A 142,554-nucleotide genomic window follows, 5' to 3' on the forward strand; every position below is an offset into this window, starting at 1 on the left:
AAATTAAGCTAATGATGGTGATCATGTCTGTCAGGATAATTATTTACTAATTACAATTTCCATTAATCAAAAGGAAAAAAACAAACATCCTCCATTATTGTGTTTCTCTGTTGCAGGGTATCTATCTAAGATTTCTTATATGAAGTATTCTCGGAGAAGAATAAAAGCTAGCTCCTATCTGTTGAAAAAAAAAAAGAATCAACTTGGGCATATATGCATAATTGCATATTATTATATATGGCCACTAGTAAATAACTAAAGAAAAAATTTTAAAAACAGTGCATGAAATATTAGCTAGCCATTTCGAAATTGGGTACATCAGGTTTCAAAGAATTAAGATCGGTACATGAAATTGCAATTTCGACCCAAAATCGGTGTATGTCGTCATTCTTTCCGTTATTTAGGGTGCTTTTCATCAAACTTTGAGGGGCAAATCCGTCTCTTCAAGCCTTATTGATGACACACACACACACACACACACATATATCAAAAATAGATAAAACCCAAAGCCCATTACCCAGTTCAAAGTACTAAATCGATAGACACCAGAAAAAAAAAATTATTACTACAAATTGACATAAAGTCCTGCAGTTGAGGCTTCGATTATTGATTATGTATGCCCTGTATGTGAAATCCATTCTGTGAGGACAGACCAGAGCAGTATGCCTTGCCTCATTGCAAAAACACAATCCCAGAAGCACCAAAAGCTTCAATCTTTCACTTTTAGCAACAAAATCATAACAAACTCAACAAAACGCATCATCCAAATTAGTGTAAACTAGTCTCAAATAGCTCTATGAGTGAATAAAACAAATAGAAATCTCCACACAAAAAAGAGGGGTAAAAGATGAAGAAACTATACCGGTCAAAGCAAATAGTGAGATTGAGAAGAGCTAGAAGAGAAGCTGCTTGGTGAGCATCTGGGTTAGGAGACACCAGCATAGTCACCAAAGGTGGAATCACACCTGAAGCTCCCAACTTTAATCGAGTCTTGGCCGCAGAAGAAGAAGATGAGGAAGAAAACGACTTTCTGACCAAGTTTCTGACGTCTCAAGCGGCTTAAATTTGGCCTCGTGCGCCATCCAGGTCTCGTAGCTCAGGCTTATCGCCGTTGTCGGTTCTCCGACGTCGTTCGGGAGGAACTTCTCTTGCGGCGTGATGGAGCAATCGACGTAGCTGAGGAGATTCTGAGCTTTGAATATGGGCATTAGACTGGAGATGGAGGCGTAGAGATCGTACGTCATCTTAGGATAGCTAGAGCTCTGTGACAGAGCGGCAGCCATTGTAGAAGCGGTGGAGGTTCTCTCTGGCTTTCTGATTTCTTCAATCTGTTAAAAACCCAGAGAGAGAGAGAGAGAGATATATATATATATATATGAAAAACCCAAAATTAACTTTCAAAAATTGTATAATTGCATAGGCTTAACGGTGTTATTGACGTCATGTACTAAAAATGTGTCGAAATTGTAAATTCATGTACCGATCTTAATTCTTTGAAACCTGATGTACCGAACTTTGGAATGGCCAATATTTCATGTACTGTTCTTAAAATTTTCCCATAACTAAATGCTTTATGTTTCTTCCACAAATTTTGATTAGCGAGGATGAAGCCAACAGATCAACTAATATGATATGACATGGTTAGGCATTAAACATAGAACACGTAGTGTGAAATATTTCATTAGGGTCCTTGACCCAAAGCACTAAAATGAGCTAAAATTATCCACTTATCCCATCAATAAATTTTTATTCCCACTAATCCAATTTAAAGAGAAATGACTATTTTGTCCACTCTCTAATTAAATAACTATAGCTACTGCCACTCTGTATCTCTCTCTCTCTCTAGAAACCAAAATGTCTCTCTCTCTCTATCTCTCTCTGCAAACACAGTGAAGTAATTGATCCATTGGAAACCGGTGACCTCGATTCCATTATGCTTCCCTGGAGACTTCGATTCATAACCTGAAGGAGAAGACCAGACACTTCTTCAGCGACCCCAACGGCGACGGCTTCCTGCTCCAGAAGCTTCCACCTCTCCGGTACCGCTACAACGACGCCGTCGGCTTCGTCACCATCATTCGCTCAAATTCGAATGAGTAAGACCGCTTGAGGACGAGATCTCCACAATTGATTTTGTCCTCCCGATATGTGATTTTTTGGTGGTGTTGTTTGTGACATTTCAGGAGAAATCGATTTGGTGAATATGAGGTTGTACAGTCTGTAGGTGAGCAGCTTGAGTTTGGCACAGTCTCCAGTAGTGTGCTGGATCTGTTGGACGCTTGGGTGTCCAGAGCAGTTTATGGGTGCCCAAATCAATTTTTTAGGGAAGGAAGGAAAGAAAAAAAAATTGAATGTCTATTGGAGGGCAATGAATGTTTTGAATTGATCTAATTTCTTCATTTTTTTTATTTAATCAAAGTTTTATTTGTCTAATTTTAAGAAAATTAGTTCTCATTCAGACGACCGAAAGTTCTATTGAGGGGCAATAGACGTCTGTTAGGAGGCAATAGAGCTTTTTATTGCCCCTCAATAGATGTCTATTAGGGGGCAATAGATGTCTATTGTCCCTCTATTGGGGTGTATTGGGCACAATAGACCTTTCCAGTGAGGTTTTCAAAAAAGTCTGGTGGGCAGCGTCTGGTGACAGTATTCCGGTGAAAGTTGGCCGAAGTCCCGTGACCAGTGACTGGATTCCGGTGAAAGTTGGCCAGAGTCCAGCAACCGCTGGCCTGATTCCGGCAACCTGTGACCTGAATTAGGCTGTCGGTGACCGGCTCCCGCGAAGTCTCCTGTGGTTTCTCTCTCTTCCATTTTTTCTCTCTCTCTAAGTAACAAAGTGGTGAGGGTAAAATGGTGTTAAAAAAAAAAAAAAAAAAAAAACCCTTAATGGGGTATTAGAGAAGACCTTTTAAGAGTGTTTTGAGTAAGAGAGAATTAAAAAAACTTAATGGGGTAAGCGGGAAAAAAAAATCCCTAGAAATGGGGTAAATGGACAAAAACTCATTTCATTAATCTGTCACGCTCGGCTTATAAACTCCTATGCTAATCCCTAACTCTAAACTGATAAGGGAACTAATAATTGCTGAGGAGGAAAACCCTCATGCGTTATGAACCAAGTAAATGTTGAACTCTACACAACTAATGAAAATTCACCAAATAACTTTCTTTTAATTTGATTTTTTTTTTTGGGATAAAACTTGTTTAGTCCTTGTACTTTGCCTCTCTCATCGAGTCCCTGACATTCTAATTTAACCTAAAAACTCCCTGACCTCCCAATTTCTCTCCAATAGGTCCCTTCCGTTAAAATTTTGTCAAATTGGGCTGTTAACTTGCTGACGTGGCAATCCATTCCAAGCCAACTTAGCTCGGTAATAATGAAATGTCTAATATACCCCTGTATTCTTTCTCCCTTCCTTTTTCTCCCTTTTAATTTCTTTTATTCCATTTTTTTTCTTTTTCTACCTACCTCCTCCTTCTTCACACCCAAACCCCCATAACCACCACCTTGCTCTCTGTTCGAGCCCAACCACCAATCCGTTTGCTGCTCCAGCCTAAGCACAAACATAAACAATCGAACCTATAGTTGAAAATGTATATAGTTAGAAGATCAATAAAGATTTTGATTATGAGAATAACTAGTTTTCTATCTCAATAATCGGGTCAAGACTCCGATGCCATCATTCTGTTGACCCACCCCGCCCGTCTTGGCCATATTCACGGCTCTCTCTGCTTCACAACCCTCACATCCACACTCACATTTGCCTCCTCAGTCTCCTCCTGCCACAACTCAATGACCATCATATCTGCTGCATCGGTAGCGCAATGCCGGCAGGCCAATCCAGATAGATTCGAAACCCCAATTCTTGATCTCCACACCGGAGGCGAGGGCGGATTCACTAAGAGACAGCGGAGGGAGGTGGCCTCATAGAAGGAGAAGAAGTAATCGATAAGCTCCTCTTGCTTTTGCTCGATGTCCATCTCTGCACCACTAAGCTAGGTTTTTGCTGGATTTGGTTTCAATTTGGGGAGAGAAATAGATGAGTTGTGGAGTTTGATCGAAATGGGATTAGTGGGTAGAGGAAGGAGAAGGTAGGTAGAACGAAAAGAAAAAAATAGAATAAAAGAAATTAAAAAGGAAAAAAATGGAAGGGAGAAAGAATACATAGGTATATTAGATATTTCACCATTACTGAGCTGAGTTGGAGTGGAATGGATTGTTATGTCAGCAAGTTAACGGCTCAATTTGATGGAATCTTAACGGAATGGACCTATTAGAGGGAAATTGGGAGGTCAGAAAATTTTAAGATTAAACTAGAACGTCAGGGACAAAAACGATGAGAAAGACAAATTATAAGGACTAAACAGATTTTCCCCCTTTTTTTTCTTTCAGTCAAATCAAATCGATTCATCATTCAACTAAAGTCAGAATGATCATTATATATCCTCCTACTTTTATTAATAGACAATCAAGAAGATTTGGTTCGCAGAACTAGGTCTACTCATTGAAACATTCGACGCTTAATTATTTCAAACAAGCCTATTAAACTATGAAATATAAACATGGTACATAGACCCACCATAAACATAAAGAACATAATTGTGATTAGTTAATCCTCCTGGATTCCAAATGTGATACCCTAGATAACCAGAGTCCCTCAGTTTGGTCCATAAAATGGGCCCAAATCAAAGAAAGCATCCAAATTGTTTTGGACACCCAGCTTATTTTGGGCCCTTAACACTTAGGCATCAATGTGATTTAGGCTCTCTACCAGAAGAGGGCACCCTCCCTCTTGCATCACTGGAGTTCACCATCGTAACCCGCTCCTCGACTGCACGATCTACAAGGAGCATGGAGTCTCCCTATAGTGGGCAGCGAAGTGTCTGAGCACTCCACCGAAAGTGGGCACCCTCCCTCTTGCATCACCGAAGTTAACCGTCCTAACCCGCTTCTCGGCTGCACGATCTACAGGGAGCATGTAGTGTCTCGAAGTGTCACGCCCCTGATTTTTACAACAATAAAAATCGATATATATAATCCCATAATTATACATGCGTGAATATTCAGTCATCAATACAAATACCTGGAACATCTTTCCCTTAAAACAAGTACTTACTGATACACTGAATCATCCAAGATAACATACACTCGCTCCACAGAGTTATATATTATACAAATTTACGAATTTAATTGTCATCACAATAAAACGTAAATGCTCCTCAGAGCTTACTGCATAGCGGAAGTCATATATTGGCAAAGCCAACAAAAATTGCTTCCTACCCGTTCTGCTGCCAACAAGCTCCTTCAGCTTCAGCCACGATTTTTCTGACCTGCAGGATTAGCCCCTACACCATTTACAATGGTGCACCGGGGTTGCCAAACAACAAACCCGGTAAGCTTCTTCAAGCTCGTATGAGTAACTCATGAACATCAATCAACAACTCACATCAATCTACTTAAGGAAACATGCAGCCATGAATCCTTCTAACGTTTCATATCCTTTCCATAGAAAGGACAACATGAGTCACCACTATGACCCTGCTTTATTTGCTAACTTAACCATCAAGTAGCAATTCAAGTCTCATCTAGACAATTAAAGAAGAATGCCATCTGAACTCTCCTTTAAGCCGCGAACCTATGAGTCTCAAGCAACCTCTACTGTTACTCCCATAAGCTATCATGGCAGATAAACTAGAACTCTATTGAAATTGTAATCACTCGTCCTAACCAGAACGTGATTACCTACTTCCTGCCTTGATCACCATCTGCGATCTATCACCATCTGTGATCTGTCACCATCTGAGACATATGATTTCAGACTCCGTCTAGTCAGGAAATCAACATCAAGGTCGCCATCTGCAACCTGCCACCATCTGTGACCTATAATCATTAGACCCTATCTGGTCTCAGCTCAACCATTGATCACCATCTGTGATTCATGATCTTCAGACCCCATCTGGTCATGAAGTCAAACATCAAGGTTACCATCTGCAACCTGTTACTATCTATGATCTATCACCATCTGTGACGTAAGATCTTCTTAGACCCTATCTGGTCTTAAGGTCAACGTTAAGTAAGTCGCATCTGACCTAAAAACGTTACAAGCACCTAGCTTCGGCTTTCCTAATCCTTGCTCACCATCTGTGACCCTTGGTACAAAGACCAATACATCTAAAATGAGTCACGCTTGACTCAAAATATAACATTAATGCTTAATACTTTTCAAACAATAGAAACATCTTTTCTATAATATCGTTTCCTGAAAAGTCACATTTAACAATAATATGAACACCATCATGCATATTATTATTCATCACAATCATTCACAAGGATATATATATATTTCATCTAAATATATATATGTAGTCATTCGCTCAGGAATGCCTACTAATACCAACTATAGTTTGCAGTTAAATGATTAACGCCAAAACAATAATGGTACTTCTGTTCATAAAGGTCCTTGTGAGATTTACTCACCTTGAACTCCTGCTGCGTCTTCAATATAGAACCGAACCAAAACTATCACCAACCACACGTCTGAATACTTCGTCAAGTACCTAATCACATATGGTTCCAACTTAGTAATGATTCACATTTGTTTTAAGTTCGAAACCCCTGTTTTTGAACTAAAAACCCCAAAGTGGTGCCAATCGAGGCAAAACCACATCCGAGACCTCCCAAAGTCTTCGGAATACGTCCACGATCGATGTGACCAAACCACAAGTCGATCGGACGCTCATATCTTCACGGATCGAATAAATTCACCGATATGAAACGGCAAAAATCATAACAAATCCATTCGAACTCCAAAATTTGCATATTATATATCGAAACGCTCGTATCGACGAGTAGAACATATATAATACCAAAAACAGTTCCTTAAGTGGCCGGAACGCCGCCGGAACGCCACCACAGACGGTGGTGCACCGCCACCGGCCAAAAACTCATTATTTCACAAAACTCCCAACATCAAAAAGCTTCATCTAAGCATGCTTGTGAACTTTCATAACTGGATCGAAGTCAGAAAACAAGCTTAAGGGATCGAAAACTACCTCACAAGGCGTGAATAGTAATCCAATCGGTGTTGATCGAATTTTCACGTAAACCGGTCGAAACAAACACCAAGGATCGACCAGGGAGCTTGTTCTGAACTCAACCCAAGAAGCCTGAAGCCACGAGGTCGCCGGAGTTGTGTTTTCCGGCCGGGTCCGAAAACACAAGGCTGCACCACCTTGCAGCGCCGCCGTGGAGAAGAATCGTCGATAGAGAGCACCAGAGGGACGACCAGACGGCGGAGGCGATCCTGTCTGGCCAAGTTTCACGGCCGGAGACCGCCGCAGTCGGCCGGAAAAGTCGGGTCGGATCGGCCGGGTTCGGGTCGGGTCAGGCGGAAAACTTCGATACTGAGGGAGAGGACGAGAGAGAAGAGAGAGAGGGTATTATTTCCGAAAACGGAAATGAGGAAAAATGAAAGTATTTTTCTGATTTTTCCTATATATACCAAAATGGAAACTTCTTTCCATAGCCATAACTTCCTCATACGAACTCCGATTTACACGTTCCGCATGTCCACGAACTCGTATCGACGCGCTCTACAACTTTCGTGAAGGAAATTTTCCGAAAATCCCAATATATAAAAAGTCAAACTTCACACGACCCCCTAAACTGTGAAATTCAAATATTTATACGTACGAAAAACATTCCACTCTACATACAACCTACGAATAAAGCATAATAACAATTATTCGTACAACTGGTCCATTATTAATTACCAAAATTACATAACGAAAATCCAGGTCATCACACGAAGCCACCTCCACAGAACTGAACTCCGAGCCATATGTCTCCACCGTCATTGCTAATCCGAAACTCACTCCTAAAACAGGGCACCAAACCATCGCTAAAAGCGTAGCTCCGTTGCTTTAAGTGTCTATCCAAAGTCGAACCAAAGTCGCTCTCTCCGCCACCCTTAGATCTATCAAGCCTCTTCGTTCTTCACATGTCTCAGAGGTCGTGGTTCCAACTGCCGCATCACCTGTCAGAGATCGGCCAAAACATACGTTACCGATAATTTGAGGACTTTAGTTTGCCTTTACTTGACTAAAGCCTCCACCCTAACTTAGCGAAGCCCTCATGCATGAGAAACTCGCCCCCAACACGAGTGTCTTCAGAGCAACGAGATATGACAACCACAAGGCCAGATGCCAAAGCAGGTTAGATATTGGCCTAGCCAAACCAATCTTAGATGGCTGCAACGAAGCAGTGAGAGACAAAGAGAGCAATTTCGTCAGGGATTGGCGTTGCTCTCTGTTGATAGAGCCCGAAGTCAAGGAGCCTAGGGTTTAGGAGGAGTTGAGACCCCATAAGATTTTGAGAAATTGAGGAATATTAGTTGGAGGATAATTGCCTTTTGCTTTGAAATATGAACTTCATTAACTCAAAAATAACACAATGATTGGGGACATTTTCATAATCAAAGAGCAAATTTCATTTTAACTCTCTAACCTTTACGCTGTAAATTATATGTGCGCTCCTTGCACTTTTGATTTCATCACAGGTGCCTCTATAGTTATCAATTTTAATCAATCTTGTTCAAACCGTAGTTTTTTTGCAGTGTATTTTGAAATTATAGTCACTTATGATATAACTTCTCATGCCACACAGTACAAGAGAGCCTAATAGAGATACATTTTCAGTTTACAAAATATTCAGACGAAAAAACTAATGATTGTATATGATTGATTAAATTGGAGAGTACAAGGATACATATGATAAAATTAAAAGTGCAAGTCCAAAATTAATTTAAGGTGTAAAAAGTATGAAGGTGAAATGAAATTGAAAAAAAAAAAAACCCTCTTTTTTATTTCATTATTGATGAATTTTTAATTAGAAACAAGTCAATATCAAAAGAATAGAACAATAATACTCCAAAAATAGTTCGTGGAGTTGGTAATTCAGGTCAAGAACATACATTCGTTAAGTAATTGATCTCATCACATAACATGGTTAAACTTACCGACAAAGATACAAAAAGAAATAATGTTAATTCTTACATCATTCATAAAGCATCACTCGCATAGAAAATTTTCACTGACATTAGCACACAAATACAAAACGTTACGGTCTCATCCATGACCAAAGCACCCCCGCGCAACAGAAATGGTCACATACTCACAACGACTCTTCTTTTAACGCGTTAGTTTTTTTGCCTGGAATTAGAAAGTCAAGACATTGCTACATGTAATCGTCTTCTTCTTCTTTTTTAACCGTAGCTCTGTGCTGAATTAAAAGTTTTTAAGCGTTAAAACCAAAACAAACTACAGATCAACGTGGAGTCCTGTGAACCCCACCGTACGTTATCCAAACCAGGCGACAGCAGCAGCAGTTTGAAAAGAACAAACAATGACCAAATCTCAACTGCCACGTGGTTGGCCGCAATTCCTTTTGCGCAGGTCCCAATTTTTTTCAGGAAGGAACAGTAAACTAACTTTAAGGCGTGTACTTTACCGAGTTTAGCGTGTCCGCCCACTCCCTTTATATATAAGCCTCCCTCTGCCAGACCAACTCCTATTTATAATCACAATTTCCAGTCTCTCCTCCAAAAAAAAAAAAAGAAAAAAAAAAAATTCGTACTCGTATTCGTATAAACAACCTAATCCCATTCTAAAACACCATCCTCTTGTTTCAACAACTTTTCTGTTCGCCAACAGATTGTTTGGTTGGGTTCGGCCTCAAAAGTCGGAGAAACCGAGGCTCGCATTTGCCAGTCTCAGTAGGGATATGGGGGATTCGTTATTCTGAATCGAATCCATGCCTGAGATCGAGGTCGTCTCCGACGCCGCCTCAGAAGCCAACTCGGAGGAGGGCGGCGGCGCCTTGTTCGGGAAATATGAGCTGGGGAAGCTCCTCGGCCGCGGCGCATTCGCCAAGGTCTACCACGGGCGTGACGTCGGCAACGGGCGGAGCGTGGCGATCAAGGCGGTGAGCAAGCAGAAGGTGCTCAAGGGAGGCTTCACGGCGAACGTGAAGCGCGAGATCTCGATCATGCGGCGGCTGCAGCACCCGCACATCGTGAAGCTCTATGAGGTGTTGGCGACGAAAACCAAGATCTATTTCATCATGGAGTTCGCGAAAGGCGGCGAGTTGTTCGGGAAGATATCCAAGGGGAGGTTCAGCGAGGATCTCAGCCGTCGGTACTTCCAGCAGCTGATCTCCGCCGTCGGATACTGCCACTCCCGCGGCGTGTTCCACCGCGATTTGAAGCCGGAGAATTTGCTGTTGGATGAGAATTGGAATTTGAAGGTCTCGGATTTCGGACTCTCCGCCGTGACGGAGCAGATCCGACCCGACGGGCTTCTCCACACTCTCTGCGGCACCCCCGCCTACGTGGCGCCGGAGATTCTCGCAAAGAAAGGCTACGACGGCGCCAAGGTGGACATATGGTCGTGCGGCATCATACTCTTTGTTCTCAACGCCGGTTACTTGCCGTTCAACGACCCCAATCTGATGGTAATGTACCGGAAAATTTACAAAGGAGAGTTTCGCTTTCCGAGGTGGACGTCGCCTGACCTGAAACGCTTGATTACGCGCCTGCTGGACACGAACGTCGAGACGAGGATCACCGTCGACGAGATTATCAAGGACCCTTGGTTCAGTGTGGGTTACAGGGACGTGAAGTTTCACCTGGAGGACTTCAACATGAAAGAGTGGAGAGACGAGGACAGCGACACGCCGTTGAACGCCTTCGACCTGATATCATTCTCCTCCGGCTTCGACATCTCGGGGCTGTTCCGGAAGCCGGAAATCTCCGACTGCGGGGAGCGGTTCGTGTCGGCGGAGACGCCGGAGAGGATCATCCAGAAGGTGGAGGAGGTGGCATTGGCGGAGGGCATGACGGTGATGGAGAAGAAGAGCTGGGGGGCAAAGCTGGCGGGGCAGAATGGTAATTTGATCGTCGCCATTGGGATTTACCGGTTAACGGAGAAGCTGGTGGTGGTGGAGTTGAACAAGCGGGAAAGAATAGCGGAGAATTGCCAGCAGCAAATATGGAAAGACAAGCTGAGGCCGCAGCTGTCGTGTCTGATATACAAACCGGAAGAAAAAGTCTCCGGTGAATAACAGAAAAGCTCAATCATGGAGTTTTGGGTAATAATAATATTACAATATGGGGCATTGTCCGGAGAAACTGAACGGAAGAAGAACATTCATTATCATTGACCGGGTTCTTTGTACTAGTTTTTGTCCCGGATTTTGACAAAATGAGTGAAAAGGGAAAGTTTCTCAAAATCTGTACATACATTTTTATTGTCACCATCGTTATTCTCTCATCGGATCCATCAATACATATGGGGATATCTATCTCTAAGAACTTGCTCAGCAGATTTGGCTTTCGTTAGATTTTTTCCGAAAACAACACATGCTCCGGCATATGGTATGTTTTTCTGGTATTGGTAATCAAAGTAGGCAATTAGCAAATCGGAGTATCAGACGAATAACACACAGAAGGTAAAGACAGTAATGCAGTAACCTATGGTAATTGAAGAAGACAAATCAGACGTCCCATGAAAGGACAAAAAAAAACAGTTATAGGGGGGGGGGGGGGACCTTTAATTTTTAATGTGAAAGCTTAGCCGTGCAACATAGTGATTTTGACATATTTATTGACAGCATTATTATTAGATTAAAATGCAGATAGACTAGAATAATACAAATATTTGACATTTTGTTTTGGTAAATTAGAAATTCACACGTTTTGATCTCATTGAATTGAGACGTGTTTGGTTCTACCGACAAAACTTAAACCAAAAACATATTGTGCTTTGAGCTAAGTCTAAAAAAGAAACATATTGCTTAGGGGTCATCATGGGCTGGGCTAGAACTGGCCCTACCCTAAATTTTAGGGCTTAGGGTCGGGTCTAGTCAAAGTTAATAAAATTTAGGGCTGGGTAGGGTCTGGCCGGAGCTTAAATATGTTAACCCTTACAGGCCCCAAAAACCCCATCCGTTAGGGCAGAAAGGGTCGGGTTGGGGCGGTTGGGCAGACCTTCCGAATAGGGCCGAAATGGACCAAAAATGGCCTTATTTTGTTTAATATATATATATATATATATCTATTATTATTTTTTCCTCAAAATGTGGACATATTGTTTTTTGTTAATCATATTTAATACAAGACTCACACACACACACACACATATATATATATATATATACACATAAATTAACTTATAACATTTATTAATTTAGTTAAGGTAATTATATTCAATTAATTATTTCTCTAAATCTCCCAATATTAATTGTTGTGAAACAAAGAAAATAAAAATTAAAGAAAACAAAGCCTATGTAATAGAAAATAATAAAAATAATATATAAATTTTAGGGTTGGGCCGGGTAGGGCTTGGTCCTTACTGGCTCAATCGGGCCTGGCCGTAGGGTAGGGCCGGGCTTCATTTGCATGACCCTTACCCTACCCTATTTGAGAAAGGGTAGGGCCGACCCGTCCTAATGCAATGGCCGGGTCGGCCTTCTGCCCTACGGGTCGGGCGAGTTTAGGACCGAACGGCTAAATGATGAGGCCTAATATTATTGCTATTTGTACCTTGTTTTTGTCCAGGAATTTGACAAAATAAGAGGAAAGGGAAAGTTTTTATTGCTACAATCGTTATTCTCTCGTTCACCCATTCATACATATGGGGATATCTATCTATCCAAGAACTTGCTTAGTAGATTTTTCTTTCATTAGATTCTTTTTGAAAATAACACATGCTCCGGAATATGATATGGTTATTTGATAATGGTAATTGAAATACTATATCCGACTGATAACACAAAGAAGGAAAAGACAGTAATGTAGTAACCTATTGCAACCAAAAAACGCACATGAGACGTCTCATGAACTAACTTTCATTTTTAAGTTAATGTTGCTTAGATGCTTTTGACATGATTATTGACGGCATTATTACTAGTTTAAAATGCAGATAGACTAGAATAATGCAAATTTGACATTTTGTTTTGGTAAATTTATAATTCACAAGTCTTGATCTCAATGACTTAGACGTGTTTGGTTAAGAACTAGAACCAAAACAAACTGTATACTTGAGCTTAGTTTGCAAAAGAAACCAGATTGCTATTTGGGGTAGCGGTCATGAAGGCAACCAGACAAAATCGTATTTTTATTCCAGCTGTAAAGTGCAAAATCTAATTGCCAAATTGCAAAAGGAACAAGCAATTTTCCGAAGATCCTCACGGACTGCTACCTTTACCCGCCATCTACTTCTTCATGAGAGTCCTATGCACAGTTCGAAAAGGAGTGGATTGGAAGTCACGTTATTCATATGACATTATGGAGATTATGTGAATGGTAGGTATAGTTTGAACATGATTTTATCACAATCATCTATGTTTCTGGGGAATAAATGGATATGGTCAAATCCAGCAGAATCAATAAGGGATGTTGTGTTACTATTGCCTTCGAGCTCTCGTCTATCTCTAAAACGAACAAATGTTAGAGGGAAGACTGGGTGTGTCGGTCTTCAACGCTCTGATGCCTAAATCAGTATAATTATAACCATGCGTTTTTTTCCACTATTCGAATTAAATAGGTTGGAACTAATTTAACCTTCCCATAATATATACCATGTAGATATATACTGTAATCTATAGAGGGTAAAGATTCTGCCATACTGAAGAAAGTATGTGACAGAAAGTTGTGAGGACCTTTTTGTTGTCACTTGCAAACACAAAGGAAGTTGTCGCAATATGGTATGGTAGTGATCCAAGGAGTCTGGCATCGTGAAAACATAAACAAGAGAGGGTCCCTAACTACCTAATCATGCAACTTTTTCTTGGCCAATATTAATATACCAAGTAGGTCCATCCACTATGCAATTATGCATTTGCATGATTGCAGAATGCGGATTATTATTGTAAAATGTTGCATCATATAATTAAAAAGAAATTCATGTATGTATTGACTTGTAGCTTCCGTCGATATAGCAAACCGACCGTATAAAAGAAAGATTCATAGTGCATCTTTGTTTCTAATTTAATTTGATCCCATCACCTGTCGTGACCTTCCAAATTTGATAATATGAATATCTAAAATACTATATAAACAGTGAAACATAGAAGAGAACAAATATTATCTGGGGTTTTGACTTTTGAGTGTCTATTAGTAGTAATTTACTTGTTTTTGGGTTTTACTGGACTTCTTTTGAGTTTTGATGATGTTACTTGATTTTTAAGTTTTTAATAACCACTTATTAATTGAAAACTTAAGAGTCATTATTCCAATCGTGTATTAGTATATTATATCTTCTTTGCTTTCTTCATCATTCTTCTTCGCATCTAGAACTTTAAATTGTAAAGAATTGTAGTTTTAGATGGGATGAAATATGTAATGAAGTTCGTGTGGCTCACTACTAGTGGTATCACGTGGCACCAATATTGTTCTTACTCAATCACTTAAAACAGTAACATATGTATAGTTTTTTCATAAAATGACTGATAACAACTACTAGAAACATAGGACCAACTTATATACATTAATATTTCTTATCTGTTTTGCAACGAGAGATTCTCTGTTCCACATCCATAGTTGTCGAAACAACAACCCCAATAAGGTCAACATAAACGCAAGGCCCTTCATATATTTGACCTTCATAATCCCCTAAAAGCAGGGTTCTGAACCAGATCAGTATCTGTAAAATGGTTTCAAAGTCATCCACATGATATATATGATGCATATTGATGCTCATTGCTTCTCTCCCTGTCTTTGTCTCTCCTTTCTTTACTCTTTACTCTTTTTAGAGTCACAATCGTTCGATCTCCTACGCATAATCTTCCGGAGTGTACTTCTACGATAAACAAGATAAAGTGGGAGAAAAGTAAAGCCATAATCTTGGTAGTTACTAGTAGCACGCAACTTGGGAATATGATCAAGCTTTAGTTTATTCAGTCATTTGATTATAATCCAATAATTGAGAATAGTAATTGACACTACAATCAAATCCAGACTGGCTACTAGTACATGGACAGCTTTATACAGTTTCTATCTACATAATGTATATGCATGATATGACATCAAAAGGAGGCTAATTTTTTTTTTTTTCTTAAGTTTATAACTCAATCAAGGTGGGACTTTGGGAGGCTTATCTTCACGACTAATTTATTATATTAAAATTTGAATTATAGATGGAGGGAGCCATACATCTGACATAATTAGCCTACACTTGTTTTATATTCACATAATTAAGTTGTATATATAGTCACGAATGGGCATTGGATGTTTCATTACCTTATTGGTCAGTATGAACTTAGATAATTTCTGGCTCCAATTTTTATTATATTTTGAGAGCGCTAGCTAATTCTTTTCTATTAATCTAGGACCTTCTGTTAGCTATTTGTCTTTTGTATCGATCGTTTGGTGACGGGATGCATATTTGGGATGAGAAATGACATTGACTTCATTCAATCAAAGAAAACTAGAACTAGTGGCCGGTTTCACAAAGCAACCTTATTTCAACATGTGTTAATCGTTTTTAATTTCCACTTTTTTGAGTATGGTTGTCTTCAGGTTGAACAATTCTTAGGTTCACACAGGGGTCAATGAGCATATTCACTCTTTCTTGCGATTAACGCATAATAACTTTAAATTTTTTAATTTAACCATTCATGTTGTATAATGTAATACAAAAATTAGATCTGTAAAAAATCAATCAAAAGTTATTCATTTCTATGAAATACATGGACAGTTCATCATAATAGTAGTAAGTGTTGTTAGAACCATCAATTTGTTTGATTCAATTAGATAATTAAATGATTTTTGATTCGATTGATTTTTTACAGAAATAATCTTTAAAGGCCAATTTAAGATATGGACCGTTGGATTATAAATTTATTATATAAAAATATGTTAATCGACAATTGGGGTGAATATACTCGTTCACCCTAAAGAGTGAACCTAAGAATTGTCCACCAAATTGCCAACACATGAACATAATAAGAATCAGCGTCATATATCTTGACCACAACTAATCATATATGTATGTATAGCATTTGGTGTCTACGTAATATGTCCAAATCATATATATTATGGATATTCCAACCATCTATGCAAGTAAATTAGAGACTGAAAACAGCGATCACAAAACTACGTACGTTATGAATGTGAATTCAATGTCATTGAAAAAAAATGATCGGAAGTTGATTATTCAAAAGTTAAACAAAAAGCTAGAATGACTACTTTTCAATCAGTTGTAAGATGATGAAGATGATACAAATTAACTATCATTCTGCGAAAACGACATAATCAGCAGCACTCTGCCAATGAACACATCAATCAGCCGGTGCTGGACGCAGGATTGAAATAGGTGCACTTGTCACAAGACCAGTAACCGGCGCCCTCTGGAATGTGTGCAGTACACATCCCACATTTAACGGAAGACATTGCATTGATATAAGTACAGCGCTCACAAGACCAACTAGCTCCTTCGCAGCATGTCTCTGGAAGCCCATGCTCTAATGCCCTAACCAGGTTCTTAAAATAGGTCGCTGTCATATTTGTAAGGTCTTGGAGTCTTACACGAAAGTCTGCAAAGCCCTTCTTTTCCACTACTGATGAGGATGAGGAGGGATCACTATTAGCCAAGATGAGAAACTGTTGCACTTGGTTCTCAAGCTTCTTTACGCTGAACTCCGCATGGCCTTGCAAGCACTCGAATAGCTTCCGTTTAGGATGCTGCGCCTCATGATCACTCATGTTGTAGTAATCGTACACAACAATCCATCGCAATACCTGCCTGCATTCAATCATCTGTTTGCATGCCTCTAACAAAAAATCCAACTCGTGCCCTTCTAATAATTCTTGATGCACGGTCGTCTTCACCTCGTCAAATACTTCAAGAGCTTTTTCCTTTGATTTTCCGTGGTTTTGCCAGCGCTGGTAATGCACGGATTCTAATATATTCGAAATCCACTTCCCTGCAGTTTGGCAGTCCACGGGACGATGATTCTCCTCCTCCTCACAGTTCCAGCAATAACTACGAGAGCAAACACACGAGACATGATAGCAACTAGTACTAGAACCACCAGCATCCAACCTAATAGCGGAGTTACAATCCGGAGCAGGACACCACTTGATCAACTTGCGATCTTCTAAATAAGATCTCAATAGGTAATGCTTGTACCTCTTATAACATTCATCTTCTTGGTTTGTGGCCAACATTACGTTTTGGACTAAATCAGGTCCAACCACTGCACTACAATCGGGTTCAGGACATCTCAAAACCAAACATGCAGGACCCTCCTCATTGATTAATTTTGTTATGTAACCTGTCCAGCAATCTCCACAAAAAGGATGACCGCAAGAAGCTGAGATATTACTACTATTACTATATGAACATAGTCGGCAACTACTGCTTATTAGATCTTCACCGGCATTATCCAGTAGGGGTTTCTTCAACAAGCCAGCTTTTTCGCGGATTTTATTTTCATCAGCAAACCATGCATCGGTGAGATTATCGGTCCTCCAATTCGAGTGAAGGAGCAGTAAGCATGCATCAGATTTTGATACCGAAAGAAAAGTGGACGCTTTTGCAATATCATCCTCCTGAAGTTTGGCAACTTCTTCTTGCTTCAGAATAGTATAATTCTTTTTCTGTGGGAACCAAATCTCACCCAACTTATCGGATTTGTCATCGACTTCAAGGCAATCATAATATGCTTCTTCATCTATACGCTCTCCGGCTCTGAAACTGTCATCGTTCTGATGGTCCATATCGTCCATAGCACTCGCTGCTTAGCATAGCTCGCTCAACCTATATGGGTAGTGTCGACCGATCCTAGCTTATAGACCATAGACCACAAAACCTAAAATCCACAAATGCTTCTCTATCTATTACGTATTTATAGACAAAACATTAAACAGGTGAAGTATACATAACTCAATTGGACTAGGAAACATATAATAACTAGACAACAAATTTCAGATGATCGAGATGGTTGGATTGGGAGTATCCTACATCCTATAATTTAGGGAGTATCCTAAACTCCTATACTTTAGGATCTCCAGTGGTATGGGATAAAGACTCTCCGACGATCAAGTTAATAAGGAGCAGTGGGGAATTCGTTACTAGAGTTGATGAATGGTTTTTTTGTAACCTATTTTGATTTTGATGTAGGGGCGGAGCCATGTGGGGACTCAGTGGGTTCCGTGCCCCACTCAATTTTATATTTTTTTAAATATTTATGTATATGAAAACAATGATAAATAGCTTGGAGTTCATAATAAATCATTGCCAGTCGACTTGGTGTAGTCGCAAAGTATGTATGGTTTTTGCAGATGGTCCCAGGTTTGAAATATGCATGCTGGGAAGTTATTTTTTCAATTGTTTTTTTTTTCCTTTTGAGAAAATTAACATAGGTTTTCACAATCAGAACTTCTTCGATAGTTAATTGTTTTTGGATCGATTGATTTGAATGGTTTCTGGATTTAATTGATTGGATATGTTTTTGGACTAAATACATTTTAGTTTTCTCAGGCAGCTTGGTGCCGGTTCAAACTCCATAGTCTGTACCATCTAACTCTATCCAAAGAGTAACCCTACTTCGGATCCACTACTTTCACTCGCCATTACTTTATCACACTATCTTTCCCAGCTCTGTTTTTCTACTGGAAAAAGAAAAGAAAAAGGAGGCAAATCATTTCTGGCACTACTAGAAATCTGTTCATTTACATCACGTCATTTAAATCGGTTAGACTTGCACATGATGTAAAAAAGTAAGTTAACATCGTTTTAGAAAAATACCGATTTAAATGTATAATATTAACATCGGTTCTTAAAATGACTGATGTTAAAAGTTTTGTTTGAAAATTTGCGGGAACCTCATTTTCGTGGACGCGCTAAGTGTTTTAATGAAATCAAGGACGCGGGGAGGAAAACTTAAAATTTTCACACTTAGAAAAAAAAAAAGCACCCGGCCCGATCGACCCCAAAACCAAAACTCAAACCCTAAGAGGCTAAGCTCAGTCTCGGCCTCCATTTTGAACCCATACTCGAGCTCCTCCCAAAACTCAACTCAGTCGAACTCGCGGCCATTGTTAACCTTCATCCAGTCCTTCATCTTACGCGCCTCCCACCACGACAACGTCCGCTGCTACCCTTCATCGACGCCGACCAAGCATTGTTCTTCGAGGAGGAGGAGGACATCATCCAGGCTTCTCTAAACGGCGATGTTCCGTCTTAGTCTCTCGAATTAAAGGTCTGCAACTGCAAGAAATCGGGAGCGATTCGGCACTAGTGGCTTCAAAGAACGACCGGGAGGCCACTGGGTAATATAGGGCGACTGTCGAAGGTACAGATCTGGACTGTTTAAGGAGACGAAGTAATCTTGTAAGTATGATTGTTTTCGTATCAAGTTGTCCAACTTTTATCAAGTTCTTCAGATACAAAGCAGCCAACTTTTATGAATTTGGTACCAAATTGACCGACTGGTAATACAGGGCCGCAACTGGAGTTTGAAGAAAAGCCCAACAGATTCCTGTATCGAAACATCGTTGCTCCCTGGAGGATTTCTCTCTCAACTCAACCACTTCAGGTACTGCTCAGATTAAATTTAAATGGTACTGAGTCGATGTGGGTTTTTGTATTGGAATTTTGAGCAAGTAGTTGATGTTAGATGGTTTAGAGTTTAGATAGATTTCTGGGTTTTTGTTGTGATATTTCGGTAAACCCGATGTTAGCTTCGGGTAAATGAGGTGTCGTTTCTCTTTGTTTGCAGATTCTTTGGTGTGTTTTCTGAATTGTGTTATGTTTGCCTCTGCATTTTATTGCAGCAAAACTTTCAGCTTTTGTGTTATAGGTTGCTTAGCAATTCAAAATGGCAGAGAACTTGTTGACTTGCAAGCTTATTTGTTTGTTGAATATCTGAATATCGATATGTTTTTGCTTTGCCTGAATTAACTTTAGTAATTAATGAATTCCTAGCTAGTATTGGCTATGTTAAAAGGTTTTGAGCTAGTGGTGACTTGTAGAAACTCTAGAACTATTAGCCCATACGGAATGGTTTCGATTGTGAGGAATTTTCCTGAGCTCTACATTTACTCCAATCTGAATATATGCTCCTTCTCTGTTGGTAGTCCGAATGCTATATTTTTTGGTAAAAGTTGGTAGAGTTTATTATTGCCCTAGTGAACGGGAGATGCAATGTAAAAGAAATAGTTGCCTCTCCTTTTTCTCCATTTATTTACTTTCATATATGTGGGATCTTTAGGAAGACATAATGTGTGTCTGGTCCTATTGAGTGACTATCCACCTAAACAGTACAAGAGTTAACTACTCTTTCCTCTGATTCATTTGTATATGACCATTATTAGAGACTAGGAATGTTACTTTCGATATTGGATTAAGCTTCTTTCTCTTATCAAATCAAACGATGTTTAATTGTTGTTGATGTAGAATCCAAATATGTGTTGTATATAAGGACAGAAGTTAGGAGATTAAGAAGTTGAATGGATTTTCAGTTAAAAGTTATTAGTTTTCAATCTCAAAGTAAGGAACTAAAGCTGTTTAGTACCTGCATTGTTTCCATAACATCTTCTGTGTCTAAGTGTGAAGAAGGTTTTGGGGAATAATTTTAAAGTGAGGGACTTAAAGATGAGTTATGGAGTTATAGTTTAAATGTTGTTATTGCTCTTAACAGCTCAACCCTACCTTTGCAGCTTTTGATTTCTTCATCTGTTGTTGTTGTTGTGGAGTTAATTTTTTTCTTTTTCTCTTTCCTTCTTAGTACTTTGCATTTCTTTTAGGTTCGTCACTCACATGGTTTCCATTCCTCTTATCCTATTGCTGTGTTCTGTGGATATTTTTATCTAACTCACCCATTTCAAATTACGCAGTTGCAAGAATTTAAACAGCGTGCATTAGGCAACTTGGATGAACCTTTGTCAAGCCTGCATAAATGAGAAGCAACCATTGCATATGTTGATGGTAAGTGTTCATTCAATGTTGATTGTTAATGGTAAGTGTTCATTCAATGTTGAGTAGTATATAGAGGTGCACTATGACTTAAAAGAATGAACTGAACTATCATTGGACTGTTTTTTTTTTTTTTCATAATCTTATGTCGTTGTAGTAAAGTCCTATTCAATTTTAATATTGCAATAATCTGATCTTGGTTATCTTAATAAATTGTAAGATACCAAGTTGGTTGGAAGGAGCAGCAGGTTAAGAGCGGATCTTTAAGGCGAAACTAGTGTTGAGTAGTGAAATCCAACTGTTCAGGTTAGTAACCCAACTTTTCTGCTTTGGTTTGTTTATCAACTGTGTGAAGTGTTTAGCTAATTTTCAGTTGATGATTGGTGTATGAAGTTTTTGAAGTGATGATTATGAGTCTTTTATTTGTGCATGAACTGTATGGCAAGTTGAAAATCTGTCTTGAATATGTGTATGAAGTGTTGGACGATTGTAATTCATCTTTGGTTTGCTGTCCAGTTTTGATTGGTTAAATTAATTTACTTTTTCATGATGTTTCAGCAATGGATAAATCTTGGATTAATGAAGATAGGGATACTTTGAAGTACCAATTAGGTGTGGAGAATTTTTTGATTTTTGCTGAAGAAAATGCTAGTAACCATAAAAGAATTCCTTGCCCTTGTTCAAGATGTGTAAATTTCAAAAAAAGTCTAGTAAAGTGATTAGGGGCCATTTGTATGATTACGGCTTTTGTTTGAGCTACACAAGCTGGATATGGCATGGAGAACCCTCTTTGTCCTCATGTGGTAGTGCGCCTGGTGGTTTTGGGGCAGACCAAAACCATCAAGTTGTGTCTGAAACTGTTGATATGTGTCAAGCAGCCTTTAATGAGGGTGATTATGATGAGGAGTCATTTGAGTTTAATAAGTTTGTTGAGGATGCAGAGAGACCTTTATTTGAAAATAGTGAACGCACTAAGTTAGATTCATTGGTGCAACTTCATAACTTGAAAGCTAGGTTCGGTATGAGTGATACTTGCTTTTCTGAGTTACTTTCCACTATTGGGTCATTGCTTCCTAAAGATAATGTACTCCCTCAAAGTCTATATGAGGCAAAGAAGACTCTCAGTAATTTAGGGCTGCAATATGAGAAAATTCATGCATGTCCTAATGACTGCATATTGTATAGGAAAGAGTTTTCCGTTGAGATCACTTGTCCTAAGTGTGGTTTGTCTCGTTGGAAGCTAAAGAAGGATAAAACTGTTAAAGTGGGGCAACCAGCGAAGGTGTTGTGGTATTTTCCCATAATTCCTAGATTCAAACGCTTGTTCAAATCTGCCGACACTGCTGAAATGCTTAATTGGCATGAGGACAAGCGAATTAAGGATGGACACATGCGCCATCCAGCTGATTCTCCCGCATGGAAGTTGGTAGATTATAAATGGCCTGACTTTGCTGCAGAGTCAAGAAATCTTCGGTTGGCTTTGTCAGCTGATGGTATTAATCCACATAGTTCTCTAAGTAGTAGGTATAGTTGTTGGCCCGTAATATTGGTGACCTACAATCTTCCTCCGTGGTTATGTATGAAGAGGAAGTTTATGATGTTATCTCTATTAATATCTGGTCCGAAACAACCGGGAAATGACATTGATATCTACTTGGAGCCTTTGATTGATGATTTGCAAAGTTTGTGGGAAGGAGTTCATGATGTCTATGATGCACACAGAAGAGAATATTTCTCACTAAGAGCTGTTTTATTGTGGACCATCAATGACTTCCCCGCATATGGAAACTTATCGGGATGCACCACTAAAGGATACAAAGCATGTCCAATTTGTGGTGACAAAACTTCAGCCACACATTTGCCCCACAGTAGGAAAATGTCTTATAGCTGCCATCGCAAGTACTTGCCACGTCATCATCCTTACCGGAGGCAGAAAAAAGCTTTTAATAATGAGCAAGAATTTGAAGTTGCACCTGCACCGTTATCCGGAGAGGATGTGTTAAAGAGGGTAGAAGATATTAACTATGAGTACGGAAAGGGAAAAAAGAAGAGGAACTCAGATTCTACCTGTACTCCTTGGAAGAAAAAATCCATTTTTTTTAACTTGGAGTATTGGAAATCTCTTCATGTTCGCCATGCTCTCGATGTAATGCATATTGAGAAGAATGTTTGTGAGAGTGTGATAGATACACTACTAAATATGCCTTCTAAAACAAAAGATAGTGTGGCTGCCCGCTTAGATATGGTTGACATAGGTGTTAGACTTGATTTGGGTCCAGATATTGGGGAGAAAAAAACATATTTACCTGCTGCCCCTTACACTTTGTCAAGGGTAGAAAAGATAAAGATGTGTACTTCTTTCTTGTTTATGAAAGTTCCTTATGGTCATTCATCAAACATAAAAAATTTGGTATCCATGGATGATTTGAAGTTGTATGGATTGAAATCCCATGATTGTCATACTTTAATGCAGCAATTGCTTCCAGTGGCTATTCGTTCGGTGCTTCCCAAGCATGTTCGAATATCTATAATGAGGTTGTGCTTCTTCTTTAATGCTTTGTGCACGAAAGTGGTTGATGTGTCGAAGTTGGATAAGTTGCAATCTGATTTGGTTTTGACCATGTGTGAGCTAGAGAAGATATTTCCTCCCTCCTTTTTCGACATAATGGTTCATCTCACTGTGCATCTAGTTAGAGAAGTGCGATTATGTGGGCCTGTTTTCTATAGATAGATGTACCCTTTTGAACGGTTCATGAAAGTTTTGAAGGGGTATGTTCGCAACCGTTTTCATCCGGAAGGTTGTATAGCCGTTTGTGAGAGTGTGATAGGTACACTACTAAATATGCCTTCTAAAACAAAAGATAGTGTGGCTGCCCGCTTAGATATGGTTGACATAGGTGTTAGACTTGATTTGGGTCCAGATATTGGGGAGAAAAAAACATATTTACCTGCTGCCCCTTACACTTTGTCAAGGGCAGAAAAGATAAAGATGTGTACTTCTTTCTTGTTTATGAAAGTTCCTTATGGTCATTCATCAAACATAAAAAATTTGGTATCCATGGATGATTTGAAGTTGTATGGATTGAAATCCCATGATTGTCATACTTTAATGCAGCAATTGCTTCCAGTGGCTATTCGTTCGGTGCTTCCCAAGCATGTTCGAATATCTATAATGAGGTTGTGCTTCTTCTTTAATGCTTTGTGCACGAAAGTGGTTGATGTGTCGAAGTTGGATAAGTTGCAATCTGATTTGGTTTTGACCATGTGTGAGCTAGAGAAGATATTTCCTCCCTCCTTTTTCGACATAATGGTTCATCTCACTGTGCATCTAGTTAGAGAAGTGCGATTATGTGGGCCTGTTTTCTATAGATGGATGTACCCTTTTGAACGGTTCATGAAAGTTTTGAAGGGGTATGTTCGCAACCGTTTTCATCCGGAAGGTTGTATAGCCGAGAGTTATGTTGGAGAAGAATGTGTGGAGTTTTGCTCTGAGTTTGTTCACCATTGTGATCCAATTGGAGTTCCTAAGGATTCAAGTCAGTTGTGTGGACCACTTTCTATTGCAAAACTAAAGTGCATAGATGAGAAAGAGAGAGACCAGGCACATCTTCATGTCCTATCCAATAATGCTGAAGTGGATCCGTATAAGAAGTAAGTACTATCAACTTTTATTTTTATCATAAATATAAATTAAGCTAGTCTCAAACATTTTCACATCCGTTTTTATTATTTTTTATGTGGATAGGGCACATAGAAAGATTGTGGAGCAGTTGTACGGGGGAAAAAATAAGAGTAAACAATGGCTATTAAGTGAGCACAATCGTACTTTTGCAGATTGGTTTCAATCCAAGGTCAGTACATATTGTGTTCAATGCTAAGTTATATAAGAATCAAATATGAATAATACTCAAGTAACTTCATATGGCTGTTTTATAATCAGGTTTTAGCTGAAATGAAGGAAAATCGTAATAAGGTTTCAGAAACAATTAGGTGGCTAGCTGGAAAACCGAGTTTCAGAGTGTTTACTTATGAAGGTTATATTTATAATGGAGATAAGCACTTCACAAAGCTGCGAGATGAGGCAAGAGTCGTCCAAAATAGTGGGGTTTCCTTATTGGCAAAGACGATGCAGGTGTCTGGCGCTAAGGATAAAAATCCGGTGGAGAGTGATATGACTTTTTATGGGGTTATCGAAGAGATATGGGAGCTTGACTATCATGCTTTCAAAGCCCCATTGTTTCTGTGTAAATGGGCAGCGAATGAAAAAGGAATCAAACAAGATGAGTTTGGTTTTACACTTGTTGATCTTAATCATGAAGGCCATAAAAAAGACAAGTTTGCTTTTGCTGGTCAAGTGAAGCAAGTATTTTTTGTGGAAGATCCACTTGATTCCCGCTGGTCGGTTGTACTAACCACCCCAAATAGAGACTATCGGGATTGTCTCTATGATGATGATCTAGGGGACACCACCTTGGAACATCAACCATTTTGTGCTGAAATACCCCCTTGTGATGAAGACGAGAATGAGGCTGATGCCACTTATCTAAGAGAGAATGTTGAGGGGTTTTGGGTCAACCAGTTCACTACTCCAAGAGAGCATTATTAGATTTTGTTTGTGTTGTAATATAAGTGGCTTATATTATTGTGTGATGTATTTTAGTTGAACACTATGCTATTGCTTATATGCATCAATTCTGTTATGTATCTGGTTCCTTATTTTAATTATCTTTTAATTCGACTCTATTGAATCTATTTTCTTTTAATTGCCTCCATGTTTTGTTTAGAACTATAATCTGATTGCTTCTCTGCTGTTTGCATTATGTAACACTTGGTTGGTGCATTGTGATCAGATAGCTTGAAGAAATGGGTTCAAAGAAGACAGGAAAATCAAAAGAACGCAAAGATTCAACAAAAAAAGTGGAGAAGGTTGCTAGTCCAAATGAGACTGATGACGTGGTTGATGATAAAGATGACCAAGTATCAGCTGAAACTATGACGACCACTGAATCAGCGAAAGGAAAAACCAGAGGGAAGCGAACTGTGGCTGCAATGTACAAGGTAGTGGTGAAGAAAGCAATTGGGAAGAAATTTAAAGTTACATACAGCGACACGGGCAATCCAAACGGCAGAACACGGCACACTCTACAGTCATATATAGGCATGTTGGTGAGGACAATGGTTCCCATCAACGTGGACAGCTGGCCTGAGGTGGATCCTGATTTGAAAGCAAATATTTGGACAGATATTCAGGTACTCCTCTACTTTTCTTGCCTTGCTGCAGTTTGAGGTGGATTAAATGGATTAAACTTTCAGCTACTCTTGTTAGTTCAATGCTTCTTAAATTCTAATAAATGGATTAAACTTTCAGCTGCTCTTGTTTACTCAATGCTTCTTAAATTCTAAGTGTTTTCTGTTTTTTTTTATTTATTACAATATAAGTTTTTACTGATCATTATTTACTTGGGAAGCTGAAACATATGTTCACTGATCCTTATTTGCACTTTAGTACTCCTATTTACACATTTGTTGTTTATGTGCAAGCTTCATATGAAAAAGTAATATTTTTGAGTAAGGCTATCTAATCCTGATATTACATTTGTTGCATAGGATACATTCAAAGTAGCCCCTGAAAGCAGAAAACTAGTGTTGTCATCAGCTGGTGTGAAATGGAGATACTTCAAGACCACATTAACAAGGAAGTATGTTCTGCCATTCTTGGGAAAGAAGAAAAAATTGAGAAAGCCACCAAAGCAGTACTCCTATGTTGGCCTACAACCGTGGAAGGAATTTGTAAAACAACGGACTAGTGAGGCATGGCTGGTATGCTCCTATTGTGTATAAGGCTGTGTTGTATTCTATGTATACATTTTCTGTGTAAGTTGAAACATATTTTATGCAATCATTGTGCTTAACATGTATATGCAGAAACTTCTTCAAAAACAAAGTGAACGAGTGAGGAAGAGAAAGTACCATCACAGATTATCAAGAAAGGGATACCTTGGACTAGAGGAGGAATTGGTTAGGATCTGCTAGTCTTCATTTTTTCACATCAATTTTTTTTTCTGTAATGTGTTCCCTCATGGTTTTATTTGCTGCACAGAAACGAAAGTTGCCTGAAGGAGAGGTAATTGATCGGGCAGTTATGTGGAAGAAAGCCCGTATACCAAAAAATGGAAAGATAGATGAAGAACTCTCATTGGTGGCAGCAAAAATAGTAAGTCCAGATTTTTAAGTTGAGCAATTTAAGGTGTATCATCACCTCATCTAACTTGTGTTTACATATTTGATTAGGATGAACTGTTGGAGAAGAAGAGTAAAGGTGAGTTGGAAATCTCAGGGAGTAGTGATGTCTTGTCTCAAGCTCTAGACACTCCTGAACACTCGGGTAGGGTGAGGGGTGTTGGAGGCTTCGTTAACCCATCCTCCTACTTTAATCTGCCAAAGAAGAAAAGGATTCGAATTACAAAGGCAGATATGTTGGCCCATGATAAGGAGCGTGATAAAGAGATGGAGGACACAAAGAAAATGCTTCTTGCGCAGCAAGCAAAGACGGAAGCCATGTTATATCAAAGGATTGCACAACTAGAAGCACTAGTAACAGGGAAGACAGCCATGCATCCGCCTGCCACTGGGGATAATGTCATTTCCCCTATATCCGACAAAGGCAGCTTCCATGATAAATCAAGAATTGACAAATCTGATCATAATGATGCCAAGGTCATAGAAAATATGGAGGAATGTGATATTATACCTACTCCTGGAAAGGTAGCAATATATGTAGTTTTATGTGAATTCTAATAGTTGCATATAAATTATGCTTTAAACCTTTGGTAGATTTGATCACTTTCTTTTTCCCCTCTTAGGGTGCCGGGGTATGTGAGCTAGCAGTGGATAATATAAATAATATAGTTGCTTTCGGTTCCGTGTTCGAAGAGGGGGAACTAAGCAAGACACTGCATGGAGTTCCACTTAAGGAGGGAACTGTTCGTGTATCGGTGGATGGTATACTAAAACCAGATGCTGTGCTTCCTTTCCCCATCGAGGGTGAGATGGAATTCGTTAGGGAAGCTCTTGGGAGTCACGTAGCTTGGCCTGACGATCTTGTTGTGCGGACAATGGTTAAGGTACGTTTGGTTGATGAGTTTTCTGTTTCGGAAGGTTTTGGCTTAGGTACATTTTATGATTAGTTTATTGGCTTAGGTGTTGTTTAATTGCTACATGTTATATATATGTTATCAGCAAGTTGAATCTGCAACACCAAATAAATGCCAAAGTTTCTCATCTTTATCATAACATTTCATTGATTATTCATTAATTTATTTTATCTTTTTATAGAAAACAAGGTGTAGTTCTAATTACATCAATATGTTGTTGCCTCTTTTATGACAGTTCAATTGTTATGGAAGAATAGTGGCAGAAGTTTGTTACCAATAGATAATGGCAGTTGGGTTGTGGTATTAATGATGTAAAATTTATGGGGTTTTGCAGAAAAAGAAGAAGAATCCTCCATTCTTCAAGTCATTGTTTGATCAAGTTGAGATTAATCCGTGGGTGCCGAAGCGCTGCAAGTTGTTGTATAAACATGCAACAACTATCATGAAAGAAACGGGGAGCTCAATAAGGATGGTGTTTTCTGAAGAAGTGTTTGGCGAACCCACACAACTCTTTGTCTTGTCTGAGAATGTGATTAATCTGTTGGAGATGCAGTGGATTGGCCAAGGAGTTATAGCAGCATATGAAGGGTAAGCTTCACTTTCTCTAGTGCAATAATTCTTATTTTGTTTATGCAACAATTCAAATTAAGTGATATCAACCAAGTTTCAACTATATATGATCCTAGATATTTGTGGAAAAATTCGAACATATTTATTCTAGTCTAGCAAATGGTTATGTTTGGAAATGTGATATGGATTATAGGGTTTTGCTGCATTTCATGTCTTAGCTTTTGACACAGGTACTTGCATGAACTTATTACTGAAAGGGACCTTTTGGACACCTTTGCTTTTGTTGATCCGGCAGCTACATACAATTGTGGAAGACCGGACTTTGTGCGGTACTTAGTTGATCGGTTAAAAGAGGGAAAGTCTGATCGTATTTTCTTTATGCCTTACAATCCGGGGTAATGCTGCAATATTTTTAGTATACTTTATGAAACTGCTTTTATATTTTGCATAATGTTGACTTCATTTTTATTGCAGGCAGCATTGGATATTAACTATCCTATGGGAAGGTGAAATCTACATGTTGGATCCGTTGCCAAAACCAGTCCATTACAAAGAATGGGAGACCTCGGTGATGAAGTAAGTATTACATTATATACATTGAGCTGTTTTTTTACATATCCGACCAAGTAGCGCTAAAATTGGGTAATGATAATATGGTTGTGTAGTGCGGTGAAAACCTTCAATGCTGAAACTGGAAGGGTCAACAAACTGCCTAAAGTAAAACCGCTTCCGGTAAGGCTTATACATGTGTTTAATTGGCTGAGATAATACATTACATCTAGTATGTCGATATATGCCTTAATTCAATACTTTGAATAAATAGGGCGTACCTAAACAACCGGGTGGAGTTGAATGTGGCTATTATGTTATGCGATACATGAAGGAAATTATAGAGGATGAGACACTTTCATTTCCAACCAAGGTATGTATATGAATTATTATGAAGAACATTTTGGTTTAATTAAGTATTAGCTTGTTAAGCCTAATTATGACTTATATGTTCTTTAATACATTTCTAGTGGGCGGTAAAGTCGCGCAAATCATATACCCAAGCTCAAATTGACGAGGTGCGCAGTGAAGTGGCTGATTATATACAGAGTTGGGTGTAGGACTTGTGGCTATGAAGAAATTTTTGAGTAAGGCTAGCTGTTTTTGCTATGAAGGAAATTTTGGTGTATATATGTAGAACTAATATAGTTGGTTTCTATTATGTTTATGGCTAGCCTTTGTAGGTTTTGGGGTTTTGGTTTGTGAATTATGTAGAATCATGAATGAAGATGAGAAAATGAATGGAAAGCCCCAATTTTTGGATGATATATATGAGAAATGTATTTCTAGATCTTTTCCAACCACCACCAGCTAGATGGTTACTTGCACATCATTCTTATATATATGAACTGATGTATATAAATGGGAAACAAAACACCAATGTCAAAGAAAACGATGTCAATTCAGAGATTACAAATCAGTACCTAAAACTGGACTGATGTCTCATGATTATGAACATATCGATATGTCACTAAAAAATCGATGTACACAAAACCAAGGCACATCGATATCTAAACACCAAACCATTATCTATTGTCAACATACAAATCAGCTGTTATAAAGTAAACCGATTTACCGTGAAATACAGAACATCAGGTTTGTAAAATAGAAATGATGTCTACAAAACTACTAGACATCGTTTCAACTAAATAAAAGCGATGTTCCTAGTAACATAAAACATCATTCTTAATAGATTAACTGATGTTACCTAAAGGTACATACATCGTTCTGAGGAGAATAATGTGGCAAGATGCACGTAAAAATGGACACGATCATGTAGCATTTTTTGGAGACTGATGTCTACGAGTGTATTAGACATCATTTCCGAAATTGTAATCGATTTAAATGTTCACTTAGGTATTGTTTGAGATATATTTTATTAAGCATAAAATGTGAAAATATGAAGAATTAAATATAGTTAACATATAAAATTATGTTGATTATAATGATTATACATCGATTTATTTTTTAGAATCGATGTTGTTTGTTGTCTGGGACATCGGGTAAAAACGTGCTTATACTGATGTCTATATCTTTTACATCAGCCACAAAGACATCGGTCAGAATTTAGTTTTACATCGGTTCTGGACTGATGTAAATGAACAGAATTCTAGTAGTGTGGCCCCAATTTTGTTAAATTTTGATATAGAACCTATTAGCATGAGTCATAGTTCCCTATTAGGAATAGATTACAAGGGAATATATTGTTGTAACTACTTACCTTGTATATGTAGTGTAGTACAGTAGTACACAATTGTTGTAGTACGATGTAATCTGTTTATATACACCACAGAATGGGTTTAATGATATATCAAACAATTCATTCTCTCAATCTTGTTATTTAACTTGGTATCAGAGCAAAGATCCAAGAGGACTTTGTCTCTTTCTATTTTTTGTTTGAGGAATTAATTCAAAAAACCCCATTGTTAGGGTTATTCCGTCCAAGAACGATTAGAGCATCTTCTTCTTGGACATCATTCAGACTGCATGCGTTTTCCTCTAGCACTGAAGGTCAGCTTGTCCAGTTCGTCCTTCTACACGCCACCTGCTGACAACCTAGACCGCCATCTCTCCTCGTTATGACCAGAGTTTTCAGTTTGCAGCCTAGATCGCCATCGCTTCTCTTCGACCGGATTCTGCAGTTCGACTGGACTCTTCAGTTCGCAGCCTAAGTCCGACTAAATCCTGCACTTAATCGCAGCCCACATATTGACCGGTTTCGACTCAGTCCGGCGTCACGATCTCCCAGTCAACTCGCCTCAACTCGGTCAACTCCCCTAAACTCGGTCAACAACTCGGTCAACTCGCCTCAGTCAACCCTAAGCTAACAGATTCAAATATATATATATATATATATATTATTCTTATTTCCGCTGCGTACTTCGGAATTTGTGTTGTTTCCTTTTTGTATTATTGTAATGTGTGGTGATGACAGTGAAGGTCAAAGTTTCAAGATCAATGAGGTCCAGAAAGTTGAGGTTTCTATCCGCAGTTCAGATGGAGGTTCTTTTGGAGGTACGAAACTCTGTGGTACCAACGTTCGAACGTGGAAGAAGATTATGTCTGTCCATCTTCGTGGCATACACAAGATGAGGCATGTGACTGGAACAACCAAAGCTCCTAGTGAGGAGGATGTGGATGCCTATACTAGGTGGGAGGATGATGATAGATCTGTGATGGCAATATTATTCAAAGCTATGACTGAAGATGTGCTACAGTTGGTAGAAGAGTGTGAGACTGCTGAAGCAATATGGAAAACATTGGGGGATCTGTATACAAATGAATATGCTTTTATACAGGTTCATGAATTGATGTGCAAAACTAGCAGTATGCAATAGAATGGGCAATCAGTAGCTATATATTTCACCAAGCTGAAGAATGTATGGGCTGAAATTGATTAGAAGCGTCCCTGCAAGATCAAGAATCAGGAAGATCTTGTGTGGTACCAGAAGGAGAAGGAACTTGAAAAGGTTCATGTATTCTTAATGGGGCTTCATGAGAAGCATAGCAGTGCCAAGGGAGAATTACTCCGAATGGCAGACCCTCCTAGCCTCAACACAACTTTCACATACATCCGTAAGGATAGTCTCAGCAGGAAAGTGTCAAACATGCACAGGTTGAAGTGTTTAGCCTAGCCATCTAGGCCAAGTCACCTGCACCCTTCCTTCAGCAGCAGAGTTTCATTCCCCTGCATCAGTAAGATCCTTCACCAGGCTTCACTAACCGCCCCCGTCCTCAATGTCCTTATTGTAATGACCTTAGACATGTTTGAGAGACTTATTGGAAGCTGAATGGGTACCCTAAAAAGAAAGGTTATCGTCCTAAGGCAAAGGCAGCTGCGGTTCAGTTGATCCAAAAACCAGACTTCTATGGCATGGTCGGACAGGATCATCATACCACAGGTGGGGCTGCTCCTACGGTCTCTATAGCTGGTCGTGGTAAGATTGGTATGGCTTTAAAGGTTTCTAACTTTGTTGGTTCTGATACATGGATTATTGATTCTGGTGCCTCCGATCATATGACTTATGATAAATCGTATTTTACTGACTTATCTTCCCCACCAGTGTCCTATATAACCAATGCCAATGGTGAGGCCTTTCCTGTGTTAAGGTCAGGGTCAGTTTGTATTACTCCTACCTTAGAACTTCATAATGTGTTATATGTGCCTGACTTGTCTCATCATTTGATATCTGTTCCACAGTTGAATATTGAGTCTAAATGTTATGTAACCTTTTATCCTATGTATGTAATTTTTCAGGATCTTCTCACCAGAGAGATAATCAGTCGGGGGTATCTGAGGGGTAGGTTGTTCCATCTGGATCAGACATGCGCATGGGAGAAACCAGGAGCACAGTCTCGCGCCACTTTGACTTCGAATTCTGATAAGCTAAGTGAAATTTGGTTGTGGCATCGCCGTTTAGGGCATCCATCTTTTAGTCTTATGAGAAAAACCATGCCTACTCTATTTATTGTGGATGAGTCTGTTTTCCATTGTGAAACATGTTTTTTTGGCCAAGAGTCATCATGCTTCTTATTCTCCTAGTGTTTCTAATAAAAGTATTATTCATTTTGAGTTGATTCATTCTGATGTTTGGGGACCTTCTAGAGAGCCTACTGTATCGGGTATGAGATACTTTGTGTTGTTTATTGATGATTGTACGAGACTGTCATGGGTTGCTCTTCTTAAAACCAAAGATGAAGTCTTTCCAGCCTTTCAAACCTTTCGAACTCTTATTCAAACACAATACCATCACACCATTAAAGTCCTTCATTCTGACAATGGAGGAGAATATGTTAATCATGTTTTCCAAGAGTTTTTTCAAACTCATGGGATTGTTCACCAAACCACGTGTCCACAAACACTAGAAAAAAATGGAGTGTCCGAAAGGAAAAACCGTCATTTACTTGATATGACTCGTGCCCTTCTTTTTAGTGCTCATATGCCTAAGTATATTTGGGGCGATGCTATACATGCTTCCTCTCATCTTATCAATCGTCTTCCATCTAGTGTCCTTCAGGGCAAAATTCCATTTGAGGTTCTTGCATCTCATGTCTCATTACATTCATTTCATAATCTTTCAGCTCGTGTCTTTGGTTGTGTTGTTTTTGTTCATATTCCTAAACACCAGAGGTCTAAGTTGGATGCCCGAGCTCTTAAGTGTGTGTTTGTTGGCTACGGAGGCTCTCAAAAATACAAGTGTTATCATCCACCTACCAGAAAGTACTACGTCACTACGGATGTTACTTTCTTCGAGGACATGAGCTATTTTTCCTCTTCCGAGACAGCTATCCAGGGGGAAAATTCATATTTTGAAGAGCTGTATCATGGAGAGGGGGATGAATCAGAAGGAGGAGCAGAAATCACACAGTCAGGATGTATTTTGACGGATCCATTTTAGACTATTAGCTCGTCGCCGTCTCCCGCAACATAAGCTCCAGATATCCAGGCGCTAGTTTCAATCACTTAGAATGAGGTTAAAGACACAACTGCCCCTCCTGCCATCACTTTTACCCCTGACCCACTGCTTCTTGGTACTGAAGATCATTCGTTCGAGGTATGTCCATCCATTGGTAATAGTAGTAGTGAGTCTAGTGTTGAGCAATATGTGTTACCAAATAGGACCACTCGCGGTCAATCAGCAAAAAAATATGAACCTACTCTCACTGCCAAATCAAAATACCCAGTCGCCGACTATATGTCTACTAGGAGGTTGTCTAAGTCATATGAATAATTTGTGAATTAAATATCTGCTGTATCAGTACCTAAGAAAGTGCAGGATGCGTTGGGGGATCCAAAGTGGAGGAAGGCAATGAAGGAAGAGATGGAGGCGTTGCAGAAGAACAATACTTGGCAACTTGTGCCTCCACCACAAGGCAAGAAGGCTGTAGATTGTCGTTAGGTGTTTACCGTGAAGCATAATGTACATGGATCAGTGAATAGGTACAAAGCACGCCTTGTAGCAAAGGGGTTTACTCAGACGTATGGTATAGACTACGATGAGACATTTGCTCCTGTTGCCAAGATGAACACTATTCGGGTTTTGCTCTCATTTGCTGCTAGTTTAAACTGGCCACTTCGATAGTTTGATGTCAAGAATACATTTCTTCACGGAGAGTTAGCTGAGGAAGTGTACATGAGCTTTCCACCTGGGTATGTAGTTGCTTCTCTTGGTGATTTTGTATGCAGATTGAGAAAATCTCTATATGGTCTCAAACAGTCACCTCGAGCTTGATTTGGGAGATTTTCACAGTTCATGCTGAAGGTTGGTTACAGACAGAGCAACTCAGACCATACCTTATTCCTTAAGCATCAACAAGGGAAGGTAACAGCTCTAATTATTTATGTGGATGATATGGTAATTACTGGCAATGATACTGTTGAGATTGATAGACTGCAGAGACAGCTGGCCTCTGAGTTTGAGATGAAGGACTTGGGTGAACTTAAGTACTTCTTAGGAATTGAGGTAGCCAGGGGGAGAAAATGAATCTATCTGTGCCAGAGGAAGTACGTTCTTGACTTGTTGACAGAGACAGACTTGTTGGATTGCAGACATGTTGATACCCCTATTGAGCAGAACCATTGTTTAGCTGAGTATCTAGATCAGGTACCTACTGATCGAGCTCTCTATCAGAGGTTGGTTGGACGCTTGATTTATTTGGCTCATACTAGACTCGATGTTGCATATGCAGTAAGTGTGGTGAGTCAGTTCATGCATAACCTGAGTGAGAGTCACATGGATGCTGTTATGCGAATTTTGAAGTACTTAAAGTCAGCTCCAGGAAGGGGAGTGCTGTTTTCTAAACACAACAACATTCTTGAGGTTTGTGGCTTCATTGGGCTGGAAATATTATAGACAAGAGGTCGACATCAGGTTACTTTACCTTTGTGGGAGGTAATATGGTTACATGGAAGAGTAAGAAACAGAAAGTTGTGGCACGTTCTAGTGCTGAGGCTGAGTATAGAGGTACGACTCAAGGAATGTGTGAATTGCTGTGGCTGAGAAATCTGTTACATGATCTGGGTTCAAACTCAAAAGTACCATGCAGTTGTATTGTGACAACAAGACAGCTATTGACATATCACATAATCCAGTACAGCATGATCATACTAAGCATGTGGAGGTTGATCGTCACTTTATAAAGGAGAAGCTAGATGCCAAAATTATTAGCTTTCCTTAAATGAAGAGCAACTTGCAGATATACTTACCAAAAGAGTTTACAGGAATGCGTTTTATGGCTCACTAAGCAAGTTGGGCATGGTTGATGTATATGCGCCAACTTGAGAGGGAGTGTCAGCGTGAGTCATAGTTCCCTATTAAGAATAGATTACAAGGGAATATATTGTTGTAACTACTTACCTTGTATATGTAGTGTAGTACAATAGTACATAATTGTTACAGTACGATATAATCTATTTATATACACCACAGAATGAGTTTAATGATATATCAAACAATTTATTCTCTCAATCTTGTTGTTTAACTTTAGCAATGAACTTGGCTTTTCTATGAATCAGTCAATTGATCGTATGCATGTTTAGAATGAGATTTGGACCTCTGACACCATATTTCAACCAGAACAATATAACATTTTGGTGTCTATACATTCTTCTTAGTATTGTAGTTCTGTGCACACTTAGCTAAAACCGTTTTCTGGTTTGAACCGAGTACAAGCATAATCTACAACATTACAGCTGTGAGGAACGTAAACATAAGAAAACTAAGTGATCAAGTAGGTGCTCAGTGGTTAGAGCACCCACTACCTATGTACAAAGTCATGGGTTCGAGTTACTATAGGGGCAGGAGTAAAACCCTTTGATTCTCTTTTTTTTTTTTAAAAAGAAAAAAAAAGTAGGTGCTCGATCCTAAGAAAGGAATCATCGATCGTATAACATCACAATGCGAAATTGCGAATAGATCAACGAGCATCCAATTCCAACATATAAAAGCATAGCTTGGATTCAGTGCTAGATCGAGCTCGTGTTGCCGATAGTTTAACTTAATGAGGAGATGCTGCCAGTGTGCCAGTGATGATCGACATATTTGTTTCATTGCTCACAAACTATGTTCAGAGATGGTGAACAAGTTCATCCAAAGTGGTTATGGACTTGCAGGCTCTAATCCATTGCTATTCCCATTGATCAATTGATCAGGGCATTACTTGGGCTTTCATTTTGCTTACTATTGGGCTTTTCACTCAGGGAATACTTGAACAGATTGACTGAGTTCAGCATGAGATTGAGGAATGCTAGATCAGCAATCTTTCAAAATTTTCTTTCTTATTCTTCTATCTTATAATCTTAGTCAATGAATGGATAATGAAGTTTATGCATAGTGACATCAGATTAGTCAAGACAAACTTGGACCAATTCGTTCTTCCATCATGGTTAATTAACCCTTCAAGACGTTTGCCGGCTTAGGCAGGTTCCAAATAATTTTTTTTAAGACAAATAAAAAGAAAAAAAAATGCTTATGCACATGTTTGATTCTCACTTCATGATATGTTTTGATGAAACCCACAACCCAAAATAAGTCACAATACTCATCGATCGTTGTTAATTTGTTTTAACTAATTGGAGATGGAATGTTGAAATTTAAGATCTCTACTAACATTTTGTTGGAGAAATGCGTTATTCACTCTACCAAATGTTAATTGACTCGCGTTATCTAATATAAAAAATATTAATTGGCTCTTAATTACTAGAAGTGACTTAACCTAAAGATGGATATTGCAAGATATACCTTCCAATCTCAATTTTTGACTAATTTAAGAGATAAATGGGCAATGAAAAAACCGAGACATTAAGCAAGGAAATAGTTTTGCTAGTGATATTTAGCAACTGAACATTCAAATTAGATAAGCCTCACAATTACTCTCATGGAAAGGAAAAGCAAATAACAAAACCCAAAATAAGGAAATAATAAGGCATCCATGAAATCCAAGAATTTCTCATGAATTTTCATAACATCTTTTTTTGTTGTGCTCAAACTCTTATATAGTTCACATTCTAGTCAAGTCCATCCAGTTCTAAGTAGCCTCTACACCCTTCTCTGTCAAAATCTTTGCGCCAAACTTTGACTAAAAAAAAAAAAACGTAAATAAGGTAATTAATTTAGGATGTAGAACAATTCACACACCAATCACACTTCCCCTAAATGCACCCATCAATCATTTAAAATCCAATTAATATAACCCCCAAAACCCTTTTGATAGTTTTAATTTCCTCTAATTACTTATCCCCCACTCTAATTAAACCCCTCTTAATTACTTTGGTCTTTATCCTTTTTCCCCCTAAAGATAAGTACTAGAAATTCCTCTCAAGTATTAACACATTACAACCCTCCATTAGTCTATTCACCTAACCGACCATTACGAACCCGGTTCAATCAACCCTGCTAGCCGAACCGCCCGGTCCAGTCATTGCCTATATAATTTGTTTTCCTTACTTTCTCTCTTTTTCTTCTCCCATCTCTCTTATCTTTTTCCCTCATCAGAATCTCTTCTTCGCTGTTAACGCATAACAAACGAGCTTTCACGGCCGTCGTGGACCGACCCGAAAATCCGAATCCGAAGTGGCGGCTCCGGTTAACGCCTTGGACTTTGTGCCTCTCATTCTCTGATTATCGTCGCGGCATGGACTTCGAATCTGTAAGTCTCGCTCAACCCATTTTTGATTTTGCCGCAGCAGCAGCTCGGATTTTTTTATTTTTTATTTTTTGAAAACCCTAAAAAAAATTGATTTGGTTTAGAAATCTTTCTCGGTGCATCCGCCGGTTATTGATGGATGATTGTCTTTTTCTTCGGTGCTGTTAAGGGATACGGGATTTTAGTGGTGCTAGTGTTGTTGGAGCATTGAGGGAACTAACTGCTTTGGATTTGTGCGGCGAATTAGGGTTAGGGTTTCTGGTTGGGAGCATTGCTTGGGAGGATTGAAGAGTTGATCTCTAGGGTTTTGGTTGGTGAATTGGGGAGGGGAGGGGGGGGGGAAGATTGGCGACGGGTAGAGGATAATGTGTATACTTTGTGTGATTCAGAAGTGGTCTCGCCGGGTAGCTACGATGCTTCCTTGGTTAGTTATTCCATTAATAGGACTATGGGCTCTCTCTCAGCTTCTACCGCCGGCTTTTCGATTCGAGATTACTTCGCCCAGGCTCGCCTGTGTTTTTGTGCTCTTGGTTACTCTCTTTTGGTACGAGATTTTGATGCCCCAGCTCTCGGCGTGGAGGGTGCGGCGCAATGCCAGGCTTAGGGAGAGGAAGAGGTTTGAGGCGATAGAGTTGCAGAAGCTGAGGAAAACAGCAACGAGGCGGTGCAGGAATTGCTTGACTCCGTATAGGGATCAGAATCCTGGCGGTGGTCGGTTTATGTGTTCGTATTGTGGACATATTTCTAAGAGACCGGTTTTGGACTTACCTGTGCTCCCTGGGATCGGAATTTCGAATTCGGGGATTATCAGGGATTTGGTTGGAAAGGGCGGAAAGATATTGAATGGGAAGGTGTGGTCTGAGAATGGATGGATGTGTGGTCAAGATTGGTTGGAGAATGGCAATTGGGTCAGTGGTTCTATAGGTGGGAAATCTAGTTACTGGAAGAAGGATGGGAGTAGTGTTTTTGGAGGGGATGAGAATTGTTTGGCAGAGAAGTCTTATTCAGGTGTCGTTATTTTTGCCTGCAAGCTACTGACCTCATTTTTCTTGAGTGTTAGATGGCTTGGGAGAAAGATTTTTAGGATTAGTACATCAGGAGATGATGCTGCATCTGATGCGGAGCATAAAGCAATGTTGGCCAAGAGGGGTGAGAATGGGGTCAACTTTCAAGAGAGTAGAGGAGAAAAGGCACGCAGAAAAGCTGAAGAAAAGAGACAAGCTAGGATAGAGAAGGAGCTCTTAGAGGAGGAAGAGAGAAAGCAAAGGGAGGAAGTTGCAAGGTTGGTGGAGGAACGCAGGAGACTTAGGGATGAGAAAAAGGAAGCTGAAAGAGGAGATCGTGGGAAAACATCGCCACCTTTGAGGGAGAAAGATAGTAAGAAGGAAGCAGAAAAGAAACGTCAGGATAGAAGGAAAGATAAAGACAAGGGTTCTAGCAAGAGCAATTCTGATGCAGAAGAGTTGGAAAAGAGAGCAGGTAAGGAGAGTGACCGGAAACGGGACTTTGACAAGAAGAATGACAATGAACGTCGGGAACTTCAGAAATCTGGGACAGATTTTCTCAAGGGTCAAAGCATGGAGGTGGGGTATGGTGCAAAGAATCTATCTGCAAACAATTCAGTGAGGGGAAATGCTGGATCTAGGTACCTGGACCGCATGAGGGGTACAATTTTTTCTTCTTCAAAAGCATTCAGCGGAGGTAGTTTCTTTGGAAAGGGTGCTAATACTACAGTGACAAAAGAAACCAAATCTAGCATTTCCGTGGATCACGTCCATAGTCCTGCCCACAAGAGAGACTTATTTCCACCTGAACGCGTAGCTGCTAGACCTTTTATGAATGGAGATGATAAGAGTATCAGCCGCCCTGTAAGTTTTCTTGCTGCATACCTCATTTTAATTTCAGTTTTTAGTACCTCTTTATTCAGTTGCCTGCCTAGTTCTAAGTTCTCAAATAATTTTTTTATATTATAGATAGTACGATCTGCTCGAATATGTCTATTATGCCATGCGTCTATGAGGCTAGCCTTGACTTTGTGAGCATTCACTAATGTGATCAATACTTACCCAAACCTATGCTGTCGGTATTTTTAAGTGAAGAAGATAAAAAGTAAACTTGTTGCCTTATCATTTGTAATAACTTTAGGCATATTATAAGAAATTGTAAGTGGATAAAATAAGTTTTACAATGTTGAGCCAATTTATGCAGATTCAGTCTGAATCACAGCCAGGGACAGCACCAAAAAAATCATGGCAGCAATTATTTACTCGTTCATCATCCGTTCCCGCATCCTCGAGTGTAAATGTAATTAGTAGACCAAATGCAAAGTCCCAAACAGAAGTACAAACTCCTGTGATATCTGGTCAACCATCATCAATACAATCTTTTGACAATCCAATTAATTTTGGTCTGCCATCACCATTCACTATATCTCCCTTTCCTAATGGAGTCACTAGCAGCAGTTTAGGCTTTTCTCCTGCAGTTGAACCCATGTTCCATCGCATTGGAGAAGGGCATCATGAACCGATACATGAAGAGCCAGAGCTTTTTGAAGACCCATGTTATGTTCCCGATCCAGTATCTTTGCTTGGGCCTGTCTCCGAGTCGCTTGATAATTTTCAGTTAGACATGGGGGCTGGCTTTGTGACGGATGTGGGATTGGAGAGGCCTCGCACATTAAAGAATGTATCTGCTTCTTCTGATCTCAACAAGCCATCTCCAATTGAGTCACCTTTGTCACGAGAAAAATATAATTGTAATCGTGTTCCAAGTACACCAAAGGCCCAGGATATGCATTCTCCACCCCTAGATGATGCAAATGCAAATGATAAGGGTACGTGGCAAATGTGGAATAGTTGTCCTCTTGGTCAGGAAGGTCTAGGTTTATCAGGTGGCCCAGCCAGCTGGCTTTTACCTTCTGAACTGAACAGATCCAACAAGGATGATCTTGTGCACCCTTCATCTCATATGTCACTGTTTTCAACAGAAGAGCAGGTTGTTTCTGGCCCCCATTCTCCTCGGCATCAGAGCATATTCCTTGGTAATGGGCATAATGGTGGGACATTTAGCCCTGTGACTGGTTCAAGTGATCATGATCCTTGGTTACAGAAAGCATTTTTTCCACCATTGTCAACCGCTGAAACCCATTATCCTGTCAAACCTTCAGAGGAAGCTACTAAAAATGAAAGATTTTTTGCGAGTCCCAGCAGATCTACAACCAATCATGCGTTTGAGCTGTCTCCAGGAAATGGCTGGTCCAAGTAAGTGCATTTCACTTCATCCATCTTACATTTTACTGCTGGTTTGAAAAGTTGCTCTATGTTATTCTTTAAATTTTTATGATTGATTATCTGTTGCCTTGTAAAATGGTGAGGTGTAGTACTAGGAACGCTTGCTCTTGCTTAAAACAAAGAATTTCAACTAGAAACAAATGATGATAGAGAAAAGGGCAAGTGAATATGGCTATAACACTTGTTTGGACCTTGGAGCACAAAGATGCTCAAGAAATTTATGAAAATGCTACACTTCATAAACCTGTAATGAAACAGGAGATTCTACTATATAAGTGACACTGATTTAGCCAGCTTTTATTGGAGCTATCAACTATTCCAAAGCATTTGGTTGGTTCTGAAGTCCTTTCCTGATTTGGTCCTCGTAATGATGTCTGCCAATGTGTCTTCTGCATACTGCTTTCGCCAAGTACTGGCTGATTGCTTTAGCCATCATGCAACTGGCTTTCCGTTGTTATTGTGGTTTAAAACAAAAAGTTGAAAGTGATATGAGCAGTATAGCTACATGATCTAGTTGATTCTCCAACTTGGTTCTAAGCTGTCTCACTTCATCATATCTTGCTATTGGTATAGCTGCATGTTCTACTTGATGCTCCAAATTGGTTCTAAGCTGGCTGGCTTCATCGTGTCTTGCTATTGTGTTGTCGGTATACTGGTTTCTGATAAGAAAGTAGTGACTTTTTGCTTTAGCCATCATTCAACTGGCTTTGCTTTATGTTGTAGTTTAAAACTGATATGAATAGTATAGCTAGATGTTCTAGTTGATAATGGTGTTTGGGCATGCAATTTCTACTTTAGCTGACGTGTATTTATTCTGTTATAAGCATGCCCCATTAGGGTTTGCTCTTCTTTGCTTCTTTTGCTTATGTAAAAGATAACTTTGATTTCTTACTAAGTCACGAGATAGAAGGGCTATTACCGTATTAGCAAGGTGTTCATCTAGGTGCCATAGGCCCAAACACACACTATTATCAGCCTGTATAAATTTTTTGGATGGTTTCATTTGTGCATATTTTAATCAAATAATAGGATGGGAGATGCTGTAATTGGTTTTGATTTATCTGGGGAGTAAGAATTTTTTGTTTTTGAAATGTTTCTAGTTCAGCTTGGATAGAGTTGACTTAATTGTTGTTTGCTGTGGTTTGTTGTTAGCAGGAAGGAATCGATTGAATGCGGTGTGCAGGGTACAGCAGGGGAAGGTGTTGGAAAGCAATCAGTTCTGAGGCCTCATGTCAGGGGTCCTTATCCGCCAACCCCAGATGTACAGTCACTTTGGTCTTATGTTTGAAAACAGAATGAGAAAGAGGATGAGGGACTTAAAAAAACACACCTCCTGTACTCTAATGGAGGCAAATAGCCTCTTTTGGAGGAGAGTTTAGAATACTGAATGCATTGTATCTTCCTGCTCTTCTTTATAAGGGAGATTGATGTTTACTTACATTAGCTTGGATAGGAATACACGTGACATGCATGCTTTTATGCTCTTAGATAACTGCTAGGTGTGTCACTGCCCTGATTCATTAGTTTCTTTTTCTTTAGAGGTGGGGGTTGTTATTACATCTATGGGGAAATTCTACATTTGCAGAATGGTGCTTGGTCCTCTTTTGTTTAACCGTGAACGGGTGTGTTGTATCATACTAACAAGTGCTGAAGGAGTGCCTTCACTCCTTCCTATATATAGTTCTAATCCTCGACCTTTCCACAATCTGTTCACAGGTAAAGGGATTTGACATTGAGTTCTTGGAAAGCCCTTGGCTCCTCCCTCTTTGTTAGCACCTGGCAGTTTAGCAAAAGGTAAAACTTTTTAGTCCCTTCGGGAGCATCACTTCTCCTCTTTCCTTTTGGTTATGGTCTTCGTCCATTTTGAGCCGTTCTGCTGTCTGCCCTTAGAGCAAGGAAATATCATATTGCAGGCCCTCTGGTTCCTCGGATTTCTTGTGGGAGATACAGTTTGGTTCAATCAATCGTTAGGTAGTTGTCAGGAGCCTTCACTGATCATTGGAATCAAATTTGCTCACCATCTAAACTATGCAGCCGCCACGTGTAACTCTCACTAACTCTGGTTAAAATATTTTCAGTTTTATAACTCTTTTAGAGAGATACTTCATCTCTTAGAACGGCGTTTCATCCCTTCCCAATTGATTTCACTTTTTTTCTCTGTTCTGCCGTCTTCTTTCTTAATCAATCCTCTGTCAAGCAATTAATTCCTGCCAAACAAATCTTCTTCTCTCTTGCGAGCCGCATCTTCTTTCAACCACTCTCTCCTTCTGCTACTACTTTCCAAAATCCATCTCGATTATCATCAATTCATCACACTTTTTTTGTGTGTTGGTTTCTGGGCATACTCCAAGGGCACTTCAGTTCATCAATTATCATCAATTCATGGGAAATATGATCATCTGTGACTCTGTGTTTATGTAATTTCTGGGTATTTCGATCATCATCAATTCATCAAATTTTTTCAAAGCTCCGAAAAAAAAAAAAAAATACAAACCGGAAGGACGTAAAAAGATCGGAATATCTAGAAATCCATAAAACAAAAGAAAAACATATTAGTAATGATAGTTTCTTGAAATTCATATTACCAGAGACTCAAAGAGGTAGTGGAAGAGTAGAACTCAGAAAATTTTCTCATCAATAACAAAGATGAAGAAAAAGAATACAGTAGAGAGAGAAAGGAAAAGATATGGATGAACCGTGGTGAGAGAAAAACATATTAAAAGAAAAAAGAAGATAATTATTAATAACAGTTAACCAGAGTTAGTGAGAGTTATACGTAGTGGCTGCATATATAGTGGTGGTATCACCAATTGAGTTTATGTGGTGAGCAAATTTGATTCCCTGAATATTGTATTGTCGCCTTCCTATTTGCGCATTCAGTCATGATTGTATTTTCTAGCTGATACTAATAGTGTTGCCAATAAAATTACAGAGAGCCGGTAGAGAATTATCTCGATTGTCATTTGAGCATCTGAACCGTTTCCCACTCATACTCTTCTAGTCTAATACCATACGCCCTTATTTTGACTAGTCTATTTGAGTGCGAACAAACTTGCCAATTGTTTCTGGCAAATAAACAATAATTTTTCAATGAAAACTTCTACAAGTCAGCCAAAATAAGGGAAATTGATTGTTGAAATAATAGGTACGCCGTACGCGTACAATAGCAAGAACGTACCGTGCAAACAAGAAACATTCCCTGATTCCCACATATTGAGAAAATTCAGATGACCTTGTTAAAGAAAATGATTCAATTATCAAACGAAAAGATCAGGAAATTCTTCTACCAAAGAAAAGAAAAGATCAGGAAATTCAGTCCAGAAAGAAAAACCAAAATAGAGTAGTAGATCACCATACGAAATGGTACATTAAATTCTTTTCCAAAAAAAGAAAAAGAATGGGTAGTCTTTAATTTTGATTTGCTTTCTTCTCTGTCAAGTTTGATTGGTAATAGCTCACTTTTCTGATGATCGTGAAGTCCGCAGTTTCTCAGAAACTAGGAGTCTAATTGACGAGGCAAGAGCTCGATCAACTACAAATAAATTCAACATGAACCCTCTATATAATCTCCCAGCTACTTCAGAAGAACTCATGCGAACCTCGATCAGATCGTTAATTTCCAGTGATTTCATTCAAAACCTTAAACAGTAGTACAGTGATACATTCCAAACCCGCGGCCTAATACAGTCTACCATGTATAGAGTAGCAAGCGCTAATGAGTATCTAGTGATCACCGGTCTCGGAATAAACGATATCAAGATCAGAAAAAAGTCATGGGTGCTCCCCGGGCAGTCCTCCACCTTCATCGACCTCTCCCCTGTCAACTACACCTTCGAAGTCCAAGCCATGAGCGCCGAAAAACTCCCCTTCATCCTCCCCGCCGTCTTCACCATCGGCCCTTTCGACGCCAAGGACTCCCTTAAGAAGTACGCGAAGCTCATCTCCTCCCACGACAAGAACTCCAGCCACGTCAAGGAGCTCGTCCAGGGGGTCATTGAGGGCGAGACTCGTGTCCTCGCAGCCTCGATGACCATGGAGCAGATCTTCAAAGGTACAAAAGAGTTCAAAAAGGAGGTGTTCCAGAAGGTTCAGCTGGAGTTGGATCAGTTCGGTCTTTATATTTATAATGCCAATGTGAAGCAATTGGTGGACGTAGAAGGGCATGAGTATTTCAGTTACTTGGGGCAGAAGACACAGATGGAGGCGGCCAACCAGGCCAAGGTCGACGTGGCCGAGGCTAAAATGAAGGGGGAGGTGGGCTCTAAGCTCAGACAAGGGAAGACATTGCAGAATGCTGCGCAGATCGACGCGGAGACTAAGATCATATCTACCCAAAGGCAAGGGGAGGGGAAGAAGGAGGAGGCTAGGGTTAACACTGAGGTTAAAATTTATGAGAACCAAAGAGAAGCTGATGTGGCAAAGGCGAATGCTGAGCTGGCGATGAAGAAGGCCGAGTGGGCCAGGGAGGCGCAGGTGGCGGAGGTGGAGGCGGAGAAGGCAGTGGCGTTGAAAGAAGCCGAGCTGCAAAAGGATGTGGAGATGATGAATGCTATGACTACGACTGAGAAGCTCAAGGCTGAATTCTTGAGCAAGGCAAGTGTTGAGGCCGAGACCAAGGCGCAAGAGGCGAATTGGAATCTCTACCAAAAGCAGAAGGCCGCGGATGCAATTCTCTACGAAAAGGAGAAAGAGGCTGAGGCGCAGAGAGCAATGGCCGAGGCCAAGTTTTATGGTCGGGCAAAAATAGCTGATGGAGAGCTTTATGCAAAGAAGAAACAGGCCGAGGGACTTGTGGTGCTTGGACAAGCGGAAGGTGTGTACCTGCGCACTCTTATGGACTCATTGGGAGGCAACTATGAAGCGGTGAGAGACTACTTGATGATTAATCGTGGGATATATCAAGAGATTGCTAGTATTAATGGCGAGGCGGTGCGGGGACTTGAGCCGAAAATTAGCATCTGGACCAACGGCGGAGAGGGTGGTGCTGACGGCGGCAATGCGGCTATGAAGGAGGTTGCGGGAGTTTACAAGATGTTGCCACCATTGTTCAAGACTGTTCATGAACAAACAGGAATGCTGCCTCCTACTTGGATGGGCAATCTACCAGTTGCTGATAGTTCTAAACCTAATTGAACTTATTTGAATTTTCTCGGCTTTCTTGTCAACACAGGTGTTTTTCTTATATTGTCTGCGTTAACTAATTAAGAAAAACGAGAGATTATTCAGAGCACCGCCGTGCACTTGCACCAACATAAATAAATGGTTAGATTGCATTAAATACACTTTTTGTTTATTAAAAATATCAAGGGTTGAGATTATTTTATAAGGGTTGAGACACTTACACCGTCGGTGCATAGAATAATTTCCAAACTAATTAAATTCATTATTGTATTTGTTCAGTGAACTTAGTCAACTAGTCAAGTAATTTCGTGGAACTTAGTACCCGGTTTTATTTGACACCATTGTTATTATAATTTAGTCGGGAGATTTAAATAATGGTGCATTAGTTTCTATTTCAAGACTGGTCGTTCATTCTGAGCATTCCGATTTCCGAGACTCGGTGTGTGAGTTTTTTTTTCTTTTTTTTCTCCATTCTGAGACTTGGTTTAAAATTTTAAATGTGGCTTTTTACTAATCATAGCATCAAATGAATATAAATATAAAAGAAATTTAACGTGTCCATCAACAAGCTATAAGTTCAAGTGATGTCAAGTTAATAAAATAAATAATATAACTGAGAGAAGTTCCACAATAAAATTAAAAAAAGAAGAAGATGCAAATCAAATGTAACAGCGGAGACATAAGAGATAGACAGATAGTTGATAAGTTTTGAGTTGAAAAAGAGACTGGCTTCCACTTGATTAAATTTGCCGAGGTCTCTAATGGGAAATTCTTGGTTGTTCACACTGAATGTGAGTGGTTTCTCTTATTTGACAATTAAGAAACATAACAATTTGAATAAAAGTGGAACTTCATTCCAAAAAATAAAATAAAAAAATAAAAAATAAAAAGTGGGACTTTGCAATTTGCATGGTTAATTTGACATGTTAACATAAGAGCACATGTGAAATGTCATGACATGTAAAACTAAGGGGTGGAGTTAGAATTTTAGAATGAGGTGGGCTAATTAAAATATTTTATAACATATGGGCTACATTTAAAAATTTAGGAATATTTAAATTATTAAACTAAAATTAAGCTATAAATTAAGGGGAGTGTGATCCATTTTACAATCCATACTTTTTTTTTTTAAAGTTCTTATAAGAGTTTATAAGACAAAGTTTAAGTTATTAAAGACCAAATTTACTTTACTAGAAAAAGAAAGGAGGATTGTGGATTTCATTTTCAGATATTAATGTTTTTCTAACATTTGAGATGGGCTAGTCCATCGCAGGTCCGCAGCCCATTTATAGCTACATTGTTGGCCGAAACTTGTTAAATTTTGTTAACACTTTTTATTTTCTTAAAATTATCCGGTATCACATAGAGTATGATTTTTAGAACGTCTTCTATGTTCTAATTGATGGATTACCGAAACGTCAAATAAAAAATTTTTTTTGAGGAATTATGCTGTCTAATTTCTACAAAAAAAAAAAAATTATTTAAATTTTTGCCAAACTCCGATTGTGATGCATTCATAGCAAAGCAGGGCGAAAAAAAGAAAAAGGTTAGAAAAATAATCCGACCTACCGGATTCGAACCAGTGACCTAAGGATACCTGACAGGCTTTAACCCACTACAGTCCTCCGCTCTACCAACTGAGCTAAGGTCGGTTTGTTAACAAAGCGGCTAATTATCTTATATATATATATATTAAAGGAAGCAGAGTCAACAAAGGAGGCGTGGAAATACATTCTCTGTACGCGTGAAACATTCAAACAAACCGACCACAACCGCACAATAATGCAAAACGACTTCAACTTGACAAGCAACATCGTAAGCAAAGGAAACATAATTTTTTTTTTAAAGATAGTTTTCCTGCAGTTTTTCGGTTTATTAGAATTATTTTCCTCATAATCATAGGAGTAGAATAAGTTTCTTGTTTCAATATCAAATTCTAGTTTAGTGTCTATCGGTTTATTTTATTATTCCTGGTTCTACACTAAAAATAGGATTTCTAGTCATGGGTTAGAGCCTATATAAGGCACCCATTAGATTTATATTGTACATTCATTGCATTACAACCACATCTGTCTCTCTCACTCAGACTCACTTCCTGTGTGCAAAGCAAAGAAAATGTGTCCCCTACGGTTCATATTGATACTCTTGTCTACCACGCTTGCCGGTTTCTTCTTGTTGAGAAACATCGCCTCGGAAAATGACTCGGAGATATGCGCACCTTCTAATAATGGTCTTCAAGAACCAGATGCATCATCATCCCCCTCCTTCTCATGCAAGGTTGCATCTGCTATGAGATCTGCGTTTTGGACAAGCGTTGACATGGCAAGTGGACGCTACCTATGGAGAACTTTGGTGTCTTCTTCGTCTTCTGTCCATTCTCACTAGCTAATTTTTCGGATTGGTTTTTCTTCGTAGCTCTAAATCTCTGATGGGTTGTACTGATTTGCTTGTGTAAGCTTTGTATTCAGGTTAACATCTCAATTATAGTTATGAAAATACAGGACACTGAAAATTTGATCAGTCTTTACCCTGTTCGATGCTGTCTAAAGATAAATGCTTACTAGAATCTGATATTTCAAGGTAACATGAAAAATTATTTCACATACATTCATCTGCAACCATCCCACACAAAGTTGAAAACAAATTCAAATTCTTGCATTAATGGAATTTGTAATTGTCACAATGATTAAAGCTTCTCAAGAATAGAATAAGAAATACTACAATCAAATCCCCTACAATCAAAGTCCCTTGCTAGGATTATGCCTCCAGGGGAGAGACGACTTCAACTGGGAGCACCAAAGGTGGTTGTTCTTGCTGCCCTTGCTGCTCTGGTTGTGGTGGCTCTTGTTGCTGCGGCTGTTGCTCCCCTTGCCAAGTCCAAACAATGTCCTTGAGACCTGGTCTCACCTCCTTTTTCATGACCTTCTGATACTCTAATGTATCTCCACTAGACTTCTTCACCTCCACCAAGTGAAAAGACGGGGTGATCTCAAAGATCTCAGTTTCAATACCTAAAACCCCCTTCCTGCCTTCCGTGGACCCTTCCATTCTCAACAACCCTCCATCCTTCTTCTTGATTTTAAGTCTCAGACGCTTGGCTATGTCTTCCAGCTTGCTGATGATGGTTGAAGCAGTTTTGTTGGATGTAAACCGCACTTCTTTTTTCTGTTCAGCCTCCTCAAACAGTCCAGACAAGTCAAAGCCAGCCGAGTAGGAGATGATATCAAAAGCGTTCAAGTTAGACGGCTTCTGCGCTAATTCTTGCTTTGCCTCTGTCACAGAATTGTTATCTCCACCAGGTCCAAAAATGGCATCAGCATCCAGAGGGGATAGCTCTTTCACTGGTACTTCAGCAATCGCAGGCTTTTGGACCAGCCCCTTACGGAACCAAGAAGATTGCATTATTTTAGACAAAGATATCCGAGTATTTGGATTTGGGTCGAATATCTTTGACAGCAACCTGCGTACTTCAGGAGTAAACCAGTTAGGGAATTTGAATTCCCCCTTACCAATCTTCCTATACAACTCCATCAGATTTGCATCATGAAATGGAAGATAGCCAGCCAATAGAACATATAATATCACCCCACACGACCAAATGTCAGCTTTGGCACCATCATAGCCTTTCCTGTTTATTACTTCTGGGGCAACATATGCAGGAGTCCCACAGGTTGTATGAAGCAATCCATCTTGGCGCTTGGATTCACCAAGGGCACTCAGTCCGAAATCTGAAACCTTTAGATTTCCATTCTCATCCAAAAGTAGGTTTTCCGGTTTCAGATCACGATGGTATACACCTCTACTGTGGCAGTAGTCAACAGCACTGATGAGCTGTTGAAAATACTTTCTAGCATCATCCTCCTTTAGCTTGCCTTTGGAAACCTTGTTGAAGAGCTCACCACCTTTGACATACTCCATGACAAAGTAAATCTTGGTTTTGCTGGCCATTACCTCGTAAAGCTCCACCACATTTGGATGTCTAATCAATCGCATCACAGAAATTTCACGCTTGATCTGATCAATCATCCCGACCTTCAAGACCCTCTCTTTATCAATCATCTTTATGGCCACACTCATGCCAGTTTTGAGGTTCCTAGCATGGTATACCTTGGCAAAGGTTCCTTGGCCTAACAATCTACCCAATTCATATCGCTGCATCAGCACACTCCCTTTGTTTTCCATTCCCGACTTCTATTCTTGTACACAGTAGAAGTTACTTCTATATGATAGCTTAGAATATGATATAGGAACTATTCTCAAGAATCTAAAAGGCTATGAGATCAACCGTCCTCATCGACATAATGTTTTGACAAGAGGTACCCCCTCAAATTGACTACTGCCGCCGGCATTTGAGCACACAAGCGAGATGGGCTGTGAGTTTGTCCAATCTCATCCTTGGTAAACAAGGGCAGCTCAAACAGAGCTACACTCTCACCAATCACTGAAGAAGAGTTTTCAACTTTGAAGCACATCTTTCAGCATTCCCTAGGTTTTCTTCTTTGATAACCCCGAGAAAACTGAAGAAGATGAGTAGCTGAAACTTATGCAGACAAGAAACTGAATAGCAATCAGCTAAGTTTCCAACTCCCTAACAAATATATCAGATTTCCACCTGAAAAAGAACCAAAAGGAAACAGATGAGCCTTTGCGTGCTTAAAATTGCTACATATTGCAGAATAAATAATCATGGTACTGAAAAATGTGATAATTAGCCATAATTTGACAGGTCTTATATATATATATATCACTCTCACTGCAAGCTATCAACTTTAGCAAGTTGTCCACATCTTAGAAATAAATTGAGAATTTTGTTACTTCACATAGATTTGAATGCATATTTTGACAATTTTACTATAACTTTCTCATTGCAAGCTATGAACTTTAACATGTACTTCAACATCTTAAAAGATAAAATGAGAATTTTGTTACTTCAACTGTTAAGGAATCCATCTTTTGGCATATGCAAGCCAGGAATTAGCACCTATACATCTTAAAGGAAAATTTGGAAGTCTATATATTTTCACATGGTATTGAATTTATATACATAACCTCCTATGTCCTATGTCATAAACATATGCACACCTTCAAAACCTACATGGTGAACCATGAATGAACAGAACAGAGCACAACTGATCTGTTTCTTGTGAGAATCAAGATTGTACAAAACTCAATCCTCAAAAGAAACAGGGAAAACCCAATTCTCAATTTTCAAGGAAACCAAACAGGAAAATACGGAAAATTACAAACAAAATCTCTACCAATTTGCCAAACTCAACAAAAATTCCATATTTTGCAGCAAACAACAAGAACAAACTAGAATTGAATTGAATTAAAGATTTGAACTTTACCTTAGATTTGAGGAAGAAATCTCAATCCTCAGAGTTGAAAGTAGATAAGAAAGGAAGAAGAAACTGAAAATTGCGAGAGGTTGAAGTGTTTCTGGCGAAGTTGGCTTCTAGCTTAGAAGGAAAAACCAAATGTGTGTTGGCCCAAGAGCGCCACGCACCTCTTCTTTATACCCTCATTCACTTTCTAGACTCCTACGCCAACCATTATTATTTCAATATCTTTCTCACTACTTTTTTGTCTCTTTCAATAATGAGATTAATACTGCTCATTCTCTTTTTTATTGTCATTATTACAATCGTAATTATGGAAAAAGAAATGTAATGTCCTACCATCAATATCATCTGTGAGACATAATATTTAATCAAAACATAAAATAAATAAAGAAGATCATAAAACTAGAATATCACATTACAAAGCAAAGAAATAAAGTTAAAGATCTGACGGGTTACATATCAGATTTCCACGATAATGAAATTATTTTTAAATATTCGACTCAGTGTTAAATCCATTAAAACGATAAGATCCCATTAATATAAAGATTTTTTTTTTATGGTAGAGTTTCTCTATCTAATATATATTAAAAATCCTGGTACATTTCTCTAATTTATCATATTTTCTTGCTCAATTTTCACAATAGCAACCCCAAATCTCAATTCTCAAGAAAAAATATCCTGACTTTATAAGATTTAGATAGGTGTCTTGATTTGTCAATTTGGTTGTCATTTACAATATATATGTTATTTGAGAAAATATAATTAGGTACCATAATTAATTATTTTCTTAATGGATCTTAATAGATTTTAAGCTTTTAACGGTCAACACAAACTTTAATGGTTCAGTTTTAGTTTTAGTATCATTCACATGATAACTTACCGTTTGTTATCCGCTACAAGCTAGTTGCTTTAGCAATGCTAACTAGTTTTTAGTCAAATTTTAGCCAAAATAACTAAAATGTTATTGGCGCCACTTTTGAAATGAGTCTACAGCAGAAAACCGAACTATTTAAAATTTTTGTTGATCGTTAAATATATAAAACAACTTAATAAGACACGAACGAAATATGGCATAGCATTTTGCGAAATTTATGAAATCCTTTGTACGAACATATTTTATATTACAAATATACGCGTGAAATTGAAAAGAAAAGAAATCTTCTCAACTTGATCGGGTTCCTTATTTAATCAAAATGTGGCATAAACCCCTAAGAGCATCTCCAACAGCTTCCCTATAATTTCTCTATTATAGGGAAGCAACAATTAAAAGCTCCAAAAAGATTTATGCTTTAACTCCAACAGATTCTCTATTTTAGAGATTCCATAATTATTCCCTAAATCATTCCCTAAAATTTTACAGATTGTAAATATAGGGAATTTTGTTTTCTCTCTCATCACTATCTCTATTTTAGGGATAATTATAGGGAATCTGTTGGAGTAAAACAACCAAATTTTTCTCTAAAATGGAGAAAAATTAAGATATAGGGAAGCTATTGGAGTTGCTCTAATTAAGCTGAGGTTTCCAGATGTTCTGTGTGCCACATGTAAACTTATATATATGCTAATCATTGGTTTGCAAGGTGCCCCCTTTAATATTCACCGGACGCGTTTGATTACCATTATTTGCTTACCTAAAAAGGTTTTAAACAAAAATTCAGTTCATCTACGTAATCAGTTCATCTAGTTTGTTCTTAATTCAGTTCATCTACGTAATCACAATTTGCTTTTTTTTTTTTTTTTTAAAACCCTTAGCCCACCCCACCCTTACATATGTCAATGAGAATCGAACCCATGACCTTTACAATGTTAGAATTATAATCACAATTTGCTTACCTAAAAAGGTTTTAAAGAAAAATTCAGGTTGACATCCACCATTAGTCATTAATTACATATAAAAGCTCTATGTATGATTTCTACTTTTTCAGGTGAAAGGTAACCATTCATATCATACCAAGTTATATTAGGTTGGCATGGATGGGTCATCAAATCACACATCTATAAACAATAACAATTCACAAGTCTTAATCGATTTCAACTACAATTTGTTTCCTGCCGTTTATATTCAAAATCTAATTTTCTCCAAAACGTTTAAGAAACCAAATTGATTTTAATTTTGAAATGAGCTTTTACTCCACAAGATATATAGAAGATCATGAAGGTTTTTCTCCTATTCTATTAAGAGAGTCTAAAGCATGTTTTAAATATGTGGTAGACGAAAATCAAAGCTCAAATTAGTGGAATTGACTCAAATTTGGGGGCATGTGCGGATAATTTAGGGTTTGGTATTAGGCAGGCCTTGTGAAGCTTCATGCATCAACATCTTTCGACGTGTGCTTCACTGCTTTGTCGAAAAAAAAAAAAACACATCTTTCGACGTGTCACACCCCAGCCAATGAGGAGACGACAGCACGACGGGGAATCATTTGGAATTTAGTAAGGTCTCACCTTCCTGGGTCGTTGTACTAAGTACTAACGCGCAGCCATTCAATTCTGAGGTCTCAACTGGTGATGCATACCTACCATACACGTTTGAGGTCTCGTTGTTAGTCTTTGGCCTCTTGTTAACTCACTTGGTTAAGCTCGTGGATATCCATCGTCTCCCACAAGATTCTGGAAACCTCTAATAATTCTCTTGTGATCGAGGTTTTAGTTAATTATATAATATATGATATTCCTGAAATGAATGATGAGCTATATGAACTTTGGCAAAGCTCAAGCCAAAGTGCCAAACTTGTCTGTTCATTTTTAATGAATCCCTAAGAAATCTTCTGGGGTAGGATGTCGCATCTGGAATGATGATAATTGAGTTTAGTAATCGTGTAAGGCAGAGACCAACTTTTTGTAATCTACAATTTTCTTATGAGTATGAGATCTGAGCCTCTGAGGTGGTGGAACAAGGTGTCTGGCATATTCCGAGTCTTTGGTTCCAGACCTAAATTAATTAATTCTCCCATTGAATAAAATTCAATTAATTAGTTACTTGATGTTGATGCCTTCAAAGTTCAAAATGCGTATGCGTCCGTCCAACTTGGTTAGATATGAAGTTGACCAAAAATGTAAGTCCTTCGATCAAGTTGTGCTTCCATTCCTTTACATGGCCCTTCATCGCTTAAAATTATGTTTCGCGTGGGAGGTGGGTTAGTTTGATGGTTGGTTGGATGAACACTTGGCTATATTTCTGCAGAGGTTGACTTGACAGAGTCATCGAGACTTATTTTTCACATCTAAAAAACTATTGCATCCTACATGTAAGATAGTTCAAAAAATTTCACCACCACTATATGATTCGAATTTGGAGATCATAATAGAAAGCAATAGAGCATAATGTTAAATGCATAAACGAACTCCTAATTAAAATACTATTTTTCTCATGCATGTTTCAAGTTAGAACATACTATAAGGTTTAATGTAAACAACAGGTCTATTTCGGTTTTGTTTTTCTCGAATATGTGCGATATAAGCAGTATATATGACAATATATGCGACGTTATTTAAATCCATATAGTAAATAGTTTCGCATAGATATAGTGGGTAAAAATGTTTATAATAAAGACATCATAGTGTATCTGTTGCACAATTAGTGTCGCAGATGCACTTTTTGTTTTTGTACTAGGGTAACAATTTCACAAGTACATTATCCACAGACCTGTTCACCTGGTCAGTTGCTGACCAAAAAATTTATACTCAATAACCCTTAGATTTACATCCAAGGGTTCAAAACAAAACACCTCAACTTAATAATAATTCTCTCTGCCATTGGATTTACATCCAGGGGTGGTTGAGCATTATTTTCTTGGTCAAAAACTGATCAGGTGAACATTTTCGACATTATCTAAGCTACACACACACACACACACACACAATATTATTAAGAAAAGATGCTTTGTTAGCCAAAATCAAGAATTTTGACAAAAATGACCCTAAAAGAATAAAATTCTATAAAAATTAATTAAATCACAAGAGTAATTATGACAATTACAAATTATATTTTTACTAATAAGAATAAACAAAATAAATCTCACAACCCACTTTTCCCTCTCACTAATTTCTCTCTGCAATAATCATTTTCTTCCATTATCTCTTCATTTTTATTTTCTAAAGAAAAAAAATTACTTACACATACAGAGCATGTGTGGAGGAAAATTAGTATATATATATTGAAGCACGTACTCCGAATATTTGGAAGATATATAATTGAGAAAAAAAGGTCATCAAATCAAGTAAGCGTTGTTGGTACACAAAAATTTCGAATAGAGAGACTAGCTAACATAAGCTTCTATCCTTCCATGTTTGAGAAGGAGGAACGCGAAGCTTTGAGTTGTTGAAGAGGCCAGGAAATGGGTGCACCTGCAAAAGAAGACATTTCAATGCCAAGTAAGAGGTTGCTAGTATAAGTCTTTTTTCTTGGTCTTGTTGCTAGTATAAGTCAATGAGTTTTTTGGTTTGGTTTAGTATATTAAGTAACTTCAGCTTGCATGTGGGATCAATAGATAGTCTTCTTCTAGAGACATCCTCCATAATTCTTGAGGGTTTAGCTTTTAGTATATGTATTTAAAATAAGTAAGAAATCAATTTTGAAGTGATGGGTATTGAACTTAGTCAAAATAGCTTTTGTTTTTCAATGAATCCTTGGAGAACTCTGGCCGGGGTAGGATGTCGCATCGATCCGTAATGATATTTCTAATGGAGTAAATCACTAGATCATGTAGAGCAGAGAACAATTTTTGTAATGAATTTGCCTTGTGGTGGAAAAGATGAACAAAAAATAATAATATCAAGTTGGCTGGCACCTTCCTTGGCCTAAAAACCCCAATTAATATAAGATTCAACAAATTGCTGAGTACTGATGATATGAGCTTAGAGATCAAGTATTAACAGTGGCGGAGCTACGTTGGGGCTCAGTGGGTCTTGTGATCCACTGAGTTTTTATTTTTTTATAATTCGGAAGTATGTAGTCAAGGTACATATATATGCTGGTTTGTTTAATTACCATGTGGTATGCCTAGCCCAGTGGTTCGAAACTCACTGGTTGGTTTTTATTGTTTGGGTTTGAATATTTTATATTTAATACATATTATTCTTTTGGATATTAAGTTATTAACACTTAGTTCTACTTTTGAATAAATTTTCAAAAAAATTAATGTAGTTATAAAAATTTAATATAGTTATTAGCTTATTGCTTTAGACAATTTACAACAAATCACTTTAATTTTAAAAAAAAATTATGAAGTATTAATATTTTGTAAGTGTCCCACTTAAAGTTAAATTCTGGCTCCGTCACTGAATATTAACATCCCAAACGGTTCACTCAAGTAGAGTTTGTGCGTGTTTCATAGGGAGAGTTCAGAGAGAGGCTCATTTCTATTGTATAGTAGTAGTATAGGACGACTTTTTTAATTTTATACAGTGGAGGCTCTTTCATCGGCAATGGAACCTACAAGTAAAAGTCTCTTGTTTGAGAAAGAGGGTTGAAACTCAGTCTTCATGAGAGCTTGATCTCTCACTGTTAATTGGTAAAGAGCACAGCCGGGGGAGGGTGTTGATGTTCTGAAGTCCGGCGGTAGCCGAACCTTGGTGCGACGCAGGTTTGGTGGGCGGAACGCTACTTGGCCGACTTGATGATCTTTTCTAGCTGTCAGACGGAAGGCAGGGCGTCAGAGGGAGACCGCGCGGGGCGGTCTTCACTTCTCCGATGCCTAAGTCAGTCAAAAACTGAGAACTGAAGCACTTCAGTCCCACATCGAAAACAAAGAGAAGATCAGACCTCTCCTCACCTATAAAAAGGTCCTCTCCTCTCTCCTCCTTGATTTACGCATTCAATACCTATTCGACTATGCTTTCTATATGTTTTGACTGACTTAGGCATCGGAGAAGTGAAGACCGCCCCGCGCGGTCTCCCTCTGACGCCCTGCCTTCCGTCTGACAGCTAGAAAAGATCATCAAGTCGGCCAAGTAGCGTTCCGCCCACCAAACCTGTGTCGCACCAAGGTTCGGCTACCGCCGGACTTCAGAACATCAACAGAGGGGAAGCCTGAACGTGGTCGAGAAATACTGCAGTCTGCGACTTGCACATCCTAGATAATTCTAGGTGTCTCGCGAAAGTGAAACCAAAGACACTCCTTACCCGAACGGGACAAACGAAGAGCTTTCATTGTGAGCTTCTTGTATGGCAACCACTAATCAGATACATATTATCTCTAAACCCTAAACTTATAAGCCCAATAATTGAAGTATCATCTAACTCCTATGCTCTGGACCAGAGTCCAGAGACAAGCAATCACAATCATTGTCGACCATCTCCCTCTAATGTTGAAGCAGGAAAGATGCACCAGCTCATCCGAGGGCAAACACATAAACAATAGTTCGAACACATGAATTTTCAAATCTGTTATGCAATAATATTTTTTGCCTAGGGAGAAAGTTAAGCGGCTCTCTCTCTCTCTCTCTCTCTCTCTCTCTCTCTCTCTCTCTCTCTCTCTCTCTCTCTCTCTCTCTCTCTCTCTCTCTCTCTCTCTCTCTCTCTCTCGGGGAAACCCTAGAAAGGTCGGCGACGGCTTCAACTGAGTAAGTACTCTCGTCCTGCGGCAAGCCGACAGCTATGGCATTTGGGCGGGCACGTTGGCCTCACCAATGAGGCGTGATCTGCTGCCGGATGGGACTCGATGCTAGCGTTCTAGAGGCTCTGGTGTAGGTGTTTGCTCGAATGTTTTGCAGGTGGTTGTCGGCTCCGGATAGATGGAAATCTCTGGGGGTGCATGCGGTGCTGCATGGTGGTCTCATTTGCATATCGACGGCGTTGCAGATTGAGGGCGCTGGGTCGGGGCAGGTTTGATTTCGGGGCGGCGTTGGGTCTTGGTGTCGTGGCGGTTTCGACTTCGGCGGCGGAATCATGGAATGCTGGTGGGGTATGTGTCGGTTTCAAGTCGGTGGAATCTTGCCAGAGCAGGCGTGGGTTCGGTGGCGGCTAAGGGCTGCTGTGCTTGCTGCACGCGTTTGGCGATGAAAGTTGGTTTGGGCCACTCTCGCCCTGTTGGGCATTGGGTGGCCCTGTTTTTGGAGCCTCTTGGGACAGTAATTTGACGGGCTAGGGTTTTGCTCTCAGCCCATCCCTATGTTTTTAGTTTGTCTATTTACAATAAGGTTCCGTTTTTCAGGGACAGTCTAGGCACTGTTGTGCATCTAGTTGTTGCATTTGGTCTGGTCTTGTCGACTTAATTCTCAGTGGATCTAGTTGTACACCAATTGAGGTCTCTAAGCAACTTGGTTTATTGGTTATGAGTTAGGTTAGGTGGGCCGGATTCTTCTAGCGCCTCCGGCGTAGTACCAAAGGGGGATTCCCGCTATGTCTACGTATTGATTGTACAATGAGTGGGTCTATGTTTCTATGTACCGTTGTGGGTACTACCACTACCTTCTTGTCTGATTTATGGTAGCGGAAGAGTATATAATGGCCTATTCTGACTTTCGATGAATATCTTTTCGCCTACTGGCTCCATTCTCCAAAAAAAAAAAAAAATCTGTTATGCAATAACATAATCAAAGAAACAAAGAGGTGACCATTTCAAGCCATACGCAAAGAGGAGCATATACAATGATGGTTGCGTTTAGTAAACGTACAACTATGATGAGGACCAGCTCTTATGAAATTGCGCTTTGAGATGGATCATTATATTCCTTTTGTTTCAAACCTAAATTACCCCATTAATATAAGATTTAATTAAATTCTTGGTTGATATTGATGCCTTCAAAATCAGTAGGCGTCAAACTTAGTTAGACATAAAGTTCACTAAAAATGTAGACAATTCCCTCAAGTCGTGCTTCATTTACAGAATATGTGTGGCGTTTCACCAAACTCTTCGTCGTTGAAAGTCTTTTAGGTATCCCCTTGGGGAGTGGTACCTTTCATGGTAGGAAGAACCTCACGTTACATTTCTGATTTCTGTACGTAGAGGTTGACTCTACATTGAAAGTCAATAAGAATCCTTACTCATCTCAATAACACACCGTCTGCTATATTACTTCACCGTCAAATCTAATCAAATCCTCACTGGTAAAAAGACTTTGAATATGCCATACTTCTGAAATTAGAATTTTTCAAATAGAACTGTTACAATGGAGACCTCTCATAATTCTTGAGTTTTGGGTATGAATTTTGCCAAAGTGGCCTCTTCTTTCTCAGTGAAGTGGCCTTTTCTTTCTCAGTGAATCCGCGGAGAACTTCTGGGGTAGGATGTCTCATCTGCAGTGATTATCTAATTTATACTAGAGACGAATTTTTCTAATCTACAATTCTCTTTTAAATTTAGCTTGATGGGGAAAAGATGAACAAGAATCATATGATCACGTTAGTTAGCGTATTCCTTGGTTTCGATCCTAGAATTCCCCATTAGTATAAGATTTGTTACTTAGAGATCAAGTACATATTAGTTCCATCACATTTCACCTGTTCATCCAACTCGAACTTCTGTGTTGTTTCACTGATCATCCAACCCGCCTCCACAAGCCTCACCTCAACTATCAATTAATCTTCATTTAAACCCACCCAAAAACCCATCATTCTTCCCAAATCTCCAAAATACCACAATTTATTAAGGAGAGTACACTCCCTATTTTACAATTTACACTCCTCATTTACTTTTTTAGTAACTTAAATTTTGTCTTTTATAAGAAATTTAACCAAAAAAAAATGAAATAATGAGTGTGAATTGTAAAATGGAGAGTGGATTTTGAGGAGATAAAGTTGTTTCTTGCCAAAAATAAAAAGAAGAAAGAAGAGTCATGGGACTCGACTTAACTCCTACTTTTACCCACAAATTATTCACCCACAAAGATGGTATATACATTTTTATTTTATTTTCCCGCAAAAACTTTTGCCAACTCACAAATCAACGGCAAAGGTGGGATATAAATTATCGGTGGGGCTCTAATGAGGACTTCATAAGGGCTTTCTAATTAGTTGTTGTGAGACCCACTTTTCAATCACATTTTGGCAAATCTACCGTTAGATAATTAAATATTTATGAGTAGATCATTTATACAAATTTTCAACCAAAATAATAATTGTTAAGGCATTCATATTCGTAATTTATCATATATGAATATGAAATGTGCATATTTGATAGATTTGATTCTTCCATTAAGTTGATATAGTTTGGTACCTTAAAGATTAGCAATTTGGAAGAAAATTTTCAGAAGTGATCTATTCATGCATACTTGAACATGTAATGGTTGATTTGCCGAAATGTAATCGACAAACAGGTCTCACAACCGTTTATTAGAAAGTTTTTATGAAGTTCTCATTTTAAAAGTTTTCGTTAGAGTCTCTCCTATATTATCTTTATTTAGCACCTGTGGCAACAAACTGTCATTGGCATCTCAGTTTTGACGACGAATGCGTCATCAGGATGGGTACCGGATACGTTTTTTCTCATACCATTTTAGCGAGCACTTTTGCCAATGAACTAGGCACAAAGCCATAAACAGATGTTTTATCAAAAATTTGTCCATGCAATATTCAACACTTTAGGACCCTAAGGAGCAACAATCACACGCATAGTGAAGCACTTCAAATATCTAGATGATAAGTTGACAGTGAACCAGAAACATGCGCAACATACATGGGACACGATTTCTGCCAGCATCTTGCATGGAATACCACAACTCTGAAGCCTCGGCCGGAACCAAAGAAACGATTTTAGATTTACAGTAACACGTAGGGGCCGTACCCTGTGGGCATAGACACGTAGATATTCATGCAATCCAGCGGCAAGTTTTGTTTTCAATTTCTAGGTAAAAAAGGGTAATTTTCGAGCGCTTTTACAACCACAACTGCAGACACTGATGAAGAACACTGCAGACACTGAGATCATAGATAAAAGAGACGGCACTAGAGGATCAAACATTTTCATGCAAGCATTCGAATTTATCTTACATATTTTACAACGATGGATTCAACAATTTGTAGGCGAATTTTTACAGCCAATGTTCAACCATGTCTTCAGTCACAAGCATATGATCGCACATGCACAGCTAGGAAAGTAACAATACACTAGCGTGTGGTACTAGCACCATTCCAATTCCAGTATATCTTTTGTTGCCAAGACTAAGAGTCGGCCCGCATGGATCCAATATCCAACGATGATGCTTCCATCGTACTAACTGTGCTTGGATTACAGGCGTGAAGTTCGGTGCATATGTCTGTTTTCTCAAGGTACTCCTCTACATTCACAAGGAATAGTGGTCCATACTGGAAAACGATCCTCTTGCACTGCCAAATAGTATAGCATGTTAGAGTCTAAATGAAACTAATGGAACACCGAAATCATAGAAAAGAGACGTGCTTGCATTGCCCATCCCCACCCGTCCTACCTTTACAATGTCCAACAAATAAGAATTCTTATGGAACTCTTTATGGCTATTTCAACAATGTGTTACCACTAACCATGTAACTGTATTTCAACAACGTTTGTATCCCTCCCACCGCAACTATGTAAACCTTACACAACCAATATGTATAAACCCCTATTGCTGTTATAAAAAAAATGTCCAACAAATAAGAAAACTAGAGAAAGTCTCCTTAACGAGTTCCGAAGGGCCATGACAAAGAAACTTGGTGATCTTAATGCTACAACAATAAAATTCTCACATGGATATTGATTTTTAGATTCATTGACCAATTAAACAACATGTCCATGAATACAGTCGATAGATTTCGACTTTCAAAACTGTCCTTACCTTCTTGACATAGTTCTCCACAGAATTGCATGCCTTCAAAAGAATCTCAATGATCTCCAGCTGACAAAAAAGAAAGAAAGAAGAATCTCAGTTGTCTACTACCCTTGTAAGATATTTCTGAATGCTACTGCAATGAAGATGTCCAATAAATAATGTCGTACTAAAACATTAGAGTATTCCAATCTGGCAACGAGATCAAAAGAAAGCAAAAGGCAATTGTTTGATCAGAGGGTGGATAGTGGAAATCGGGCAAATGGTAATTAAAATCTGATTATTTAAGGATATTTCTTTTATAATTAATAATTATGGGTGAAAGTAGAGACCTGTGTATCAGGATCTTTTAACTTGGCTAATACTTCTGAAACAGCCCGGTGGCATAATCCACAGCTGTCCTCACGGAGTTGCGAAGAAAATGTTGCAACTTGCTGACATAGGTTGACCTTCCGACAGAAATCAACTGGTTCTACAGAGGTAACCTCTAGGAAGAAGAGAGGAGCATAGTAGTCCACCAAAGTGACACACTGTCCCATAAGAGAAAAAGAAAAAGAAAATACATTCAGAACTGTCTCAGAAAGCTTCTTATAGTAATTAATTCCATACAAATGCTACACAGTGCCAAATGCTACATATAATCCCTCATAGTTTATCTACAGTTCTATAACATATGCTGATCAATGCAAAATGCAAAAAGTAATCATGCGATTCATGCCAATGTTTTAGATGGTGCTAAATCCTGCGTACAAACGCTTACAGCTATCTAGTCAGTGCAGTTATACTTGACAAATGACAGCTCTAAAAACTCATAGCTCAGTTACAAAACCATACACTTTGTTTATGCTGAAGGCATCCAAGATTGTTCAACCTAACATATCAATATCATTCATAATGTATTTACCAAAATACCATTTGAGACCACTCACCCAGCCAAACAACTAATAGAAACAATTTTTTGATGGCAGGAATCATTGACATTCTTTTAATTTACCATGATTCTACAAACCTATCAATGAAACTAGAAAAAGAGTACCTGCTGGCTGAAAGATTTCAATTGAGAGCAGGTGTTATGTAGAATTGCAATGATCTCAGTCTGAGTCTTGTTTTCACTGATGTAATCAAGTGCCTGAGATGCAAACTCCTCACATAATGTGCAAACATTTTCATTCCCAGAAAATTCTTTCAAAGTTTGAGGTTCCCCCTCTTGCACTGATCCAGAAGGAAAAGGTATCAATTAAGTTATTCATTGCAAGAACCAGGACGTAGCAGTATTAATCAAGCAATCAACTCATTGTATAAGGAAGAGATTTGTCCACTAGAAAGACTGAAATGTGCATAACACACTAGATTTTAAACTCTTATTTAGTTTGAATGTAAGTACTGATTTCATTCTCATAGGAGGAAATGTTAGCGTGTCACTTTTGAAGTTTGGACGACAAAATGGGCAATGACTGGATTTTACCTGACAAACTAAGCTCCACCACATGTCTAGCATCACAAGCCCAACTAGCTCCCAGCACAAAAAGAATTATGAACCCAACTCTCATATCCATGGTGCCTGAAGTTCCACTCAATAACATTAGAGACCAGTATAAAAACATTCATAGTATGTCCAACAATAGCAAACCGTAAATGATTAGAATCTAGCATCTCAATATAAAGAAAACAAAAAAAGTGTTGGTCAGATAATCTTGAACTAGTAACAGACTAACAGGAGAGCTTAAGGTGCAAACAAGATTCAACAACAAGAGGGTCAAACATAGTTTACTGGCTTCATTCGAATGCAGAAACTGGTGAAGTTGAAAGTTATAGCATCCTGTTGTGTTGCAAGATCTCATCTACTTCTACATAAGCAAAAGTTAGACACTATGGTGAAAGATTACAGCCCGGCCGGCTTATTGAACCCAATAAGGGCTCGGTATTAGGGTCAGGGCCGGAACCCCTTATTCAGTACTCACTAGCAATTGTAAAACATTTGCCTAAGCTCAATGTTCACTTCTTTCCCAAATACTCTTTGAATTCATGATTTTGATGAATTATGCAGTTATAAGCAATAGCAGCTATAACATCAAGTGCAAGAGAGCCCACCTATTTCAAAGTAAGCTTGTTAAAATCTACCGCAACTTCAACTTCTGCTTCTTTCCCCAACACTATTTGAATCAGCTATTCATGATTTTGATAACTTATGAACTAGTAAAAGCAATAGCAGCTATGAACATCAATCACCAATCAATCAAAGCATGAGTCTTTATCAATCACATAAGCAACTGATCATCTCGCAATTCAATGAATCAAAAACTGATTAGAATATAGGGAATACTAACAAAGTCTTAAAGATTTCAGCTTTGGTGTTTGGCGGCTGAGAAAACGTGGGGAAGCAAAACCATGAAACAAAAGTATCGAACTTTTGACAAGATTTGAAGTTCCTACGATGATATTTGGCAAAGCAAACGAAGAAGCGCGTAACTGAAATACTGAGGAATCGGAGAGACAGATATTTACCTGAAATTGGTGTTCCTGGGATTTGGGGTTGGGTTGAACAAACGAAGGCGTTGAATTGTTGAAGCGTTGTTGCTTTGATTGTTGGCTCCTTATATACAACAGCTACCCTTCTGGGTCAAGCTTCTATGTGATAAGCAACACGTAGATTCGAGTGCGGTTTCCAGCCTACAAAACTACCTCTCATACATCTCCACGTGTCTACTGTGGCCTCGTGTGATTGGGTTGGATTTTTGTTTTTTGAAAATCCTTCAATTATTTTTTTCGTTTTTAGATGAATAATTAGAATGCTTGTGGTAGTAGGATTCTCAGTATGCGGATTCCACAAGAAATACAACGTGTACTCCTAAGGAAACATCACTCTTCAGTCTTTTTTGAGTTTTTTGTCAATCCAAAATAAGTGTACTATGTCTGTATAGAACAAGTATTTGGATTTTCTGTTATAAAATGAGTCACTTTCTTTTTCTTTTTCTTTTAGTAAAAGTTTGCAGTTTGCTAAGCTACCTTCTTGGCTTTTGAGGCATAATGCCATTTAGTTTGACATGAAATATGTTGCTAGGTTTTGTTTTGGTCAAATTTGTAGTGCTTGGGCTTGGATGGATCCCAATTGATTTAGTCACACAATTCCCTTGCTCTTGTTTTTTAATTTCAAAATTGGGATAGCTTTTTACCAACTTGCAAAATGATGCCAAACAATGTTTGTTATGGTCATGAATCATCAATATATCATATAGCAAAACAGATTTCATCTCTTTCAGTAACCATAAGAAGTAAAGAACTTTGACCAAAAAAAAAAAAAGTTATGCACAAAGTAGTGAACCCTATTCATATACCCAACTCAGCACTAACATCACATACCCCTTTACCCGCTTTTCTGATATCATGAGTTCCGATAGCTCAAAAACTTTGAAAATGAAGTCAAGGCAAGGTTTGGTGTATGGCCCCAAATTTTGGTCATTGGCCATCATAAAGCACATTGATCACCATATGAAGTTGAACATTAGTACAACTTTTAGGAAGACTTACTCGTATTATAACAATAAGTTAAACATTAGCATCAACGAAAGTGAAACAAATGGAACGAACAAGGATAGAAACATTTTCACAAACAACACAAATTCTTGACAGATGCATCAGTTTGAGAAACAATTTCAACCTAAGTAAAAACAGTTTCTAAAGAAAGGAGAATCGGAGACAGAGGAGAGGGAACACAAGCATACGCATACATAACTAAATGTCAGTGCTTGATTGAGATCAGCTGATTGACTGGACGATAAATTACTTCAAGTCTGGAGTTGGCTTCTTCTTCTTCCTGCTTTGCTTTGTCAAAAGAAGTGAGAACCGAGCAAATCCGGACTTCTTTCTTTTAGCAGAAAAATTCTTGAGACCACTTTCCTTCTCAAACTTCTTAGAAGAGGGTTGATCACCGTTTTGCTTGCTGAGCATCTGACCCAGTGACACCTTTTGTTTTATAGGTGTCTTTTCGGTCAGTTCCATTTCATCCTCTTCAGGCATAAGCAACTTCCTGCTTAGGATTTGTCCGATTGATAAGGTTGGCCTCAGAACCGGCATTGATTCATCACCAACTAGATTCAGACCATTTACGTCACGCAATTGCAACTCTCTGGCATGATTTGATGGGCAAGGATTCTTGAACTTGGCAGAGTTGTGTACTGAAGAACGTCTTTTTTGACCATGCTGGGATCTCCATTTGCGAAGAGCTTCTTCCACTGCCAGCTTGCCCCTATTTGCAGCCTCCACTCTGTTCAGTGCTTCTTCCAATGCCTTTTTACTGGTTTTGACTTCCTCGGTTGCTTCCTCTACTTTCTTCAAGATTTCTGTTTTCGATACATTTGCATCATCAACATGCTTCATGGCATCTCTTACTCTCTTCTTAGAAAGCTCTTCTGCATCTCGAACCTTGCGGGTTAAGGTTGAGTACTCTTCAAATGAAAGAGTTACTCCTTCAGGTTTCTGCAATGCATCTCCAGATGAATTCTCCTGGTTTGATAGAGCCTTAATTTCTGCAAGAGCAAAAGCTTCTGCAGCTCTAGCTGCTGCTTTCATCTTTCTCGCGGCAACCAACCTGATTTCAGCTGTCTTTATCTTACCTCTCGTCTGCTCAATCTCGGAAGTTGCTCTCGAAACCTCTAACTTGGCAGCTTCTGCCATTTTTTTGAACTGCTCCGTCTCAGAACTCAGTCGTCGAAGCTCCTTTGAAATATCTAAAGACTTATCAGGGGCACCTTTAGATTCAGCATCCTTTGCCAACTGTAGCTTTTGTTTTGTTTGGTTGAGCTCTTCTTCAAGAGACAACATTTTTAAAGAATTTGAAGTTAACCTGACACGGGTCTTCTCAAGTGCGACTCTTTCCTTCTCTAATTTCTTGTTGAATGTTTCAACGGAAGCCCGAATGTCAGCAAGATCACTAGTAGTCCTGGTAAGGTTCACCTTAGCTTGTTTCAATTCCATTAAGATTAAACCTGGTGCTGAAGAAGGACAAGAGCTCACACCTTCCCGTGCATTGCAATGGCTGCCATTGTTCCCATGGTTTTCCTTATCTGCTTCATTTACCACAGGAGTCATGTAGTCCTTACCTACATCTGTCTCGAGGTCCACTTCAGATACTTCTTTCTGAAGCCTTTTCTTCAATTCATCAATAATCTTTTTGGTTTGTTCCAGTTCTATTAGAACATCAAGAGTTTCCCTTTCTTTCAAAGTGAGATCTTTCTCCAACTGTAAAGCCTGCTCCTCCAGTTTTTCAGTGTCGACCTCTTCCATGTCATGCTGCAATTAGGAACGAGTTAAACACACAATACGGCTATAAAGCACAAAAAACAAGAACAAGAAATCATGCCTACTATTGGACAATTTCAGAAATGGAAGGGGATACATATATACAGATGCACAAGCCACTACTTTACTGTGAGAGAAATCAGCAGAAGCAAAGCGAACCGTTCAGAGCTTTAGGTTATCAAACAATGAACGTTCCCTTCGAGGGAAACATATTGGGATGATCAGCTCCGCGAAGCTGCACTTAAAATCATGGGTGCACAACTTCACACAGTGGATCATTCCCACTCGCGAAAGATCGAAACAGAAGATAGACAAAACAGAAGTTTATCCAACCAAATCTTAGAAATAGAAACATGAATCCATAAAAAATAATCCTACAAGATTCTTTATTCAGCCTTCAGAAATGGAAGGGGATACATATATACAGATGCACAAGCCACTACTTTACTGTGAGAGAAATCAGCAGAAGCAAAGTGAACCGTTCAGAGCTTTAGGTTATCAAACAATGAACGTTCCCTTCGAGGGAAACATATTGGGATGATCAGCTCCTCGAAGCTGCACTTAAAATCATGGGTGCACAACTTCACACAGTGGATCATTCCCACTCGCGAAAGATCGAAACAGAAGATAGACAAAACAGAAGTTTATCCAACCAAATCTTAGAAATAGAAACATGAATCCATAAAAAACAATCCTACAAGATTCTTTATTCAGCCTTCATTTGGCTTTATAAGGAATACAAACAAGCAGATCTTCACTGGACGAAAACAGCCAAATAAACATATCAGGAAATGTGTAAAATGTTGCCAATCATAGTCCACTATTTATTCGACATGGGTATCTTCCAAAAGAGTCCAAATTTTAAACTCCATTATGGATTAAAGCCATAGATTCCATCAATGTCACAAACAGACGGCTAGTGCAAGCATTTCCATTACAAATTACAAAGTGGCACATACAAACAGTCTGGACAATTTTCCACATAAACTAAGAAACAAAAATTCCTTTCAAAGTTTCGACTACATTTAGAAGCAATTGCATCTCTTTCGCTGCTCCAATGCAAGTATCAGAGTGCATTACCACTACAATTTAAAATGCGCAACACAACAACCAAACTCAAAAACATAAACATACATTTCCTCTCAAAACTCCCTCATAAAACTAAGAAACAAAAATTCCTTTCAAAGTTTCGACTACATTTAGAAGCAATTCCATCTCTTTCGCTGCTCCAATGCAAGTATCAGAGTGCATTACCACTACAATTTAAAATGCGCAACAAAACAACCAAACTCAAAAACATAAACATACATTTCCTCTCAAAACTTCCTCATAAAACCCCAAACAGTAGGGCCAAAACCCCAATGCACTCAGTTTTTTTGCTTAAATAAAAACCCATTGTCAACTTAATCCGAACAAAATCCCATCTTAAATTGTTTGGATACAAAAACAAAGTTAATGAGAGACTAGCTATATACCTCAGGCTCCGAATACTTATTAGCATTTGAGGGTTTCCAGTACCCGACTCCACCGAATCGACTCACCGCCTCCTTCACCGATTCAAACGGCGCCGACGTGTCGATCTCCGCCCGCAAACCCGACCCGGGCACTCCCCCATTCACGCCGCTTTTATCGGGCTCCATTTCCGGACCCCCTCGGACAACTGAACTGAAATCCCAAACACAATCGAAAACAAACAAAGGCCGAAACTTTAACACACCCAAGAAGCCTTTGGTCAATGATAGCGTTTGGGCAGTCAAAGAACGATGTTTGGCTTTGGTTTTTTGAGGTCACTCAGTTGGGGGAGTTGAGAGAAACCAGTGACCCAGTGTGATGAGACAACCCAAGAAGCACGGCTATAGAGAGCCCAGGATAGAGACAAGAGGGAAAAAAATAAGAAAAGTAAAGGGTACGTTACAAACGAAAACGAAATCTTGAAGTTCCGGAAATACCCATCGCCGTGATCAAATTTTCAGTTATTTCATCGTTAATATTGCCGGGTTTGAGGTCTTTATGGGAAATGTAGGAGATGATTCGTAGGCTAGAAGAGTTAAGTGCTTTGGTAGAAGCGTTGGTTTTTTGAAAAGTGCGTTCTACGCGCGAGTGAATTTCCAACGGCAACAACAACAAAAGCTGCATGATTACCTAACGGGCTTGGGGCCTTGTCGGTAATCATAAAAGCGCGTAAAAAGCACTTTTCCGCTATCGGCTTGGGCTTCTTGGTTGTCAAGTACAGTGCAGATCCAACGTTCGGAAAATCTGGACAAAAGCACTTCCATTTGTTCCCCACACAAGCCACAGCTTCTATTTCAAACACCACCTAGAGTTCAGCACTTTCTTTTTTCCGTCATTCTGTTTTGAGTGTTTTCGTTAGGTGGTCTGTTGTTCAGAAGATTTGAAACTTTGAGTAATTATGCTTGCATGTGTTTTCTAGTTGCTTTTTGAAGCTACTAGTTACGTTTGTTACTACATCATATCATTTAGAAAATAAGAATGAATAACGGTGATTCAATATACTATTTATTGGTTCTTATTGATCGACATTATGGATTTGATTCAGGGAATGGTTCTAATTAGCTATTATGAGAGTTACAATGCAAGATGGATTTTTATGTCCTGTTTGTTTTGGGGATGTAGGCTTTGTCGAACCCCGTCAACAAATCTGTTGTGTTTTTTCACTTTCTTCTTCTAGCTTGTATCTTTTTGTTCATGCATGTTGTCAATATTGTGAGTTTCTTCTATTTATCATTCTGGTTTGCTTGGATTTCGTGTTGTAAGGGCAACACATTAAACCCCAAAGTAATAACATACACAACAAGTAACCCATAAGCTAAGCTAACTGAACAACAACTCCTTCAGTGTCTGGTAGGGAGGCCAGTTTGGCGTTGACCTCCAGTGGCGGGAATGCTACAGCTTAACACTGATGATGCCTTTGTGGCTTTGTCCCTTCTCTATGTCATGGTGGTGCTAGATGTGTTGTGCGGAAGTGTTAAGTATGAAGTGTCAAAACATGAAAAAGATAAATTAACATAAAAATTCGTAAGCCATAATTTACGTTGTTCACCCTAAAACGGATTACATTCACGGGTGAAGACGGCGATGTGATTCCACTAATATAAAAAAAGTGATTATGATTGAGGTGTTTAATACTCAAACCCAAATTTTAATTACACCTGAGTACACTCACGGAAAGAGAAAGACCAAATAGAAAAACAGTTACTTAAATATATATATTTTGTCACTCGCAAGAAAAAAATCAACAAAACAAAAGGTGATTTTTATTTTTTATTTTTTGAATTAAGAGCCGATGCGGCTGCCCTCAAGCCTTAATTAGTGAAACAGTAGAATACATGGAGGGAGGGGGGAGGGGGGGGGGGCATGGTGCGGCTACGTCTCAATAAGTCAAAGCTACGGCTCTTTCTTCTCTCTCTCAAATTTTAATTGGTGACAAAAGGCATATATTTATATGTGAATGAGATAAATTCCAAAATCTAAATTAAAGACAATTGATGACCTTATTAATCTAAGCCACAAGCCAACGGGATGTGTTGTTCAAAATGACCATGGTGGTTTATAGCTGAGTTTGCATATACGAAGGAACATGTAGCCTCAACATTCCAAGCTGAGTTGCTAGCTACGTACAAAGCACGGGCTTAAACTACCACAAGCTTTGGAACTTTCTACTGTTATTGTCCTAAATGATTGCTTGGTGGCAGTGAAGGTTGTTTGTGATGCTGGGGAGAACCTCTCAGTGCTAGGTAATTTGGTAGAAGATATATGGGCAATTCTTAAGTTCACCTCTGGGGTGAATGAGCATATTTACCTGTATTGTCGATTAACATACTTTTACTTAATAATTTTATCATCAAACGGTCCATATCTTAGATTAACCTTTAAAGATAATCTCTATAAATTAAAAAAATCAATTAAATCAGAAATCATTTAATTATCTAATTGAATAAAACAAATGGATTGTTCTAACAATACTTACTACTATTATGATGAACCGTCCATTTATTTCATAGAAATGAATAACTAAAATGTCTTCAATTTAATTGATTTTTTACAGAGCTAATCTTTATATGATATTATGCAACATGAATGGTTAGATTAGAAAATTATAAAATTAAAATTGTTCAAGTAAATCCCTATTTGTGTGTCTGGCCCAAACCCTAGCTTACTTGACCTAGTGGTAATGGTGGTAATAGGGTTTAATTAGAAGGATCTAGATATTCATATTCAATGTATGATTACATTTCCTTGTATGATTCGGATTCTATGCATTGTATTCTTTATATAAAGAGGCCCCTATTATCAATGAAAATACACAACGATTTTCTCTCAAATATCGATTTCCTAAAACACGTTATCAGCACGAAGCTCTAACCCTGAAAACCCTAATTTCGTAACCCTCAAAATCTGGCAACCACCGCCCCACATATCGAAGCCCTAATCCCAAGGAGCCCAGAACCGGCGGCGGAACCATCGAAACAGGCCGGAATAGACCTGAACCAGCCATCGGAAAAATCAGACCGGCCCCTGCCTTCTGCCTGCCCTTGCGAGCCATGTCGAGGAGCTGCCGAGAACTGTCGATAGCCTGAGCGACACCTGCCGACATCTGCTGAGAGCCCCTGCACCTGCTGCCAACACCTGCGCGCAGGCCTGCACAGCCCCTGCAGCAGCTCCGCACAGCCCCGCATAACCCAGCCTAGCTCCGACCACTACTTGTTTAAGGAAACTTTTCCGGTGACCCCCGGAGACCTTTTTCAGGCCATCTTCACCAACTTTTCCGGCTATATTTTAAGGTAAACTTTTCTAAAATTTCCCCTTTTTGAAGTTTTTCATTCTTTTCTTCTTTTCTCGGGGACTTGCAACCTCTCTTTTTCTGCCCCCCTTTTCTTCTTCATAGGGGAGACCAAATAGTCGAACTGTGGGGGTTCGTGCTCACTCCAAGCTTGGAGCTCGTAGAGTCCTCCAAACTTAGAGTTTGTGGAGATAAAATGATCGACCACAAACATCATTGTTTCGATCTAATCTAACCCCTCTTGGAATCGAATTTCTTGGAAGTGACTACGCTCGGAAATTCCCAAATTTCTTGAAAGCGACTATGCTCAGAAATTTTTATATATTTTCGTGGTAGCCTTTTACGCTCCAAAACTAACCCTAATTTCTTGTTCTCTTTCAGGATGAGTAACCTGAATAAATTGGACTTTGCTCCATTGGGAAAAACTGGCTCTGGATATCACAAGTGGGTTCGTGATGTCCGCCAGCATCTTAAGGCCGATGGAATCCTGGATACGATTCTCGAGCCTAGCCAGGACGTGCTAACTATTGAGCAAGCTTAAGCTAGCCATCATCCTAATGACTCGTCATATGGATGATTCGCTCTAGTACGAGTGTATGAATGAAGAAGACCCCAGAAGGCAGTGGGTCTCACTCGAAGAAAGATTTGGCAACGTCCGTGACTCCCTGCTTCCTCACCTAGAAGTGAGATGGCATAGTCTCTGCTTCTGTGATTTCAAGTCAGTTCTTAACTACAACTCAGGAGCACTTCGCATTAAATTCTTAATGAAATTCTGTGGTAAAGAGATCACAAATGCGATGTTGATTGAGAAGACTCTCTCTAGCTTTCTTGTGTCTGCATTGATGGTTGCTAAGAACTATCGAATTGATGTTACTGCAGGACGGATCACAAGGTTTCATGAGCTCATTGGAGCTATGAATGTCGCTGAAAAGCATGACAATATCCTTGTGAAGAACTATAATTCGAGATCCGCGGAAATAGAGCATATTTTGGAATCCAATTATAATCGCGCCCCTAAGAGAAGGCGCCAAGACTGAAACCCTAACCTTAGGGATACTTCTGGATGTTCTAGTCCATATAATTGCTCTACTTAGGAAGGTAATCGCCAAAATAGGCGAACACAGAACCGAAGATGTCAACGTGGAAAGAGAGAGGGAGGCAATGCCTCTGGCCGTGTTGTTGGCGCCACCAACACTCAGAGCCATCTAAATGATGCTTTCAAAGCGCCTCAATCAATGGTGTTTGAGCAAAGAGATGTATATTCTCGATGTGGAGTGTCTGAACATTGGGCACACATTTGTAGAGCTCGTGAAGAAATTGTCACCGCCTACAAAGCATATTGTAAAGCAAGAGAAGTTTACTATGTGGAACAAGAAGATCAAGAAGATGATCTAGAGTGAAGGGTTGAAGACTACAAATCTGGCTGGGATCAATAGATCGCCAATTCTATTTAAGTCTATATTTTTCCAAGAGATGTAAGAACCAATAGCCATATACTTTGTAGTAGATGCCAATGGTTTAGTCTTTCTTCAAAGTAGGCTCACCCAAATTAAGTGTGATGTCTGGGAAGGTTCTGAGATTAGTGGAACTTAAGCGAGCATTACTCCACTGACATCTCCCTACTCACCTGGTCACATTTATTTTGGAACTAACCAAAGAAGATAGACGACTACCATCGTTTTGCATTAGCTAGCATTTTGGATTAGATTTTATTTAGTAAAAGAGACAATGATGTATTCCGTTGGCTTATGAATAAAATTTCGAGTTCTTTCCATTATGACTCAATTTTGATTCTAAGCATATTACTTTGTGACTACGATGGCTGGGTCATCAGTATTAATTCAAGGACATGGAATAGCCCAAGTTCCACTTGCTAAATGGCACCTTAATTACTGTCACATAAACTCTCTACGCTCCTAGCTAGGGCAAATCGCACCTATGAATAGCCAACTGACTCCATGCAAAATCTCGTGTAGAGAACGGAAATGAGTTCCTTTGCAATAACTCTAACGATTGTGAACAAAGGCGCATCTTAGAGAAGTTTATGTGTCTCTCTAGTGGACTCTATGTCACTATTCGAGCTATTAAATCCAATGAAGTTATGAGAGAAGATCTCTTGGATTTAGACACATATTGACTTTGTCACTACAGGATAGGTCATCCTGGTCATGATATAATGCTTCGTCTACTAAAGACTTCACATGGACATCCTTTCTCTCGAGAGAAATGAAGCATGAATCAAAAGTTGATTCCTGGATTAAGTGTGACCGACGCTGCTGCCTAGAGCACCGCCTCCGTCCACCACTAGCCTAGGGCTGGTGCAGTCCCTATCTATGACACCATGGATAGCGTCCATCATGATGATGGCACCCTAGGTGATGTTTCAATCACCAACTTGCTTCAAATAGCGTTTCAGACGCTCAGACCCAACTAAAATTCTCATTGGTTGCTTCTAAAGCCTCTCTCGCTCGTTTTACAAAGCCCGTTCCTTAAGAAAATTAGGACTGAGACCGTCCTATGCAAAGGATATGAAAATACTCATTATGTTCTTACATAGAATCCGTAGGGATTCTGTGGACTAGTTCAACCAACTTGCGGACGTTTAAATATCTCATGATGTTGGTTGACACGCAAACACGCTGGTCACGTGTTGTGCCATTGTCCACTTGTAAATGTTGTTTATGCTACACTCCTAGCAAATATCATACAACAACATGCTCACTCCCTGGATCATCATATTCCGTCAATTGGACTTGACGATGCTAGAGAGTTTACATCGAAGACTTTCGATGGGTATTGCATTGGGACTGATGTTGGACATCATATTCTCATGCACACACCCAAATAGTCTCGTGGAAATGACTATGATGGGTCAGGACATTGGTAATGCACACCAATCTCCTTATATCCGCTTAGGGTGATGCAATATCGCATGCAGCTATGCTAATTCGTCTACAACCCACCGCCACTCAATCTACCTTTGCGTTACAGCTAGTGACTGGGTACGAGTATCGTACTTACGCATATTTGAGTGAGCCATTTATGTGCCAATTGCACCGCCACAATGCACTATGATGGGTCCTTACAGATGAATGGGCAACTACGTTGGATTTGAGATTCCAACAATCGTCAGCCACTCAATGCCCTTGCTAGGCAATCTCCTTACCACTAGATTTGCGAATGTCACTTTAATGAGATAGTTTTCCCATCGTTAGGGGGAGATAAGAACACGAATGTTCAGCAGGAACACAGGAATTGTCGTAGTCTGTCCCCACTATGTCTCATCTCGATTCCGGTTAAAGTGACGAGATCACACAAACATGCTGCAAACAAGCCTGCAAGGAAGGACGACCCTACGAGAAGACGTATCACCACCCTACATGGAGGTAGGCATAGTGCCAATGCCAAAAAGAGTGGCACTCTAGCGTTATAGGCCATGGCCCCAGCTAGGATGCGTGGCACATTCCAATCCTTTGATCATCAAGACTCAGAATCTGTCTTATGAGTATCTTCCGGGTTATGGTTATCGTTGGGGGACGCCTCAACGTCAGAACCTATTCCTGAGAATATAGAGCTCTATGAAAACTACACTAGTGTACGTGAGACGTGGGATAGAAACTCCATCATAACTGATGATGTAGTTGAGAATTTTGTTGCGCATGAGTTTGTTGAGTCAGATGATATCGAACCACACTCCGTTGATGAATGAATGTCAAAGTAGAGAAATTTGGCCTAAATGGAAAGATGTGATCCAGGTTAAGATGGGTTCTCTAACGAAGAGGAAGGTTTTCGAGCCAGTGATGCCAACACCTCCAAACATAAAACCTATTGACTAATGGGTCTTCGTTAGAAAGCGTGATGAGAGAAAGATATGGCAATCTCACCTTATGGCGCAAGGCTTCTCACAAAACACCTTGGAATTGACTACGATGAGACATATTCTCTCGTAATGGATGTCATTGCACTCCACTACCCTGTCAGTTTGGTAGTTTCCGAATAACTGATTATGCAGCTTACAAATGTGGTCACTACGTATTTCTATGGGGATCTAGATACGGAATATACATGAAGGTTCATGGTGAACTTCATTTACCAAGTCAAGTGGCTCTAGACCACGGAGCTCGTTTACAAAGAGGTTGAAACGCTCACTGAAGTGACTACTTGATTAGGAAGGGATATGCCTATGCATTTCCATAACAAGTTTCGGATTCTATCGTGGTTTATGTTGGACATGATCTTCATTGGAAGCCCTTAAAGAGTTAAGGGAAACCGCTGAACACTTGAAATCCGAGTTTGAGATGAAGGATTTTGGGAGAACATGATTATATCTCGGTTTGGAACTTGAGCATCATGTTGATAGATGCTTAGGCATTTTGACAAGGTCAAGCCTCCAAGCACCCCCATGATCGTTAGTAGTCTTGATCCTAAATATGATCATTTTCGTCTAAAAATGATGACGAAGATGTGCTAGAGGCAAAAGTGTACAATAGGCGCATTATTGTACTTACCCCAATGTATAAGACCGAACATCTCATTTGCAGTGAACTTGTTAGCTAGATATAGCTATGCGCCAACGCGACCCCATTAGATTGGTGGAAAAAGATATCTTTCAATACTTGAGATGTACGATTGATATGAGCTTGTTCTATCCCTTCAGAGAGATGATGGATTCGGACCCATCACACACCAGGAATACCGCCAACACTGGCCTGCGTTCACTATCCCCACCCTAAAACGACATGTGTTTTGGAAGGTTTTGTTGATGTTGGGTATCTCTCTGACCCATACAAAGGTCATTCCCAAACTGGTTAAGTGTTCACCATGGGTAAATACCGTGATATCTTAGAGGTCTACAGAACAGACCCTAGTCGCTATATCTTTGAACCATGCAGAGATTATTGCTCTTCACAAAGTAGTTCATGAATGTTTATGGATTAGATCCATAATTACGCATGTTCGAATAATTGTGGTTTGAAGTCTACCATAGATGAGCCTACGAGCATATAGGATATACTGCTTATTTTGAACAAATGAAGCAAGACTACATCAAAAGCTACAACACCAAACATAATCAACAACAACAGACGCTCCTCAAGATCAAAGCGAACTAGGTTCAATCTGAGGAGAGTATGGCAGACTTGCTCACTAAGTCATTGCCTAAATTCCACTTTCGAGAAACATGTTGGTAGCATCGTTTGCGAAAGTTATCCGAACTCCCATGACTGTTGTCATCAGAGGGAGATGCAGACATCAGGGGGAGGTGTCTACATGTATGGTCTCGAAATGTGAAGGGTGTGTTGTAGGGATGGGCGTCCGGACCCGAAAGACCGAGGACCCGACCCGAACCGAGGAAAAAAGACCGAATCGGTTCGGTTTTAGAATAGAAATTTTCGGTTCGGTCTAAAGCCCAACCCAAATTCATGTAATCGGTTCGGTCTCGGATTTCATATTTTCAGGGCCCGAAAGCCCGAACCGACCGAATACTGTAGCACATGCCACATGTCAGTCCATGATTGGGTGTTATAATAATAAGTTAAATATTTAAAAAAAAAATACACAACCCTAAAGGCCTCGGTGTCTTCCAGTCCACTAACTCAACCTCAGCCTCCCTCTCTTTGCGACTTTGCTTGTATCGACCTCAGCCCCAAATTTCAGATCTGATGAAATCTCCCTCTCACTCTCTCAGCCCCAAATTTCAGATCTGAGTTGTCTATCTCTCTCTCCTTCCATTACCAGCTCCTGCTCCGGTCTCGGTATTCAGCTCCTGCTCTGGTCTCGATCTCCAATCCTCACTCCTCCTAACCGAACCCCCCTCTTCACTCTCCTAGTCTCCCTCCATCCAACGCACCACCGACGAACTACATAATGGGGATTGAGGAGGAAGAAAATATATATATATATATATATATATATATATGTATATATTTATATGAATAGAAGTGCAGAAGAAGATGAATAAGAAGTGTCGAAGAAGACTAGAAATGAAAGAGGGAGGAAGGAAAGAAAAAAGCAAAGAAGAAGAAGAAGAAGAATATATGAATTAATGAATAGAAGTATAGAACTGCATGAGAAGAAGAAGAAAGTGTCGAAGAAGACCAGAAAAGAAAGAGATAGTATAAAGTAAAAGAGGGCAGAGCCTTTTGTCTTGTTTTGTTTTATTCCAACCGCTCAGGGCAAATAAATATAAACGTTGAACATAATGTTCTGAGAGTGTCTCATGCTCCAGTGGTTGGGACCAAGGATTTGGTGCAAGAGGTAAAGGGTTCGAACCTTGCCTCTAACCAAATTTTGTGTATTTTGCATATTGGGCCCGAAAAGCCCGAAGCCCGAACTGGCCCGTTTGGGATCGGTTTATGTCGGTTTTCATTTTCGAAAAAGCCCGAACCGGTCCGAACCGAGTGTTTCGGGCTCGGTCTCGGTTTTACCAAATTTCGGGCCCGACCCGACCCGAGCCCAACCCTAGTGTGTTGTGTTATTTTTCCCCTTCGATCGAGGTTATTTTTGTCCCATTGGATTTTGTTACTCGGCAAGGTTTTTAGCGAGGCAACGAGAGAAGCACCACGTTTGGCGATATAAGGGGGAGTGTTCAAGTAAATCCCTATTCTGGTCCAAACCCTAGGTTACTTGACCTAATAGTAATATGGTTTAATTAGAAGGATCTAGATATTCCTATTTAATGTATGATTACATTTCCTTGTATGATTCGGATTTTATGCATTGTAATCCTCTATATAAAGAGGCCCATATTATCAATGAAAATACACAGTGATTTTCTCTCAAATATCGATTCCCTAAAATAAAAATACATTAATCACAATAAATGGTGAATATGCTCGTTCACCCCAGGGGTGAACCTAAAGAGTTATAATTGTGATTGAATTGATGTTCCTTCTATTGATAATCACCAATATATACAGACATACAACCTTGATGAACAAGAAAAACCTATAATCTAGGGATACGGTCATAATCCTACTGTACATGATTTCCTAAAGATACAAGAAATCTATTCTTAATTACATAATATTCTCAATAGAACCTAAGATTTATCCAGATATAAAAGCTTTGTTGCATGAGTTGCCTTTTGTGGGTATTCAATATACGGTATATACCAATAGAAGCTCCAATTAATCTTGCAGCGCACATGTACGTTAACTAGTCATAGATTTGATTTCACTGTTTTACGATGGATGGTTCAACTACTCTGGAGTTTGTTCTACATGTCATTGTTTAAGATACAATCAATAACAAAATTCTTTCTTTCTTTTTAAATATATATATATATATATCATCTCTGCAAATTTTCAGCCAAATTGATGACCGTTAAGGCATTGATAACTGCCTTAAAGCTATTACAGTTCAGGTTGAACAGATTCAGTTCGTCAATTGATTTAAGCGAGTTAGATACCTTAACGATCATCAATTTGGCTGAAAATTTTCAGAGATGATCTATACACTAGTACCTAAAAACTGAACGGTCGAGATGCGGATATGCGACCTAAAAGTGACCCAAAACTCGAAGTTCACTCCGTAAATTTCAAAGCGGACCTCCGCTCTGGATAAAATATGTATATATATATATATATATATAAATTGAATTGAGTACTTTGATTCATCAGATTACATGTAGATATTAGGGTCATAAAATTATTTAGGGCTGGCCTCGGGTCGGTTCTGCAGTTTGCAGTACTCAACCCGAAACCGAAACCGACTATTGCTTATCGGTTCGGATTTGCTGTTTTCGGGATCAAGAACCGAGGTAGAACTGAACCGACTATGGTCGGGTCGGTTTTCGGTTCCTAGTTCGGTTCTTCAGTTCTACAGTTCCCCGGTTCCTATGTTAACCAAACTGTTAGTTTGGCATGAAATACTACTTTCCAGCCATTTTTAGTTTCCTGTTTCCTATTTTCCAGACACACACTCAACATTGCACAATGCCACAATCTATTCACTCATTCATGCTCAACATTATCTACATATATAACAATCAACAATTCAACATCATAATTGCAAATCAACAATTTCCAATAATTCTCAAACTATCAAAGCATGAAACTCATGAAAGCAACTAACTATCAAACAATAATTCAATAGAACCAAGTAACAAACTGCAAAACTGTAGAACAATGCAAAGCTGCAAGTATGCAACAATATAAAATTATACATATTCCAGCAAACTGCAGCAAATAAAAATAAGCAATAGATTGTCCATAGTCCATCCAGAACAATGCAGTTGCATCAATTTGCAGTAAACTAAAATGAATTGAAAGTCTCAAACGGAAACAAATAACTTAAAATTAAAATAGTTCATCAACATTTCATCAAAGTGCACAACTTCAAACAAATTTCCAGCATGGCTTCCTCAATGCAACAAGTCTTCCATCAATATTAAATCTGCATACAGAATTTGTAGCTGCAATCAATGATATTAGGACAGTTAAAATGACAAGAAAATGACAATGACATGTTCTGGTTCAGTCAAACTACGAAAATGACAATGAAATGTTCCATACAATGAGAGGTGGATGATGAAGCTTGAACTATTCAAAAGTTTGAAGCTTTTATATGGCCCAATTTTTTCACTCTCTTCCTTTTCATTGAGTCTTGCATCATCATCATTGATCATGATTATTCTTGAATAAACATATGCTTAGATCTTGCAAGAAACAGATACAATATCAATCCACCAACACTTGAAATCACAATAGAATAGGATGCGAAACACAAACGCAAACGCAAATTTCACAAAAATGAAGCTATAATTTGTCAATTTTGCATATTACCTAAATCTTTCTTTGCTTGTTCAGTTTTTCCCTGCTCCTGCAACAGTGCAACCACATGTATCGCTCATGAGCCTTTTGTTTTTCAATCTCCTCCCTGCAAACAAATAGACATGAAGCCACATTCAGTTACCCTTGAACACTCAAATATTTGGTACAGAAGTCTAGATCCGTGAGAGATTCAAGTCATTCAACAACCCACAAATCACAAAAATAAGGATAACAATAATTGTATCCATTTTCCTAACTGTGCCCACTCATCTAGTTAATTAAAACCCGGCATCAGCAGTAAGAGTTTAATACTAGTATAAGCAATGCAAATATGCAATCAACAAAATTAACCCCCACAGTGGTTCAAACCACATTCAGTTATAATCATCACAATTCCAAGAAACTAAATTTTTCTCGAAAACTATACAAAGAGCATATATTTATATAAACCAGAGACCCAATTGGCACATAACAAGAACTAAACACAAATTAAAGTAGCAGAATTAACTCTAGGGCATCAAATCTCAACAATCACTAGGGATTCGATAAACCCACTTCAAAGACCACAGCTTTCAAGGGACTCTGGAGCTTACCAATTTCACTCGAAGTGCTCATGAGCATCACATGCTATGGACTCTGGAGCTTAACAATTTCACTCGAAATCACAGGCTATGGTCGCTGGACTGCACTCACTGCAAGACTGGGTTCAAACGAAAAGGAAAAACCAAAAAAGTGGTCAAATTTCACAGGAAATTGCAGAGTGATGAGAGTATAGCGAGAAAAATGAAAGGATTGAAAGCTTACGTTGACCAAATCGCAGACGGATCTACATCAACCAAGTCCCAGGCGGAGCTGCATCAACCAAATCGCAGATGGCCAACACAAATCGAAGACGAGATGTTTCTGGGTTCGTCTCGCTCGTCTGGGCTGAGAGCCTGAGAGTCTCAGAGTCGTCTTCAAATATGAGATAGGATGGAGACTGAGAGAGTGAGAGAGTGATCTAGGATGGAGACTGAGAGAGTCTCCGAATCTGATCTAGGATGCAGAGTGAGAGACTGAGAGTTTGAGGGAAGAGATAATTTAGGGTTTTGATCGAATGGATAGGAGATTATGAGATAAAATGGAAGGTTCTGATTGCATTTGGAAGACCTGATCACATGAGAAAGGGTCTATTTTACAAAAACAAGCTCGGCCTTATTATCCAATTATACAATGACATGTGTATTTCGGTTCCAAAGAGGTTTTAAAACCAAGCACCGGAACCGAACCGAATAGACAACTCCAGGAACCAAACTGAGAAAAATGCAAACACATATGTCGTAGAACCGAACCGAACTGAGATTTTCGATGCGGTTCGGTGCGATTCCTCCGGTTTTACGGCTCCAAATCCCAACCCTAAAATTATTTGCTTAAACCGACCAAACCGAATCAATCTGGTGGTTCGATTCAACGACGTCAACTTGGTGTTCCTGAACCAAACAAAACCAAATTAGGTGTTCCTGAACAATTCGAGTTAACAGCCGAACAACCTATTTTAAATTGATGCCATGTCGCGTCATTATTGGTACTCATTCCTGTTGCATGGTCTGCAGTTCCCCTAGCCCAGGATTCTTCGAAGATTTTAGAATTTTTGAAAGCTACCTCCTGTACGTATATATTAATTGCATATTGTTCTAATGAAATCCTCGAGATTTTCATTCATGGTACATATGGCGGCCCACTTGAAACTTTCAAGTTCCCCCTTCCAAAAAAAAGCCATGACTCCTCTTTTAGCTAGGTTCTTCAATTACGATCGATTTGTTGAACTTTAGCTCTGATTTGCAAGTTGGTCATTGGTTTTGGCCCTTGGCCTTCTGGTCAATCGATATGCTTGATGCATGCTCCAATGGAAAAATATACTAGCCTATATCCTAGCTAGTCTATATCAATGACCTCAAGGCAAAGATGTTCAAATATGGAGAAGCATGAACTAGCAAGCGAACTACTTAATTCGTTACTTCGTACGTATCTAAATGGATAGGTAACTAGATGAGCATGACACACACAGTTGGCCTTTCATCCAGCAAAGAACGAAAGTGATAATACGCACATTTAAATTTTAAACAGACAAGAAAATGAAATAATAGTCGTGTCAATTAACACATTAACTTCTCGCCCTAAAATATAATAGCATACGTGTAAGAGTTGCGAATCACAGAGCAGCCATTGAGAGCCATTTCAAAGTCGGAGTTTTAGAGCTTCAGGCATGCAGCAGCACGTAGACCATTAATCCCATAAATTTGAGTCACTTTCTTCTCTACGTCATACACAGATTTTATTTCACTCTCTCTTTCATACAATTTCATGCAGATCTGGTTTCTGATTCCAATCCTTATGTGGTACTACCAAATTTAAAAGAGCAACGAAAATTTTCCAATATATATCAATCTAAACTTGGGGAGAATAATTTTTATTAATTATGATTAATCAGTTGGCTGATTGTGAAGTTAGAACCGGGACCTTAAAGTAGACTTTGAACAATTCCTCTAGGAATTTAGCCACTATTTACTAATGTGGCGTGATGCTTGTTAATTAGAAAATATAAATTAAGGTTTTAATTAAACGTGGGTCGGACGAAAGGTATGCATCATGCATGAACCAAGCTAGCTTCTACGTACACTTGTATCACGCGTATATATGATAGAAGGGATATTTCACTACGCAAAGGTCATTTTGCAACGAGGCAGACGCATTCTTCTACTTGATTCCAGGCCACGTTAAACTTCATACACTTATAGTCAATTATCAAACTCAACTAGAACAAAACTTCATCTATTTTACTTAATTCGTTGTTATAATTAATACACACCATCCCAGAGACCCAACTGATAGGAACCCTAGAATCAAGTACGTGCTTTTCATTTAGTGTCACCCTTATTGGTAATGGATAGATTAATAGTAATGGTACTAATTAGTAGTTCTAAGCCTCTGCCTCTGCCCTGTCATGCATCATGAGGCTGAGCATGTGTAGGAGAGATAAGGGAGGAAGCTACACCGGCCATTTTGGTTTATGACTATAATAAGACCTAACTTGAACCCTAACAGTTAGTGAGAAACCTATTCTGCTTAACTAATTATTCTGCAGAAGTACTAATTACTTTGTAATGACTTCACAAGAAGCCTTTATCATGAGTCGGCGTAAATTGAATGAGACCCCAAGGACCACAAATATTTAATCCTTCCTACTGATTGATTTGTTAATGCAGAGTTCAGACCCATAGATAGGGAGACCATGGCCATAAAGACCCACAAATTTGTGGAAGATACATGTAAGTACCAATAGGAATAATTGCAAATGCATGCGGTGTTAGATCATTTCGATTAAAACCGGGTTTAATTTGTAGGTTCATTCTCAAAGATCATTTTGGCAAAAACTACATCATTCAAGTATTGTCAAATAAATAAAGGGTCCTTGACCAAAAGCCCCAAAATGAGCCAAAGTTATCCCACTTACCCCAGCAACGGATTTTTATTCCTATCTACACAATTTGACATCAAATGACCATTGTGCCCTCAACTCAATTAAGAAATTGCAGCCACTGCCATTCTCTCTCTATTCCATCCCTTCGCCGGAGCTTGTCTCTCTCTCTCTCTCTCTCTCTCCCCCCTAACACGACTTCGGTGGATTTCCACGGCGGCGGCGTTTCCGCGCGTTGATCCAGAGGCGGAGGTAGAGGATTCGCGGCATTTTCCGACGCTGATCCATCGGAAAGCGACGGTGCTGTTCACGTCGTCGTTTCTTCGACTCCGGTAGCCAAGCCGATCTGAATCATCGTCTCTCTCCGCTCTCTCTCCTGCACGACGCCTCTCTCTCTCTCTTGCAGATTCCGACGATCCAACACACGTCTTGATCTCCATCTCGCCGGTCTCCTCACAACAGCAATCGAGGCCTGCAACCGGCAACAGCAACTGAGGCGAGCAACGGATCTGCAATCGAGGGCCTGATTTGACATTCAGACATCTTCGTGCTCCGGTTTCGATCTACTGACTGGGATCAAAACAACAATCGAGGACCTGCAACCGGCAACAGGTCTGCAACCGGCGAAAACCGGCGAAGAAAGGTGCAGCGTGGGCGCCCGGATCATTTTCTGGGTGCCCTAATCAATTTTTTTTTCTTTTTGTGGTAAAATGTGGCAGAGGCCCAGAAAAAAAGAAAAAGAAAGGAAAAAAGGTTTTATTGAGGGCCAATAGACGTCTATTGGGGGGCAATAGACGTCTATTGCGGGGCAATAGATGTTTTAAATTAATGTAATCTCCTTTTCTTTTTTCTTTAATTAAAGTTATATTTGTGTAATTTTAGAAAAATTAGTTCTCATGTCGGTAATCGAAACGTCTATTGGGGGGCAATAGACGTCTATTGGGAGGTAATAGACGTTTTAAAATTGATATAATTTCTTCATTTTTTTTCTTTAATCAAAGTTTTATTTGTCTAATTTTAGGAATATTAGTTCCTATTCCGGCTACCGAAAGTTCTATTGCGGGGCAATAGACGTCTATTGGGGGGCAAATACATGGCTGATAGTCGTCTATTGGGGGGCAATACATGGTTGATAGTCGTCTATTGGGAGGCAATAGACCTCTATTGCCCCTCTATTAGGGGGCCGGAATCCGGCGGCTGGTGAACGGAATCCGGCGGCCGGTGACCGGACTCCGGCGACCGGTGACGGGGCTCCGGCGAAGTCTCCCATGGTTTCTCTCTCTCTCTAAGTAACAAAGGGGTGAGGGTAAAATGGTATTTAAAAAAATTAAAAAACAAAAAAAAATCTTAATGGGGTATTAGGGAAGACCTCCTTAGAGTGTTTTGGGTAAGAGGGAATTAAAAAAACTTAATGGGGTAAGTGAGAAAAAAATCTCTAAAAATGGTGTAAATGGACAAAAACCCATAAATAAACGCATGTATATGTGTTATACCATATAAGATCACAGTCAAATAAATATACGTTCTTCAATTTTTAAGGAACCGTTCGCGAAATATTATCGTAGGAGGTAATTCGTCATGCAAGTAGTTTGATCAAGATATATAGTCTAATACGGAATGAGGTCTTGAGGAGGAGAACAAAGAAGATACAACAAAAGTTTGTAAAAGAAGAAGGACTGGGAGCATTCTTTAAAAGACCAATTTAATCTATACTATTATTAAGGAAAGAGGTTTTGTTAGCCAAAGTAGATGTAAAAAGACAATAAAACCCTTAGACCTTATATTAATTTTAAATCATTTTTAATAATTAAGTGGTAGTATGGTAAATAGCAAAATTAAAAATAATATTAAAAAATAAAATAAATAATTTTCAGATAATTAACTACCCATGTCTGCAATAACCACCCACAATTTAGATAAGATAACTTCTCACTTTCCTTTTTCTCAAATAACTTATATTTTTTTCTCAATATAATAATTATAAAAATTTTACACATGCAGAGCATGTGAGCAGAAAACTAGTATATATTTAAAACAAGACGTCAAGAATTGATCACGATCATAAAAATGGTTAAACTTTTAAAGTCAACAATAGAGATGTACGAGTTAATTAACCTATATATGAACATAACTTGTTTGTTTGCTGACTTCAACTACTTCAGTGTGTTGCGCACTTTATTTAAATCCCAAACCAAAGAAAAGCCAACCCAATATTGCCTCTCCTACTTCCTCACCTCCTCTCTCACTTCAGACCAAAACCGTCCAAAATGTTCAGCGCCAACCATCAGCTTCCCCAGAAGTCTCTCCCAATGAAACAAGAGGATAATAAGTTCTTCTCTAGGGTTCTATCCAGGGAAAGCTCCATGGCCAACCCATCTTTCAAGGTCTACTATGGAGGACTACCTGCTAATGTACCATTCATGTGGGAATCTCAGCCTGGTACTCCTAAAGACAAATTCAGTGAAGAAACACTTCCTCCTCTTACTCCTCCACCTTCTTATTATTCCAACAATCCCAATAAAAAACCATTCAAGAAGCACTCAAGATCCAATCTTTTACGTGTTTTGTTCCTAAAGATAAGCCTTAAGAAAAACCATCTCCCACAATCTCCATCATCCACATCGTCTTCCTCGTCTTCGTTGTTTTCCAAGTCAGATTTGTCAATGCGCGTGCCTATGAATACCTGTGGGAGCAGGTTTTCGAGCCCGAGTTCATCTTTTGATTTTATCAGAGATTATGAAGAGGAGGGCGTAGTTGGCTCGCCTACTTCAACATTGTGCTTTGGATTTCGTAGGGTGACTAGTACTGGAGCCGACCGAAATTGTCACCGGTTTTGACTAGTGACTGGGATTTCGTTGCTGTTAATATTTTGGCCATGGATCTGATGGCCAAGGTACCTCTTCGAGAGTTCATGCTTTGTATGGATCTTGCTTATGTTTTTGTTTATTCGATCATCGGAATATCGGATCATGTGTAGAATGTATTATCTTAGTGACCTCTACTGCCTAATTTTCTTAAACAGATATATGGTAATTGGATTTTTAGATTATCTAATTAAACCATGTAATTCAGTACTAGTCCTCTTCCTTCTCCTTTATGTCCTTATAGGCAAAGAACATTCATGAAGTAAAATGTGGCAAAACATGTATGAACAGTTAATGGAGCTGTTAAATGATGTAAGATATAAGCAATGATTAATTTTAAGGGAATATTACATTTTATTGCCAGTACAATATATATATATATATATATATATATATATATATATATCCATGATTGGAGTTATTAATTTCATTGAATAGGTAAGCACGTTAAAGCAGCTATTAGATGGCTGAATATGATCTCAAAGTACTCTGTGCGTTGCTTTTGTCTGATCCAGGTTGTTCTTAAACATACAATTTGTTTTGATTTGGGTTTTGGGAGCAGGGGGATTTGCATTAGGTACGTAGTTGGTTGTTGGGAACATACTAGTGGTTGATATTCTCTGGTCGTGGCTGCAGAAATATTCAATACAAAGAGGAACAAAAGATAGGTAGAGGTTCCTATCCATATAATCAATAGTGGCAGCCTCTGCTCTCTGCCATTGTTAATTATTTGGGAATCTTTTGCCTCTGCCATGCATGTCCTCTTCACATTTTAATTGAAAGCTAGCTTCTTAGTTTCCGATTCAATGTCAGAAAAGCTTGTTACAGAAAGTAATTGGTTTAGGGTTTCCGGCAATGGCGGCGGAAAAACTCAAGATCATTTTAAGTTTCTTGAAAGACTTTTTGTTTCCGATGTGAGATGTTACTCGGTCAGCATCTTGCTCTCCAATTTTCAATCGTGTTACCCCATTATTGAGTAGCACCAGGACCATTTCATGGACTTCATGTACAATAAACCTAGTGGCAGAAGAGCTCTAGGATGAAAGTCCTTCAGACTTGGAAAACTTGATGAGAATGATGATGACTTTCTATGAAGTAGCTTACTTTGCCTTTCCTTGTTTGTAGCTTTCACTTGTCGATTTGTCACTGACTCGAACAAGCCTAGATTCGAGGCTTCCTTCTTTAATCAATTATGAGACTAGAACACTAGAAAATTAGTAAAACTTGTGTGAACGTAAGCTCTTAGACTCTGTCGGTGCAGATCTTTGAAAATAAATTAGTGACACAACGATGCTCTTGGACCGTAGGGCTAATTGTCCTTAAAAAATATGGTATAAACCAAGAAGACGATCAATAGTATCAGAGGAGGGGGGTTACATGGGCACACCATTTGGTAGTAGAAGGAGATTTTATTCTTGGCATATTAATGTATGAAGAGGAAGCAGAAGAGAAGGAAGGAGCTTAAACCAGCCAACGAAGACAATAGACATGATAGACAGTGTCCCAAGTAACAGTACTGGTAGTTGAGTTTGATCAAATCCGGATTGATTGTTTTTGTTTATCTAAACCTTGTCGGCAGCTGTATGCGACTCAGGGGTGTGCGCATGGTGCACCATGTGCGGGCGGGCCATTGAACTTGCATTTTTGAATGGTATATTATAGACACACATAAGTGACATAACTCCAAGTACAAGTCGACGCTTACCTGCTCACATGCTTCAAATACATGCACTCAAATGCCGCTTAGACTTCCTTAAAAGGGTTGGGTACGGTTCAGTTTGCGTCGGATTGAACTCGACCAATTTCAATTGATTTGATTATGGTTATTCGGTTAATTTCTTTACCCCAAATTCAAATTTGTAAAAGAATGATCATATCATGATTTCAGGATACAAGCCATATTTTTCGTAAAACTTTTCGCAAATTAGATGAACTAGCGACCAGTAAGAGCAGCTCCAACCTATAACCAAAATGACTCCCCCAATCAAACTCCACCATCTTCAACAATAGCCAAGATAGAGTCATTTTGGCTTTTGAGTTAAAAGGGGAGTCAAAATGACTACACATTAGTCATTAGGGCAACTCCAACCTTGGGGTGCCAAACCAGATTTTGGGCAATTTTGAGACTTTGGATCTCCAACCTTGTGTTTTTGGGGGGTCTAGTCTTATAAATATAGGACTTGGACTCATTTGTAGTCTCATATTTGAGACTTTTCCAAGACCAGAACTGATCACTGTACATGGGGGCCAGCCCACTTGCTGTCTCAGCCCACATGCCGAACCAACGCGCCAGATGGAAAAATTGAAGGAAACGCACGCCAAATCTGTTGGGAAGAGAGAGCACGCGCGGAACAATAGCTGGAGAGAGAAGATCGCCTGCTTTTCCTTCTGCAGCCGTGGGCCCCACGCCAGTTGTTGTCCCCTGGTGACCGTTGGGGGTTCCAACGGTCATGAAATGTACGGTCCAGATGTTGCCCTTATCAATTTGGACGGTAACTCTTTTTTTTTTTGACTGAAACGGATCTATTCAAGATCCAATGGCTCAGATTTTTTGGAAAAAAGTGATGAACGACTCTTATTAATTGAAGGGTTATTATTTCCTTTCTGTTCCAAAAAAAATAAAAAATAAAACCAGAAAATTGGGGAAAAAAAATATACCCGTTGGAACAGTGAATTGTAGGAAATTCTATAAATACCTACCCATTCTTTTCTATTTCCTCACACCAAATATCCTCCATCTCCTTCACAATTTTCCATTCATTGTTACATCTTCTTGTTCTTAAATATATCTTCCTTTTTTTTTTTTGTCTTGGAAAAAATGGCTCCAAGAGGGGATTCTTGGAGGCATAATGAAGAAGTTATTCTTTGCCAAGCTTGGATCACCGTTGGGGGTGATGGTTGCGTTGGAAAAGATCAAAAGTCGGACTTATTGTGGAGTCGTGTGGCGGAGGAGTACAATGCTCACAAACCGGCCGGTTGCATGGATAGAACACATTCTAGTTGCCACGCTCGTTGGAAGAAAATAAGTCTGGCATGTATGAAGTGGCGCCAAGCTCTTAACAAGGTCGAACACTTTCAACGAAGAAGCGGCGAAAATATGGAGGACGAGTTAATTATATTGAAATATGTTCAATAATGATTATTGATTTATTTATCATGTAGTTGTTAAAAGCAAAATGTTGTTATATAGTTTATTCATCGATTTATACTAAGCCAATATTTTTTTAATATTTTGTTTACTTAATATTATATGTAGCTCATGAATGTTAAATCAACGTACTACGACTTGGAAGGTTGCTATTTTGAGTTTGAGCATTGTTGGCAATACTTGAAAAATACGGAAAAGTTTGGGAAAACACCATCAATGGAAAACACCCACTTTAGTGTTCCTAATCATGTCAACTTGGATGACGATGGAACAACCACTACTGAGGATGAGCTTTCGTCATCAAGATAGGCACGTCCTCAAGGACAGAAAGCACAGAAGCTAGCTAAGAAAAAAGGCAATAAGCAGAATGCGGTTGGCCTACGAGTTCAAATGCAGAAATGTTATGAACAAACCGAACACGAGTACCAACAAAGGCAAAGACAGTTTGAGGAAGGTCAACTAATTGAGCAACGCGCTGAGGATGCTCGCACGATGCAAGTGGATCCATCAATTTTCACCCCAAGAAAGAGGAGTTATTGGGACAGGAAGCAACAACAAATAATTGATAAGGAGGCAGAAACTTCAAGCATCTTGGAACAATCTCAAGATCATACACCCCCTGAAGGAGACAATACAGCCTTGACCACTTATGATCCACTTGGCGAGACATCTTGGATGTAATTATTATTGTTAGTTGCTTTGAATGGTTTGTGTTTTAATTTATGATAATAAAAATTATTTTGTTGAGTAGATCATCTTCGTAAAAAAGCATTGAACTTTTATTTTCATAATAAAGTACACCACACAAATTAAAAGCACACAACACAAAGTAAAAGCATACCACACAACAATACAACCAAAGTAGGCCATGACCACTTATCATGACAACATGGCCACTTATTGAAAGCACAAAAAAAAAAATGCTCATTGGTGGTTCTGATCAGCTTGTAACTTCATGGTCCATAGGTGATCGACTAGATCGTCTTGGAGGTTTTTATTCATCACTGGACATCTAACCTCCCTATAACGACGCAAGAATTGATTTAGTTGTTACGGATTGCGATCAACATCGGTGTCCATTACTGGTCTCTTATATATTTCTGCTTTCCTTGGTCTGGTTGGGATATCATCTGGATCAAATGGCTGCGCTGCATCTTCATCATGCTCATCTTCAACAATCATATTATGCAAGATAATGCACGTCATCATGATGTATTGAAGGTTCCCCTTACTCCACCCACGAGCTGGTACTCTTATGATTGCCCAACGAGCTTGGAGAATACCAAATGCTCTCTCCACGTCTTTTCTGTATGCTTCCTGCATCCTTGTGAAATGTTGTGTCTGCGGCGACCTCGGGTTTCGGATTGCTTGTACAAATGACCCCCACTTAAGGTATATGCCATCAACTAGGTAATAACATTGACGATAATATGCCTATTATGTACCTGGTAGTTCACTTCAGGGGTTTCACCGGTGCATACGTCATTGAACAACGGTGAACATCCAAGGACGTTAATATCATTCAGAGAAGTTGGAAGTCCGAAGAAGGCATGTCAAATCCAAGTATAGTAGGAGGCCACCGCCTCTAAGATGATTGTGGGTTTCCCCTTGTAGCCAGTATACTGCCCTGCCTATCCGGTGGGACAATTTTTCCATTGCCAATGCATACAATCAAGGCTACCGATCATCCCCGGGAATCCCCGTTCTGCAGCTTTGTCAAGCAGCCGTCGTAAATCTGCCGGTGTTGGTCGGCGGAGGTAAGTCTCATGGTACACATTCCAGATTGCTTTTGTGAAGTGCTCAAAAATCTCAATGGCAGTGATCTTCGCAATATCTAGGTAATCATCACAGAAATCAGCTGTGATGCCATACGCGAGCATTCTCATGGCGCATGTCAACTTTTGTTCAGTGGATAAGCTGAGTCTCCCACAAGCATTTCTTGTTTGAACAAAATATGGGTCGTAGTTGGCCACGTCGCGCATCATCTTGTCAAAGACCCAAGGTTGCATTCTATATCGCCTGCGAAATATGTTTGGTTCATACCTGCACGGATCCGTGAAATATTGAGCTTTAAGTCGAAGATCCATCAGTTCTCGATCCCTGGCCTTATAGGTACGACCTTCTGAAGAACCACCCCATTGTGAATCCTCATCTTCCAGAGTTTGGATTTGCAAGGCAGCGGCAGACATCATCAAGGCTCGTCAACAGCTTCTCGTGACAGCCTCTTCTTGATCTTTCTGCAACCATTTCGTCAAACGATTCATTGCAGAAATGGTTTGACAAAATCAAAACGGAAAAGAAAGAAAGATTTGTGTGATTTGGATATGAGAAGTGTTTGTGAATTTGTGAGAGATGAGGATGATAATGACCCCATATTTATGGATGGTCTGAGTTTATTTCATTAGATAATATATGACACGTGGCGGACAAAGACTCGACTGTAATTTGGACAGCCAATTAGAGATTGACACGTGGCACTAATATCACATCGAAATTCATATATTTGGCATATATGCCGACACAAAACATCAAAATATCTTCTAAATAGTTAGATTATTTGTCGTATGTGCCGACACTTTTGTCATATATGCCGACAAAAAAAAAAATTTAAAACCTTTTTTAAATTCATTAAATAATAAGAATAATTTTTAAATATTATGATCTAAATAGTTAGATTCTTACTTGTATGTGCCGACACTTTTGTCGTATATGCCGACAAAAAAAAATTTAATTTTTTTTTTTAAATTCATTAAATAATAAGAATAATTTTTAAATATTATGATCTAAATAGTTAGATTCTTACTTGTATGTGCCGACACTTTTGTCGTATATGCCGACAAAAAAAAATTTAATTTTTTTTTTTAAATTCATTAAATAATAAGAATAATTTTTAAATATTATGATAAAATGTTAAATTTTTTTTTTACCTTATTTCATTAAATTAACATATTTTTAATATAATATTCATCAAAATTATACTTATATTATATTTTAGTCAAGAATAGTGAAAATAACACCCCCATATAGGTCTAATGGTTGGAGATGAGAATTGAGTCATATATGAATAGTGCAACAAGGGGGTGCTAAAATGAGAATAGCACCCCCAAATGGTGCCTATGGTTGGAGTTGCCCTTATAGAACGAAAATCATATGTGGTGAGACATGAATTAAGGTGGGCCCCAGCAGCAAGTGATGAATTTATGAAATGACTTTGGATTTTGATTAAAAATTGTTGGAGATGCAAAATATGAATGAATAGGATGACACTAGGGGAGCCAAATTTTGCAAATGACTTTGGCTTTTGACTCCATTGTTGGTGATGCTCTAAGAATGATTGAATTTTGAGGTTATTGAAAACCAAGTATCAAAATATCATTATTCAAGAACACAGTTATAGCTAGTAATCTCTGACGTGTTGACTGTTTGGTTAAAAAAAATTAAAAACACAATTATAAGACTATAATATTCTTGTAAGAGTTTTTTTACTTTTTTTATTTTTTTATTTTATAGAATTAGAGTGCCTAACAACAAATTGCAAATGAGAGCTTTTATATGATTGTATATGGCATGTCCTTATTTGTATGAAAAATAATTTTGTGAAGATATTAGTGTTTTAGAACATCCTCATAGGTGTTGATGTTAAAAGCTAATATATATTTGATGTAGACACACACATTATGACCTAGTTAGTTAAAACGAGTACTAAACGCATATAAAACTTCAGTACGTGTATAATTGAAAAAAAAAACTTCAGTACGGCGTATTGAAATTGTAGACTTAGTTTTTTTCACGTATTATTGAGTTCAACCTTTTTAAACACGTTTTATACTCGTACCCGATTTATACGGAGTGAAAATACTTGGAAGTGTTTGCCTCAAAATCGTCTTCGCCGAAATGAGGGCCGAGGGATTTGTGATTGAATCATCCTTCTAGATTGTGCGAGCGTGCCAACTCATAGCCGAATGGCCGAGCGAGGTTCAAATCTGATTTGCGCTTGTACCTGACTGCTTTCAAGTGATTGTAGGAACCCTCTCGGCCGCTAGGTTCTAATGTCTCTGTTGTAAGGACTTCAGTTAGGCGTCAATCCTGACCAGGATCTTAGATCACGTTCACTTCTTGGGTAAACATAAAGGTTCGAGTGACAAGCGAGAGGTCTATTAGGTGAAGGTACTCGCAAATCATGATAAAGACGAATGTGAAGTGGACTCGGTTGTCAAAGCGTTGTGACATGATATGTGTGTGAATAGCGAATCGCATCGATCCAATCCGGACTAGCTGAAATAGATCAATGGATGATAATTCTATGTTGCGAACTACTCCTAAGTGTGAAAAGTAAAGTGCAAATAAAGTAAATGAACAAGAAAGTAAAGTGCTTGAATGTAAAGTATTGAATTGAAACTAAGAAACTAGAAATGAAAACAAGTTGTAAAAGTTGAACCGAAGGCAAAGTACCTATGAGATTACAAGAGAAAAGTTTGTGAGTAAAAGTTGTATATTGATTTGTTTGTGTGGTGCAGGACCTTTTACAATGAGTTACAAGGTGCTATATATACAAATCAAAACCCTAGCTAACTTGTCCTCCAAGCCGTGGAATTTAAGTAGGATTCTCCTTCATTTTAAGATTGTTTCGTCCATAAATGTTATGATTCGGCTGATATCTGGAATCTTCCCAATTGAAATCCTTAATTGATTTGAACTCTTTCCTTGTGAGGATTCCTTCTTTGAACGGACTCCTCGGTCGATGTTCGTTAGTTGGGCTTGGCCGAGCATATCTAAGTTCCTTCTCGGCCCATCTACGTAGTCACTCATTTGAACTTGGATTTCCCAATCATGTAACCGTGTGATCCACTTTCATCATCTTTTGAGTTGTTCGACCTAAAATCTCAAACCTCGGCCAAGTGATTGGACGATGTGTTTATCTCAGACTCAAAACTCTAATTTCGGTCAAGAGATCGAACAACACCCAGTCATACGACTCAAAACCATGAAAAACTATAAACTCGGTCGAGTGACCGAGAAACTCTGATTTCGGTCAACACCTTCATTTCGGCCGTATGACCTAAACTCTATATTCTCGGTCGACCTAATGCTTATTTGACTAATCTCCTTATCTTAGCTGAATGACCAATTAATTTCATTTTCGGTCGAATGATCGAGTGACTTCATTCTTGGCCCTTACTTAATCTCAGCCAAAATTCTCTCTCATCCAACAGCGGAGCTTAGTAGGTTGACGTGCAAAAATAGGTGCAAACATAGCCCCCTAGTCTCATGAGCATTGGATCTCAAGCCAAGTGGTTATGAGACTTAAATAAAAGTAGAATACCTTAAGACAACTCGGTCGAGTCATGCAGAACTTGAAAATTCGGCCGAGACATCCAAGATTTGAGAAATTTGGTCGTCCGGGTTGTGGAAGACTTAAAGGCTCAGCCATGTTGACCCATGTTATTGCTCAGAATACCGCCATATGATGTCGGCTTCCGATAATGTGGACAATGGTCCAATCTTCCGATATATGTGTAGTTCACGAAATCCCGCTAATCTGTCAAGAGAAATTCAACGGCGTCAAGAGGGGAGACCGCGGTTGGCGGTCTTCGCTCCTTCGATGCTAAATTTTAAACGATGTACTTGTATTGACAAATATAGTGGTAAATAGCTATTGAATGTGTAATCAATGAAGAGAGAGAAGTGGACCTTTATAGGTGAAATAGTGAGTTACCTCATTCTTGTTTTCGATGTGGGACTGATATCCTTCAGTTTGCTGAGTTTTGGTTCTTTCTGCGGAGACAACTTTGGGTGGCGCATCAAGGCATATTTCAGCATGGAGCTGGCTTGCTGGTGAAGATTGTCTTGCTGTGTTTCCGGAGATTACTCCATTGAAGTTACTCCGCCAAGGTGACATGGTTAAGTATGAATGCAGATTGTGGCCAGTAATTGCAATGTATATACAGGTCCCCCAAGTCCCCATTCAAGGAGGGATTTCATGGTTGGGGATTTACCACAACTAAGGCGGAACCTTTAGTTACATGTTGGGCATAATCAGTGCGAGTGCGTCGTCAACCATGGATTTTGTCTGAGCGAGCGCTTTTTGCCCTTTCAGGTGGGCCCCTGTTAGGCCCTACATGGAGTCCCCCACTCCCTGGCTAAGAAAGACCTCCGTTTGGTCGGATGATTGTTTGTTGAAGGGAGCTGTGTGACAGCATGAGGCGGTGGGTAGCTATATCATTCTTTCAGAGCCTTAGCGTCGAAAAGTTAACTGCTGGATCAGTGGCTGTCGTAAACTGTGTTAACTGTTCCCTTACTCTTTCCCAGAGGAGAAGAACTTGACTGCATCGCCTCGTTAAGGTCGGTGTAGCGATGATAAATAGGATATCCCTAGTTGGAAATATTCCACTAAATGTAAATTGTGTCAAGTGAGTGACTGTCGATTATTATCGGAAGTCACGATGTCGGAGACATGTTGTAAAGTAGTTGTCGGTTGATGAGTGATGGTATGATTGCCTTGCAAGTTTGTTGGAGCAAGGTAAATGTTAGCGGTGAAATGACATTGTTGGCTGTAACACTTGTGTTGTGGCGGATCGTTGACTCATTGTTTGATGATTCGTAGCGTGGGATGAGGATATTTATCGGAGAATAAGGCTAAGTAGCGGAGGAGAAGGCCAAATGGCAGGAGATGAGGCAATTTAGCGGAAGAGAGGTGTTTATGGCAGTGATTTTTGAATTTTGGGGTTATTTGGCCAGATTCTATGTGATCCTCTGACACTGTAGGTGACACGTGGGGGCTGTTGATAGGAATGGAGTGCGCGAAAACGTCGATGCGCAGCCGCTATGTGCAGCCGCTGTCGCTTCATCATAAATGTTGCATTTATGATCATGTCCTTTTTACCGAGGCGTCGTCTTGGTTAGTGGGGGTACGTGGCGTGATCATGGCAGACAGTTACTTTTCTGAGACGGCTGAGATTTGTCATCAAAGTTTGTATTTAAGGGGGAAACGAAATCGATTTTACTCACTTTGCCCTATTATGTTCCTTTGTATTCTTTTCTGAGTGAGAGAGAACCAGAGAAAACAAAAATCTACAAACCGCGTTGATCGAGTGGAGGAAAGAAAGAAGAAAAGAATTTGAAGGAGAGAATAGGTGGTCGAGCTCATTTTACGGTTGGTCTGCTTCGTCGCTCGTCGGCTTTTGCTTCTTCGAATTTGAGGTATGCTCTATTTCTGGGTTTTTTTTTCCTTTTTTGTGTTCTTGTTTTGGTCTGGTTTGTGTGAATGCATTTGCTCTGTTTGTACGGGTTTTTGTGTTATTCTGTGTCTGAGGGTCTGAGGTTTTCTGGCTTTTCTAGGACCTTTCGAGTACTTTCTGGGGTTTTGGAGTGACTGTTCTTGTTGTTGATGGCATGGGGTAAGTTTAGATCTGACTTGACTATTCAGTTCTAGGTTTAGAGTGTTTGTGAGGCATACTGGCTGTTATCGATATCTCAAGTAGTGAAGAATCGGACGTGTCGTTGTTTAATTCGTCAGAGAGGGGTTTTATTGATTCGTTGCGTCGTCCTACTTCTGCAGGATGTAGCCCTGAAGAACCGCTAGGTTGTATCCTTCTCCAGACTATTTATCAGTCACCTATGGCAGCACGTCAGAGTGAGGAACATGAAGTTGTTCGTTGCACCAGGGAGGAGGAAGTGTCCGATAGTACAGAAGAAAGTGTTGGCGTCTCTAGACAAAGTGACGAAGGGTTTGAGGTTAGGGATAAGGGACCTAACAATTTCTCATGGGTTATGAGTGATGGTGTCGGAGTAGATGAACCTTCCTCTAGTATGTCGTGGCAAAAAATATAGAAGATGAAAGATAGGTTTCGCCTGCACCAAATTGTGAAGTTGTTGCCGTTAGAGAAGGGCGAGAAGGCTACTAACTTGTCGGAGGGTTATGCCGCTATTCATGAGGCTATACTGAATCACGGAGTGAAGCTGCCGCTACTTCCGAGCCTGCAATATCTGCTGCATGAATTGAATGTTGCGGTGGGTCAAGTGTCCATAAACATGTGGAAGATGTTATTGGCTTTGACCACTTTGTGGGATTTGTCGGGGTGTGAATTTCCGACAGTGGCTGAAGTATTTTTCTTCTACGAGTTGACATATAACGAGAGGAAAAAATGTGGCAGGACTGTTAAACTATCTCGTCGACCTGGAGCTCTGAAACTTCTGGAACATACGCCTGATTCTTCCACAACATGGCGGGCCGCTGTGTGTGTTGCCACCGATGGTTGGGAGTATGACATAAGGCCAGATGGGGCGAAGGTTCCGCAGTTCCGGGTTCCCTCGAAGTTCCAAGCCATAAAAGGTTGTTATCCATGTGCTTGAGGCTTTGTTTTTGTATTGAGTGTGATATTTGTTGCCCTGCTTGTTGTTTATGCCGCCATGTTTTGTTATTGCATCTGTTTCATTATGTGATATCTTGTCTCTGCGTACAGAGGGTTGGAGACTGAAGTTGACTGACATTGAACGACAGCGGGTGTGTCGGGTGCACTATTATTGGGAGCACAAAAGCTGCCTAGATCTTCGCGTCCTTTCACATTGGTCGCTACTTATTCGCTTGCGCTTGACTCGGGAGCCTGGTAAGTGAAATCATTAGAATTGTGATATGTCCCAAAAGTGACGGTATACTTGCTTTCTTTTGTAGTTACGATTTGTACGAACAAAAGAACCACCGAAGTTCTTAAAAAAGCGATGGCTGACATTAGCGGGATTAAGGACTACGTCAATTTTATGATTGACGAGGCAGCCAAGGTGCAGAAACAGACTGTTGATCCACAAACGAGGGAGATAACCACGACGGGAGAGGCAAAGATTTTGGTTGCTCCGCTACACTCGAATAGTGCCAATCTGAAGAAGAAGAAGACATGGGGAATAGGAAAAGATGTGGCGGAGGAGAGTGAACAAGAGAATGAGGAAGATACAGGGTTTGCCCTGGAGGTACCCGCTGATAAGTCATAGGAGAAGGCGACAATTGTTATCGGGGAGGCAGATATGACGGCGGGCGAAGGTGAGAGGGAGAGAAGAACAAAAGCTGGGGCAGACATTGGAGGGTGAAAACATGTCAGTTCAAAGATTGTTGGCGGTACTGGTAGGGATGTTGGTGGTCAACCAGTAGGGGGATTCGGCATACCACAGAAGAGGAAGATTGTCGCCTCTACCGTTTCTTCAGATCCCTCGAAGAAGATGAAGGTTGGAGAGAAGCATGTGGTGGAAAAGCATGTTGCGACTGGCCATATAAATGTTAGAGGAAAATTTGTCTCTGACAACCCTGTCATAGGATTAGTGCAAAGTGCACCCACTAATCAACATGCCTTTCTGCACAAGGTCTGTAAGAGCCTTGGTTTCGGTTGTGAGGAGAGAGTTCCTCGACCAGCGGCGTCGTCAAAGCTGGAGAAATCCCTGGATCTGATTTTGAAGGGTGCCCATGAGCTCAACATTTACCAGGGTTTGGCGGAGGAACGCAAACTGAAAGAAGAACTTCTGCAGGCACAGCGTGACTTGGCGGCCGAGAGGGAGAAGAATAAGTCCACTGCTGGGGACATTGCCAAGCTTGACGGTGCTCTTCTTGACGTCAAAGAGAAGTTCAAGTGTGCTGTGGATAAGACCATCGTCGATACCGCCACTATTGCCAACATTAATGCCGAGCTGGCGGTCCTAAAGAAGGAGAAAACTGAGAGAGGCGCTTACCACAAAAAAGAAAGAGTTGGCGGACTTCCAGTCGGCTAGGCAAGAAGAGATGGCCAAGCTGGCAGAGGACGAGAGGGAGATGGTGCGCCTAGAGGCGGTTGATGCTTTTAAGAAATCAACAGAGTTCAAGGCACTTCTGACTGATGCTGGCAAACAAGGTGCGGCCGCCAACTTTAAAGAGCTCAAAGATAGCGGCTACTTGAACTTTGACAAGATATTAGCTGATCGAGCCCATCCAAAGTCGACGCCTGGTGAGGATATCGCCGTTGAGGATGTTGCAGGATCTGAAGATGGCGGTTCCTCAGAAAATGGCTCTTCTGATGGTAGCGAAGAGAATGGTTCTTCTGGATAAGATGGCACGAGATCTGATGGTAATCCTGAGACTCTGACGCCGACAAGTAAAGTTGGGAACAGAAAAATGGGCTGTCGTCCGCTTGAGGAGAAACTCCGCCGTGGTGATCGTGTTTTGGGGTCCTCCTCTCAAGCCGGTCAAGATTAGGATATGTTGGTATGGAATTTTTAATGTAATTGCTTTTCCTAGTATTGTGGTGTTTTTGCCACATTTTTGTAAGTAGAATAGTACTTTTGTTGTGATGGATGTTTGTCCGCTAAATCCCTTGGTGTTGTGGCGGAAATATTTTTGAATGTCAATGAAACATGAAAGGGATTAAGATTGGCCCTTTAAATGTATGTATATCGCCCTTGTCCTGAGGAGCAAAGGTGTTGGCTTGGCCAGATTTGATATATTTGCTTTTTTTTTTTTGGTGCATGTGTGGGACAATGGTTTGAATAATTCCTCGTTTCATTGACAACTGGGCGGACCCAGCTTCTTACAAAAATATGTACCCGTAGGGTAGTTTTTCTTAGCTAAACTTTGCAAAAATTAGCTAGTGAAGATGCTCATGGGCATGTTGCGGCGCTACTTATAGTAGTAGCGGAGGTGTTGAGTGTTCTACGGGTGAGTGGACATAGCGCCTTCCTTGCTTTTTAAGTAAAATGTGTCGGGGCTCACCACTTCTATGATTTGAAAAGGTCCTTCCCAAGTTGGGCGAAGTGCTTTTGGCGGTGGTATGACTTCTTTCATGACCCAGTCGCCAAGCTGCATGTAGGTTTCTGGCCTTCACAAGATTGTTGTAAAAATGCGACACCCGTCGTTTGTTTTGCAAGTTGTGCAGGTGGGCTTTGTCTCGTTTTTCCTCCAATAGATCTTTGTCGAGGTTGACGCCGGCAATGTTTGTTGTGGCGTCATGTCCGTCAATCCTAGTTGTTGGTTGGGTTACCTCAATGGGGAGGACTGCTTCTGTGCCAAACATCATGCAGAATGGAGTTTCGCAGTTGGCGGATGTTGGCGTTGTCCGAATGGCCCAAAGAACTTCCGGAAGATTCTAGGCCCATAAGCCTTTTTTGTCTTCCAATTTCTTTTTTAGCAGTTTCTTGATGATTTTGTTGGTGGATTCCACCTGGCCATTGGTATGGGGGTGTGCCACTGAAGCGAAACTCATCTTGGTGCCTAGTTTGGCGGTGAAGCTGAGGAGTTCTTCGTTGTTGAATTGAGTTCCGTTATCGGTAATGATTGTATCGGGCACTCCATAACGATAGTAGATATTTTTCCATAAGAAATGCTGGACTTTAGCGGTTGTGATGGCTGTTAAAGGTTCAGCCTCTATCCACTTGCTGTCGCAATCGATGGCTACGATTATTTATTTGAATTGATCTTTGGCGGTTGGGAGTTTTCCGACAATGTCCATCCCCTACATGGAGTGAATCCAGGGTGCAATGATGATGGATAACAGTTCTGCTGGTGCATGTGGCAGGTCTGCGTATTGCTGACATTTGTAACATGATCTTGATGTTTCTTTGGCGTCATCTCCCAATGTCGGCCAAAAATATCCTTGGCCCATGGTGCGGTTGGCTAATGATCTAGCTCCTGAGTGATTGCAGCACTCTCCCGCATGTATTTTTGCTAGGACTTGTTTTCCCTCCTCTGGCGTTAACCACTTTAAGTTGGATGTGTGAACCCTTGGCGGTAGAGTTTGCAGCTTTGAATGTAGTATTGTGTTGCCCTTCGTACCAGTCGTCTTGCTTCAACTTTGTCGGATGGCAACGTGCCGTCACGTTGGTAATTGAGTATCTCATCCATCCAATTTGGGCTTGCCTCGATGGTGTAGATTTCCGCCAGAGTTTTTGTGATGCTAGGCTTTTCAAGGGTCTCCACCCTAGTGTCGGCGGGACTTTAATGTAGTTAAGCTATTGCCAGGCGTGCCAGGGAGTCAACTTTAGCATTATTTTCATGGGGTATTTGCTTGATGTTGAAGAAACTGAACTTGCCGAGCAGTGTCTTGGCGTACCCTAGGTATGCCGCCAGTTGTTTGTCCTTAGCTTGAAAACTGTCGTTGACTTGATTGACCACGAGCTGTGAATCACTGAAGATGTTGACACTTTCTGCTCCATAATTGATGGCTAGTAATAACCTTGCGCGCTCCTCTTCCTAGGAGAAAGTGATTGGTTTCCAACCAGTTTTGGCCATCATGATTGATCTGTCATAGCAAATATTGAATACCTCCCTTGGGTGGTTAGCGCGCTCATAACGCTTTCTTGCTCTATGTGATAAGCTGCCTATGAAAGCACCGCCATCAATGGTGTTAATCTGCCGTATTGGCTCAATGTTGGCGACAACTAGAGGTCATTGATGGACCTTATACTGCTCCAGTTTTCCGTCACGGTATAATGACTCAATTGCAGTCTTGAGTGCATTGCAGTCGTTAGTGTTGTAACTGCTATCTTCATGGTGTTTGCACCATTTGCCGGTGTTTCTAGGTTCTCCTACTCTGGGGTATTTTCTTGGGGGTGGTGGTGGGATTTGATCTTTGCACTGATCATATATTTCTTCATATGAAGCAGTTAAGACTGTAAATACCTCAAATTTATGGGCATTTGTGGCGGGCTTATTGTGGCGGTTGTTGCGATTGTCGCGGCGATCATTGTGAAAAGATCTGTTGCCCTTGTTATGATACTGCTGATCCTTTTGCTGCTTGTCCTGGTAATTACCCTGCTGCCATTCCCTTTTTTTGTCATTGGGTGGTGTGGTTATGTTTGGGGTTGTGGTGGTGCTTCCATGTTGGAGTGTGGCGGGTTGGGGGTTTTTAAGTAGAGTTTGTGGTGGTGTGGCGCCATAAGTGTTGTATTCGGCTTGGGCATGCAGGACAGCCTCATTCTTGACGTAGTCATATGTAGCATTTGGACAATTACAATTAAGGTGGTATAGAAAACTTGCCTTGTGAAGTCGTTGCTTGAAGGCCGCCAGCGCCATTGTTTTGTCAAGATCCCGACTTCTTGATGTGGCGATCCTCCACCTTATTACAAATGATTTTAACGACTCGTCAATACCCTGGCTGATACTGAATAATTGGATAAAGTTGTGGTAGCCGTCCGTCATGAGGATGAATCTTGACAGAAAAGCATTTGATAGAGCCGAGAATGAGTCCATGGAACCTCGAGGGCACTCGAAAAACCAACTCATTGCCTCGCCATCCAACTTTTCGCTGAATAGGTGACAAAGCGTTGCGTCCTCAAATCCATTGTTACTTGTCACCTTCTTGAAAGTGTCCATGTGTACGAATGGATCTATTGATCCGCCAAATTGGGCTATCTTGGGTGTTTTAGCATATGTGGGTCTGACGGTTTGCAAAATTCTGGCGGTAAATGGACCAGGTCGTGCCGCAAAGAGTGGATTCTGCGCTAGTGGTGGGGTGCCAGTCTCAGCTCTGAGTAACCTTTCCTCTAGCTCCAGCATTTTTTCCAGTATCAAGGTCGTTGTGTCAACAATTGGTCTAGGCATGTGTTGGGTTGGTGCCATAATCTGTTGTCGTGGTGCAAGCATGTTTCCAGTTCCTCTTTATTGACCGGCGCTGAATGAATTATCATATTGTTGCTGTGAGTCCGCCACCTACTCTTGTGCTACCTGTAGCTGCGGTGTCGGGCCTAATCCCACTAGTTCAGTTGGGTTTAGGGTGACACCTATTGGGATTACCGGTATCGGTGCTGCTCTTACCCCTATGCTTGGACTGAGCCTTGCGCTTTGGGAGTGTTCACTTTGGCTTGGTCGTGCATTTGTTCCCAGCGCTTTCTTCAGCTCGTCAAATTTTGATAATAATGTCGCTACTTGATTTTGAGCTTCCTCCTTCCCCTTTCGTTCCTTTTCTCGAACTCTGTTTGCGTTGTGCAAATCTGCCAAGGCTATTTCTAACATAGTAGCGAGATCCCGGCCTTGCTCTTGAAGGCTTGTGCCGGTCTGATTTTCCACGACCAATTGTGTTGGGAGTATCTCGGGGGAGTTGAGATTTTGGCCGTCCGCGTTTATTGGTATGGTGAACAATTCACGGTTGATGGATTAGTAGGATTGGTCTGAGGGTTGGTGGCTTGATCTGCTTAGTCTCCAACGTCTTTGCCGTTTCCGCTAGCCATGGTAGTTTGAATGGGAAATGACTCTTAGTTCAGAGTTCCCATAAACGGCGCCAATGTTAATGCTCAGAATACCGCCACCTGATGTCGATTTCCGATAACGTGGACAGGGGTCCAATCTTCCGATATGTATATGATTCGTGAAGCCCTGCTAATCTGTCAAGAGAAATACAATGGCGTCAAGAGGGGAGACCGCGATTGGTGGTCTTCGCTCCTCCGATGCTAAAGTTAAGCGATGTACTTGTATTGACAAATGCAACGGTAAATAGCTATTGAATGTGTAATCAATGAAGAGAGAGAAGTGGACCTTTTATATGTAAAATAGTGAGTTGCCTCACTATTGTTTTAGATGTGAGACTGGTACCCTTTAGTTTGCTGAGTTTTGGTTCTTTCTGCATAGACAACTTTAGGTGGCGCGTGTCAACGCGTCAAGGCATGTTTCGACCTGGAGCTGGCTTGCTGGTGGAGGTTGTCTTAGTGTGTTTCTAGAGATCACTCCACTGAGGTCGTTCCGCCTAGGTGACATGGTTAGGTATGAGTGCTAATTATGGCCAGCAGTTGCCATGTATATACAAGGAGTAAAGAAGAAACTCATCCTAACATATCTAGAGAGTAACCAGAACCCCCATGAGGAGTGGGGACTCCCCCAGGATCCCAAAAGCGAGCCCAATGGTGAATGGGCCTAATAATCACAGCCCGCAACAAAACCATTAGAGACAAAGCAAAGGCCCAAACCACAGTGATCCAAGCCCGGCATAATTTGTTCTGGGCACCCAAACCAGTAGGCACCCAAACAGGTTGCAACTTGCGACCACCCATTACTCCGCGTCACATCCTCCAGCATCCAACCACTCGAATCCGCCACTCCACCTCTGTAGGGCGTCGCCGCCCCGCCAACTGGAAGTCCCACTAATGGAAAGAGAAGAGAACCATCGAGATAGGCTTAAAAACTGCATCATTGCCCATTGCAATCGCACCTGAGCCGCGTCCCCGCTTCGCCAAACTGCAACCTCGCACCTCCGAAGTAGCATGGCAGATTATTGATCGGGAATCCCATCGCCAAAGGATCCGATCATGGTGCCTCCAACAAAACCCTACATAGCCTAAACACTGCGCCTCTGCCTCAATCCACCAGAAGCTAAAACGGGAATGCCGGGAAAGGTCTAACAGTTCCATACATCGTCGGAACAACTCAGAGACAATCTCGCTTCAACCCAAGATTGTTGTGGAGTCCACCACACGAATCTGGGATCCCAAAGTCTATTTGGATCCACCAATACACGGAGTAGCAACCTCCTTCTGCGACCTGCTGGAGTACAAGCCACATCACGCCAATTAGTGGTGATGAAAACCCATCGATGAATCGACTAGATCCGGGTGCAATAACCAAGAGGTTGGACAAAGGAGATCCACGAGTTCAGAAAACTCGACAGCCAGGTACCATGAGCACCATCATTGATTGGAAGACGCAACCCTAGGGTTGGCAGCCGCCGTAGAGAAGACAGAGTGAGAGCTCTCATGTGTAGGCCAATATTGAAAAACCTGCACTGCACCTACCCTAACTTTAGTTCATCAGACACATTAGTATCTCAATTTTTAAATAAATTATTTTGGTACCCGAACTTATCACTCATGTCTAATATTCATACACTCCGTCATAACGGTGTTAAACTCAAGACTTCTTGTGTGGGTATTTCATCCTTTTACCTCCCCCCCCCCCCCCCCCCCCCCAAAAAAAATATCATAGGTTTCACCCCACTCCCTCTAAAACCACAACCATAGATAATTCCCTCTAAAATATTGCCAAGTAGAGGAAAATACAATCATATGTGTTTCATTGCGTTAAATGACAACCGCGTTCAAATAGATTAATACTTCATGGCTCCATAAGACATTTGCATTGTTTCAAAAGCAGAACCATTCGTTACACAAAATATCCAACTGAGCAAAATAACTTGCACATTCATTGTTTTCAGAGATAATAAAATGCCACAAAAACAAATGGTCATGAATATTTGGATGGGTCATACCCAGATTTGTTTGTTTTGCTTCTAAGAGATGCTGCTTCTTTCCCAATCTTTAATTTGATACCGGATCATCACCGTAACAAAGAGCTGCAATAAGAGACAATTTAATGAACATTGTCAAAGAACATATGGCAGTTAAAAGGAAATGTCCGAGTTCATGTCACTAACAAAGCTTTACCTAAAACTTCACAAAAATTATAATTTTGCTTCAAGCATCAGTACTTCCATGTCTTTTGGGCTCTTGGTTTTTTGCTCCATCTTTATTCTTTTTGCTTGTGCCAATGTTAGTTGCTCCTGGTTTGTTCAAGGGTTTAATGATTTTAATCCTATTTGCAAGTGTCTTCAACCTTCTTGTTTCACCAATTTTAGTGGTAGACTTGGCTGTAGATATTGAGACTGGTTTTACATGTACCTTCAACAACTTCGTAAATAGCACCATGAACAATTAATAAACCAGCTAAAACAAAATTAATCAATTCACACTTTAAAAACTAAACGACCAAGTATAACAATTGTACCTGATTTGATTCAACCAAATTCCCACTTTGCATTTGCAGATTCTGCAAATTATCATCTTCAGCATTAACGCACATGGAGGGGACTTGGATAGTCAATGATGGCAAATGATCAATTGGAACATTTATCAAATTCCCATTTTGCATTTGCAGATTCTGCAAATTATCATCTGGAGCATTAATAGTGGGGACTTGGACAGTCAAAGATGGCAAATGATCAATTGGAACATTTATCACATTATCACTTCCCCCATTCACTTTTTTTTTTCTTTTTGAAAAGAGGATAAAAAAAGTTCACTCCTACCCCCATGGTGACTCGAACCCAGGACCTGAATCCTAGGTAGTGGGCACTCTAACCACTGAGCTAGCACCACTTCCCCCATTCACATTCAAATTTAAGTTCACATTGACATTCATCCCCAAGTTCTTAGGTGGGGCTCCAGTACGCTGACTTGGGATTTCAGGTCTCACATTTGAGGTTTCCATACTGTCAGATGGAACTTCATCTCTCACATTTGGGTTTTGAGGCTGCATATAATTAAGTAGTGCTCAAAGTAATTAGCAATAGCATGCTGATTAGAAGAGAAAAAAAAGTATTCTTATATAATGAAATAATTAGCAATTGCAAGCTGATATAATTATGTAGTGCTCAAAGTAATCACCTGATTACGTCTAGCACATGTCCTCTGATTATGACCTTTTAAACCACACCTTCCACATTTAATTTGTGAATAATAAGATTTAGGCATCTTTGTGGTTTCTGGTTGCGGTGGCTCCTCACCCATACACAAGGTTTATATGCATATAACTAAACATATTTAATTCATATAGACACAGAGTTTATACAACATATAAGTTAGTATGCTTTACTTGGTTGTCTGTTTCTCAACATTTTCGGCCTTCCGGTTAGTCTTCTAAACCTTGGAGGTGCAATTGGCCTGTTAATCAGCTCCCACTCATCGACCCCAGCTATAGGGTTGATTATTGGTTCATAAGCCATCAAATACTTCTTTTGTGTATAGTGATCATCAACAAAGTCATCAGCGGACCATCCCTTGGAGTAAATTGATGCAATAGCATGTCCATAAGGAAGTCCACTCAAATCCCATGTTTTACATGTACATGCCATGTTGTCTAATTGCACGGCATGTTGAGAAACAACACCTGAACTACAAGCAACACCTCTGCCATGTATCTCAAACCTCATGTTATTAGACTCCAATGCTTTATATTCTTAGCTCCAATCTGCATTCTTTTTCAACAACTTCTCAACCCTTGGACCTACCTTACACCTCCATTTTGCCCCAGAATTTCTTCTATTTGATAACCTCACCATTAAGGTAACTCTAATCTCCTCCAACAATCCCAAAATACCTTTCTTCCTTACTAGAAGAATGCTTGCATTGAAGGACTCGCACAAATTATTAAGCAAAATTTCACATTTGAATTTCGTGTTGAAATGAGAACATGACAAGTGTATTGCTGGCCTCTCACACAACCACTTCCAAGCTTGTTGTAAAGCTTTACTCAAGTCTTCCATGCTTTTGACAAATTGTCTCATGGTAGTTGCTCTTGCTGCTGCCAGATAAGTTGTTTCAACTCTAAACCACCGTGTCCATCTCCTTTGAAATTGTTATGCAAGTGTCGTACGCAGTGCCTATGTTCCGCTTCTGGAAATTGTTCTTTGATAGCAAGCTCCAATGGTTTTTGCTTATCAGATATAAACACACATGAGTGACTATGATAAATTTCTAGATCAGCTTGAAGAAATTTCAAAAACCACTGCCAACTATCCTTGCATTCTTTCTCGACAACTGCATAGGCAATAGGGTATATTCCGTTATTACCGTCAATCCCTACAGCGGCCAATAATTGACCATTGTGAACCCCTTTTAGATGGCAACCATCCAACCCTATCACCTTTCTACACCATGCTTTCCATTCCACCTTAAGTGCTTCTATGCAAATGTAAATTTGCTTGAATCTCCTAATATCACCTTCCATCTCAGTTTGTATCCAAATTGATGTTCAGGGCTTCTTCTTCATTAGCTCATAAGAGTAGCTTTCTAATAGATTGTGTTGATCTTCGAAACTATCTTGAGCTTGCTTGATTGCTCTTCTCTTGTCTCTATAACACATTTGGTAACCAACATTCATGCCAAAGTCTCTGCCAACAACAATTTGAATACCCTCCCTTAACCATTTCTCATCATTTGTGAAGCTTGCACTGTACTCAGAAGCGATGAAAGGGGCATGACAGTGATATACCCTACCTTTGAGTTCTACACTTGTGTTCCATCCTCAAATTCCTAATGTACATAGTTGGAGTGCTTTTATCGGGACTTGCTGCGTATATCCAAAATGGACAGCCAAGAGAAGTCTTGCAAATAACCTTCACCTTTTGCCCTGTGTTTTTACCAAAACGAAGCTCTTTTTTAGTCAATACAGCATGCTTCCGTATTGCATCCTTGATCACTACAAAATTGGGAAATGCCATTCCAAGTTCAAAACTTGGCCTCTTCATGTCAAACTTCTTGTCGAACTCCTTCCATTTAGACCACCTCCTCTTTCCCTTAACTTTAAACCTCCCAACATCTTCACCATTCTCATCTGAATCACCATTTAAACTATGAAGGCCACCTGAGTCGTCTCCATCACCATCAGAAATATGACCAGAAAACCCCATCCCTTCCCATTCTTTAGGCTTGCTTAGATCACCATCCACGTTTGTTTGAAAAAGTACCTCATCATCTTCATCAAAAATTTCATAATCACTATCGTCGTAGTCCAGATCTTTTGAGCTTGATGAACTATCAGATTCATCATCATCATATAAGTCTTCTTCAGCATAGGAGCACTCTCCTTTAAATCTTGTGTCATACCTCCTTTTCAACTCTTTCTTAGGTCTGCCTTTCTTCTTCTTTGGAACTTCACTATCTTCAACAACCATCTTTTGCTTCCCTTTATCTTTATGCCTCTGTTTGGCTGCTGGCCCATTTAGCTCCACTTGTTGCATTCCAACTATTACAGAATCCACATTCTCAGGCCCCAACCTTCTTTGTTGCAGCTCATCAACTTGAATTAGTCCATCTTGAACTACTGATTCCTGCTCACTCATCATTACTTCTGGCCCATCTTCTAAATCATCAATGACATGACCTATGTATAGGTGGTGGTCTATTTCGTCATCATAGCTATCTAACTCCCAAGGTGCAAAAAATCTTCTTTCACCCAGACTGACAATAAATACTTCCAAAATCCTGTTGCTCTTGGGAATGAATTGAAGCATGTCAACAGCATCTGCATCATTAGTAATTGGTAAATACCCAGTCCCTGGTTCACTATCGGGTATTCAATACCAATATGTAATTGGACCCTGCACATAACCTAAATCATTGGCCCAGAAGTTAAAACTATTGAATCCTAATTTAGATGGGTCAACCCTATCCACGAAAACAACATCACCACCTCTATGCTATCTATTTACATCGCCTTGACTATAAAACCTCCCTCCATGATTGACTACAAGACTAAACAGATCACCTGCAAATGTCAGCAAAATGAATGTTAAAATCAAAAAAATCACCATGTTCACCTAAGCTGCAATTTCATTCAAGGAAAAAAACAAAGTTCAAAATACGTGTCAGATCCATCTTTTTGCAATGAATGTTTCTATCCCCATTTTAGTTCAATGCAAGCACTTCAACTACTTTTTCTTGCAGATAAAATCCAATTTTCAACTTCTTTTTCTTGCACATCAGAACCTACTTTTTCTACCCCACCTGACACTTTAACTACTGTGATAATCTTGTTGGGTGAATTTAGTGCATAGCTCTAATTTGAACAGATTGAATTGTGACTACAGTACCCAATATATATCTAAACATTATTTATCAATTCCATGATGCCAGCAAGGAATTAAAGTATGTATATCTGGACAAAAATCCTAGACAAAAACCTTAAAATAATTCAAACATTCTGGACCACCAACATGGAGAATAAACAATAAAAGAGCTAAAATCCTGAAAGGAGACAAAACCCTAAAAGAGATGCTTTTGCATACCTTCGTTTCTGTGTGGATCTCCATAAAGTCTAAAGTATCTCCAATAATTGTCCATAATTGGTCAATTTTACCTCTTATATTCGCTTTCAACTCCAGACCTGGTATAGATTCTTCACTGCTACATTTTTGTTTTGAGTCATAGAGAAAGCATGAGAGCGACTGAGAGGTTTTCAACCTTTCAATCGCTGATATAACAGATAGGGAACTTGAGGAAAAGGTAAAAGGATGAAAATACCCACGCAAGAAGTCTTGAGTTTAACACCGTTACGACGGGGTGTATGAATATTATACATAAGTGATAAGTTTGGGTACCAAAATGATTTATTTAGAACTTGAGGTACCAATGTGTTGAATGGTCTGTAATTGGGGTCTCTTTGTGACTTTTTCCCATATATATATATATATATATATATATATATATAGAGAGAGAGAGAGAGAGATAGACCAATGTTAACGAGCTTGATTAATGATCAATTTGACATCGTTGACACTAACTTGCTCTAGTACCAAGAAAATTGCTTTGTATAACAAAGCCCTGGAGAGAGAGAGAGAGAGAGAGAGAGAGAGAGAGAGAGAGGTTTTCCACCAAGTCACCAACACAAATTCCACATACATGTTTTCTATAATTTTGGTATTTGTCAATTTCTAATGCGATAAATTTCAGTGATTGTTCTCAGTATTTGTAGAATCTTCGAAAATGTAAGAAGCTTATTCCTTAATTCTTTTGTTAGTTTTCGCCTTTTAGGTGGAGCTAAGAGCAAGTCCACACGTTAGATCACTGGGTCACTTACTATTCACTGATTTTTATGTTTATTTTCACCTTCTGGGTCATGGGCACAGTTTTCAAACTGACCTGGGTCACTTTGTAGGTCACTTTCTTGATCAATTTCATGACCTTCAAACTGTGTATGTGACCCAAATGATGGAAATAAACACTAAAAGATAATGAATAGTAACTGACATGGTAACCAAACATGTGAACTTGCTCTAACGGTGAGACCTAGTCTTGTCGTCTCTCTTCCTTCTCGATGGTTCTCATTGGAATTTGCGTTCCTTGGTACTAAATTTTTGTTGGATGGTTTGCTAGGCTCTGTGGTTTTTTTTTATACTATGATCAAGCCTCTGTTCTCTGTCTCCGTTAGGGTTAGTATAGGTAGCACCTTGTTGTCGGCGATCATGAGACCTTCGACTGCCTACCGAGCTCTTTTGTTTATTCTCCTGTGGGTGTTGGGTGGAGCGACCCCTAAGAGCAAGTGCACCGGTCTTGCTTTGCCCGGGCAAAAGGGGAGAATGATGGTGTGGTGACCAGGCATAATGAAAATGAAGCTTCCACCGGTGATTGCTTGACTGGGCAAAGCTTGGCTTTGCATGACTGAGGTAAAAAAAAAGGGCAAGGCTGTGACTTTTTTCTTGCCCAAAGTCATGGAGCTGCCAGCTCGATATTGTGAGGAACGTGGGTGACGTCAGGAAGAAAAGCAAAGAGGCAGGACACTTGGCAGCGCTGGGTTGGCTTCTTAAGTGATTTTGATTCCAACGTGAACAGTAATATGAACAATGAACAGTAACAGTAAACAATAATTTAAACAGCTAAAATCCACTGGGTGAACAGTGAATTACGTGAACAGTGTTGACCGGGCAAGAAAAACAACGGGTGTAAACCTATGTCCAGTGGCAGTGAATAATAACTTGACTGGTCGAATTCTTGACTTCTCGACTTTGCCTTTTCTTGACTACCGGTGCACTTGCTCTAAGACATTTCTTTCTCCCTTCCCAATGGTTCTTGTTGGGATTTGTGTGCTTTAGGTACTAGACTTTTATTTTTGGGTTTGCTAGCCATTATGGTTTCTTATTACGATCTGACACTTGCTCTTCGGTGAGGACCGTATTATGATTGTCGACTTGTCGTGTTGTCTAGTCAGGTACATGTGGTGGTGGAGGCAGTGACGGTTTTGGTGGACAAGTGATATGTTTGTCCAGGGGCTCATTCGAGTGATTCGAAAGTTTCTACGGTCGGATTTGTGAATTGATTGTCTTGGGACTTTGGTGGTTGTGGTGCTGGGACTCTAGTCACTCTACTACTTTGATCTTGATCGTGGCTTCCCTTCTTTGATCAACACATCCTTGGTACAATTTTGAAGGTTTTCGAGGTTTAGAAGACTTGGTTAGGTTTCTATTCCGACATCACCAATTTTTGATAGTGATGGACAGATGGAGATCTATGTTAAGTCACAAAGAAAATTTGTGTCCCAAATCCCAATACTATGAAAATCTAACATATTATATTTTATCATTGGATCAAACTATTTGTATCAAGTATATTTTTAAGTAGAGTCAGCAATAATATTTTACGTCACAATGTTTCAACTTTATTCTTGCAGAGTTAGGAAAAAAAAAACAAATTGCGCCACACCTCCACTTTCTGAGCCAACCGTCTCCGTGGCTCTTTTCCACCCTTCACCTCCGATATGGAGTCTACCATATGAAAATTAGATCCATGGTCTTGTAATTACATAGTGATTGATATGTTTGCTCCTATTGTTGATCAAACTCATTTCTTAATTAGTTTTGCAAGTCTAGATTGGATTCTTATTTATCAAGTTGGCATATGCATATCATATTTCACCAACCATCACTTGTAATGAGCTTTGGTTTTGTGAACTTGTCAATTTTGTACTTTTTTTTCTTTCAAGTTTTTCCTTTAGGATTTCACTAACTAGGGAAAGGATTTGCCGATCTTCATAAGTTTGACATATTTTCTTAATCAAATATTATAAAACTTATACCTCTTGCACTTGAGAGTAACTTTATATTAACTGTCTGGAGGTATGTGTCTTCACTTGTTTTTCGCACATATCTTTGGCATCAATCATTGCCCAAGGAAAAATATTCGTCTTTAGGATCAAGCTACCACCATCAATCATTCTCCCATCAGGATACACTATCTTTAGGCTCAAGATACTGCCATCAGTCATTGTTCTTGAAGAATTTGACTTTGCTTCCTTGGTGAAAAGATATATTGGTAATTACTTTATGACGTCAATTGTAACTATGATTTTTATATTATTATATTTCCCTGAAAAAAAAAATGACCAAAGAATCATTCTTTTGAAGGACACAAATTTTTTTTTAAGGTAATTATCACAAATGGTACCTGAACTTATCATTTATCTTATTGATGGTACCTGAACTTCAATTTTGATCACAACCAGTACCTGAACTTTTCGATTTTATTTCAAATGGTACCTATCACTAACTTCCGTTAATATTCTGTTAAAAACTGACATGTGCTAAACATGTGACTCATTTTTCAAGGATAAATTTGTAAAATTACCTTCTTCTTTTTTGTAATATCACTTATTTTCACTTATATTGTAGCAATATGGCTATAAAAAATGAGACTATCAAAAGGAAATACTTTCAACTTCAATTAAAAATATATATGAATGACAGGAAAAAAAAACGAAAGTTTTGATAAGCTTTTGGTTTTAAATATTTTATAGTTTGTCAAAAAAAAAAGTTTTATAGTTTTGTTTGAAATGTTTTGTCTGTATCTATAAAACAATTAATTTTTGTTGAGATATTGTTTTTAAATTTTATTTTCTTAAGAGGGTAGAGATATATTTTTATGAACGTATTAATTGATCAAAATATATAGTAAACAAAATTATTTTAATGGGTATTTTAGTCAAACTACTCTTGAATATAGGTCATGTGTTTTGCACATGTTAGTTTTTAACGGAACATTAACGGAAGTTAGTGATAGGTACCACTTGAAATGAAGTCGAAAAGTTCAGGTACTGGTTGTGATCAAAATTAAAGTTCAGGTACCATCAATAAGATAGAGGATAAGTTCAGATACCATTTGTAATAATAACCCTCTTTTTTATTGAACATACACGATTAGAATGTATAAGAGGACATTCAGAATGAAATCTGAAACATGTGTAAACCACTCAGATCGAACATCGAGATCAATGATAACTAGCCACTCTAGAAGCTACTCTATTACTGCAAGAATTAAATGAAGTGACAAACTCGAGACAAATGTTTTTTATTAGTGGAGTTCATCTGCATGTCCAAATTCACTAGCAAAATGTAACCAATCAAAACAAGAGCTATATAGACGCTCGGAAGCAATCGAGCTCAATCTAGTCCTATAAACTCAGTTGACCTTTTTACAATCGGTCCTAATCTGACCGTTGGTGCCCGTGAGAGGGCTAAGGTTTCCCATCTTCACCATCGCATTGGCAAAGTCCGTGCTGAAACTTCCTGGGTTGCTACTATAAGCATTCACCTGAGCGTTAGTGGAACCGCCGCTAAAGAGTTGTTGATCGGAGTGCAACAGACCCTTTTGGCTCACCAAGTTCTTGAAGTAAGCGTTGTCAAACGTGTTTGGAGTTGTGACATCAAGCGGGGAAAGGTTGGTATCACCCCCACTGCTCGGACAATTTGCTTTTAGCGATGTTGCGAATGAGGAGTTTATGTTGGCTTCATTGTAAAGCCTTGCTCTAAAAGTTGTGCACCGTGCTTGCCCAATTGTATGAGACCCTAATCAAACGAGACAAAGCATATACTTGTGAGGTTAAATTGACTAGACAAATGTTTTCAAGAATACCGCCAAATCAACTGTGAATGATTAAAACCAACCTGAGAGAGCCACTAGTTCCTTGGCATTAAAGCCTTTGTTTGAGAAAGAAGTAATTAGGGCACTAAGATTCAAGGTAGGAGCTGGAATGTTGGTATTCGCAGCACTTAAACTCGCGGTGGTGGAGTCTCTTCTCCCCAATTGCACTGTCCAGCTAGGTCCATTCAACTGATTTGAGAATTCATTATGTCATGAAATTTGACTTGATGTATATATGAACAAATTAAAACAAATCAATGAATTAGCTGGGATTAATTTTTCGCTTACAGCGACAACGGAGTCTCTAGCAGCGACGGCCAATATGTCGGCACAAGAGAAGACACCGGGGCAGAGACTCTCTAGTTGAGTTTTAATGGTGTCGACTACGTCGAATCCCCTCAAAGAATTAGCATTAGGGCCGGCAGTCTTCTCGCCAGTGAAATTGGCCGTGTCATCCAACAGTACCGAAGCATCGCATCCCTGTTTTCAAACACATGTTATTCAAACCTTGACCTAAAACAGAACTTATAAATATGCGTGCATGATTTGAGGGGGTGCTTTTGTGTGTGTGTGTGTGTATAAGGAGGTCCGTTCCTTAGCTCAAAACTGATTGTCACCTTTTGACCTAAAACAGAACCTATAAATATCCGTGCATGATTTGAGGGGGTGCTTTGTGTGTGTGTGTATATATATATAGGTCAGATCGAGAGCGGACATCCGTAACTTAGGAAAAGTGCAGACGTCGCTCCTCCGGTGTCGGGAAGGTGGCGATGGTTGCGCTATAAGTGCCGGACGCACCCTCTGGACATCTCGGACGGCCTCGAGCAAGCAGCGAAGGCGAAGGTGATCTGAAACTCAGCGATGTGCGGCGAGCTCGACTTTGAACCCTTCGTCGACGACTCCAACCGCTTCTAAACTGCTCCACGTCTTGGCCTGGTTCAGTCCGGCAACAGAAAGGCCGCTGTCGCTGCTCAATCGAGGTCACAGGAGCGACGTCCGCACTTTTTCTGGGTTGCGGACGTCCGCTCTCGAATGTTTGTGTGTGTGTGTGTGTGTGTGTAAGGAGGTCTGTTCCTTAGCTAAGGAACAGATTTTCATATTTTGACTACTTTTCGATCACATATTCACATTTTAACTGTTCAGTTTTTAGGTCTTAATATATAAATCATTTCTGCAAATTTTCAGCTAAATTAATTATCGTTAAGGTATCGAACTCCATTAAATCAATGAACGAATCCTTAGTAGAGAAGAACTATATATATATATATATATATATATATTATTGTATACGTGTTTATATACTATTGTGTACGTGTTTACATATCTTAGTAAGTAGTTCCAAAAGCAACGCGTCCGTGGAGAGTCAAAGCAAAAGAGAGAGGGACAGACTGAGTTTGTGAACAACAACCAACAAAGTCCAAACTTTCGGCAGTTTTTGGGTTTTTAAGCAGAAAGCTAGATAGTTTGGAACAGAAATATACGTACCTTAACCACTATATATATGTACTATTTGATAAAATTTAATTATGAACAAAATTCGGAGTATGTAGTAATACCATAGAAACCTATAAAGATTTACAACCAAAGATGAGCATAGAAAGCTCTTTAATTGGTTGGGTCGTCTCTTGTGATGATGTCACGTTAATATAGTACATGAGCGTATTATTATGTATAATAGAAGACCTTATGCATGCATTACTACTATGCACATGAACACGCACGCACAGAATGCATGAGAATTAATTATACAATATAGTGAAAGAAGTGATGAACTATATAAGGATCGAGAAGGGACTTGCATTAACAAAGCAATCATGAAAATGGAGGCGGAGCAAGGAGGCTCCCATGCGAGCCTCGCTTGAAACGGCCGAGTCCACGGCTGATTTGATGGTGGAGAGGGCGTTGGGACATGAGCTTGAATAGAAAGTAGAGGACAACTGAGCAGAAGCTATTCCGACTAGAAGCAAAAGGAAGGACAAGGAGACTATAAAATTTGTGGGACTGTCCATGACTACTGATGGGTTTCGAGAGCGAGGGACGAGAAAGAAGAAGACTTTGGCTTAGTCGTTAGTGCTTGGTTATGGCATCATCAGATCGAACCTATATATGTATTTATAGCCAGGGACTGTTGTGTATTTATCATTGGAGGGTTAGAAGAGTAAAGCTTCTAGTAGTCGACTGTGGAAACAGAAGAATGATGAAAAGGACTTAGTTTTTAGCCCGGCCAGGGAAGGTAGACGCGGTTTTCATCGATTATGATTCTTTTTATATTAGTATTCATCTTCGACATTTTCAGAGATCTCTGTAATGAAAAACTGAAGGATCCGGATCCTCTTCATGGTTGGTAGTTATCCTTTTATCCTTAGCTTTTAACGTCAGCCGTAGATTACATATCCAAGGGCCGTTAAAACTCCACATCAGCAAAATGTGCATTAAATGCATATCTTAGAATTATACTGTTGACAAAATATAAACGCCGTTTACAAATACAAACGCCGTTGAAGGAGGGAAGAGATGACGGGAATAAAAGGAAATAAACGTCCGTTTAGCATTGAAAATATTGCTTTTGGGAGTTTAATAGTATGATGCTGATGTGGACGATTATTAACCCTCCAGATTTCGAATCTACGGATAAAATTAAAAGTCAAGGACAACAAAGGAGGAAATCTAGTCAAGGAGAGGATCCGATCCAAAACGGAATTGTGCTTTTGGTTTAGCAAAAACCATGCTGGTTTTGTACGTTTTTAAAGTCAGTAACTTTAATAAAGCCTAAAGAGGTTTATGACTCGGATGTCAATTATTTAGAGACAGAAATCTCTCTGTGCATCGGTGCATGTGGATGATGCTAAGAGACTTCTTGTTTTCCTTTGAGCCACATCAGTTCAGTTGACATGATACGTTAATAGAGATTCCAAAGGCTACTACTCTTCTAGTTAGTATAGAAGTATGAGCTTCTTTTAAAAAAAAAAAAAAAAAAAAGGAAGTATGAGCTAGAACATTAGGATTGGACGATTGGTGATCGATCAATAAGATCAGGGTGGGTACTATTTCTACTTAATGCCTTATCATTCCAAATTCCTTTCTTTTCTTTTTTTTCTTCTTCCTAGCTCGCCACTTGGACTAACATTATGATACAATATTAATTAATACTTTAGATAAAGTCAAAACATATACATTGCAAAAGTATTATTTTTTTTTAAAATTATATTAAAAAAAACTGTGGATATGTTTGCGCATATCCTGGCTATATATATACGTTGGCATGAAAAAGTCTCCTATAACTTACTCACGAATGAAAGTAAAAGGCAATGGATGAGATGTCAATAGATATGTTTGATAACAATCATAACATAAACATGCATGTCGTTTTCCTTTTCTTCTTTTATTGCATCAAGCCTGTATACTATACTTTTGTGATGAGTTTTTCATTGGATGACATACTATTGTGATGAGTTGTTTTCTAACAATCATTTAATTAAATTATGTTTCAAGCCCGCACAGCGCATCGAATAGCTCATACTACTCAGGCAATTATATTAATCACCTCTTTGAACAATCTGGTCAAGTCAAATTAGTTTATAATTATGTACAAGTCATGCGTGAGAGCAACGTTTAACATCGTAGATCCATGCATGTTCGATCTCAAGGCAACGTTCTGGAGCCATTTGGCCTTCTTTTTTCTTCGACTCTCTAATTTTCCAGAAAGAGAAGTGTGTCGCCTCGCTTTTGTATTGGAATTATTTGACAATTTGGCTCTATTTGATACCAAACAAGGTCCACGCGCTTAAAAAAGACTTTGATTTGTTTAAATGCTAGCTAGCTAGCTACAGCTTTTAGAGTGGATTAAGATCAGATTCTGTCTGTAATCGATGATTGTGTTTTATGGAAATTATTTTATACACCGACGGTGTATGTGACCGAATTCTTATAAAATAATCTCAACCCTTGATATTTATTATCAACTTTATTTTTAATAAACAAAAAGTGTATTTAATGCAATCTAACCATTCATTTATGTTGGTGCAAGTGCACGGCGGTGCTCTGAATAATCTCTCTGTGTTTCATGCATGGAAATGATTGAAGTTCAAATACGTATACGTGATTTGCATAACTAGCAAGCATGTAATTATGATGAAGCAAATTGATCTAATCCAGATCGAGTTGTTTATCATAACATGGGTTTGGTAAAGGTCGATTGCTAGAGAAGACTTTTTGAAAGTCCAAGGATCACACAAAGAAACACATTTGGTTTGAAAATCCTGTGTAAAACCTTCATAGCTTGTTTTGTTATCTTATTGCTTTCGTTCGCTCAGTGACTGGCTTAATCTTGGTAAGCTACTAAGCTGTATGTCCGCATCATTGGATGTTAGCTGTATGTATTGAAAGTGACATTGTGAGGGTGATCTAATGATCGAGAATGGTGCGACAATTCAAATGTAACTTGAAAACGTATTAATTATGCTTAAGAAATAAGTTAACAGAAGCAGTCAGCAAAGAAATATCAAACATTTGAACAATGTATAATAATAATTAAGATCGGAAACAGAGATACTACACATCCAAAGCAAAACTTAGCTAGGCTAGTAAAATTCTTAGAATTAACCAATTAATTAGGCCCTTAGGCCATGGCGACAGATATATATATACACACACACACGTCCTAAAAAATAAGAGATAGGAGTTGAATTGGATGGTGCAGTAGCTTCTTCAAAGTCGGTACTTTTCTCTACATTATATTTTGGAGTATTGGACGATGCACGGGAGGACAAAATGTCATTCTAATTAGTTGTATAGAAGTATCTAAAATTGTTCATACTGACCTCCAGTATGAAAGATCATATTATAGTGAGCAAAGAAACCAAGATTTCTCCCCGGCCGTCTAGACTTTAGACGTCGGGACAGACCATGATTGCTACAAGCCTACAATTTCTAGTCAAACACGCGGTATTAGCTAGAAAACAAATATAATTATAGGAAGATTTGAATTTTTGATCCCCATGTTTAGGTGAAATTGCAAGTTTGGAGTTCCTTTGTTCTAAATTTTGCAACTCTACGTATGCCCCTACTTGTTTCATGATCAACGTCGGTGATTGTTTTTCTTTTCTTGGGTTTAAAGTAAAGGTGATCATCTAGTTCTGATTAGATTGTTTTCACTTTGAAGGTGGAATTAATAGACTATGGAGTTGAAGAGATCACAAAATCGTCCATTGACTCAAGTTGTTTTGGGGGGCTTTTCTCATACCACCTAATTTGGTAACCGAATACCTCATCTAGATTTTGAAATTTTGTATATCCTATAGACCGTCATTTCATTTTCTGGTTAAAGGGAGGGTTTGAATAAATTGATTTTCTTTAATGTGTTTGCCGCTTCGCTCTAAGCACACTGAGAGTCTGAGAGATAACGCATGGCGAGAAAGCGGTCGGTGACCCATGATCCTGCTCTTTAGTGGCTGGCGGTTCCTCCTCTATCATCATCGGCGTGAATGCGTGATGATAGTAATGGGTTGTGTTGCTGATAGGTGTGGATTAGTTTTCTTTTTTTGGTCTATAAGAATATATTTAGCAGACTCTCTATTTTAGTTCCTTAGCTATTTTGGAAAGCATGTTTAGTTTTTTTTATCTATTTTAGCAATTGCACCAGACTCCTAATTAGCTCTCTATTTTATAACTTTTAGCTATATCGCTGTTAATTCCTAAATATAGATAGCGAGATGATACTCTCTATAATTTAAGACATTTCTTTTTAAGTTATTTTATGTAATTTATAAATACATTTAAACTATCAAATCTTCATTTAAAAAGTCATATAAATTCAAAATTAGCTAAAGTAGATAACACTGATGCAAACGTATTTCTAAGAACATCTTTAATAGACTCTCTATTGTGGCCCATTTAGCTATTTTAGAGAGCATGTTTAGCTTTTTATCTATTTTAGCTGCTGCACCAGACTCCTAAGTGACTCTCTATTATAACCTTTAGCTATCTCGCTCCTAAATATAGAGAGCGGGATGTTTGATCCTTGAAAATAGTAGCCTTTGATATGTGGAGATGAGTTATAAGAGTTAAACTTATGGTTTGGGTCAATTGGTGCAAGTAGTTGGTATCATTCCTGAGATCATACTTGAAAAAATATTTTCAGAAAAAGCTTTTTCTTTCTATTATATGTGAGCTATTTGTTTGTTTTTTATATTATCTCTCTCACATATAACTTGAGTGAATATATGGTTATGCATAAGCCAATAAATCTGAGAGAAGAAAGAGGGTAAACCGGTGAGGATTTAAGTCATAACTTGTTTGAAGCATGTTGAGATTAATATCACCAATGTAGCCCCCATGTCCTACATGTTTATATGTTAAGTTATATGTTTTTGTTGACTCTTGAATAAATGTTGGATTGATTCTTGGTTGTTGTGCTAATCTTGATGCCATGAAAGTTTGAGATTTATGCGACTAACATTGAAAGGCTTAGCGTGTTTTTGTTGTTTTGTTTTGTGTCTTTGAGTTTTTAGTTTTCGTTGTTTTGCTCGAGGACTAGCAAAGTCTAAGTGTGGGGGTATTTGATGTGCTCATATTTTCCTATATTTCTATGCCTCTTAATCTTGATATTTTTGTTTAGTTCTCCTTACGTATGATTCATTTACATCTTTTAGTGTTTTTGTAGGTTTGTTACATAGAAAGAAGAAAAGAAGTCAAAATGAGTTAACTAGGATTGAGAGACGCCCAGGTCCCAGAATCTGTCTGTATAGAATACCCAACTTCGCCGAATTATTGGGAGTTACTCAGATGTAATCAGATAATGAGCTTTATATCATTGGAAAGCTAAAGATGTCTTCTTTCTGTAGAATTTTACGGATCATTATTTCGATACTTCTGGAGAAAGTTATGATTATTTGATCGAAGATAGGTTGGACAAGAAATCTGCTCGCGAATTTACAACCATTCGTGAAGAACTGAAGTTTCGTAGCACAAAATCATCAATCCAATTGTTTCAAGGAAGTAAATTCAAATGAGGATGCAGAGAACACATGTATTCCTACTTCTACGAGAGATATTTCAAGCTTTTCCCATTCCAAATCAAGAAATGAATCTAATCTCAAGTCTTACAAGAAAACTTGAAGCCAAAGATGAGCAGAAATCTTCCCTATATAAGGGAGCACGAATTTACATGAGAGAGAGAGAGTCTTGGGAGCACAATGTAGACGCCTAAGGAGCAGAGACGACTCATCCATACATCTTTCCCTTCTTTTTCCCTTCCATTATTTTTATGTTTTTCGTATGTTTTACTTAGTTATTTTTTGCTAAACCTTTTTCTAGGGTTAAGATGATGCTCTATAATGATTGTTTATGTACTTTGATGATTTGTTAATGGATTTATAGTTTCTTTATGATGAATTCTTAATCACTATTTGAATTGATGCTTTATTTTTAAGTTCTTTGATTAATCACCTTAGGGCTTTGCATCTAGTAATTAGAAGATGAATATGAGGTGTACTTGCAATATAATTCAATTTAGCTTCTTGTGATTAAGAGTTATGAATTACATTATTGTCGACGTACCTGAAATAATGGTTTGCATGATTCTCTTGTTTTCTAGAATGTAATGAGTCCTATGTGTTAAATTTATGTCGTACCTGGATAAACTTCATGTTAGGATATACGACCTCTGCCATACTTGGAGAGAATCATACACTTAAGGAAAACTATGGTCTAAGTGCCGTACCTGGACTTAGATACGAGAATTGTCATCAAAAGAAATAAAAGAACCCGTTAATTGCATTAAAACATAAATATGATTGTTAGTGGTTGATTCTGAAACCCTAGGTTTTATCATTATTTGTTTCTTTCTTTCTTTCTTTCTATAATTTTCACATTATTTATTTAGTCGAAAACCTTAAAACCATATCTTCTTTAGTTTGATTGTTTATGTGTTTTTGTGTTTGGATTAATTAGGTTAGGATTTAAATTGATTATCAATTCTTAGTTGTAACGACCTCGTACTTGCACACTATAGAATCCTAATTAATCGATCCTCGGCTGACGGAGCCAAAAACTTGTTGTGAAATTTTAATAGTGTGCAAGTACGAGGTTTTCGACCTCGTATTGGCAATAGAATCCTACTCCAATTCAACAAGTATTATTGCATGATTACATTAATTGGTTTGGACAGTTTGACACAACAACCTAGCAACTTGTTTAATCAAAAGAAAACTCATCTTTAAGTCCCACTTCATAAGCTGCTTTCCTTCTCAGTTACAAACACTACCCGTGCATTTTATCTGTTTGGTAATCTTTTAATGAACACTTATCTTTTAAATCAAGATAATTATCATCAATTAAAAATTACCCATAATTATCTCAATCTCTTCATTCATTAAACGACCACGATATGATCAATAAGTCGATATGCTAATATTGGGTATAAACATAGCCTTCCCATTTTCTTGAGCATCGGCGAGTATCGCCAAATGGTTAAGGAAATGTAAGCTCTTGAACTTGTAAATCTACTCACCCCGCTTGTCATAAGTGGTGAATCATGGTGGAGAATCCGTTACATTCGAAACTCTTGGTCAAGCTAATTAAGGCTCAAACAAAAGGTAATTGCAAGCGTCCATAGAACCATTAAACCATATATATGAAACCTTCCAAATTTAAATTAGCTAGTGATCCATCTCCATGCCTTTTGTTAGCTCATTTGACGTTGACACCAGTACATGGACCTCTTAATTGGCCATGAATCAATAAATAATCTCTATATTACCAGAGATCGCCACCACCAAATATATATCATGAAATAATTAAAAGCCTGAAGTCAAAACTAATATGGTAATATGCATGCAAGCTTCGAGAATCCATTTGCACCCAGCGAAATCAAATTCTCATTCAATACTTATGCGGACCTCATCTCTAGTGCCCGAACATGTAAGAACAAATGACTATGGAATTGAATTATGGCATGAACTTTCTTAGAGCAATTAGGAAATACTATGCTCCAGTAATCAGGATTGCTCTTCCATGCCTCAAAACCTTGACCTCTTACTTCACCATTGAATTTGCATGCAGCACCTGTTGTTTGATTCCTTTTCGGCCTTAACGACTTTGGCCGTTAGGAGATATCAAAAATAAGAATACAAAAGTGAACATGGATAAGTCCCAACAACAACCTTATATATTCTTTGCACCTGTCTTGCACGACCATTTCTCACTCTAAATTAAACTTCCATCCTTAGCTGTGGACACCTTCTTTTGTTCAACATACGGCTACCTTTCGTTCATCTTTTATTATTTTGAAATCTAAATATACCAAAGAAGAGAATTATATATAGAACATCATTATCATGGCCAACTAGGAGGTGGCCACCAATGTTTAATCTTAAATCCTACACCTCCTATATTCGCGGCATGAATTTCATGGTGCTTAAAGCGGCAAAGTGTTGAGCATGGGTATTTGGTATGATCATTGAACACTTCAGCCTTTACGTAGGCGGAATTCTCAAGCCCCCCTATAGCGAAGTAGTGGTTAATTTGGACTTTCAATTCTAATTTAGCCGATATTGTCGTTATCACATCAACTTTGTCTCCAATTACCATGTCAGTATACATGGTTTCTTCAAGTGTAGGAACCTCATTCTTTACCAAATGGTGGTCAGTGAGCCCCCCGAGTTCAAGGTCATTGTAGTCGTAATTTGGCTCATCGTCTTTATATGCATCGTGGAATGGCTTTATGTTGAAGACAAGATTTGGTTCATAAAAATTATTTTGTGATCGATTGAATTGCATGCTACGAACAACACCTAAAAATATTTAGTGTCCCACTGGGCGTGCCAAAAGATGTTGCCTCTGAAAATCACCTCAGCCTAGATAGCCGGGAGATCAAGGAACAAACGTCCTTCTTGATGAATGAATTACGGGGTGTGCTAGCACACAGCCAGAAGACCAAGTGTGCAATTGTAGATGTAGTACGATTTTCTGACTTCGTCGAGCAATTGAAAGCCGAGGAATGAACAATCTGGGCTAAGGGTTCGATGCCTTGGAGAAAAGGACTTTCTGGTTGTTCAATGGACGAGTCGCAAATAGTGATTGGTAACCAAATAATTACTTTAAAACTACTCCTAGCGCAAAGAACGTAGAGTACGGGAATAGAAGAGTGCATAAGTAAACTCTAGATTAAGAGCAAGAAAGTAAAGAACAATGAAGTAACTTTGCAAGAATTGAAAGAGCAGTAACGTAAAGAGCAAAAAACATAAACAGCTTAAAGATAAAACTATCAACTATTACCAAAAAGTAGCAAAGGAAACAATTGAAATATCGATACTAGATTACAAGAAAAACGAAGGGAAATGACTTGAACTAGTAGAGCCAATAACTAAAGAATTGAAAAGACAATGAAACTAATTTGGAGCTAAGAAAAATAAAAAGAAACCCATGATGGAGTTTTGACTGGAGATGATGTGTCCGTCTTCTGTCGATGCTTATTTATATGGAGGTCATTGGTAATCAAGCCGAGGTGATCTTTCTCTTGAACTCAAATTGCTTGCTTCAAGCTTATTAGGACTCCTAATGCATGTTAAGTAATTAATACACATGATGAGTGATCAAGGTCTCACGTCATCAGCTAGTATGTTTGACTTATCAATGTTAATCATGCAATTAGTTTTAGCATTGTACCACGGTCATGCAATAGAATCCTACTCCAATTCAACAAGTATTATTGCATGATTACATTGATTGGTTTGGACAGTTTGACACAATAACCTAGCAGCTTGTTTAATCAAACGAAAACTCATCTTTAAGTCCCACTTCATAAGCTGCTTTCCTTCTCAGTTACAAACACTACCTGTGCATTTTATCTGTTTGGTAATCTTTTAATGAACACTTATCTTTTAAATCAAGATAATTATCATCAATTAAAAATTACCCATAATTGTCTCAATCTCTTCATTCATTAAACGGCCACGATATGATCGATAAGCCGATATGCTAATATTGGGTATAAACAGAGGATCATATCTTAGATGAAGTCAAGTCTTTAGTTAAGTCTTTTTCAGTTTGTAGTTGGCATTTTGTAAGACGGAATGACAATAAAGTTGTCGATCGTCTTGCCAAAGAAGCCTTAAAACTTAGTCAGCCTTGACTTTGTTTGGAGTCGCGGTCTTTGTGGCTCCATTAGTCTGTCGGTATAGACTTTCAGTGAGAAATCTAAAGTGGGAAAGGATGCTTTCTACCTCTACCTTATTGTTGTTTGGTAGTGCTCATTTTCACTCTATTCATTGTAATCTTTTCATCATGAATGAAGTTATCTTTTGATAAAAAAAATAATAATAAATAAAAAAAACTTATTATTCTTCTTTTTACCTGGAGAATAAATACACAGTTTTGTATTTAATTTCCCTAAAATACTAATTAGAGCCTAGTAACAGGTTTAGAAATTAGGATGACACCAATGACGTCTAAGATAATATCAGGTAACATGAAGCATCAGTAAGTCAAGTGCACCTTAGAATTTTCGGTAATTCTTGAGACTACGGTTAATTGCAATACAAGTAGTAACTACTAACTTGTTCACATGAGGTGCAGTTGCTTTTCAGATCCGGCTCCTCTAAAGTGAAGATGGTGTAAATTTACTTCAATTTCATAAAATATAGACTCTCATTTTAATCTAAGAGTCCTGACTATTGACACATCAATCTTTCACTAATTTTTAATTTTTCGTCTAAACCCCAGTTAACTTGCCATTAACTCTTACTCTCAAAAAAAAAAAAAAAAAAAGATTAATTTCAGTTTAGCTCCTTGATGTTTAGGGGTGTCATCATGTCACCCCCTCTACTCTCAATTTTGAATTTTGACCCCTCAAACTTTCTAATTTCAGTCAACCGTGTCCTATCACTTAGATTCCGTCCAAATTGGACGTTAACTCCGATAATATATATGGTCCACTTTGAGAGCTAAAATAGTCATTTCATGACCAAACAAAAAAACCCTCTCTTCACTTTTGGAGGTTTCTTGGAGAATCTCTCTCTCTCTCACACACACACACAGATCTGCAAGCCCAAAAATCAAAATCAAAATCCAACGAGATCAACTCTTCCGCAACCCTAACTGGAGCCTCAACGACCTCCCAGAAGATATCTTCCTCCATATCCTCTCATTCCTCCCCACCCCTGACGCCTTCAACACCTCTCTCATCTCCGGCAAATAGCGACCCCTCTGGTCCCTCATTCCCTCCTTGAACTTCTCCTACCACCTCTTCCCTCAGGCCCCCAAATCCGATCTCAACCCGACACAAGCCCAGGATGAATTCTTCGCTGACTTCATCGATCACGCTATCTTCCAAATCGGACCACCAGGACAACCCATCAACAGTACCCAGCTTGGATTCGACCCACGAACTCCCATTACGACCGCGCTGTGACCATGAACTCGGGGTAGTGGCGACAGTGGCGGTACAGCTGCAGGGTCGGTGGTGTCGTTCGTGGCAACATTGGAAGACAGAGCTCAACGAAGCAACACAGAGCCCAGCACTCCTCCCGTGTCTGGAGCAACACATAACACTCGAACCCGACGCATCCTCACCAGAATTGGGCGAAGGTTTACTGCAATTATCGGAATTCAGAGCCCAACGAAGCTGGAGCGAGCTTGGAGACCACGATGCAGTCACATTGGCCATGGCAGCTCACTGGACTGAGCTAATTATACCGAATTGAAGAGAGATAATGAAACCAGAAATTCAATCAAGTTTACGAACCTGCTGGAGGTAGCAAGAGGTCATCGGCGACAGCGAATCGAGGTTCTGAGGTGGTGACAACTTTGGGATAGGGAGAAGTGGTTGCAACTCAGGACTCGACCTGTACCGATCTGATCTCTTGATCGAGTTGAGTTTCCAGTACAGCAACCAATTCACTTTCGCCGTCGCTCCGCTCATGGCATCGCTACTCGTGGATTTGTGGCTCGGATCGATGGTGCCGATATAGAGAAAGCTTGATGGCGCCGCTCTGGAATCGTCAGCGAACCGCTGCGAGCTACTCCCTCTGACATTAACGAGTTTCTGAGTCTCCAATGGGTGCTTAACTCATGGCAGTAGAGGAAAAACGCAAGCGCGGAGCGAGAGAGAGAAAGGGATTTGGAAAAGAGAGAGAAAACTCCGAAAGTGAAAGAGAGACGGTTTTTTTTGTTTTGGTTTTTGTTCGGGCATGAAATGACCATTTTAGCCCTCAAAGTGAGCCCTATTATCGAAGTTAATGTCCAATTTGGAAGGAATCTAAGAGATAGGACACGGCTGACTGAAATTGGAAAGTTTGAGGGGTAAAAATTCAAAATTTAGAGTAGAGGGGGTGACCAAACCTCAGAGGGGTAAACTGAAATTAATCCAAAAAGAAAAACATGGTTTTAACTTTAGAAAAAAAAAATTGGGATTTCTCTTCGTCAATGTTTCTCCTCAGTCCTTTGCATCAAATTCCTACTTTCTGCTTGCTTTTGTATTTCTCTTTAGGGTTATTATCACAAATGGTATATGAACTTATCATCTATCTTATCGATGGTACCTGAATTTCAATTTTGATCACAACCAGTACCTGAACTTTTTGATTTCATTTCAAATGGTACCTATCACTAACTTCCGTTAATGTTCCGTTACAAACTAACATGTGCAAAACACATGACCTATATTCAAGAGTAGTTTGACGAAAATACCCATTTAAATAATTATGTTTACTAGATATTTTAACCAATTAATATGTTAATATGTGAGTATGAAAATTATGCTATGCTGTAATCAAGTTGCAGATCGAGTTATCTTTCCATTGTGTCACCGCTGTAAAGCAAATAGAGTCTCCTATAAAGCGCTTTTTGCTAGTTGGTGCGTAATTGAATACAATTTTTTAGTAGAGAGTCATGATATTATTTCAGGATGTTCTCTAGGTGCCTATTGTAATAAGGGGTTCAGGCTCAATGTCCCCCCCCCCCTTGTATTCGACAGTTTGTCAGTTTCATTAGTCAAGACTTGAGAGCAGTCGCACCAACGGACCAACCCTTTATTCAAAAAAAAAAAAAATAGAAGTTCAATTAAAAATATAATTAAAAATGTATCTCTAGCCTCTTATGAAAATAAAATTTAAAAACAAGATCTCAACAAAAATTAATTTGTTTTACAAATATAGACAAAACATTTCAAATAAAACTATAGAACATTTTTTTTTTGGACAAACTATAAAACATTTTAAACCAAAAGCGTATCAAAACTTTCATAATTGTTTTTTTTTTCCCTATCATTCATATTTTTAATTTAATTGAAGTTGAAAGTTTTTCATTTTGATAGTCTCATTTTTTATAGCCACAATATAAGTGAAAATAAAGAAAGTAATTTTACAAATTTATCTTTGAAAAATGAGTCACATGTTTGGCACATGTCAGTTTCTAACGGAACATTAACAGAAATTAGTCATAGGTACCATTTGAAATAAAATCGAAAAGTTCAGGTACCGGTTGTGATCAAAATTAAAGTTCAGGTACCATCGATAAGATAGAAGATAAGTTCAAGTATCATTTGTGATAATTACCCTTCTCTTTACTTCCATGGCTGCACACTAACCATGGAAAAACTTTTCGTAGTTGTAACGACTTGACATTGACCTCCGTCGTCAAGTGAGAGTCTTTTGCAGATCGGATTGACGAAAGTGCTTGGACATGGTTAGGAATTACCGATTTTACTAGCTAGGTTTATTAGGATTCAAAACTGAGAATTGGATTTTGCAGCCGATTGATCTATTCAAAATTAGTGCTTGGTTTCCATATTTTTCTTAAAATTAAAGCCAAAGTAAGGGACTAAATGAAAGAAATAATTAATCATCGATTGAGGTAGAGAATTAATCGAAGACCTAGACTTTGGGGACGTAGCTTTTTCTGGGTTTTCCTTTTGGTCTCTTAACATATTGAATCTAAAAATAATTCTATTGGATTAATTCATTAGGATGAATTTATTGATTAACATATACAAGAAGTCCCGTGCACAGCCATGGAAGCAAAGAGAAATACAAAATAGCAAGCAGATAAAAAGAACCTCTGCGTCAAGAACACTGATGACAAGAAATCCCTAATTTATTTTTTTCTAGAGTTAATGATAAGTTAACTGGGGTTTAAATGAAAAATAAAAAATTATGGAGGAGTGATGTGTCAATAGCCAGGACCCTTAGATTAGATAGAGAGTTCAGATTTTATGAAATTGTGACTCTCCTCACTTTAGAGGAGCTAAATCCTTGGTTTTCTTGTGTTGCTGCCAACTACTAAGTGAGGTCACTTTTCCCACTAAGTGCTCAAAGATCCTTTAATTGATGGTTTCAACATTAATTTGCTATGGTTTTCCAGGGAAGATAAGGGAATCAGTACGTTTAGGTTTGTCTTCACTCTCTTCACAGTTTGCAGGGAACTCTGATCTGCAATCTCTTCTGCCAATTAAGACCGTAATAATAATTCAATGAGAATTGACTTGAGAACTTATACTTTGCTTTTATTCCATCTACAACAGAGATTCGTACTACTTCTGCAGCAGAGATCTTCACAAGTAGTGCATGCTTTGACTGAGAAATGATAATATTTGGGTTTGAATTTCGAAACCCTTCATTCTAATCTTGAAGATGCTTTGGCCTCCCCTATATAAGTTAAGCTTCTGACTACCTTTTCTCCCATTCCAACCCTAGTAAGGCAAACTTTCGTTTTTCATGCCAAAGCACAAGTGAACTTGTCATCCTAGCTTAATACTCCATTGGTGCATAGAGCTTGATCTTAAGCTCCCTCATATGAGTATGGAGTGTTGAGCTATGATGCCAGTTACCTAGTGCTAAAACATGATGGCATGTTAACTCGGCTCAGATTAGAAACCTAGCTAGCTAGTAAATCAAACTTCCATTTCTTACAGTTCATGCTACCGCACCAGCTAACTTGTGATCCTAACTTAATACTCCATTTGGATCAACTCTCAGTAGATTAAAATCGATTATGGAGTAATAAGTTAGGATTCTAGTTGCCTGGTGCTCAAAATGGCATGTATCTTTTGGCAAGTTCAAAAGCCAAGAGAGTGTTTTGCTTTACTTTTGTGTTAGAATTAGTGGCGTTTTCTGATTTTCAGAGATCAAATCAAATTTTGTTTGGTCTATTGGTCTCTGAATATCAGACTGCGACCTCTAATTTACAGTTTACACATCAAGCAAGTCATATGCCTGCCATTGAATCTGGGAAAGCCCATATCTTTTTATTGTTTTTCGATACCTGTAAGTCTTTAAACGAAGAAATACTCTGTTCCCATGTATCACCTCCACTTCTACTGAGAAAAAGGTTCAATTTTGTAAAGTTCAGACAACATAGTTTTAGTCAAGAGGATAACCAAATCAAAATTTAAAACTAAATATCACATAGGCAAATGGCGTCTTGGGCCATAGCAGCACAAAATTTTGAAGAAGGATTTCAGGTAAGTTTAGACTTGTAGTATTCTAATGACTACGAGAACTTGGAACATATATGATAACTATTAAACAATCTAATATTGTGGAAAGAATTAGTCCTTGTAAAAGGCCAGCTGGTATCCAGAAGTCGCATTTTGACGTGTAAATAATTAGTTTAAAGTTCAGTCTGTTAAAAATCATACATAGAAAAGAAATATTCTTTGAGTGAGGCAGGCATGCAAGTTATAAAAAGCTACACCAACCCAATGATCGATATTGAAAGCTAGGATTGAGAAGGAATCATAATTGTCTATGTAGGTATTTGTCTCTTTCTCATCTTATTTTTTGGGATCAAGTTCTAGTACTCAGCTTTTGCAGAAGATCTGTAGAGTCAATGAAGCCAGAGCACAAGATCTTCAGTACTTTCACTTAACGCTTAGCAGTCTAACAAAACCAAGGAAAAGGTGGAAAACTAAACTTACGTATATAATTTTCTCCCTACTAATTGCACAAACATGCATCAAGCTGCAAATACAGATACATAAGAAGGTTTGAATGGTATCTGGAAATGGTTAAAAAAAAAAAATTGTGTGCAGATTTACCAACTTGTCAATGCATGTATGTATATGAAAATAGAAGGTATCATCTATCTAATATAGAGATGTTAAAAATCAATCCAGCCTATAAGGTCTACTAATCATATAGAAGTTGGAACTTGTTTGCCACAGTTGTGCAGATCATTTACTTCTATATGAACAATTACACGTTTATACCAGCCCATTAATTTGCTGTGCTTTTCCCAACTATGTGATATTTATGTTGAGAAGAGAAAAAGATAAAAGACAAGCACAGAGGCCAGGTATCCATGCTAACTTAGATACTAGCTTGGTATGAAGTTCATACAAGGAATTTGTAATTGATTCATACTATTTTTTTTTTTTTTTAATCTTCTCTTGTAACACACGTTAACCAAACACATCTGTAAAGATGATCTTCTTAGTGGTCCAAGGAATGTATAGAGAGAATCATATCAGGGTTCAAAACTGATGAATCCCAGCTACCAAGTACAAGGCATCTAATATTGATATCTTTGACCCGAAAGTTTGAACTTCAAGGCTGGAATTGCAGCATATATCAGTCCATAAGTATACCTAGCTGACACCTTCAAGGCTCAAGCTTTGACTGAAAAGTTTGAGCTTTGAGTTTGAATTTCTAAAATCCCTCATTTATCAGCAAGCTTTTGTGTCTCTGCCACTGTATATAATCTCCACCCTCTCTTATTCTTTCACCACATCCTTTTTACCCTTTGTTATCTCCTTCCCTGTGGTCAGAACCCAAATTCGCTTTCAGTTTGGAAAGTCCTCAACTCCTTTCATCCTCATCAAGCTACTAGCTTTTGAGTATCTACCATTACTCCCAATTAATCTCTTCCCAACTCTGTCATCATCTATTACTTAGCATCTTTGCTGTAGTTCTTACCACTTTAGCATAACATCTACTGCCACCACGTGCCCACATTCCCACTTGCTTTGCTGTGCAACCCTTCCACCACCACTCCATCTCCTGGAATACCTAAATGGAACAAATGTTCTGTTTCTTAAAACAAGTGTCCATGGACTGCCTTGATTAGCTAGGATAACAAGTTATGAAAGTTAGGTACATTGGATCAGAAGAATTTTTCTGGAGAGCTATGAGTGTGTTTGCCACTGAGCACCCTCCTTCTAGCACGAAATGTTTATGTGTGGCTCCCGTGAGAGAACGGAGAATCACGCAAGAGCCTAGATTTGGCCTATCTTGGGAATGTGAGGCTAGTATATGTGTTGGCCTTTGGACCTACCTTGTAGAGTTAGGATCCAAGCCTCTTCCGGTGGCCAGTTGGCATGTTATTCAGTGGTTGTGGTCGATATGCATATGATATAAACATGTCGCCTCATCTAGGAAGTTTAAGACTCTAAAGCAATCCAACCAGATTGTCGCATCATAGTAACCCCAGAGTAACTAGTGGAGCTGGACCTGTAGAGTGTTCAGGGGACACTTGGAACCTGGAAGTTCTCTTGGAGACGGTTTTAATTTTGCATTTGCCTTTGTTTCTGTCATTCAGCCTCCGTGTATAAAAACTACATGTCAATAACTATGTTTTGCATATTTTCCTTTTACCTCTCTCGTCTCGTATGTAGTTGGAGATTTGAGTTTCTGCGTCTCTCTTTTTCTACTTGCTGAAGTGATCAGCTGTGCTGTATCCCGTGATCATCTGTGGTGATGATTTAATTGAAAGCTTTCATTTACCAAAAGCTAAATAATTTTTTTTTCTCCGTGTTGAGCTTTGTGATCATCTTTTCCTCCATTTCAAGGGGTTTTTCTATTATTTTGTTCAAATAAAAATGCAAATAATGTTTCTAAAAAATGCCAATGGAGACGAAGCTGATCGACCTGACATGTTCTGAGGGGCTTGAATTCGGTACGATTTGGCACCATATACTTCAGAGCTCAAAATGAAAAGACGCGGAGTTCTAATCATGTTCATATGTAATTGTCATGTCGAGTTCCACAAGCTTTCATGCTTGAAAATGCCATTAGCTGTACCAAGTTCCATGATTATGTTATCATCCTTTCGCAAATTATTTATTTTACGGAATTTTGATGAAATGTTCATCCCTAACTTCAGACCTATCTAAAATTATTCTATACCCTTTTGTCCAGCAACAATTCTTAGATGGCACCAGGAATTCCATTATGATTTGGACGGAAGTTGCATTTCTTCATAAAAACTCAAAAAGTACTACAGCAGATGAAAGTGCAATCAACAATAATGTTTTTATATGAGACTAAATGTGAAAATTCCATTTGTAAATTCGGAAAACAAGAGATAAACAGAAGAGCGCACATCCATAATGCATAATGCAGGTGAAGAACGGGAACTTTTCCGAGCAAATCCTGCAACAAGAAGCAGGAAATTAGATTCATTCATCTGGACAGGTCAATTTAAGATAGTACGCATCACTTTTGTCGTCCTTAAATTTAGCTAAGCAAATCATATACGTTTTCATGAATCAGAGTCACATACTGACTGCCTAGCATTATGTGCCATAAAAAAGCTTCCATGCTTGGTCAAACAAAAAATGAAATTGCAATGGTGAATCCAAGTTTTTCTAAGCAAAGATGGATTCCAAATCTTGGAGTACATTGCAATTTTCATTTTCGTAAGACTTGGATTCAATATCTTCACTCGTTAGAAAAATGGCAGAAGCAAAGATAGAGTCCAAATCTTACAAGAGAATGCTATGATATCTAATGAGAATGGCAGTACCCATAACAAAACATAATTAGCACAAGCTTGCAACCAAAAGATAGGTATGGGAAGGATGAAACACTGGAAGAATATAAAGCAAATCATGAAGGATCAAGAAAACTTATGATTTCTCCACCTTCTGTTGGTATTATGGAACAAAAGCAGGAAAGAAGGGAAATATAGCTACCTATTTCAAATTAAATCCTTATAAACATAGGTTGAGATGCATCTCCTACCCGTCCACTTTTCCTCCCCCTCTAACACCAATAAAACAAAACACACCCTCATTCTCCAAAAAAAAAACCAACACACCCCCTATCAATCCTCCCTTATTCCTTTTCCATCTATCCATTGTTTCATATTATCTCTCTACCTATCCATCCCATCATTTTAATATCCCTACATAAAGTTATACAATTACCACAAATCAAAACCAAAAGATATTCTCTGTTGAGACCAACTATGAACACATATGATGATTCTACCGTCTAAATTTTGTCAAGATAAATTATATGCATATACGCGGGAGTCTTCCTACCAAAGAAAACAAAGAAACTGATAAAGCCAGTTAAGTAACAAAGCCAGGGGTCTTCAGAGATCAGAGGCTTACAGAGTTTGTGAAATCTTTGCCGTACCGAATAATACTCGGTGTTTTCACTTTTAACATGGGTAGTATATTCAATGAAAAAAACTGCAGGATGAAGCAAAAGAAGTACAAGAAGGTCTAGAACGTTGTGAAATACCTGCTCAAACTATAATTGGACATGAAGTCTGTGTTGGTCCAGCTACGACTCACCCTTCAATTCATCTGAATCTGAATCACTTGCATTATAACCTACCACAGATCCAGCCAATCAAATCAGAGGCATATTAACAATGGCCACGATAATCAACACAAAGACAAAAACAGCAATTGTGAATAGGAGAGTCAACCTGGTGGCTTTTCACACACTTTCCAAGCCGAAGACCGCGTTCTCGATGCTCTTGTGATCCATACTCTCCCCTACAATCCCAAAACCCAAAAATTAATAGGACAAACACAACTAGACCTATAATCACAGCAGAAACTTAAATTTCAATCTTGAATTTGCATTGACTTTAGTGCTCAATTAGCAGACACAAATTGTATAGTCAACACTAACCAAACAAAACCTTGCAACTTAAGCTAAACAAGATCAAAACACATAGCTAACAACTATTAGAGCATCAAAACAAAGATCAATTCAACTCTTAAACCAAAAAACCGAGAAACCGAAACCCCGAAAACCATACCAAATGGGCATCTCTGGGAACACCATAGCCGCTGTAGTACATCTGTCCCACCAACACCTGCATATTAATATCGCCGGCTTTGGCCTCTTTCAGAGTATCCTTGAACCACCGCTTCACGCATTCCGACACAACCTCCTTCAGCGGCGCGCGGCTCTTCTCCCTCTGTGAGCTGCTCGAAGTCTCCATCTCTCCCTCCAACTTCAACCGCTTCGATTTGTGCCCAATAATTCCTGCAGTGAGCTCTGCTTCCCTCGGAGCTCCGACGCTCTGCGACGACGTCGTTTTGGATAGCTGGTACAGCCTGGGAAAGCCACTTTCCAGGTCAGAATTTAATAAAGCAACGAACTTTGAATACAGATTCGAAAAAAGTTAGGGTCTTGGGGTTTTGAATTTTGCTTACCTTGGGATGCGATTTAGGGTTCTCACTGTAGAGAGGTTTTTTGGCGGCTGAGAACAAAAAAAATTAATTTGAAGAAGAAGAAGAGCGGAAATTGCTAGGAAGCTTTGAGAGAGCAAAAGGGTTGAGCTTGAGCGTTAAAGGTACGAAAGGAAAGAGAAGAATGTGACGTCGCAGTTATATCACTGCCTACGACGTCGCTTTTGTCTTTTACCTCTTCTAAAGTCTTCTTCGTATAGACTTTCCTCGACCATGTCTGTATTATATATGGCAAATATTCGCGTCACTGGATAAATATTACTAGATTAGTAATTTTTTTTGTTTTTTTTTACTGCGCTTGGTATTTTAGATTTTACCAATAATCTTTACATGAACATTGACCATCAAGGAACCGATGGAATCGGTTATTGTCGCGAACAATGATCTCTCTCCCTGTGATCTTGGAGATGAGCTTTATGGCCTGGTGGCAATCGCCGCATACGCGGAGGTTCTTTGAAACTCGAATGGTGTCTTGGGGGGCAGTGGCGATGAGAGCAAATGCAATGGCGAGCTTCTCGCTGTGACAACCGAGGAAATGCTGCTTCTCTTCCTCTTCTATGTCGAACAACACGAAATCCGTGGTTGGAACATAACCGGCTGCTTTTAGATCCTTGGCCAGCTCGTCGAGTTTCGCGTATATCTTGTCGGACAGCTCGTGGGACTTGTCTCCCACGAGGAATTCGTGAACAACCCCGTTTACTTCGATCCAGCTGCAACCTGGGATTTTCTGCAGCCCTTGCTCATTCATTCTTGATCTAATGTTGGCTGCCTCATCCCATTTCTGACTTGCAGAGTAAACATTTGAGAGGAGAACATAATGTGCTGAGTTCCATGGTTCGAGCTCAATGAGTTGTTTCAGTGCCAGTTCAGCCAATTGAGTATCCCGATGCAGCCTACATCCACCCAACAACGCTCCCCAAACAACAGAGTTCGCCTTCATTGGCATACTTTCAATCAACTGATAAGCTTCATCCAACAAACCCGCACGGCCAAGGAGGTCTACCATACATCCATAATGCTCAATCGTAGGTGTCAAGGAATAGACCCTGGTCATGTTATTGAAATATCTACGACCCTCATCAACCAGACCAGCATGAGAACATCCACAAAGCAAGCCCATGAAAGTGTTCCCATTAGCTCTAAATCCATATTTCTCCACTTGTCCAAATAGTCCGAACACAGCTTTGACATGTCCGTTCATAGCTAATCCAGACATCGCTGCATTCCAAACCACATGGTCTTTCTTCTTCATCCCTTTAAAGACTTCCCAAGCTTGGACCATGCTCCCACATTTCGCATACATGTCAATCAGAGCTGTACCAAGAACAGGGTTCATAAAAATTTCATTCCTGTCCACCAAATTGCTAGCCCACTCCCCTAGCTCTAGAGCTCCTAATCTAGAACAAGCAGAAAGCACCCCTACCATGGCATAACAATCTGGTTTCAAGTTCTCTTTCTGCATTTGAAAGAAGAGGTCTACTGCTTCTTTAGGAAGCCCATTCGATGCATATCCCTGAATCATGCTACTCCAAGCAACTATATCCTTCTCAGCTATTCCATCAAACACAAGACGCGCTTTCTCCATGTTACCACACTTGGCATACAAATCAACCAAAGAGGTAGCCACAAACACATTCCTCGCCATCCCAATCTCCGTAATGTAATTATCTATCCACTCCCCACTGCGTAAATCCCCTAACTGACTACACGCCGATAAAGCCCGAACAAGGCTTAGACTATCAGGCCTCAAACCCATCTCCAACAACCTCAGAAATGTATCAATAGCTTCCCTATACTTCCCAGCTCCAATATACCCGGAAACTACGGCAGTCCAAGAAACAACATTCTTCTCAGGCAAATCATCGAATACCTTACGCGCATGTTCCATATACCCACACTTCGCATACAAGAAAAGCAGACTAGTTTTCACATAAACATCAAAGTCAAAACCCGTCTTCACCACAAGCGTATGAATCTTCAACCCCAATTGCAAGTCCAAACGCCTCGCACACGCCTTCAAAACAAAAGGGAAAGTGTAGCTGTCGGGGAAGAACCCCTCGTTCCGCATTGAACCGTAGAATCTGACTGCATCTTCCCAACATTCGTTCGAAACCAATCCCCGGATAATGGTGTTCCAGAGATAAATGTTGGGCTCTGTGATTTGGTGAAAGACGGTACGAGCGTAGTCGGTCTGCCCAAAATCGAAGGCGGAGCGCAAGACCAAGTTGAGAAGGTAGTTGTCCTGGCCGAGGCCGAGGCGGAGCAGCCGAGCGTGGGCATGCTTGAGGTGCTTGAAGGAGGTGAGGCCTTCAACGAGGCACTGCTTGGTCTCCAAAGCCTTGGAAATTGCATGGGACACTCTCCTGGCCAAGGCGGTCATCAGCTGTTTTTCAAATGTTGAGCAAATTTGGATGCAACGGTCGAGACCCTACAGTGTGACATAGGTTTATACTTTATACTATCTTCATTGTTCATTATTCATCAGCCCCCCTATTTGGGCAAAAATTTCAATTGGCACCCATACTTTAGCTGAAAATGTAAAACTATACCTCTCCGTAATTCCAACATTTTCCGTCCAAGTTACCTTCATGTGCCGATCACGTGATAAGAATTGTGGTTTCGACCTTCAAGTAATGTTGTGGCAGATTATTTCATGTTGGACACACATGGTATCAAGTTAAACTCTGTTTGAGACTGATTCTGGAATGCTTGAAAACGCTTTAGTAAATAATTTACTACAGAGTTTTTAAACTAAAAAACAAGTGCTTCTCAAAACCAGTTTCAAATGCTTCTAAAACTTCCCAAGACAAGTTGTATATTTTTTTGTAATGTCTTTATATTCATAACTAATTTTATTTATTAATTAAAAGCGCTTTTGACCATTTCACACAAAGCTTTAGACTGTGACTTGAAACGACGAAATGTACAAATCATGTGTGCAGCACACGAGGCTAATTTGGCCAAAGAGTTTTGGAATTGACGGAGGGTGAGAATTGACACTCAGTCAAGAAATTGATGCAAAATGACCACCTGGCAAAGTGGGGGATCCCGGCAAGGTGAGACTGAGAGTGCAAATTGACATTTTATTTGCGACTTTTATTGATAAAATTGGGAGATCGAACCGAGTGAATTCATAAACTTGCTCCCAAAAATATTTCCACACCTTGACATGACTATATAAACACAATACACGGTATAACATATATGCACTAGAGAACCATTACATACAAACATTACAAAATTTCATTATCAGTACGCTACATGCTACATTTATAGCACTCCAACAATTTACACCTGCCAAGATTTTAATAATATGGTTATATGTAGAAGTTGATTGGAACTGTGCTGCGCTTGCACGCTGAGCCACAGCTTCATTCTTGTATATAGGCATTTGCCTTGCACTAGATTTCTGTGGAATAGAGCTGAGTGACACTACAAACAGATTTTCAGCAAGAGAAAGGGGGTTTGTATAATACAAGCTACAGAAAACGCCGGTCTGGTGTAAGAGAATAGCATCTACCAGCCAGTTTGAGGCAATAACTGTAGGGTGAAAAGCTGAAGTAGAATAAATTCCGCTAAGAATCACTCCAACTCTCATCATCATCTTCATCACTTCCCACAAATGCCTGTATCAAAAACCTCATCGTAATAAATAATATATATTAACCGACTGGGAAACACAAATTCTGTGTGTATGGGAGAGAGACAGACCTGGCGGATTGCACTTGCTTTTTTCTCTAAGAGAGAGATGACCTTCAAGTTGGGATTATGACCCTGAATATTGGGTCGTGGTGTGGATCTTGTCACATTTGCAGGCTTCAGGTTGAAGGACTGAGGCAACAAAAAGGTTCAGTCTTTAATTCATACTTGAAATATGGAGAACCCAAAACGATGAAAGGTGGATGATGCAGAAGCGACAAATACACGAAAGAGAGGTCTAACCTTGGTTCTTATCTGTTGCAGAAATAAATCTCTTTCGTCTACCTTTGGTTCAATCTGAGGCTGAATTCGTTCACTTGCCTTTTTCAACTGCAAAATGTCAAGTTGTTATAAAGGTATTCCACAGTGCATAAATCTCAAAAAGAGCACATTCAGAGAGCTAAAAATTAATTTATCATTTACCTTGCTTTGGCCATGAGCAGTGACAGCATCAATAAGGGGATTTCTAGGACGAGGGATCTTATTCACTGTTCCATTAGACTGTCCAAATTCTGAGTCCGGCATTACATCAGAAGTATTTGATGACCATGCTGTTTCTCCCTCTGATGTTGGCAAACTATGCTGAGGCTTCTCATCTACTGTAGTTGTCGCTGTCAGTGATGTAGCAAGAGGCTTTTCTTGTTCCCTTTCTGAGTTTTTCGATGAATAGCAAAGATCCTCAGGCTCTAGACCCGATTCCTTCGTTAATTGTTGCGGAGGTTGGATAGGGTCATGTCTAGAAGTTGTGCATTCAGTTCCTGGTACTGTTAATGGCTTTGTAGAAGACTGAACCTTTCCTCCCTCTGTTGTTGGCAAA

General features: G+C 39.3%; 14 protein-coding genes, 1 long non-coding RNA gene and 1 other non-coding gene across 19 annotated transcripts in view; 4 read left to right on the forward strand and 12 right to left on the reverse strand.

Annotated features, from left to right (window-relative positions):
- The first annotated feature begins 9,567 nt into the window (after positions 1-9,567).
- On the forward strand, positions 9,568-11,377 carry LOC112192642 (CBL-interacting serine/threonine-protein kinase 14). The gene has a single exon (XM_024332454.2). The coding sequence runs from the start codon at positions 9,809-9,811 to the stop codon at positions 11,114-11,116; it is 1,308 nt and encodes a 435-aa protein (XP_024188222.1). The 5' UTR covers positions 9,568-9,808; the 3' UTR covers positions 11,117-11,377.
- A 4,960-nt stretch (positions 11,378-16,337) lies between these two features.
- LOC112194061 (probable E3 ubiquitin-protein ligase ARI9) lies at positions 16,338-17,783 on the reverse strand. The gene has a single exon (XM_024334323.1). It carries the CDS (start codon positions 17,781-17,783, stop codon positions 16,338-16,340), a length of 1,446 nt encoding a protein of 481 aa, XP_024190091.1.
- Positions 17,784-21,658: 3,875 nt separating this feature from the next.
- On the forward strand, positions 21,659-23,704 carry LOC112194062. The gene has a single exon (XM_024334324.1). The coding sequence runs from the start codon at positions 21,659-21,661 to the stop codon at positions 23,702-23,704; it is 2,046 nt and encodes a 681-aa protein (XP_024190092.1).
- Positions 23,705-38,197: 14,493 nt separating this feature from the next.
- On the forward strand, positions 38,198-43,203 carry LOC112194747. 3 transcript variants are annotated; one of them, XM_024334973.2, is made up of 4 exons: positions 38,198-38,393; positions 38,495-40,258; positions 40,599-41,650; positions 42,833-43,203. In XM_024334973.2, exons 2-4 carry the CDS (start codon positions 38,756-38,758, stop codon positions 42,966-42,968), a joined length of 2,691 nt encoding a protein of 896 aa, XP_024190741.1. In that variant the 5' UTR covers positions 38,198-38,393; positions 38,495-38,755; the 3' UTR covers positions 42,969-43,203. The 3 variants fall into 3 exon arrangements, with proteins under 3 accessions (XP_024190741.1, XP_024190740.1, XP_024190742.1); XM_024334972.2 differs by having other exon boundaries at positions 38,560-40,258; XM_024334974.2 differs by having other exon boundaries at positions 38,560-40,258; positions 42,836-43,203.
- A 213-nt stretch (positions 43,204-43,416) lies between these two features.
- LOC112194748 (flotillin-like protein 4) lies at positions 43,417-46,845 on the forward strand. Its single transcript, XM_024334975.2, has one exon. The coding sequence runs from the start codon at positions 45,374-45,376 to the stop codon at positions 46,811-46,813; it is 1,440 nt and encodes a 479-aa protein (XP_024190743.1). The 5' UTR covers positions 43,417-45,373; the 3' UTR covers positions 46,814-46,845.
- Positions 46,846-48,360: 1,515 nt separating this feature from the next.
- On the reverse strand, positions 48,361-48,453 carry TRNAY-GUA. Its single transcript has 2 exons — positions 48,417-48,453; positions 48,361-48,396 (listed from the first exon to the last, which is right to left on the reverse strand). It is a non-coding gene; the product is annotated as a tRNA-Tyr (tRNA).
- A 981-nt stretch (positions 48,454-49,434) lies between these two features.
- Positions 49,435-52,308, reverse strand: LOC112191999 (CBL-interacting protein kinase 2). Its single transcript, XM_024331507.2, has 2 exons — positions 52,150-52,308; positions 49,435-51,413 (listed from the first exon to the last, which is right to left on the reverse strand). Exon 2 carries the CDS (start codon positions 50,981-50,983, stop codon positions 49,559-49,561), a length of 1,425 nt encoding a protein of 474 aa, XP_024187275.1. The 5' UTR covers positions 50,984-51,413; positions 52,150-52,308; the 3' UTR covers positions 49,435-49,558.
- A 9,676-nt stretch (positions 52,309-61,984) lies between these two features.
- On the reverse strand, positions 61,985-65,367 carry LOC112193062 (prosaposin). Its single transcript, XM_024333085.2, has 6 exons — positions 65,196-65,367; positions 64,334-64,429; positions 63,905-64,080; positions 63,201-63,398; positions 62,878-62,937; positions 61,985-62,410 (listed from the first exon to the last, which is right to left on the reverse strand). The coding sequence occupies exons 2-6, from the start codon at positions 64,422-64,424 to the stop codon at positions 62,246-62,248; spliced, it is 690 nt and encodes a 229-aa protein (XP_024188853.1). The 5' UTR covers positions 64,425-64,429; positions 65,196-65,367; the 3' UTR covers positions 61,985-62,245.
- Positions 65,368-66,469: 1,102 nt separating this feature from the next.
- LOC112195205 (WEB family protein At2g38370) lies at positions 66,470-70,021 on the reverse strand. The gene is made up of 2 exons (XM_024335573.2): positions 69,642-70,021; positions 66,470-68,157 (listed from the first exon to the last, which is right to left on the reverse strand). The coding sequence occupies exons 1-2, from the start codon at positions 69,804-69,806 to the stop codon at positions 66,649-66,651; spliced, it is 1,674 nt and encodes a 557-aa protein (XP_024191341.1). The 5' UTR covers positions 69,807-70,021; the 3' UTR covers positions 66,470-66,648.
- Positions 70,022-81,277: 11,256 nt separating this feature from the next.
- On the reverse strand, positions 81,278-82,786 carry LOC121052152. The gene is made up of 5 exons (XR_005808198.1): positions 82,543-82,786; positions 82,332-82,438; positions 81,751-81,844; positions 81,481-81,623; positions 81,278-81,361 (listed from the first exon to the last, which is right to left on the reverse strand). It is a non-coding gene; the product is annotated as an uncharacterized LOC121052152 (long non-coding RNA).
- A 9,471-nt stretch (positions 82,787-92,257) lies between these two features.
- On the reverse strand, positions 92,258-93,396 carry LOC112194063. Its single transcript, XM_024334325.1, has 2 exons — positions 92,877-93,396; positions 92,258-92,613 (listed from the first exon to the last, which is right to left on the reverse strand). Exons 1-2 carry the CDS (start codon positions 93,394-93,396, stop codon positions 92,258-92,260), a joined length of 876 nt encoding a protein of 291 aa, XP_024190093.1.
- A 10,208-nt stretch (positions 93,397-103,604) lies between these two features.
- LOC112194064 lies at positions 103,605-104,714 on the reverse strand. The gene has a single exon (XM_024334326.1). It carries the CDS (start codon positions 104,712-104,714, stop codon positions 103,605-103,607), a length of 1,110 nt encoding a protein of 369 aa, XP_024190094.1.
- Positions 104,715-116,009: 11,295 nt separating this feature from the next.
- Positions 116,010-118,727, reverse strand: LOC112195370 (cationic peroxidase 1). Its single transcript, XM_024335782.2, has 4 exons — positions 118,411-118,727; positions 116,900-117,091; positions 116,635-116,800; positions 116,010-116,535 (listed from the first exon to the last, which is right to left on the reverse strand). Exons 1-4 carry the CDS (start codon positions 118,618-118,620, stop codon positions 116,150-116,152), a joined length of 954 nt encoding a protein of 317 aa, XP_024191550.1. The 5' UTR covers positions 118,621-118,727; the 3' UTR covers positions 116,010-116,149.
- A 17,048-nt stretch (positions 118,728-135,775) lies between these two features.
- Positions 135,776-138,157, reverse strand: LOC112193509. The gene is made up of 5 exons (XM_024333684.2): positions 138,003-138,157; positions 137,603-137,903; positions 137,264-137,333; positions 137,074-137,165; positions 135,776-135,975 (listed from the first exon to the last, which is right to left on the reverse strand). The coding sequence occupies exons 2-4, from the start codon at positions 137,786-137,788 to the stop codon at positions 137,116-137,118; spliced, it is 306 nt and encodes a 101-aa protein (XP_024189452.1). The 5' UTR covers positions 137,789-137,903; positions 138,003-138,157; the 3' UTR covers positions 135,776-135,975; positions 137,074-137,115.
- A 171-nt stretch (positions 138,158-138,328) lies between these two features.
- LOC112193507 (putative pentatricopeptide repeat-containing protein At3g08820) lies at positions 138,329-140,745 on the reverse strand. Its single transcript, XM_024333683.2, has 2 exons — positions 140,588-140,745; positions 138,329-140,466 (listed from the first exon to the last, which is right to left on the reverse strand). The coding sequence occupies exon 2, from the start codon at positions 140,416-140,418 to the stop codon at positions 138,352-138,354; it is 2,067 nt and encodes a 688-aa protein (XP_024189451.1). The 5' UTR covers positions 140,419-140,466; positions 140,588-140,745; the 3' UTR covers positions 138,329-138,351.
- A 368-nt stretch (positions 140,746-141,113) lies between these two features.
- LOC112191855 (protein SCAR2) overlaps positions 141,114-142,554 on the reverse strand; it is a 7,598-nt gene continuing 6,157 nt past the window's right edge. For both annotated transcript variants that reach the window (XM_024331300.2, XM_024331301.2), the window contains exons 6-9: positions 142,161-142,554; positions 141,981-142,067; positions 141,750-141,869; positions 141,114-141,664 (exon numbers count right to left, since the gene is read on the reverse strand). The exon at positions 142,161-142,554 is cut by the window's right edge and continues 3,741 nt beyond it. In XM_024331300.2, the coding sequence (XP_024187068.1) occupies positions 141,614-141,664; positions 141,750-141,869; positions 141,981-142,067; positions 142,161-142,554 (652 nt within the window). In that variant the 3' untranslated portion in view covers positions 141,114-141,613. The remainder of the gene's footprint in view (positions 141,665-141,749; positions 141,870-141,980; positions 142,068-142,160) is intronic.

This window comes from Rosa chinensis, chromosome 3, assembly GCF_002994745.2.
Source record: "Rosa chinensis cultivar Old Blush chromosome 3, RchiOBHm-V2, whole genome shotgun sequence".
Lineage (NCBI taxonomy): Eukaryota > Viridiplantae > Streptophyta > Magnoliopsida > Rosales > Rosaceae > Rosa > Rosa chinensis.

What these genes read in the sequence shown, in the direction of transcription:
- LOC112194064 (XM_024334326.1), bottom strand. Translation starts at nt 104,714, where the DNA reads ATGCTGGAGCTAGAGGAAAGGTTACTCAGAGCTGAGACTGGCACCCCA.
- LOC112195205 (XM_024335573.2), bottom strand. Translation starts at nt 69,806, where the DNA reads ATGGAGCCCGATAAAAGCGGCGTGAATGGGGGAGTGCCCGGGTCGGGT. An exon ending in ATAAGTATTCGGAGCCTGAG is followed by an intron (nt 68,158 to 69,641) that starts GTATATAGCTAG and finishes TCCTAATTGCAG; the next exon opens with CATGACATGGAAGAGGTCGA.
- LOC112193507 (XM_024333683.2), bottom strand. Translation starts at nt 140,418, where the DNA reads ATGACCGCCTTGGCCAGGAGAGTGTCCCATGCAATTTCCAAGGCTTTG.
- LOC112193062 (XM_024333085.2), bottom strand. Translation starts at nt 64,424, where the DNA reads ATGGATATGAGAGTTGGGTTCATAATTCTTTTTGTGCTGGGAGCTAGT. An exon ending in TAAAAGATCCTGATACACAG is followed by an intron (nt 62,938 to 63,200) that starts GTCTCTACTTTC and finishes CTTTTTTGTCAG; the next exon opens with CTGGAGATCATTGAGATTCT. An exon ending in TGGAGAACTATGTCAAGAAG is followed by an intron (nt 62,411 to 62,877) that starts GTAAGGACAGTT and finishes ACTATTTGGCAG; the next exon opens with TGCAAGAGGATCGTTTTCCA.
- LOC112194063 (XM_024334325.1), bottom strand. Translation starts at nt 93,396, where the DNA reads ATGTCTGCCGCTGCCTTGCAAATCCAAACTCTGGAAGATGAGGATTCA. An exon ending in GATGATCGGTAGCCTTGATT is followed by an intron (nt 92,614 to 92,876) that starts GTATGCATTGGC and finishes GTTATTACCTAG; the next exon opens with TTGATGGCATATACCTTAAG.
- LOC112194062 (XM_024334324.1), top strand. Translation starts at nt 21,659, where the DNA reads ATGTGTAAATTTCAAAAAAAGTCTAGTAAAGTGATTAGGGGCCATTTG.
- LOC112194747 (XM_024334973.2), top strand. Translation starts at nt 38,756, where the DNA reads ATGTGTATACTTTGTGTGATTCAGAAGTGGTCTCGCCGGGTAGCTACG. An exon ending in ATAAGAGTATCAGCCGCCCT is followed by an intron (nt 40,259 to 40,598) that starts GTAAGTTTTCTT and finishes CAATTTATGCAG; the next exon opens with ATTCAGTCTGAATCACAGCC. An exon ending in CCAGGAAATGGCTGGTCCAA is followed by an intron (nt 41,651 to 42,832) that starts GTAAGTGCATTT and finishes GTTTGTTGTTAG; the next exon opens with CAGGAAGGAATCGATTGAAT.
- LOC112194061 (XM_024334323.1), bottom strand. Translation starts at nt 17,783, where the DNA reads ATGGACGATATGGACCATCAGAACGATGACAGTTTCAGAGCCGGAGAG.
- LOC112193509 (XM_024333684.2), bottom strand. Translation starts at nt 137,788, where the DNA reads ATGGAGACTTCGAGCAGCTCACAGAGGGAGAAGAGCCGCGCGCCGCTG. An exon ending in TTCCCAGAGATGCCCATTTG is followed by an intron (nt 137,334 to 137,602) that starts GTATGGTTTTCG and finishes TTGGGATTGTAG; the next exon opens with GGGAGAGTATGGATCACAAG. An exon ending in AGTGTGTGAAAAGCCACCAG is followed by an intron (nt 137,166 to 137,263) that starts GTTGACTCTCCT and finishes GATCTGTGGTAG; the next exon opens with GTTATAATGCAAGTGATTCA.
- LOC112195370 (XM_024335782.2), bottom strand. Translation starts at nt 118,620, where the DNA reads ATGGACAGTCCCACAAATTTTATAGTCTCCTTGTCCTTCCTTTTGCTT. An exon ending in TTCATGATTGCTTTGTTAAT is followed by an intron (nt 117,092 to 118,410) that starts GCAAGTCCCTTC and finishes GTTTGAAAACAG; the next exon opens with GGATGCGATGCTTCGGTACT. An exon ending in CTAGAGACTCCGTTGTCGCT is followed by an intron (nt 116,801 to 116,899) that starts GTAAGCGAAAAA and finishes TTCTCAAATCAG; the next exon opens with TTGAATGGACCTAGCTGGAC.
- LOC112194748 (XM_024334975.2), top strand. Translation starts at nt 45,374, where the DNA reads ATGTATAGAGTAGCAAGCGCTAATGAGTATCTAGTGATCACCGGTCTC.
- LOC112191999 (XM_024331507.2), bottom strand. Translation starts at nt 50,983, where the DNA reads ATGGAAAACAAAGGGAGTGTGCTGATGCAGCGATATGAATTGGGTAGA.
- LOC112192642 (XM_024332454.2), top strand. Translation starts at nt 9,809, where the DNA reads ATGCCTGAGATCGAGGTCGTCTCCGACGCCGCCTCAGAAGCCAACTCG.